The sequence below is a fragment of the Condylostylus longicornis genome, unplaced genomic scaffold (genome assembly GCF_029603195.1).
Source record: "Condylostylus longicornis isolate FDR11 unplaced genomic scaffold, ASM2960319v2 ptg000155l, whole genome shotgun sequence".
NCBI classification, from domain to species: domain Eukaryota; kingdom Metazoa; phylum Arthropoda; class Insecta; order Diptera; family Dolichopodidae; genus Condylostylus; species Condylostylus longicornis.
Genome location: NW_026578123.1, coordinates 161,230 through 305,408, shown reverse-complemented (window position 1 = coordinate 305,408; position 144,179 = coordinate 161,230). Strand labels below are relative to the sequence as shown.

General features: G+C 24.9%; 6 protein-coding genes and 1 non-coding gene across 8 annotated transcripts; 4 read left to right on the top strand and 3 right to left on the bottom strand.

Moving 5' to 3' along the window:
• The first annotated feature begins 48,332 nt into the window (after positions 1-48,332).
• Positions 48,333-96,252, top strand: LOC129615952 (uncharacterized). Of its 2 annotated transcripts, none has more exons than XM_055531393.1 (13): positions 48,333-48,423; positions 89,407-89,551; positions 89,638-89,846; positions 89,926-90,170; positions 90,229-90,301; positions 90,363-90,514; positions 90,575-90,776; positions 90,870-91,000; positions 91,061-91,214; positions 91,307-91,936; positions 92,013-92,312; positions 92,822-93,207; positions 95,533-96,252. In XM_055531393.1, exons 1-13 carry the CDS (start codon positions 48,360-48,362, stop codon positions 96,109-96,111), a joined length of 3,270 nt encoding a protein of 1,089 aa, XP_055387368.1. In that variant the 5' UTR covers positions 48,333-48,359; the 3' UTR covers positions 96,112-96,252. The 2 variants fall into 2 exon arrangements, with proteins under 2 accessions (XP_055387368.1, XP_055387366.1); XM_055531391.1 differs by having other exon boundaries at positions 92,810-93,207; positions 95,533-96,251.
• A 4,353-nt stretch (positions 96,253-100,605) lies between these two features.
• Positions 100,606-106,597, top strand: LOC129615969 (senecionine N-oxygenase-like). Its single transcript, XM_055531413.1, has 5 exons — positions 100,606-100,930; positions 104,882-105,086; positions 105,205-105,563; positions 105,648-106,183; positions 106,255-106,597. The coding sequence occupies exons 2-5, from the start codon at positions 104,893-104,895 to the stop codon at positions 106,420-106,422; spliced, it is 1,257 nt and encodes a 418-aa protein (XP_055387388.1). The 5' UTR covers positions 100,606-100,930; positions 104,882-104,892; the 3' UTR covers positions 106,423-106,597.
• Positions 106,598-109,035: 2,438 nt separating this feature from the next.
• On the bottom strand, positions 109,036-114,405 carry LOC129615957 (uncharacterized). The gene has a single exon (XM_055531399.1). It carries the CDS (start codon positions 114,403-114,405, stop codon positions 109,036-109,038), a length of 5,370 nt encoding a protein of 1,789 aa, XP_055387374.1.
• Positions 114,406-118,415: 4,010 nt separating this feature from the next.
• On the top strand, positions 118,416-119,317 carry LOC129615970 (60S acidic ribosomal protein P2). The gene is made up of 3 exons (XM_055531414.1): positions 118,416-118,535; positions 118,697-119,055; positions 119,253-119,317. Exon 2 carries the CDS (start codon positions 118,698-118,700, stop codon positions 119,043-119,045), a length of 348 nt encoding a protein of 115 aa, XP_055387389.1. The 5' UTR covers positions 118,416-118,535; position 118,697; the 3' UTR covers positions 119,046-119,055; positions 119,253-119,317.
• Positions 119,097-119,170, top strand: LOC129615972 (small nucleolar RNA Me28S-Am982). Its single transcript, XR_008697497.1, has one exon. It is a non-coding gene; the product is annotated as a small nucleolar RNA Me28S-Am982 (small nucleolar RNA).
• A 301-nt stretch (positions 119,318-119,618) lies between the features above and the next one.
• Positions 119,619-121,389, bottom strand: LOC129615967 (RING-type E3 ubiquitin-protein ligase PPIL2). The gene is made up of 2 exons (XM_055531410.1): positions 121,255-121,389; positions 119,619-121,200 (listed from the first exon to the last, which is right to left on the bottom strand). Exons 1-2 carry the CDS (start codon positions 121,284-121,286, stop codon positions 119,667-119,669), a joined length of 1,566 nt encoding a protein of 521 aa, XP_055387385.1. The 5' UTR covers positions 121,287-121,389; the 3' UTR covers positions 119,619-119,666.
• Positions 121,390-134,408: 13,019 nt separating this feature from the next.
• Positions 134,409-139,889, bottom strand: LOC129615968 (venom protease). The gene is made up of 8 exons (XM_055531412.1): positions 139,755-139,889; positions 136,733-136,896; positions 136,355-136,508; positions 136,086-136,283; positions 135,740-136,027; positions 135,466-135,668; positions 134,779-134,850; positions 134,409-134,711 (listed from the first exon to the last, which is right to left on the bottom strand). Exons 1-8 carry the CDS (start codon positions 139,828-139,830, stop codon positions 134,568-134,570), a joined length of 1,299 nt encoding a protein of 432 aa, XP_055387387.1. The 5' UTR covers positions 139,831-139,889; the 3' UTR covers positions 134,409-134,567.
• Between the last annotated feature and the right edge of the window lie 4,290 nt (positions 139,890-144,179).

The window sequence follows — 144,179 nt, the reverse complement described above, 5'->3', positions numbered from 1 at the left end:
CATATAACCATTTTAAGAATTACATTTTCTCATTAATTTTTTAAGACTAATATTCTATAAATTGCGAAATTTATTCAATATCATTGAATTTATACTCGTAATATTCAGAGTTATTTTTTTCAATTATATCAACCATTTTATATTGCGACTGCACGTAGTATAGTAGTAAAAGTATAGTAAAAAGAATTCTAATTCATTTATAGCAAGTAACACAGTAAAACACAACCCGTGTGACATTGACTACAAAAACATGTTAACTGATTTAAATTAACCTCTATATTATAAAGAACCAAAGTACGTACATAAAATAGAAAATATAAAAGTACAAAATTATTCAATTTCGAAAATATTATAAAGCTACTTTATGTATAAAAGTCACATTTTAATATTAGCTTCATTGGAACCCTAATTTTTCTCATTAAATTTCATTCTTATTAAATTTATAGGGCAATCTTATAGAAAAAATTTTTAATTTAAAATCCAAGAAGGTCAGGTAATTTTTATTTTTTAATATAAAAAAAAAAACAAAATAATAATGTGTACAGAAAAAAGAAAATGGTTATTGTCGTTTATTTTTTACTTTCTTTCTTTCTCCCTTGAACTATATTACAAAAACTTAACTTATTATCAATATTATAAATACATATTCATACATGTTTAAAGTATATGTACATATATATGCATATATGAATAACAATACCACCACCTGGTGATTATAAATTCAAGGTTATAAAAAGAAATCAAAGTGTACCCTAATTCATTCGGAAAAAAAAATAGAAAGAAACAGAAAATTATTAATGAAAAAAAAAAAATCCAAGAATATTTAATATAAAAAAGTTTTGCCCCACTCCCTCTCCTACCCTCATTCAACAATAACCATTATCATTTTTCTAATATTAACAACTACCACCTTTTTTTCTCTATTTTAATGTATTTTGAATAAATTTTAATCTTTATAATATAAAAAAAAAATATTTTAATTTTACCTTATGCTTAATTGAAAATTATAATATTTTTATATATATATTCAACAATAGATATACATAACGTATATTTCCGCCGGGTGTCCCATTGAATGTCTTATTTCTTCCGAAAAAAAATCGAATATTATTGGTAATTTACTTATTATATTTTATAGAATAGATCGTGCTAAACTTTGGCCTTACAACTTCAATACGCCTATTCTAAAATAGTATACCTAATTGTAATTGAATGACATCTATCATAAGGATTCATGGGACTTAATTACTTATTTTAGGTTAAATAACTCTGAAAATTTTACAATAGGATTCCGGTATTTTCTATAACAAATTGTAAAAATTTTATAAAATTTACCGCAGTTATTTTTTAAGTTATTGCTCAGTTCAAGCTCTATTAGTTTTTCAGTTATAAAATGGAGAGCAGATATAGCTTTATTGGTTTAGAATGCAATACTAAGCAAATATAAATAAAATTGGATTATTCGAACTGCAAATTGAAAGCTCCGCTATTTCCGTACTGGACTGTATTTTTTGGAATTGCTACAACAGAAGGCCCAAGGAGTCTAATCAGAGCTAGTCAAATAAAAAAGCTAATAAAATTTTATTTCAGTATTAACACGGTGTCAATTTCTTTGATTATTTTATGCTTATACCAAATGAAGTAAACCCCCTATTACTGTATTATCGGCTTTTATAATATACCTACATATGATTAGTCATGAACATAACACACATTATGCACATACACATGAGGTACCTACATTTATAATTTTTTAATTCTCATGTATTTAAATTAAGGTTTGAATTATGCATATAATTGTAAGGGGTTAGAAATTAATTAGTTTTTTTTTTTAGTTTTGTTAATGTCCATTTTTCCCTCATAATCCCATCATTAAAATAGGAAAAAAAATAGGTTTTTTTTTTCAATACAAAATAATTATTTAACTTGGATTAATGAATTTGAAAAAAAGAAAAAAAAATAATCATAATTTTAATGGTCTTCGTTTCTCTTTTCTCTTCTTTTATTGTTCTTTTTTAATTTTTTTTTTTCTTATTTTTATAATTATTGTGAAAATATTTAAAATTTTATTTTATTTTTAATTAAAAATATAATATGTACATGTATAATAATAATAATTACCAATACAAATATGTATTTTATAAATTTTTACAATAATTTTCCTGAACTTAAACAATAAGTTGACTGAATCAGCACTAATTGCTAGTGAATAACCACATCCGTAAATCATTATGTTCAATTTAAAATTTGTTTATATACAGATGTGTATTATAAATATGCATATTTAAATACCATAGAACTGTTTAGTTCTAAGAAAACTAAGGGCCCGATTGAAATAGAGGAAAATATGTAAATTTTAGTATATGTAAATCGCCTTTTAAATAAAAAAATCAATGTTTATCCCGAAAATTTACGAAATGATGCCGAAAATTTATTGACATTTCATTTGATTATCTTTAAGAAATGCATTCAAAACCCGATAATTGGATTATTTTATTAATTTTATTTATCAAGGAAAGTTTGAAAGTAAATGAAACCATCAAAAAGGCTTCCCAGGTTAGATTAAATACTGTTTTTCGTAAAAATCGACAAGTGGCAAAAACTGTTTTGCAACAGGCCTTTGCCATCAGATTACTCATGCCTAATAATAATATTGCCACATATGTATACAGAGAATTGCTACAATTACCATAATTTATACAAAATATTGAGAAATACGCGTATATAAAATAAAACGTAACGCACTTCAAAATTATACACATCCTTCTTTAATATACACATACACAAATACATATATATATATATATATATATATATATATATATATTATAAATTTAAAGTATCCTCTTGTGAATCCATATTAGTAGTTTACTTTAATATCCCTACAGGCATTTATTATTTCGTTACGTTACATTTAATTCCCCATGGAGAATAAAAATTTAACACATTCACTTCATATAATACACAAAATATACTAAATATAATCAGTCTCTTCCCCCTATGTAAGATTGTGAAAAATATAATATACATGTGTAATAAAAAATAAGAAATAAAAAATAAAAACGAAATTTCCATTTATAAGAAAATTTTTCATTTTAATATTATACCAAAAAAAAAAAAAAATAATGTATGTATGTACTTAATATTATACGGAATATAGTGTTTATAAACATTTTTACTGTATTTATATAAAAATATACATTATTGGTTTTCTTATTAAAGAAAAACAGAGGATAAAAAAAAAAATGTTTGTAAATATTTTGAATTCATTTTTGACATTTACATAATAATTGAGGCTATAAAGGTTAACAGCACATACTTTTTATTTTATTGTATATAAGTATGTGTATGCATGAAGAGAAATAATATTTTCTTTTGAGATTACAATACATACATAAATATTTATGTATATGTATCTATGTTTATATGCATAATAAGTATAATTGGAAAATTTAATAACCATAACATTTGAAATTTTAATATGAAACGCATTTCATATTTTATATTGCGAGTACCTATGTATACATATATAACGATATAATGTACATATTATATTGTGTAGGTGGAAGTAATGTTCCGTGTTAATCTACGTACAAATATAACGTAAGCTTACTCTCGTATCGTTAAAAATTCTATATTAGCTTTTATATTTGCAGTTTTAACTCGTTTATTTGCGAATCGAAAATATTTCTAAAAGATATTAAAGATCAAACATATTTTAAAAAGGAGCTATGTATGTGTACATTATTATTTACCCTACATAATTTTACAATATTTCGAAATTCTTTGGAATCTATGGTTCCTATAAGTGCTCTAAATTTTTAAAATGTCAAGAAAAACACTCTATTGAAAAATAATTCAAAAATAAAGTCAAAAAATTGGAAACAGGAAATATTATTAAATGAATTTTTCTTTAAAATTCCCAACATCCGACAAATTTCCACTTGTTAAGTTTATAATTCTTATTGGAATATGTGTTGACTAATTTTTTATTTTTACATAATTCGGTGAGAGCACTAATTACTTTTCTTATTATCTAAAGTTGATTATATAATACGCAATATAAATCGTAACGATATGATGATACTTACATTCATGTGTATGCATATTTATATAATAATATGCTTACATAACGGTAATAAGTACATAATTTTTGTAGTACTTTAAAAATCCTTGACATTTTGTTGATTTTTAATTAATTTCCTGATTTTCTTTATTATATTTTTGCATGTATATGTTACACACTTACTTACAAAACTTTTGTTAAGTTATTAGTCAATTGCAAAAAGTACTTATATTTACATTTATTTTTATTATTATTTTCAGATGAGTTGAATGATTTTGTCTTCTATTTTTACTGACTTATAAATTTAATTAGAATTAAAGATGCAAAAGAAGAATTTTAATTAATTCAAAATTATTTTAAACAACGCATTTCTAATTAAAAATTGAAATTTAATACAATATATTACAAGGTTATAAGAAATTTGCAAAGAAGCAAATTTTCAATTTTTACCTATTTTCCTTCACAAAGGCACTTTAAGTTATATATAACAAAAATAAAATTTTTATACTAGAAAATTTTAAATTAGGAAATATTAGTTAACTAAATTTTAATTTAATTTTTGTATAAAAAACTACCCTTTCTAGTTTGACACTGACGTTAGTTATGACAGTAAATAACGTTATTTTTGTCATTTTTCAAAAAGACTTTTTAAAAAAAAAACAATCAATTATAGTGTGGCGACTAATGTTAAGTGTTGTTATTATAATGTTTGTTATTCTGTGTACTTGGTCATTTATTGCATGCTTTGTTCTAAAACCAAACTGATGATTTGGAATCAATTTCTTATTTTCTATTATAAGCATCAGTCTTGTTAACAACAATTTTTCAAAAAGTTTTGATGTCATTCGTAGTAGAGAAATCAGCCTGTATGACTTTGCCTCATTCAAGGGTTTCACCGGTTTTCCTATCATAATTACTTCCGCTACTTGCCAAGCACTGGGAACATTCCTAAGCTTTTATACCGAATTTATCAATTTTTTCAAAAATGTCATAGCCTTCCTCAGCAATTCTCATAATATTTCAGCAGTAATGAGATCAAAGCCTGGATCCTTGTTTGGTTTAAGCAACTTTATCGTTGCAGTTCAGCATTAAGATTTATATGGCTAATAACATCTTGTTTGAACCCTACTCAATCTATGGTTTTGTTGACTAAAGTGGGTACGCCCCGTTTGTTAGCTATTTTCTCACTAAAGGATAATATTACAGCAGAGATGAGAATTCAAATTAAAATCATCATCCAAGTTCAAAAAATTTGCTGAAATTCTTTTAGATATAAAAAAGTCAATAAGATCCGGGAGTTTGTTAGCATCAGTAGACCAAGAAGTCAAGCTGCCAGTAGAATGATAGGAATATTCCAACTCCCAAATGGCTTTTCTTAGTTTTCTACCTCTAGTTGAGGTCAATTTGAAGTCCCAATCCATATGTTTGGCATTATAGTCACCTCCCAATAAGATTCTATTTTCCCCCGCGCATAGCAGATGCTTAAACATATCCTTTTTATGTTACATCACGGTGGAAAATATACTGAACCAAAATTGAAGTCCTGCTTGGTAGACTCAATTTTTACCATAACAAGTTGAATCTCCTCATAATTTCTATTTTAAATTCCACATCATGCTCTATGGTTTCACTAATTAAAATAGCACTACCTCCTCTTGAATGGTTACCAGGGTGAGTTGACCTATAGTATTTATAACCCAGTACATCTATATTCTTCCTCAAATGCGTTTCTCATAACAGAACGGACTTGAAATGAAATGTGGATAGGAAACAAAAACTTCAACGTACTCTGAAAATAAAATAAAAAAAGAAAATGAAAACTAAATATTCAACAGCAAATAAAAATCTAACATACACAAGTAAAATTTGTGGTGAATAAAGTTTAATATTGTTACTAATTGCAATAATTTTGTGTACTAAACTAAATAAAATTTTTCAAAATTTATTAATATTTTTTCTATAAAATCTTAATGAAAAGACTGTAAGGTTCCTGAACATTCGAAAATTTATAAGAATTTTATACAAAATTTAACAACAAAAATAAAATAATTTCAAAATATTTTTCCCCCAAACATTTAAGTCTACCTTTACTACTTATACGTGCCGTATATAATATTAAATTTTAACTCCTAAATTAAGTAATAAATACAATGGAATTTTTATTACAATAATATCAAAACATTTAAAAAAAAAAAATTCTGAGGTTGTCATTTTACCTTGTCTTGACATTCACACCTCAATTTTTTAACTGTTTTATTTTTCACTCTTGTTATTATTTTTTATTGTTATTATTATTTCGTACTCCAGTTACAACATTAAACAGAGTTCTGGTTCTTTTTTTGACTAAATTTAAAATTGAATACCTTTTAGTTTTAGTAGGTGTACTTATACTTACATTGATATATAGACAAGTATTATATGGGTAGGAATTGAATTAAAAAGCTTAAAAACATTCCAATAAAAAAAATTTCTTTATGATATTCTTATACAAAAAAAAAACCTTGTATATGATGCTTAAAATGTACTTAAGGTTTCAAAAAATTCTTAATCCAATTTAATTTAATGTTTTAATCCGATTTTTGGTTCTTTGATACCTTCAATATCAATTTTTTGTGTTGTGTTTTTTTCTCTTTTTTTTATATACGGAAATTTTTCTTCTTATAGGTACTATTATTTTTTTTTATTACCCTTTTTCTTCTTATTTTATGAAAATATAGTCGAAAAGAACAATTTCTTTAATATTACATTTTATATATATAAAAATAAAAACAGTTCTGGATTTACACAATGCGTGCGTTTAAGCGTTAATATTTTAGAAGAAACCATTGACGGAAATTGTTCTCTTCTTTATAGAAAAAAAAAATATTTTTCAAAAGGTATATTCTTACTATTGTATTGTAGATATAGTTTCTTCTGACCCTGATAATAATAACAAAAAAAAAAAATAACTTAAAAAAAATGTACCAAAAAAATTTAAATAATGTCCTTGTCCTTTGAGAAGTCTATAAAGAAAATAAAAATAAAATTGCTACGGAGACTCTATTGTAATACATAAACTATAAGAACAAGAAAAAAATGGGCAGTTTAAAGAAACATTGAAAAATAAAAGAAAAATTTTAGCTAATTTTTTGGGATATAGGGAAAACTGTAACTAATTTTTGGGATTCTTAATATTAAAAAGTAGATTAGTCTAATTTTTTTCTGGAATTTAAATATTGCTTTTCCAAACGATAAAACCGATATATTCTAAAGGGTGTTGATCGAATTTGGGACCTAGATGTTACGTTTGATTGTAGAGTAGATTTTAAAGCACATCTTAATTTCATTCATCAAAAGACGATTCCTACTTTGTCATGAGGTGAGGTAGAGAATTGAATGATAATTTTGTGCAAAAAAAAAATATCTTTATGTTGCTTTAATGAAGCCCGTTTAAAAATGTGCATATCTGATTCACTTCCATAAATTTTACACCCCTTATAGAAGTAGACTTCAGTTTTTGGAGTAATATTCGCTTCGTTTTGTGCAGGGTGGTTTCTGGTATAGTTTTCATTTATCAACTTGTGGTGATTTTACTAAGTTGAATTTCTTACAGGGAGAATCTCAATAACTTAAGGTTTAATCGAGGGTCATCGTTCGGACTATTAGATGAATGAGCGAATCTCGCGTATATTAACCTGAAATCAACTTGCACTCCTCGGTTTTTTGTATGAATTTAAGTAAGAGGTTGCTTAAGGCCAAACTGTACGTTATACGACGTTTAATTTTGCTATACTAAATTCTGGTACTAAGCAATCGTCCAATATAAAAAAAAAGAAAATTCACTTTAATTGAAATCAAAATAAAGTTAAAAGAAGAAGTCTGATGTTTCAAGATGTTTCAAGTGAATGTAATCGAAATTTAATTAAGAAATAATGCCATAAAAATTTCAGAAATGTGTGAGGAAATTTCTTTTGTTTTGAAAAATTTTAAATTAAAAAAAAACAATTTTTTTTTTTTTAATTTCAGTAACTAATTAAGAAAAGTCAACTTTTTCTTATAAAACCATTAAACCAAAAGTAAAAAAATATTTAAAATTTTAATTTTTTTCCAATTAATTTTCTTTTTTCTATGTATGCATAAAATTTATACTTACAAGTTACAATTACACAAAATTCACACAAAATTTTAATTAAGCCCTCGAGAAAATGAAAACTCTTTTTTCTTCTTATCCAAAAACCAAAAAAAAAAAAAATCTGATGTGGTCAGCACATAACCGACCGCATTGTGTATTGTCTAGTTAAATGAAAGTGTTACAGAATATTATAAAAATTTCTGTTAAATACTTCTTTCCAATTTTTAGGACATTAGTAAGCTTATAGTTAACATACTTAGAAAAATGTAAATTTGGCTCTTAGTAGAGTTTCGCTTTGTGCTACCCGAATTCCCTGAAATGCTCGCCAGTTAGTTTCGGTAACAACCAGAACTCAAATATCAAATTTCAAGAAATTCCATCAATTTGTTCTGTGGATATGGTGAAAAATGTAAAATCGGCCCGCAAATCAGTTCTCGAGCCCTGATCTTTCCAGAAAAAGTTATATGTTCATTGTTTTAATACGGGGAATTCATATATTAAATTTCAATGAAATCGGTTGATTATTTCTCTTTATATACACAAAAATGTATATTTGGCCCGTAGTAAACGCCCAGTTTCTGATGCCTGATTTCTTCCAAAAGTTAGGAATTTTTGCGTATGATCGAGCAAAGCTTATATATGAAATTTCAAGTAAATCGGTTGAATACTTTCTCCAAAATGGTGAAAAATGTAAAATCGGCCCACAAATCTGTTTTCGAGCCCTGATCTTTCCAAAAAAGTTATATGTTCATTGTTTTAATACGAGGAATTTATATATTAAATTTCAATGAAATCGGTTGATTATTTCTCTTTATATACACAAAAATGTATATTTGGCCCGTAGTAAACGTCTAGTTGTCGATGCCTGATTTCTTCCAAAACATACGAATTTTTGCGGACGGTCGAGCTGAGCTTATATATAAAATTTCAAGTAAATCGGTTGAATATTTTCTTCAAAATGTTCAAAAATGTAAAACAGGCCCGCTAAAAAGTGCAGTTCCCGAGGCCTGATATATACCAAAAGTTGATCGATCCGTGCCATGGTGGAAACAAACTTACATATAAAATTTCATCAAAATCGGTTCAGCCGAACTTGAGATATACGCGTGCACACACAGACCGACAGACGGACAGACCGACAGACCGACAGACCGACAGACCGACAGACCGACAGACCGACAGACCGACAGGTTGCTAAAAATAGTTTATTTCCACTTCCCTACTATGGAGAAGTACGTTCCCACCGAAAACTCGATATGCAAAATTTGTTGCCATCACATAACCTACCTATTGTTTACACAATACGGTCGGTAAAAATTAAAATTAAATTCTCTTATTATTCGTACTACACATTAAACACTCACACATCATCACTTATACGCATACATTAGACAACACATACTTTTTATACCAAAACCATTTAAAAATGCAAATATTGCTTTTTAAGAAAGGAGACAAGAAAAAAAAACTATTATTGCTATTTCTCTCTTACTTTTCTTCTACAATTTTCTCTTTAAACACAAACAAATTATTTTAAAAGAGTTTTCATATTAACAGAGAGAAAAAATAAAAATAATAATTAAAAAAAAATTAAAGATTAAAGGAGCTGAAGTGTTAAAAAAATTCCTTTTTTTTTTCTATATATTGCAAAATTCTAAAAGCAAATAAAAGTACTGAAGTGTGTTCAAAAATATTATACCATTCACATATTTAAATAAATTAAAAAAAAATAAAAATATTTAATTAAATACTTGAAACTTTTTAAAAAAAAACAAAAAGAATTTATTTTTTAATATAATAATAATAATTGTTATATAATTAAATTCAATTTTTATATAAAAGAAATTTTTAAATTTTAAAAGCAATATTGTGTAGCTCTCTTCATTTTTATGTAGGTGTATTATGCGTACTGCCATACAAACATTCTTATTCTACATAAAAATACAAGAAAATGCAGCTCTTATATGAAACGTTTGCATTTTCACAGAATTCGATTGTAAATTTTAATTATAAAATATTATGCTTATTGTATAGGATAAAAAGATTTTTGAAAAACCAAATGTTATATTTTTGTTCATATAAAAATATTTATTTTTTATTTAATTATTAAATAATTTGTATAATTAAAAATTTTCATACAGTTGTAAGAATGTTTTAATAGTTTTTTACTTCAATTTTATTATAAATTACTGATATTCCGTAGTATTTTTAATGAATAAATTTATTAAATTTCTAAGCAAACAGAAGATTCTATTTGAAGCCGCTTTAAAATAGATTCTAAAACAAATCTGTTCCGTTTGCCGCCGTTTCGAAACCGATTGAAATTCATAAATACATGTGGGAATTAATTATCGTCCCATATCTTTTATATGATATTGGTCACCTTTATGTATCAATTATTTCATCATGCGAATTCAGTTGCAGTCTCATTAAATCATTATTACGAATTCAGCTGCAGTTTATTTTATTAATTAAGTACCTACAGCATAATTTTTTTCTACAAACTCTCTTCTTTATCAAAACGTGGAGGTAGACGGACGTTATTTGGATAAAGTAAAATTTATATTGATTATTATATTGATTGTAACTATATTGATTATCACAATTATAATTTGAAATATTATTACCTGCTGCAGCTTTGTTATTTAACAACAATTTTGTTTGAAATATTAAAATTGAATATCGAATATTAAATTATTGAGGCTTTTATTTTGGAGCGATTAATTGTTTTAGAGAAAAAGGTATTTTCCATTTTTAAATAAGTATTAAAAAAAAATCATACATATATTGTAATTAAATTGGCGGGCATTATTATATTCTTTAAACTTTAATCTATATAGAATTGTTCTTGTAAAAAATTCTTATATGTATATAAATTATTAAAATGAATAGGGAGTCAGTTGGTTATAAACAGTATTTCGACTATTAGAAACAAAATTGAATATTTAAAAATTACTGCGTTAATAAAAAATAGTTTTGATTTGATGTAGGAGTTAAATTAGAGATGATTTAAGTAAGTATAACAGTTATAGTATAACAGATTAAAAACTGTTATACTGGTTATAACAGTTAAAAAGATAACAGATTTAAAAAAAACTGTTATACTTTAACTGTTATACGTAAATATTTTCCATTTCTATATTACTTTTCTTTTATTTTTTTTTTTAATATTTCTTATTCCTTAACAATAAAATTATTATACATATCAATATCTATTGTATAACAGTTCTTATTTATCAAAGATTATTAATATATATTAAACCAAATATTATTTCACATTTATATTTTATAACATAATATAACAAATAAATTTAATATAATTTAATAAATCAATTGTATAACAAGATTTTTAATTAATTAAACTCATTAATATCATCCTCCAAAATGTCGCGAAATACATTTATTACACACAACAATACTTTGTAAATTTTTATACGATAAAATAGAAAATTCAATTCTGTATATAACAACTGTTGAACTTTGTCATTCAATATTGACTTTTTTAATGAAACATTTTCGATCTTTGCATATCATTCCCATATATACTGCATATATATCATGATATACCCAGATGTTATTCTACCTACCTATAACTACTATAAGATATAAGATTACAATATTATATAGGTTGTATAACAAACAATTGACCTTCGGGGTAAGATATCCAAAATAATTTTGTTTAAAAAAAAATTTGCACCTACACTTAAAAAAAATTGCAAAAAACATTTTTTTTTTTAATTTTATATTTTTTTTTCTTCAAATATCAAACAAACCTTATTGGACGTTTCCAGGATATTGATATTACCATACTATTAAGAATTTTTCATTGTTATATTATAACAATATGGATGTATATAGGTAAAAAATAAATAAAATCAACAAATTGTTGTAGGAAGAAAAATCAAAAATCGAAAAAAAAAATGTAAATTTACTTTATAATTACAGTAGGTGTCAGAATTTTTTTTTCACTCTCAATTTAAAATGGGTTTCATTTTTTTTTTTAAGGAGAAAAAATTGTTGAAAACTCACCATTTTTATCATATTTAAAATATTTTTACCTTAGCAACAGAATTCTTACAATTCAAATATAATTTTAAATATAAATTTCCTATATTCTATGTAAGGTTGTTAAAGCAAACTGAAAACATATACAAAACTGTTCTACGAAGAAAACTTACCAAAAGTTTATCTTTATAAATCGCATTTAACTTTAAAATTAAATAAAATTTCCCCATTACTTCATTAAAATTTTGATTATTCATGTGGAAAATCAAATGAGCGTAAAATATGCTTAATTTAATCAATATAATTAGCATCTATAGGTAGATATGAACTTTTACCCTCGTTGTACAAACCTACAACCCACAATCTCATATATACAAACATTATATTCATATATTGCAATATTCAGTAACTATTTAATCAGTTAACAATTTCATGTGGAACAATTAAACTGTTATCAAGGAAACGCGAGACTGTTGCTCAGTCACCAAAGATAATTTTGTGATAAAGCAACGGACGTATTTCTAAAAAAAAAAAAAACAAACCACAGAAAAAATTCGATAATTGAAGAAAGGGTAAGCCAGAATCCTGAATAAACCATACAGAGTTCCAACAATCTAAAGTCGCTTTTGACATTGTTGAAAAAACTTATATATCGATTAGTAAAAATTAAGAGAAGAGTTAATTTAACTAATAACGGAAGCTGTAACTGCCTAATTATAATCAGCAGATCTCTCTCTTCTATTAAATTCTCATGACAAGAAAGTTATGAACGGTTTTTTTCTAAGAATAAAGTAAAGGAATTTAAATGTCGTTCATATATAAAATACAATAAATCATAAAAAATACAAATTGTGAAATGACAGCACCATTAACTTCCCATCTATTGTCAGTATTAACTATAGTGTCATAGTTCTGCAATCTGCTTCAGGGCTATTATTAATTTTTTTTTTATATATAGCAACATACATTTAAAATTAACACATTGCTGCTGACAGAATCAATTAAAAAAAAAATTTATTCTATTACAAAATACAACTATAAAATTTAAAGAGGCCAACATTTATTTAATTCGAAAAAAATTACAATTTTATTGTCCTTGAAATAATAATTAAAATATTTCAAGGATATTTCAAGGTTCAAGATCAAGGGGTTATTATATATGTATATATAAGTACCTTGTATCTTCAAATATACAATGAAATAATATTAAAAAAATTTTCATTTTGAAACAAAGGAAAATATGTTGGAAAAAATGTAGGAAAAAATTATGGAAAAAGTTATGGAAAAATTAATTCTCATAATTAATAAAAATTACCATAAACAATCATTAGTTGTTTAGTTTAAAGCCCCCTGTTGAATTTTCTCATTTATATTGATTCACACAGGCATAGAAATTTCTTTGTTCCGAACTTGTTATTCAAACGAGTAAATATTAATGTATTCAGAAATGTATAACACAATATGTATAGTATATTATATACAAGAGCTAGTTATTAAAAATTTATGTAGAACAATTCAACACTTATTTGATGAAATTAAAAAAACAAAAAGGATTTTTGTTATTTTTCTGTTCACAATCACTCAATAATTTATTCCGGAATAATTTATAAGAAAAAAAAAATAAAAAATTTTAAATTAGAAAAAAAATTTTAGTATTCGAATCGTATCGAATTTTCTCTAAACTTTTTTTTCAATTTTCTTTATTTTTTAAATAGGCACACACACACTCTAATAAAAATAACTCTAATAATGAAAAGGACACGAACAAAAAAAAAATGTTTAATTACACGTTCACAATTAAATATTTAAATTTTGTTTTTTTTTTTTATTGATTTTCTTTCCATGAACGAACACCAAGAAAAAGAATCAAAGAAATAGAAATCAAAAAAACAAACAAACAAAGAAAATAAAAATAAGAACAGAAAAAACAAAAAAAGTACTCGAAATGTCCTTCTTATTTTCATTTGGTTTTCCATACCATTAATTTGGATCTTCAAGTTTTTTTTTGTCTATTTTTAATTTGTTTCCCACATATATATACATTTATATGTGTTTAGATAGGGACAAAAGAAATTTGAGTAAATGCGTTAAAATTTGCTCAAAAAATTTATAATGGATGTCTGGTGGTTCCATAGTTTATTCATGAAAATTTCATTTTTAAACTACAAAAAAACTGTTTTCGATCCGAAAAATTTGGAGTCTTCAAAAAAAAAAATTCAACAATTTTTCTATATACTGTGATTTGCAGCTCTACAAACTTTTTACCAAAGGGACAACCTGTAAACAAAACCTGGAGTAGTTTTTCAATAAAAATTAATATTGCATACTTTTAGGATAATGATTTCCATTAAAATAAAGTTACAAATTTGACTTACAAATAAAGTTACAAATTAAATTGCAAAATAATTCGACCAATAAACTCCAGCAACACCAAATGATATGCTTAACATCAGTGCAATTAAAAATACGTGCCTATTTAACGTAATTTTTTTGAATATTTAGTATTTTTGCCTCAAATTATGCAATAAATAAACCATGTAATTCAGTCTCGCTCGTAATGCGAAACCATTAAAAGTTGCCGTTTATTTAATGTATTTTTGCAATGGTAATTAAGGCAAACTTCATAACTACTAAGATTAGTGAGCCTGCTATTTTAGTGTTTATGTCAAGTCTTAAAAGACTTTTAAATCATTTTATTGTGTCAAACTGTTATAAAAATGTTATACTTCAAAATTTCTCAGTTCAATACCGCGTAGCCTCGATTATTTAAGTTTCGACATTAAAATATTTGAAAATCATTCGATATTATCCAAAAAAAGAAAATATGAGCTTCAAATAGGCGGTTAATTTATCAAATTCTTTTCATTATTTTTTCTCCTTCTCTTCTTTTTCTTGTTTCTTTCTTGAAAAATTTTTTTCAAAAAAAAAAAAAAAAGAAGAAAAAAAAAACTTTTCTAAACTTTTTTCTTAAATTTTTTGTTTTTTTTTTTACATTTTTATTTGTTCGAATCAAAATAAAAATAATTTGCTTTTGTATATGTTTGCATGTGTGTATTGTTTGATATTGAAATTTTCAAATTTAAAGGTAAACTTGTTCTATTCTTTGGGACACAAAAAACAAACTTTCTTTTTCTAAATTTAAAACAAATTGGAATATCAAAGCTCTATTCTTACATATATGTCGAATTTGTGCCGAAGGATTTGGACAGAGAAAAAAAAGAAAATAGAAATTCAATTGAATTTAGTCAAAAGAGATCTGAAACCCAAAGCTACCCATATCCAACCCATACCCACCCGCATTGAATATTTCTTCTATTTTCTTTTCTTATCATTTAAATTAGGAGGTATGGTCAAGTTGAGCGTTTTTAATTTAATGTATAAAAAGTAAGTATATAAAACGTTGTTATCCTTTATAAAAAAAAAAAGGATATTCAATTCGAATTTTAATATTCTAAAGAAAGAAAAATGAAAATTTTTTTTTTTGTTTTTTTTTTTTTTTGTATTCATAACACAAAATTTTTAAATAAGCAACATCATTGGATCGTTTACATGATAATAGTAGCTCAATTTGCACAAGAATATTTTTTTAAGATTACAAAACAAAAAAAAAAAAAAAACAATGTTTTCATTGAAATTCTTTGGAACAATAAGGATGTAAGTAGTAGTAACAGTACCCTTTAAAATTCCTACATAATTACCATATCAAATTAACGTTAGAATATAGGTACAATTATTAAAATACAATGTTAGAATTTTAGTAAAAGAAAATCAAGGAGTAAAAATGAAATATTTTTAGACTTTTTATACAAAAGTATTTTTGGAAATTTTTGTTTGAATAGAAAGCTACTTGTTAAAAATTTTACGTAATGCGATAGCCTTAAATATTTTGTTAATTTTAAATATATTCCAAAGATGGACCTATACAAATACGAATTTAGAAAAATTTTTGTGTACTCGTATATAAAAATTAGTTATTATCTAGTTAGTCTAGTAAAAATTCGTATATTCTTTTTTTTTATGTATAACAAGTATAAGGTCTTTTAAGTAGAGGTTACATAATAAAGTACGTACTCGTATAACATATGGGTAGTAATGATATTGAAAAATATTATGAATATGAAAGAGTTGGACTCAGCATTGCCATTCGCAAATATTTAAATTAGACAAATTCTATTCTACTTTTTCAAGTAGTTTTCGACAAAATTTTTAAAGAGACAGAAAATTGAGTAATGTTTTGATTTTAATGAGAATTTTAAATCAAAATCTCGGAAAAATTTCAATATTTTTAAGTGTTCTGCAGTATTGATGGCAAAAATTTTTAAAATTACATTAAAATATTAACACACAATGTGAGTTGATATGAGAATTCGGTTAAGTACTCCCGAGTTCTTCATTAAGTATAAAGAAAAATAATATTACAGTCAATTAGATAAGAAAAGCTGTAATACAACTTTTATAACGAAAAAAATAATGGGAACCTCGATGGAGACGAATTCTGTTCGCTTCAAAATTTTACTCCTAGTATCGTATCTGATCAGAAAATATTGTTTCAAAAAAAAAATTTTTCTTCGTTCCTAAAATTAAAGAGGGATGACTGAGCAAATGAATACAAAAATCCTTCTATGTTGTCACCTAGCCATTGATTTGTATAGATGCTTGTGCAACCTAGACACGATGGTATGTGGGGGAATCAATTGAAATATATAAATACAAAATAAATTTTTCGAACTTTTGGAAGCGAATTCAACCACCTTTGAAGCAGAATTGAATGCTATTGAAAGATAGTAAATTTGGAAGTCGTAGTGGGATTATACTGTGTTTTGCATCAAATTATAGCAGTGTTTCATATCGTGATGTAAAAATCTCTGAAATGACGCTACATTAAGTAGCTTAATTTAATTCCATTAATACATACAATTCTTTTTTTTTTTTCCCTTCTCTTTTATACTTATACGATTTCATATAATGCCGATAAGAAGGAAAATATTTCATTATATTAAGCGATAAAATATTTAAATATGTTTTTAATGTACTTAAGTATTTTCTTACTTTTACTAAAACCTTAATGATAAATTGTCTTAATATTGTAAATTGCATCTCTGCACTTCTTTTCTCTATTAAATCTCACCGCAATCAACGCAATAAATATTCTCCAGATATTTTACTAATATTATGTAAGTTTTCAACAATTTTCTAACAAAGAAGAAGAAGAATTTTCATTTTTTTTTTGCTAATTTTTTTTTTTTTTTGGTTACTTAAAGTAATAAATTATTGCGTCTTTATCCTTATACGTTATAAGGAAGAAAGATCCTTTATATTATAAAGTATTTGTGATAAAGGAATATTTTTTTTTGTCATTTTTCCTCAAATTTCAATTCAAATTATTAAAAACCATTTTTAAAGAAAAAAAGAAAATCATGTTTGGAATTCAAAAAACTTTAAATTTCTTTAAATTTACGCGACGCATACGTACAATATTTTATCGTCATTTTAAAAAAATATCAATTAAATTATAGTACCCAAAAAATTAGAGAGTACTCTCTCTTTAGTAAACATGGAATTTCATATTCAAACATCTATCTTCAAAAAAAAGATCTTCAATATTGTACAGCCATTAGAAAACTGAAAATAATAACAAATATAAAATAGGCTCACATTTTTACATTACCTATCAAATTGCAGAATTGTTCCTTGATCGTTGCTATTTGTAAACAAATTTTGAAAAATAAAAGCAGGCACTTGACATCAAAGATAGTATATAATTTTATACTACACAATATTTTCTCATTTGACTATACGAGAAGTCAGGGCTGATAAACTAATAATACTTTTAAGATCGAAATGATATTGAAAACAAGATGCTTTTATATCCTACATTCTCATTGTAGTATCGTATGCTACTCGTATCGTATACATCCAGTAATAAAATCCGACAAATTGCCCAAAGAAAAGATACTCAAAATGCGTTTAATATAAAGATCAACTGCAGTTCGTAAAATGTCTGAAATTAATTGCAAAATTTAATATTTTATATTAAATTCTAAATTTTATATTAAATTTTATATTAAATTATTATTATTTTTTTAATATCCAAAATTTCAAATTAAAAAAATCAACCTAGAGTTTAAAATTTTACAACTTTATACGTCCTTACACTCTGTAAGTACTTTATACCCTCTTACATCCTATAACATAGAGTGTTGAATTACATAGTATAGGAAAACATTACAATAACTGGCCACTAATATTAACTGTTATACAAAAATCTAATAAAACTGTTATACAAAACTATTTTTTTTTTTAATTTTTGATATTGTTTTAATTTTAGACGGTAAGCTGTAACAGATCTAAGAAACTAATATATAAAATATTCCATTAGACGATTTTTTTTTTCACCTCCATGCAATTTTCATATTTCCGAAACTGGAAACTTTTCCAAATTTATGTTTGGAACATTTTCTTCTAACAATATCACGTTAACTCTTTCAACTCTTTCATTTTTTTCTTTAATTTTTATTTTAACAATATCAAATTTTTTTTATTATCCTAACCAAACGTGAGCCAAACATGCTCATATTACAGAATACGTACACAAAAAAATAACATTTAAGATTACAAAATAATGTTATATTATTTTGTTATACTATGAACAAGAACAAAATAAGAAAATACAATAAAACCGCTTAATCTATAACGATAATCTATAAAATTATTGTTGATTATCCGAAAAAAAACAACAACCATCCTATATACAATCTATACACGCTTGTGTGTGTGTGTATTTGATTATCATCAGCATACGAATATAATAAAAAAGTCATTTAATCTAAATTTTAAAGTAGGACATTTTATATTTAAAATACAAAAAAAAAAAGGATACCAGTTTTATTATATTGTATACAAGATAACCAACATTGTATACAAGATAACCATGTACATAATTGTAATATATACTCGTATATACGAGTATTATAATAATTATAATTACATATTCCGACATACGTCGAAAATTTCAATCCCATATAAAATTTAAAAATTTAAAATAACATTTGTTCCAAATCTAATCTTAATCGATTTACAAATGGAAAAAATGAAATATGAAAAAGAATACATATATATACATATTGAAAAATTTTTAATATGCAATTAGTGTTCCCAAAAACAAGGGCCTAAATAACAACAATAACACTCATCGATAATAAAATCGATTTCAGTATACCATAAAACATTTTGTTTTACACAAACGTTTTACAACATTTTTTAAGCATTTTTATAAATGTTTTTTAAATTCTACATGATGGTTGCTATACACATAGGTACAACAGACAGATGTAAACACATATACAAAAAAATTTACATATATATATATATAAAAAGTAAGTTACCCCTTCCCCCTTCCTGCTCCCTAAAACAAAACATAATAATTTTTGGTCGTTTGAAACAAAAATCGATTTGTTTTCCACTAATTTTTATGTTTTTCATGTTTCCTCATAATTTCCCCCAAAAAGAGAACAATTTTTGATTATCACATAAAAGTTACCAGTTACAAAATATCGCAATAGAATTTTTTTTTTATTTTTTCACACACGTTATTTTTTTTTTGGTATGCTTTTTTAACGCTATTCTTTTTTTTTCTGTTCTTCTGTTGAGAGTGTTATTAACTGTTGTGGCATGATGATGGTTAGATTTTTATTTTTTATTTTGTGTATATGGAAAGGCGGCAGCTAATATGAAAAAAAGAAAAATAAAGTAATATTTAAAAACGAAAATAAGAAATAAAATAAAAAAAAAAAACATAAAAACCAATCAAAAAATATGGATGAGTTGACCAAATAAATGTGTTGAATATTTCTGGTGTTTTGTTTTTTTTTTTTTTCGTGTTAAGAAGAATTACAGTAAAATCTTGTTCTTTTGGAAAATTTACTCTTTGATCAATGAATTCGCTTTAAACAGTGAGCTTCCTTGAGCTTAATGAGTTGCCTATAATAATAAATTGATATCTTAAAATATCTTATAATTGCATACCTTTAGGAGATATGCAAAAAAAAACTGAAAGAATAACGAAATTCTGAGATGGATGAAATACTAAATTTGACGAAGGCGAGGAAACTCTAAATAATTTAATCTGAGCATTTTATTTAAAAATATGTAATTATTTTTTATGTGTCATATTCTTGATATAAAAAAAAATCCTTATTGCATACTTTTAGGAGTTTTAGAAAAAATATGTTAATAGTAAATTAAGGTGACTTAAAATATTAAATTACAGCTTCTAACAAAAATTTACTAAAGCTTGCATTTGCTCTGGGATAAGATGCCGAAACTTGAAGTTGGACCATAACATTGATATGCATACACGAAGAGAAAAGAATTGTGCAAAAAAAAATATTCTTCTTATGTTTAGAAATTATTGAAATTAATTCAAGCAGTTACCCGATAATTAAAATGACTATTCTATCATTTACCACCTTTATGTTTTTAAAAAGTAATTGTTATTGTGATCTATGTTTCCCTTTACGGTAGAAGAAGCGGATTCGTATTCGAATTCAGAAAGTGTATTTTAGTTTCTTTAATGATAACATGTCTCGAATAACAGTATTTATAGAATTTCGAGTAACTAAATCCTTTTGAAGGGGAAGAAGGTAAGACAAAATTATGTTCTAGAAAAATTCAAACCCGACCAAATCTACCTTGGCTTATATAGTATGTTAGGCAAACAATTTTATAATTTGCTTCAAAAAAATATTAAAATCATGAAGAATAAGAACCGTATTCAGCTATTTGAAAGTTTCACTGTATGCCCATATTGCATATTATTATGAACAAGAAAAATTGTCGCTCATGAAAGGCATGAAAATTTAATATGTTAACTGTATGATTTTTGTTTGTGCTTTTTCTCTTTTGTTTTTTTTTTTTGTTTTTTTGTATTTCTTGTTCTTTCATTCCGACTTTTATTTTATTATGTTGTCCTAAAAATGCCATGTTTTTCAACACTTTTATTTTTACATTTTTTTTTGTTTCTTTTCCATGTCATTGTGTTCGTTCTTGCGCTTTTTTTTTGGTGTTTTAATAAACAAAAGTAAACCAAACTATATACCTACATACATACACTTTAATATATCAAAGTGTTTTTTGTTTTTTTACTTTTATTACTGAAAAGATATGCGTTTTTAAAACGATAGAAGAACAGAAAAAAGCCCACCTTTTTACAGTAAAATATTCTTTTAAACATTCACATAAACACAAAATATTATAAAGTATACGCAGGTATACTTCACAATATTATACAGGTAAAATGCTTTTATACTTCACAATAATATACAGGTAAAATGCTATAAATATTTCATGTAAGTAAAACGTCGTCCGCCAAAAAGAAAAAAAAAACAGAATAATAATATTAAATATTAAAGTAAAAGAAGAAGACAACACCACGAATATAACAATAAAGTTCACATATGTATATAAACGCGCGTATATACTCGTATAATAATAAAGAGCAACGAAGTAAGATGAAGAACCCCAAAAGAAGAATACATAAGAATATTGTTGTTTCGCTATATACCTACACATAATATATATTTGTGTGAGTGTATGTATATATGAAATGAAAACCCACAAAAACGAAGCATACAAAATTTGAAAAATTTAATCAAAATAATCATAAAATTTACCTTTCTTAAAATATTTCGTAAAGTAATTCTCATTTTTCGCCCCCCCCCCCCGAAAAATACCAAAATAAAAAAAAAAACAACACAAAACCTAAAAGGTCTTCATGAATTTTTACCCAAATCTACAGGCTATATATAATAATATGTGAATACATTCATGTATATATATTTTAAGACATTCTATATTATTTTCATTTCTTAATCATACAAATGGTTTTTCATATACAACGAAGGTTACCAATCTGATTAAAATATTATTAGGAAAAAAATGAATAATCACATATTAAATGTATGATATAGTATACCCATCTGTAGAATGGGAAAGATTGTTATTTAACCTTCGCCTCGCTTGTTATATATGTGAAAGTATTCTGACAAAATCGGATAATATACGCCTAATAGTATACACTCAAAGAAATTTTTATAATAACTACAATGAAAAATCTTATATATACCTTCATTGAATTTATATACATTTCATTCAATAAACTAAAAATTTATTGTAATTCCAATTATTAACCAAATTAATTTAAAAATTTGTACTTAAACTTTAATTTAGAATTATTAAATATTATTCAGAAGTTTCGGGCTAGACAGAAATGCTTCTAGAGAAGCTAACATATTATTAAAACCTCGATTATTGCAATAATAAATGCGTGGCTTATAGTATGGAATGTAGGAAAAGGAGTTGTTCTTATAGGAAAAAGCCGATAAATTTTATTAAAATTTGTTATACTATTTCTTTGAGTGTCGATTGATACGAGTATTGCCAATATAACAGTATGATTGTGTTTATACGAGTACAACCATTTACCAAGCATAGATACAATTTCACATCAATATTACGATTAAAATTTCGATCAACTCAGTTATTTGCATTTTCACAATTTGAAGTGCCCTTATTGGAAATCACAATTCAAAATTCATTTTTGTATACAAAAATTTTTCGATGGTATATAGTTAACCAATCTACTTTCTATAGAGTCAAATAAAAAAAAAGGAAATTTAAACAGATTAAATATGACATACTTAAGATGTAAATATGCACATAGAATTGTCATTATTGTAAAAAACAATTTAAAAAATACATTATTTAAATAAAAGATTAGATTAAAATATTGAAAATTTTTTTTAAATTTTACATATAAATGTTCACATTTATAACCAGTTTTTTTAAATAAAATCTAAACTCACGATTTAAATTTAAAAAATTAAAATAAGGAAAAAAAATATTACTCACCCCATTTCCTATTTTACAACCTCGTCCTCTTCCATCTCCACCTCCTCCCCCTCCTCCTCAGCTTTGCATTTATATTTCTTCAAATTCAAATATTGTTAAGACACCAAGCCCCCATCACGCATAAAACTCTTAAATACTTCTATTTCTGATACAAAAATAAAATAAAAAAACAAAATTTAATAAGAAAGGAAAAACATTTTTTCAATTCCTAATTTAAATTCCCATGCCAGTAATTACAAAAGAAGATGGAAACTCTGATATTTTTATATTTAAGTAAATATTTATATGTAAGTACGTGTACGCATTCAAAGAAGTTACCATGAAATTTCTGTAATAAAGATTTCATTCCAAATGAAAAAAAAAAAGCACAAGAATAAAATGGACAAAAACAAAAATAAAGAAAATGTACTGAAACGAACGGCAAGGAACAAAAGAGCCAAATCCAAAAAAAAAAAAAAACCAACACCATAAGATATAAAAGAATCATCTCAAGATGATACTTTGGCTGTGTACCAGGTAAGAATAATAAGAAGTGTGTGTACATTTTCTTTTTATTTTTCTTAAGAAAAACGGAGCAGGGATCTTTTATACACAAAAAAAAATATGTTTTTTGTTCCTCTTTTTTTTTTTTTTTATTGTTATGGTTGTCTTTTCCTGAACGAAAATATTAATAATCAATGTTCCATTTTAATAACAGGATATCATATTGGTATGTCGAAGTCAACCATCAAAAACATGTGAATTATTTTAAACTTTTAAATTCAAGAAACTTTTAATAATATAAACATAAAGGCCATGTGGTATTAGATTCAGTTTGACAATCGATCCTGGATCAGAAACACATAAAATGTGAATAAGAAGAAAAGTCCTATTAGCAAATTAATTTTCGGATTATTTGAATATCGTAAGAAACTCATCTTCTGCAAGCGAAATTCTATTGTCCTCTAAATAAATTAAATTAATTATGGCAATTTTACTAACATTCAATGTAGTTTTACCGAATTATTGTATTTTTACCGATTTAGTAGAACATTTTTACAATTCATTATTTTTCAATGTTATTTTTACTTTTAAATAGAAAAACTTTTGTTTTTAATTTTTACTTGAATAAAGCGCATTAGCAAATATCTGGGAGTTCAAACTAAATTAAAGAATACATGAAAGTCGTATTTTCCGGAAAATATGCTTATGCCATTAAAAATAGCAAATTTAATCAAAATTACTCTAGAAGCCCAAATTATCTAATAATGTAAAAAGCAATGAATCTCTTTGACTGCAATGCAAGAATTTCGGCCCCCTTAAATTTATGTCATACAGATTCGACTTGTACTTATAAAAAATATGGAGCATAAAATCAATTTGTTAAGTAAAAATTGCTATATTCCTAGTAATATCACAGTATAACGAATTATTATTATTGTTACGTATAAAAAATTGGTTACAGTATCAAACATGTAGATTATGTTCAAGTTGTTTAAAATTTGATTTGAACTTGAAACTTGCGGATCAATTTCAATTGATGGAAAACGTAACACATCATTTAATTTTTATCAAACCAAAATTCGTGAACAATTTTTATTGTTCAGATCCCGCCTTAAATTTGAATGATATCATATAAATATCAGTATTCCGTTAACTAAAATAATTTAATAAGACTATAGCTTTAATAATTTTAAATATTGTTCCTATAATGAAACACTGGATATATGCTATATTTATTTGTTAAAAATAAAGTATAATAGAAGTATACAAAACTTATATAATATTACTCAACCTATACATAATGTATGACATGTACATTTCATATATAAATGAAAATGCATAAATAATGTACATACCTACATACAATATATATGTATATTTATTATAATATTCAAAAAATATATTTTTCAAAAATTTATTCTTATAACTTACGAGTATAATAAAATATGAAAATATATTATGGAAAATCGTATAGAAAAACTTTCCATAATAATAATGATTTCTCTGTTCTATTACTTATTTTTTTCCATCCATGTTCCCAAGGTCTTTCTGTTCTTTTTTTTTTTGCCTTTTAAATTCCCAAATATATACACGAAATGAAAATGACCTTTTCCCCATCATAATTTTCATTTATATACTTATATTATACATAACTTGTTTTCATCATAAATCTAAAAAAAAGAATGAAAATAAATAAATTAGGTTTTCATCAGCCGTTTTCTATTATCTAAAATTATACAATATTTTATTTAGAATATAATATAACTGTTATACACATACATATATACATCTACATGTAATAACAATAATTATTATTATTCATGTTATAATGAAAAATACTTCTTCTATATGCAAGTTTCAATAAATTTAATTAGATTTTTTGGATTGTCATTTTTGACAATATTCAATAAAAAAAAAAAAACTGTACTGACAATGCATCTTCACGTTCCTCTACAAACACAAACACAATAAAAATAATTATTATTATTGTCATTATTATTCATACACATAATATTTTATGAGAGCATGCACGAGTATGAGAAATTGATTGAAACTTTTAAAAAAATTAAAAATGAACATCAAAACAAAGAATATAAAAACAAAAATAATTTCACATAATATTATAATAACCGTAAACAATAATATTGTGAAGAGTACTTCAGTGAGAGAGAGAGCCCTCTTTCTCTTTTATATTTTTCAATAAAGAAAAAAACTTATTGACATATGACATATGTATGTATCATATTAAATTTCAATACGAGTGCGGTCAATTTATCATACTTACTCTTAATGTTTATTAAAATTTGAAACTAGAAGTCACCCAAAAATCAAAACATATTTATTTAATCATAAAATTTTATTATAAAATATGAATATGTCTATACATATGAATGTGTGTGTATACCTACGTACATAATATTTTCGATCAAATTGGTAAATATTCATGTAGGTGGGTTCATATGTTTCTATTTGGACATCTATAAATTAACTTGTATTTTTGTGTTTACAATAGTATAAAAAATATTCATAGTGTATAATTATTATATTTTCAATAATATCATATAAGTTTCTCTTTTTATCATCTTCATTTTATTTTCCTCTTTCTACATATATAATTAAATATGACAATCTATTTTAAATTTTAACATATGATGGGAACCCAATAATTATCAACCCAATTTTTTTATTATTTTTTTTTTAATTAATAATATATAAATTTAAATAATGTTAAGAGTGTTGCCGTTTACTAAGTGAATTTTTTGAGTTTTAGGTTCTGCTAGATTAACAAGTTCAGAAATTTGTTTTGTCACAATACAGAAAATTATGGAATTCTGTTTATATAACGATAACAAAGGCATGTAGCTGTCAGGCGGACCTTGATAAGTGAACAATAAAAATTATTTAAAGTTTAAGAATGCGGAGAATTTAAAAACATATTAAAATATCTCGATTATTACAAAGTTTAAATAGGAAGTTTTGCCTCATTATCATTTTCGTTATAATTGAAAACAGTAATATGTTCGTAATATGAAGATTATTTTTTCCAACGTCCTTTTTCCACGTAGGCTCATAAAATCTGTTGCAGCTTGCACCCCTTCCTACATTAGTACTACAAATGTAGGCCGCTGACAAATTGCAGTATTGCAGCTATCCCAAATCGCGAAGCTTAGCAATCATAAAAACTTTGAACAAAAATTGCTCTACCGTTACATTCTCTTACAGGCAGAGACGGCAGGTATCACTCTTCGATTTTCCCATCCTCTTGAGATGCACCATCGAGTGGCAGTGTCCAATGGATACTACACAATATGAAGACAAGCTGTTCAGTCTATATAGTAGTAGTAAAATTTTCAAATTGTGAATTACAAAAGCAAACAAATACTGTGTTAATAACATCCGAAAACATGCAAATCTAAATTGGCCCAAAGTAATTAAAATACAAAATCAATGGAATTTAAAGGCTTTATTAACAAAAATTGTGAATTATATACAATGTTTATGTCAGGTATTAATTTTCTCATTTTATATAAATTAATTGATTATTTTATGATTTTATGAAAGAAACAAAAAAAATATATATATTTTGTTATCTGTTATACCATCGTATTATAATTATTATTATATTTTTGTATAATAATTATGATAATTTCTTCCCTTCTTCTCTTTTCTATACTAAAATTCAAAAATTATTTTATAATAAATAAATTTGTTTTGAATATAGACAAGATGATATTTCATTCATTATTATAATAGTATTAAAAATTAATATTATATGTATATTAGATTTTCTCATTATTATAAAGATTATTAGCAAAATTAATTTAAAAATATCTTAAAAAAAATGATATACAAAAACTTTTCCACTCTTTTTTCAAAAAATTTAAATAAATACAGATATAGAGAGACAATGTAGGTTTTATAAAACCCTTGTTATATTTAGTTCAAATTAATTGCTTTTAAATTTTATATTATTCACTCATTTATAAGTAATTTATATTCATAATATAACAGTACACATATACACGCACATTACATTCATATATGTATAAAATTTATAATAAAAATAATATTATCCTACGTTTCCAGAAAAGTTTTATAAAATTTCATTATTTTAACTTTTCAAAATTAGAATCTACAACATTAATCTCAAATGTTATACTATATAAGTATTTCATTTTAATATTATTTTACTACAATAATTTTTAATAATTTAATATTTTCCAAAAAATTTATCTTGTTTTCAATATTATTATAAAATATCCTTCATTATTTTTTGAAGTTTTCAATGAATAATATTACTTGTATATTGAATGAAGTATATTAGATATATTAAAATTGTAGAGAATATTGTAATTTATAATATGATGGCTATACAGTTAAAATGATGTTAAAATTTTGATAATGAAAATTATTGGCAAAAATGTTATATAAAGTACAACCGATTTTAAAAGGTTATTTTAAAGTATTAAATTCATAAAATTACAAATACAAATGATATTCCTTTAAAAAATTTTAAAATTCTGTTATACATTACAGCAATACTTGTTCTGTTATACATTACAGCAAACTTAGCTATAAAAGTATATTGCCGAGACCATGTGATACAGCATTATGTCATACGTTTATAAATATAACAAGTTGTTGGATTGTAGTAATCCTGAACAGGAAAATAAACTGGCTACTTAGAATTTGTGTACGTTTACAATTGAACCACAATAAAACCGAATCGTCCAATCAGCTATTTGATTTTCACAACTCACTCTTTTAAAGCAAGAATTATTGGTAGTATTGTCCGTAACAGAAGGTTACTGATATAGATATCGACAAGCGCAGTAAGTATCAATATACCGAAGGTTCCCGACTGGTCTCGAAGGCCGATGAGCACATATGGCCGCATTTTCATTTAACTAAAATGTTATTAAATGTGTTTAACAAGATTTTTGCATTATTTTTAAACCTTCCGATAGACCTGAAAGTTTGCAATTTCTAACATTTTTTTTAAAATTCATATTTTCCAAAAATCATACCCGAGATCTATAAAATTGGATTCAGTAGCAACATTTACATATTATATGTGATTTTTTTGAATGAGAATAATAAAATGAAATTCATATTTTAAAGTAAAATTAAAATATTGATTTTTAAAATGATAATACAAAATATTTAAATAATTAAATGGAAAACTATTTCCAAAAATTGTGAATATATTAAGAGAGAATTAAATAAATATATAATCTATATAAAAGATAATATATAGGAAGTAAATTAAAATAAAATTCTACATTATTATACCATATTGAATTTCAACCATGCTGTGCAAATCAATGAACACACTAGCATACAAAGAATTATAAAATAAATAATTTATTAAAATATTGATAATGTTATAAAACATCAAAAAGTTAATTGTTTTCGACAAATTTAAAATTACCACTACATAATTTATTATTGTTATATTCAACGGAAATTTAACATATTTATAATGTTATTGAAATGAAATAATAATAGTTTTCAACTCACCAATATGTACATATACATACGTATATACATGTAACATGGTCCCCCTTAAAATATTGAAATAATTCTAAAAATGATTGTGAGGAATTGAAAATTTAAATAATGATTTTATTTTTAACATACGCAATTTTCGTATATATTTTTCTATTAATTTTTAAAGAGCTAACAAAAAATTAAAATAGCATACTCGTACCTATTATTTTTTTCTAATAAAAAGCCACGAGTGATTAGAACAATATGTATTAAGTATGGATTTGGTCGACCAGTGCGATGTTCATCTTCACAGCTCGTAGGACCACGTTTAAACTGCGCTACCCAATTTTTAATCATTGCATATGAAGGAGCAGACTCCCCTAGTGTAGAATCTAGTTCTTTTTTGATACCGGCTGGACTAAGACTTTTCAAATAAAAATATTAAATGACATAACGATGACTAATTTTATTCATATTAAAAATTTACTGAAAAGCTTCACTATTAATAGTCGGTAATCTGAAAAGAAAAATAACAAAAAAAAAATAAAAATGTGACAGTTAATCCTTAAAATGATAGGGCTTTCTGCCAGGCTTATTTTTTTTTCAAAATTTTTGTCTTTTCTAGGTTAGGCTACTTAATTTTGGAGTTACTGATCAACCAATTAGAAATGTAAATGCAAATTATTACTCTTATTATGATCAGCGAAGTGAATAGCTGAACGAGTCAAATAGACTAGGCGAATTGAATGACATTTTAAATTATGATCGGAGAATTCTTTCATTAGTCAGATCTAAAATGTTGCTACGCAAGACCTTAAAAAAACCTACCAAATATAACACCACACAATTGCAAAAATAATTGAATTTTCCCATCTTAAGCAATTATTATGTATTATTTTGATTTTTCGTTTCATTCACTAAGAATTCACACAGAATTTTCATTCAACAGATTTGACAGCTCATTCGCCTAAAATTTAGGCAAATTTTCTAATCATAATACCAAAAATTCATATTCGCCAAAAATTTCATTTGCTTCGCCTATGATAATGAGATCCTGTGACTCCCTAATGTACAGCCTCTATTTAAGGTCAAATCCCTCATTCGAAGTAAATACTTGCTTCAAAAATTTTATTTTATTTAAAAATAAAATTAATTAAATTTTACATGATTTCAAAACAATATCATCAATTCTCATTATAATCTAGTACCAAAAATCTAATACCAAAAATCTAGTACCAAATTAGAAATCGCTATTTACATACTTAAATTTTATTGTGTTTATTCTAATAGTATTTAAATTTGTTTGTAATAAATAAAATAAAAATTCCCTCACAAAAAAAAAAAAATAATTAAATTATAGGCGTATTCCTAATCATGCCGAACGCAGCCTAATTCAATGTGTACAACCATTATTTTTAACCATTAAATATTTTTTTTTTTTGAATAAAATTCAATGACTTATGGATTACCTAATATATTAACCATACCCACCATAATTACCAAATTATCATTGTATAAACATTATATATAATATTTACCAATGTATAATAATTTATTTAAATTTAAAATTAGCAAGATAATATTCATTAATATATTAAATAGTCATTAAAATATTGAAAAAACAACCATATTGAGTGAATATTACAAAATTTTATTGTGTACCTTACGTTGCGTGTACAATTTTTTAGTAAAGCGTATATCAAATTTTCAATATTTATTACACATATATGAAGTTGATTTGTGTGTCATCTGTTTTTTTTATACGAGAGATCCGAGCAGCATCTGGTATAGAAATTTAATAGAATGCAATTTAATAATATTAATTAAAATTAAAATAGAAGGATGCATAAAATTTTTATTAATTTATTGATTATTTTAATTGAATAAATAATATAAGGACAAATATTGCAATAAAATTAAAATTCAATTTATTATAAAATTTATTACTAAAAATGTAAATATTTTTATTTAATCATTAATCTCAAACAAAATCATTGTTTATTATACCGTCTATTAGAAATCTAGATGTAGTAATGAGAAAAAAAAAATTAATTAACATAATCGCATTGAATTGAATAATATAAAAACAGAAAAGAAAAAATCAATTTATTTGTTAATAACAATCAATAAATAATTATTAATTATAACAAAATTATTTGTAATTTTAATTTGATATTAATTAGTTTACTAGATGATTTATTCAAATTTTATGCAATATTTTTTTATATCATAATAAACAATTTTGGTAAAAAAAAATTAAATAAATAAAAATTATTAATTTAAGTTTTCAATATATGTAGGTACATAATAAAACAATATTAATATAATAATAATAGTAAACATAAAGCATAAAATATTGGCGGCCAATAGAGCATACTATACAATGTCTTATCTATTAAGATCAAGATTACTATCACGACAATGTATATAACAAATATATAAAACAATCCTGAGGCCAATTCGGGGATATAGTCCCGAAACTTGGACATTGTTACAAAATGATATGAATAGTCTAAGAATTTTCGAACGAAGAATATTACGAAAAATTTTTGAGCTGAAAAGAAACGAAAATGACGAATACAAAATTAGAACGAACCAGGAACTGATGGAATTAATTGGCAATGAAGACATTGTTAAGTATATAAAGGCACAAAGACTGCACTGGGCAGGACACTTATTCAGAATGAACTCTGATAGAGCTCCAAAAAATCATAAATATAGGAATCTCAAAAAATAATATCAATTTTAAAAACAATTTACAACAATACTCTTCAGAATTTAAATAGGTGTTCGAGAAGAAGTTGTGATAAATAATGCTCTAACAATAAATTCTTCAGCGACTTTCGGATATTTAGAAAATCCTATTAAAGTTCTTATGTGCATGTGGTAGAAAGCATATAACTATACTAAGATTGGTATGGTTCAGGAGGCTACGTGTATTAGCATTTCTGCGGCGTTAAGTTCAACGCCTGCGGATTCCTTGAATATGCTTCTTTATTTACTTCCAGCAGAATTATATACCGCTATCTTGGCAGCTAGCTATACCGCCAGACTCAAGGAGCCTGGTGCTAGAACACGTGGCCCTACGACTACGGTAGTATTCATGGGTCGCTTCCTGCGTGAACGGCCGATGTGATCACAGACTATTGCATCAGAAGGTTTACCTTTGTGGTACCTGAGTGTAGAGGGCTGGCTCATTTGAAAAGTTTTGAGGTTAGCTCATACACCGCCGGCTCTAAGGGATAGAATGGAGTCGTTACTCCATTCGTGGAAGTTTTCTTCTTGACACATAGATTGTCTGTTTCGAGTACCTTTCAGCATGCAAGATCTTGAGGAGTCTCCCTGTTGTGGCTTGTAAAGTCACAATAGTGACCGACGGCCTTCCTGCAATTTTGAAAATAATCTGAAATATGAATGGGTGGGTATGCTAGCTAGGTGTGGTTCGCCCATGGACTTTTTCGGGGCGGAACGAGTTTTTGTTCCCATCAACGCAGTAGTGTGAAAATGGATAGGTGAAAATCCCTGTCCAAAGCGGAAGTAAATAGCAGGTGAAAAGTCCTGTTCACATGCAGGGTAGCAAGAAAAATGTGGCCAAAACGCAACCATAGGAAATCGAATAGGCTCCTGACAATATCTCGGGTTGACATTGCCCGCCTGAAGGCAATCTAAACGGGACATTGGTCGGGACTTGTAATCGTACACTCAATAGGTTTACAAGATAGTAGATTATTAAACATTTTTCGTTCTAAATATCAGTGCAAGTGCTTCATTAGAAAACAAAATTTGACTTAATTCTTATAACTAAAATAATAATTTTAACAAAGATTTTTCTCAAGGTTTTCCTTATAAACTTCATTAAATATAATATTATTAAAAAAAAGAATTTTTTTTCTTTGAAACCATAATAACCGCTTAATTATACCTTATTTGCAATCATTTATAACAATCATATACTAAATCATTTCAAATTTATAAAAGAATAAAATTATAATTGTTAAAACTTTTATACAGCTGTATAAGTTGTACAAAAATAAAATCAACAAATCTTTGAGAAATGAAAAAACTTTAAAGATAAACAATTTGTTCATACATGCACATATATACCTACATATATGTGTATTATGTAATAAAGTTTTTAAATTAGAAATTTAAGAGCCTAAGCTTTATACGCAAAGAATTTTAATAAACTTGTGCAGAAGATAAAATTTCTTAGTAAAAAATTTTTCCTTTTATTGTTTTTCATAACAAATAGTTGAAACCCAAAACCAATTTACTACAAAATAAGAATTTATTTGTTTTCAAAGCCATGCTATACATACAATATTTATAACGTACGCACATATCTACTAAATATTTATACACAATCTTATATTCATATAAAAATAAATGTAAAATTTGTAAATATATTTATGTACCTAAATGGCTGTTTAGACAGGATACAATATATTAATAGAGACCCCCTAACAATTTTCCCCCTTTAATTCCTAAAACAATTTTAATACTTCACATATTACAAAACAACATAATCTTAGTGTTAAATTACATAGGTTGATTATATAAAAGTTGACAGATATACATAAATGACAGAAGTTCATAAATTATTGAGTGAAAATTAAAAGAAAATTCAATATTCCTTAATTGCACGGACTATGTACAAGTAGAAGAACTAACAAGTTGATTCGTTACCTACAAATCTGTCTTTAACCGACGTTTAAACGAAAAAATTTTTCAATAATTTTCTTGATTTAAACGAAATGGATCGAATTTTCACCAATTTGCATTATTTTTTCCGTCGAAATCGTTTATGAAAAATTTTTCTATCTATTCTAGTATTAGCAGTCTACTATTCTAGCAGTCTAGTATTTAAACTTTGCCAAACTAGTGTTTTATCTAGTACAAAACATAAAAAATATAACTCTAAACTAAAGAAAAGACATCATACGCTCAATGACGGTTTCGATCACAGGGTAATGGTAGCAAAACGCCTCATTTGTGCGTTCATTGAGGTGCGTTATACCTGCTCCAACCAACCAAAACATAGATTCTACAAAGCCATGCTATCTATGGTTATTCACTCACTGGAGATGGAGTGAAAAAATGGCTCTTTTTTTATAATCGTATTTTATAAACAAACGGTCACCCTTAATTATAATAATGTTCTCAAAATGTTTACAAAACGAATGAATTAGAAAAAAAAAAAGAAAACAAACTTCAGGAGTTCTTCTTGAATTATTTTCTCTCATTTTCATCACACATGATTTTTTTTTTTTTCTGTTTTCTCTTTTTCTCTTTCTCTCTCTCTAATGTAATGTTAAGTTTTATGTTCGAACATATCAAATCAAATGGATTTTTCTCGTTTCGCATTTAAAATTGTAGCATGGGAATTGAATCACATAACATTGACTAAATTGACTCTATATTATATTTTTTTTGTCTATTTTCGAATGATGAGAATTTCTTTTTCTATATATACAATGCTTACAAAAAAAATAAATAAAATTTAATAGAAAGAACACTTAATATAAAAATTCGAATAATCTTTAATATTGTAATATTAAAAAAAAAATATCTATAAATAAAACTAAAAGAAAAAAGAACAATGTAATCTTAAAGAACTCACGTATCACAATTTAAAATAAAATCTTAAGATCTCAGGAATAAAATTTATGATATGATGACATTTGATTATACACAAAAACAAAAATATATGTAAATTTTCTAAATTTGCTCTATGGTTTCATTTTGGAGGTTTTATAAAACAACAAAAACAAAATAAAAAGCGAACACTTTCAATTCTTCTATCCACAAAATGTGACGATTGAAAATTTAGAGGTGCACTAAGTGTTACCATTAATTACTCCTCCTCCGAAAAATAAAAAGAAAGCCCATCAAACAAAAACTCAAAAAGAAAAAAAAGAAGAAAAAATTATTGGATTTTTACGGGGGATCGTGATTCTTTGCAATAAAATAATTAATCTGAAAGCACATACTATAATACTAAAAGTAATAAAAATATTTTTGATTAAATTTAACAATATTAAAATAAAAATATTTTAAATAATAAAAATTTTTCAAATTTTCTTAACTAAAATTAGAAAAATTAAAAAAAATTATGTAAAAAATATGTTAAAAACACGAAATTATCATTATCATTAGATATAGAAAATGTGATTTTTAATAAATTTAATTTAAAATGAAATTTATAACGCCATCTATAAAAATTAATGGATAATATAAAATTTCTTTAAAGAAATTAGTCAATTACAAATAAGTCTCTAAAACGTCTCGAATATAATGAGTTTCAATAAAGAGTCTCTATTTTATCTTAATGGAAATTTCTTCATGCAACTGCAGAACAGATGGATGACGTAATCAAAGGAACGAGTTAAAGGCAGAAAAATTCATTAAAAAAATTTTTCTCCTCGAACTGGACTCGAACCAGTGACCTACCGCTTTCTAGGCGGACGCTCTACCAACTGAGCTACAGAGGCATGAAGAAATTGCCGACGAAATGTTCTCTACATTGCTTATACTGTAATTCACATGATTACTAAGTATTTGTTTTGTTTACATTGATTGCTACATACAATCTACTATTGAAACACACAATAACAAGAACATATATATTTATAGGATTGTGCCTATTGCACTAATTAAATTATGAATTTTACTAATACAACATCATAGTTGCGGAATTAATAAGAATGTGCTTATTACACTACTAATTTATTTTAATGGAAATTTCTTCATGCAACTGCAGAACAGATGGATGACGTAATCAAAGGAACGAGTTAAAGGCAGAAAAATTCATTAAAAAAAAAAAAATTCATTAAAAAAATTCTCTAATTTTTTGGGTAATTTCAAATTAGAAATATTGGTATAGAAAGAGTTTTTTTCTTTGCATTACAAACACAGATGTATGGGGCTCTTTCATGTATTCACTATTTTCGCAAATTAGCAAAATTACTGGTGTATATATAGTTTTCTATAAATGCGCAAATTTTTTGACAAGATCTCATTTGCTGAATATATTCTGTTTGCCAATTGTTGTATTTCACATAAAATACACATACATACATATCTTTTATATAATTTATTATGTATAAATATAAAATTATCTTATAAATTTATGTATCACTCTAAGCAAACCACAAGTCTTTCTGAACCGCAATGTTGTTGCCAATTTGAATTCCGGAATTTAAATTTAAAATAAAATTATACTTTTTTTTCTGATATATCTATAAAAAAAGTGTTCTCCGGTTCAATGAACAATTATTGTAGGAGATCCGTCAGGTCCAATTTAAGCCCTAAAATTTTACAAATCAAATTACGAAATTATTTATTCAAAAATTTAATGAAATTCTGGATTTTCTTTTTATAATTCTTATAACTTTATGTCTTCATCTAATGCTCATAATTTCTTAATTAATACCATAATAATTCAACAATATTCTTATTATAAATTTAAAATTTAATATATAGAATAAAGAAAAAGACTCTCTTTCACTTGTACTTTAATAATCAATTTGTTATACAAAATTTTTTAATCTTATTAAATACACTGATATATTATTACAATTATATATACATACGTTCATACATAATATATTTCAAAATTATTGTTCATCACTGTGTATAATAGCAAAGTCATAAATATGATTGCATTCACATACATACGCACTTACACACACATCACTATGGAATTTATGTCAAAATTTCAATAATTATCAATATTTTGTATTTATTTTTAAATATTCTAAATCTAATTGAATTCTATACAATTCACATATAATAATAATATTATAAATATAATTATTATTTGTAATATGTTATACACATACATGCACTCTTCTTATATACAATAAAATTGTTATGTTAATCTATTTATGTTATATATTAAAGTGACATATTATTAATTTCCATGTCTATTATATGTTTAATTTTGAATAGAAGTGCATATCCCAATTATTATAACATTAATGAATACTATATATATATATATATATATAAATAGATGTATTATACAATATAATGTATTTGTATATAATTATAAAATATAATTATTAAATGTTCGTTGAAATTGTAAATGATAATTAAAATATAATATAAACTATATACATATAATATATTATGTAAATTATATTGTATGTACAATATAGCGAACCGAAATTAATTTTATTAAAATTTTGCAATTATTTGCATTTTAAACATAAAATTTATTGTATATATCAACAGTTTGAATTAAATACGCCCATATAACAAATTGGTATAAAAGTAAAGAAAAGAGAAAATTTTAAGGGTAAAAATTTATTGAATTTTAAAGATTTAATTTTTCTCATAAATTTCATTATATTGTTATACTCAGCGAAATATCTGACCATTGGTGCAGTGGTTATGGCACCGGTCCTTTAACCGAAGGGTCTCGGGTTCAAACCCCGGTCAGGTCACTATAAAAATTATATTCAATATTATTATAACTTAATATACAATACTAATAAAAAAATATTATACAAGTAATTTTCAAATATTCCTAATATTCGATATTAAAAAAAAAACTAAGAAAAATAAATAGTAAATATTAATAACCTCAAATAATTAATATATAAATAAAAACTACGGCAGGCTAGTCACCTATACTAGTCATAGGGTTTAACTAGTTAAACCCTATGACGCTATGAAACGCATGAGAAATCATGCACTAGCCCTATGCTCCTTCTAGGAGTGAATAAGGAAAAAAAAAAACTCAGCGAAATCTTTGATACAGTTAAAATTAATTTAATTATTGTAGAATTTATAATAGAATCAAGGCTTACTTACAGTAATTTAGGTAATGAATGGCCTTCCACATATTCTCTTTTCATTTTTTCTAGCGGCAACATCATTTTTGATGTCTAGAACAAATCGAGAACATTCTAGAAGAACATTGTTTTATCACTTTCATCAGAGTTGCTGACGCAACTCTACATAAGAGTATCCAATTTTAATTAAGTATCCAATTGTATCCAATTATTGTAAGTGTATCCAAAAGTAATGTGTATCCAATTTATTCAACTTTAATTAAGTAATTATTATTATAAATAGAATTAATTTCAAAGAATTAAATTAAGTAATTTGTGGTGTTAAGAGCGATAATTTCAAATTAAGCTATACAAGTATATACAATTAAACAATCCGACACCATTATTTTAATGTTACAAAAAATTGTTAGCATTTCAATTTTATTCAACATTATAGGAGACACGATCTGTTTTATTTTAAATGAAAGAAAATTTTAAAATGAAAACCCATCATAATTTTCATATCTTTTATACAATTACATTAGTGCTATAATATTTTGCTTGTTTATTTAAATAAGTATGTTTAAAAAATGAATCACAATTCGATATTTGAAATTAGAAAAATAAAAAATAATATTAATTTTACAAAATTTAATTAAACAATAAAGTACTTTGAACTTTTCAAAAATATTAAGATCACACAAAAATTTTGTTTATAAATTAAAAATATGAGTTGGCAAAAATGAAAAAAAAAAAATTGAATTTTCAATCAATAATCTTAAAGAGTGCGGTTCAAATTCAATAAACAAAACTTGATGATTTTATGCAAATATTTTGGACTACACACGAACTACATACATACTCGTATATGAAGATTTTTCTAAATGAATCTAAACAAAATTTTAATGTAAAGCATAATATTTTAAGAAGTTTGTTTATTTTTTAATTAATTTTTCATATTTATGTAGTAAATATCATTGTATGTAGTTTTGTGTACTTTATAAATTTTATAAAGAGAAAATTTTAAGAATATATTTCATTAGTTAAACAAATTGTCTTATTTAAAAATCATATTGTCAATCATATTATAACATAAATTCGAGAAAATTCTATTTAAAATAGGGGAGCACAAAATTTATATTAATTTTCATATAGTTTACACAATTTTAATATTTTCAAGATTTTGTTATACATAAATATATATGTAAATGTTTTTAGTTGATAAAATGTAAATAATGTAAATAATGTAGCAAATATTTGTATAACAACTGCAGCGATAACTACAAACATTTCTACCTTTTATTGATATTATATCGAGAAGGCTACACACTACGCAAAAGGACCGGCTTCACACATGTGTTGAATATTCTCCGTTTTGTATTCCTGGATAAGTGTGAGGATTTCCATATGGTCCATAATCTGCCGAATACCGCCTTAGCAAGTTTTAGTCCATTTTCAACGTCTTCTTTGACCCCTCCCGTTGTCGATATTATACTGGCCAGGTAGTTGAATTGTTCAACATCTTGTATAGCGGCTGTATTTATGACGAAGGGAATAGTGTTTGCTGCGTTGATTCGGAGTGATTTGGTTTTTCTCGTATTTATTTTCAGACCGACCGCTGCTGCTTTTGTATGCAGCTCGTTCAATTTTACTTGCATGTCTAAATGTGTGTAGGACAGCAGAGCGATGTCATCTGCGTATTCCAAATCCTCCAGGCGGCTCCTTAAAGTCCATTGTATGCCCATTGGAGTGGTTGTGGACTTCCGCATTATTTCGTCTAGGGCTATGTTGAATAGTAACGGAGAGAACGGAAATCCCTGTCTTACACCTGCTTGGATGCGTAGTGGCTCACCCAATTTACCAATATGGAGGCCTCTAACTTCGGCATCTTTGTATAGAGCTCGTATGAGGTTCGTTATTTTTTGTGGTATTCCTCTACTAGTTAATACTCTCCACATGGCCTCTCGCTTTACTGTGTCGAATGTTCTCTCAAAGTCGACGAATGTTATGTATAGTGGGGATTTCCATTCAATCGACTGCTCCACAATTAATCTGAGGGTGTTCGAGTGGTCTATGCATTCTCTTTGTTTTCTGAATCCAGTTTGCTCTTCCCGCATAGTTTCTTCAATTTTCGTTTCAATTCTGGACAGAATTATAAATGCCAGCACTGTGTTTATTCGAGGATGCTGACTCTGCGGGGGTTCGGGCACATCTTGCGTTTCTTGTTTCCAAATTTTAGAGTTGGTAGACCATTTTTCGAGTTGAATTAAAAGTTGCTAAGTCTAACTTCAAATTGAGAGAAAATTTGAAGCAATGAAAACCCTTCAATTAACATAACTATTAACTTATAGTTAATACTGTCTTTGGTTGATTTCCGCCACGGTCCGTATTGCACTGTTGAATTTTAAAAAACACAATCAATCACAAATTATTGAATATATAGCCGGCCTCTTACATTGTTTTGCATCAGATATTAAGCAGTATAGCAGTTTTTATGAGTTTCAAAGAATTTCAAGAGTAAAAAGCAGTAAAGATTTCCAATTATCCTTTCAATAACAAAACGAAATTTTTTACTAATTAATTTAAGACCAATGATCAAATCTTATATATTTACAATCAATTACCGAAAAATTTCAAACTGTATGTTTCTTTTTTCCATTTCACTTGCTTCTTATTTACATACACAATGTAAAAATTTAATTTTATGTACACATATGCATCAATTTTAACAATTTTATCTTTAAACTTCAATATTTTAAAAATTATCTTTATAAAAATATCTTTGAATTTGATTTCTTGAATACAAAAATCAATATACTAAACTTACATTATTACACAGATAAATATGTAAAAATTCAAGATAATATTGAAAATATCTACACAAAAAAAAAAGACAAGTAGCTATATAGAGAAATGTTCAAAATCTTAAACTATTTATACATATACAAAATACCATTTTTTGTGTGCATTATTCAGTCAATTTGAATGTAAATAAATTTTAACAATGGAAAACTACATAAACATATTTACATACGTTATATAAAAATATTTTAAGTTTTATTGTAAAAAAAAAAAAGTACAATATTGGTGAAAGAAAATTTAAAACTTTAAGAAAAATATTGATCTTTATTAGCAAAATACATACATGTAGTATACTCAAAGATATTTTGAAAATTTTGTAAAAAAAAATGAGAAAATTTTCAAGTATTAAAATAAAATTTACATAAGATAAAATTAAATACTTTAAGAAGAAGATTTTTCTGATTACTACTAAATAAATTGCGGTAATTCACATTAAAATTTGTTTGTACTAAAATGTATAGGTAGAATTTTATAAAAAAAAACAAGTAATTTATAAGGTAATTTCGGAAAAAATTAATAAGTTCGCTTTAATCTGACTTAAATCTATTGAAAAATTTCTTCATTTAATTCGCTAAACCAATCCAACATCACTAACTTTTATAAACAATAAATTTTATAAATAATAAAATTATTATTGACCTACATAAAATACAATTTTATTTTATAAAATTTCAATTATTCTCACATTATTTTAAAGCATCCCAATAACTGTTATACTATAGCATCTTTTGCCTTAAGAAAATTTTGATATTTCCACAAAAATTTTTCTCTCTTTTTTTTATAGAATATTCAATTATTTTGTAATTTAATTCGCTAGTATTATAAATTATTATACTTATAAATAATAAAGAAATTTGAGAGGTAAAAACTTTTTCTATACACACTTCTAAGTCTACTGGTATAATATTTCATTTTTTATTAAAAATTCTATTCTCAGAAATGATCACCCAATTTTAAACACTCTCCTTTCCTAATTATTGTTATCGAAATAAAAATTATATCAAATATTTATTTTTCATTTCTTCTCTTCTCTTCTAAGAAAAAAATTTCTTATACTAAGAAAATGGTTTTCTTAGAAATTAATATTAAATTAATTTTATTTTTCCATATTATTGTATTTAATTAATCCGTAAAAGTATAAATTAATAGGGTGTTTTAAATATAAATGTGAAATATAAAAAAAAAATTAAAATTTATAAATTATGAAAATTATTTATTAATAGCAAAATTTAAAAAATTTAATTTAAAAATTTAATTTAATTGAATATTAATTAAAAATTATCATGGATGTTAAACGTAATATATACTGTTATACTGTTATAATTGTAAATACTGTTATAAATATAATGACAGCTGTCATAATAAATAAATTATAAATAGGTGTTCATGGAATAATTTACAAAATTTACAGAAACTAGTTTATTTAGTTAAACAAACTTATTTTTCCAGCAAAAATTTCAACATGATAAATATTCAATTTCGATTAGGACACAAAGCTCTCCATAACGAATAAATTATGTATTAGAAATTCTTGAAATTTTATTTAGTTTTTCACTTTAAAAATGAGTACGGGCTACTTACTCACAACTAACTTGTATATAAAAAACTTTAGAAAAACACTAGCTATCAATTAGTTGTCACATGAGATGTGAAACGCTTCGTAAATGTAAAACGCGTGTAAAATTTCTGAAAATTGTACAAACCAAATTTTGAGTTTGCATGTTTATTTAGTTTAAGCGGCAATAAATCCGAAAAATTGCTGACAAAATTTGATATTTACGAATATATTCAACTGAACTCACTACTGAACAATTCAACTTTACAGCGCTTCCGGGAACGCATGTTTTTCGCAAACTCATCTTGTCATGTTTTGTGCACATTTTGAACTTACAAAAACCGGATATTACTTAACGATAATAAAAGTTTTACTTATTAAACACACTGTACATAAAATATTTTATGTACTTTAAAACACACTGTAAATAATTTTTTTTGGAAAAAAAGCAATTTCTTTTGCTGATTATATAATTAAATATTAATTTTCATGAATACACAATACCTTACTAATATTAAATACACACAAACATATATATTATTATAATTATATAGAGCTAAACCAAATAAAATTCCAAAAATCGATGAAAAAAAATCAAAAATTTATGTTGAATTTTCTTCCTCCTCAATAATCCATAATATAACAATTAAATATATCCGAATGATTGGAATTCACAGTTGGAGGGCCACCTTTTTTTTTTCGTATTTTTTAAATTATTTCTTCATTTTATCAGGAAAAGGAATTTTTTTTTTCTCTTTGTAATTCAAATTTTATTGCGATATCACAAAAAAATTTTTCTTGGAATGGTCAAAAAGTTCCTATAAAATGGGCAAAAAAAAAACAACTTTATTATTTGACATAAATGCTCATTTAGGTGTATATTTGAATGTGTGCATATATACATACGTACATTTAGTTGGGAAATAATTCACAAGGAAAATATCTTTAAAATCAGGTATCCAAGTATTAAAATATCCTTTTTTTAGGACAATTAAAAAATTGTGACATAAAATCTTATAATTTAATAGTTTTTTTTTTTCAAATTATTTGGTTATTATGGAGATATTTTTATATAAAGGGGACATAAAAAAAAAAATTAATTATTTTAATGTCAAAAGGATAATAAGTACACAAATATGTCAAAGCACACATACATATATTATGTACCTGTACATTGCTACATAAAATTTATATATACATACAAATTCTTAAATTTCACATTTATTTTCCCATTTTAAATAATTTTACAAAAATTTAAAATCAAATTTTTCTTCCATAAAATTTATTTTTTATCTACATGCTTCTTTTTTTTGAAGTCTGCAAATTTTCTAGAAAAAAAAAGTACATACATATAATAATTTGTCAAGGTAACAAAGATTCTATTATCTTTTTATTACATTTTTATCTCTACTTTTTAGTACTATTTCAAAAAAAATTTGAAAAGCAGTTCGTCATCTGTCCGTCTGAAGACTAGCTTATACAAATTCTATATCTTTTAAAATATCGAAATGACAAAATGGCCATTGAAATTAAACGTTATCTGAAAGCAATTTTTTTTAATTGTTGATATCGTTTTCCTTCTAGACCGTAAGCGTAAGCGGTATTTATTTCGTCACAAGAAAATTTTTTTTCCTATCGATCGAAATTTGAATAATATTAATGTTCAGCATCTTATATTTCCTAAACTGTAAGCTTTCACAAATTTCTTTAAATGCAAAAAGCTCATAGTAAATGCCATGTCATCAAAAAATTTAATTTTTTTTTTTTAACTCGTGCAGACAACCTTTGATTTCGACCATTATCGTAACGTCCATTTCAAAATTTTTTTTTATCTAATCCTAAATATATGCAATCGTTTGAAATATTTTGGTACATGAATGAAGGTTACTTAAAATATAGTAGATTATTTTCAATAGCAATATTTTAACATATTGAAGAGAAAAGTACTACCTTACAAAGCATTGGTTTTATCCAACTTTGTTTTATTAGTCTTCTTGTTGCTATAATAGCAAAATATTAAATTTTGTTTTCTGAATTTTTAACATTATTATTCAATGAATTATTTAGAGCTATTTTATTTTAATTTTTTTTTTTTTTAGAGTAAATTTAATTTTATAATTGAAAATTTTTATATAACAAGTTTACCATAACTCAAAAATTTTACACTTCAATTTTAATATTTTATTTATTCTTAAACATTTATTATAATGTATGCAGATAATATATATGTATGTACATACATATTTACAATTGACATAATTCACAATGGATATAAAATTTTACAGATATACTTTTATATTAAATATGCATATTTACGCATAATATGTACATACATGTGTTTTAAACATATGTGTATACCTGTAATATATTATAAATATTAATAATGTAGGCATATTTAAAAAATAAAATAAACTTTAATAATACAATATTGTATATATAAATTCATTTGTGTACATTATGTATATATATATTGAATATTTTTTTAAAAATATTAATAAATTTTTTTTTATTTAAATTTTAAATTAAAACAAAATAATTCTGATAGAAAAAACAATTTCATTATTATTCCAATACCATAATTATATATGTATATGCTCAACTAAGAACCAATCATACAAATACAGAGAAATATTAAAAAAAAAAATATTAAGCACATATTCGAATTTTAAAACTAAACAAATTCTATATAGAGTTTAACTTGTATCGTGGCTCGACTAATTTTGATCCTTGCTCAAAACAAAGAAAACTCAAACAAAAACAAAATTCACTAAAGAATGCTTCCCGAAAAACTCAATGTGGAAGAATTGACAAATATATCATATGACTCTTCTTGACTAGAGTCTCAAGAAGAGTCGTCTGATATTCATCTAGGTAGAAGAGTTTGGGTATAAATCTAAGCATACACTTATAAGCTGTTTTTACGAAATGTGACAACAGTAACACAAAAATTTACTTGCATTATATGTAACAAAGCTTTTATTTTGTTCTTTTCTGTTTCACACTCGATCACTTATTGTAAGGAGCACACAATTTGATCAATAAATATTATTGTGTTCGGATTACTGTACATTCGAAATAATGTATACGTTGGGATTATTGCACATGTTGGAGTTAATTTACGTTCGGAATAAAAAGTTCGGAATATATAAATAAATAAATTTAGGAAAAATTATTCTTGACAATTTCAATTTATCTTATCACTAATCATTATACTAGAAGTTATTCTCATTGTATTACAGCACTTAAATTTTAAATACACAAAATAAATAAAATTTTCAATGTTATTTCGAGAAATTAAAAAAAAATACGGAATTTTCTATTAATCATAAAAACAATAATCTCTTATACTCTTAAAAATTAAAGATTTTTTTTATATGTAAAAATTTCCTTTGAAATTGCATGCATGTAACAAGTTTAATTAAAAGTATACACTATGTGTATATATATGTATAACAAAAAATATTGTAATTTTAGTTAAAAATAAATAAATATATAATCATGTATACATTTATTTATGTACATTTAAATAATTACATGTTTTATGCATAAAATGTTTAAAAAATTTATAAATATTTTATTATAAAAATATTTTAATTTTAATTTTTTTTTTTAAAAAATAAATATTAATATTGCATACATATTTAATATTTTATTTAAATTTTGCATTAAATCAAACTAAAAAAAAATTTTAAACAAAAATAAGTGAGGAATGAAAATTATTATTAAAAAATTTATAATAAATCAATTAGACATTTAACGAATACAAACAAAAAAAAAATAATAATAAACAATTTTTTGTATAACGTACATTAAAATAACATATTATTATATTATATACGATTCCCGCACAACATGATTAGGACCATCCTAAATTTGAAGTTTTTTTTATATATTTACTGTTTTGTAAAATTATTTATTTGAAATCAGTAGATACTATATATAATTAGATCGTTTTCCAAAAACCTTTTAATACCATCTTCATCCCCAACTATTCTGAAATATATACATATAGGAGTTTTTGTAAATTTCGTTCTAGAATAATTCTTAATTGCATAGCACGTTTAAAAAGTGTACGTTTCACAGACTGAAAATGTAAATCTTACTCACTGTAATAAAGTACGTTCAGAAATTTATTTTGAAATGTAGCGCAAACATCTAGTTTAAATTTAAAAATTTTAATTTTCATAACAATGTCATATATGTATGTCATCTGGTTCATTGGTCGAACGACTCAATATGCCATATATATAACATCTGGTTCAAAAGTTATATGGCACATTGTTTAATTTAAAATCTATTACACAAGTGTAAACCACATTTTGGGCTGATATAAATACTACGGCCATAATAAAAATTCCACATTCTAGCTGTGAATTCATGATTTTACGATCTTAGCGCAGTTATACGCTTTGGTAAATTTAATTCGATATACATAATTATGAAGGCCCAAAAACTTTGCAGAAGTTTTAAATAAGTTAATTTTGCAAACAGTAAATACAATTTCAGAATGAGCAATCTAATCATGTTATAGGCAGTGTATGTATACGTTATGTACTTCTATGAAAACTTATAATAAAAAAAAATATATTTTTACTTATAAAACTAGGTACACATTAAAAAAAAATGTTTAATAAAAAATTTTTTGATTTCGATTTGTGATTCTTTTTTTTTTCTTCTTTTTTTTATGAAAAAAAAAATTAAAAAATTCCTTGATTTCATGAATTTCAAGGAGTAGGAAATCATAAAAATTATTTCTTATTTTAATAGCATATGTACACATATTATTTATATATATATAATTGTACATCACATATAATAGTATTTAATATTTTATTTTTTATGAATTTTAGTTGCTATTGTAGTAGAAAAGGAAAACCCAAAGTTAATAATTCTTTAGGAAAACTGTTTATTTTTTTTTTCATTTTACTTGAGCATAAAATTGATTTTAAGTTTTTTTATAACAAAAAGCAATTTAAGAAAATTTATCGTTAAAAAATAAAAAAAGAAATCTGAAAAGAAAAATAATTTAATAAAAGTTTCAATTAAAGTTTATTTTTCACAAAAAAAAACAAAATAGTAAAAGAAAATCAAGGCAAAAACCTTGTAAGAAAAAAAAAAATAATTCATGTTTATTTTTTTCACATACATATACCCACACATTTACAAATTACATTCTATGTACAAATTATTACTCGATTTATTCAACTAAATTTAGCAAAAACACAAAATGTAAATAGAAGATACTAAAAATTTTCTATATAGAAAGTATAATTCCTATTTGAATTTCAATTTCAATTTTGTCTTAAACAAATTACAAACAAATTTATTACATATTTTTTTTTAATTAAAAAAATATAAAAATTTTTTAACTTAAATAACTATAAAATATAAATTAAAAAACATATTATATTTTGATAATTGTTTTCTCAACACTTTTACACAAATTACTATAAACTGATTTAGTAAGAAAATATCAAAAAAGCAAGCGAGAAATAATATAGTTGATTATGTCAATTTTGTGATACCTGTATGAAGTTGTAGAATAGCTAATTAAACTTCTGGTATTTGGTATAGATCTGGGCTAAATCGACTTTTAAGTTATCACTATATGACGAACCGAAATAGGCTTAATCGCTTCAGAATTCGGCAATAAATAATAGTATGCATGCATGTCTATATAACAGACCATTATTTTTTAGTTTTACAAACGGAATTGCGAATTTAATATAAGGGAATAAACATACGTTCGTACTGGTACAACAAGTAAAACACATACATTTTTTTATTTAAAATTATAAATTAAATACGAAATAACAACAACAATAAAATTAAGATTACCATATTGCAATGCAATTAATTTTTTAAAAGAATTTTTCCAAAAAAAAAATAATAACAAAAAACGTAAAATAACATGAATTTTTTTTTTTTTCAGTGTAAATCCATTTTATATTAAAAAATTTTATTATTCAAATATTTTTCTCTATTTATTTTAAAGTTATTGAAATTTTTTCAAGTAATTCAAATTCATTTCTACAGAAATTTACATTATTGAAAAATTGTTTAAAAATCATCTATGCATATACGAAAGAAGGCCCTTAAGCCATGAAATTCTCAGAGGTACTCCATATATTGCCAGACATTCTCCTTGATAACTTGATTAATTCAGGTAACTGATAATTCTAACTTAGCTAACATATAATTAACATGCTATTATAACTATACCATATAATTGAAATACTCGCAATTACACATTCTATACCCAATTTTAATTGCAAATTAGTAAATTATTTCATTAAATCAGTATTTAATAAAACCACTAGAAACTTCTTTTTCGAAATAAATTTCTAAGGGAATTTTAAACAAAACAAAAATTTTAAATAATTTTACAGCTAATTGCGTTCCCAATCAATGGAATACTCGTATTGCAAAAAATTTACAAAATTTAACAACAATCTTGCATTGAAACATTAACCAGATTTTAAATACATAATTATAATAATCCCAACAAGTTAAAAATAGAATTTACATTATTATTATCGTGGGTTTTACTTAAAAGCAATTAAGCAACATGTAATAATATTTTTATTTTTATTTCTGATTTTCGAATACAAGGTACAACAACATTGTGTTCTAATTTTTGTAAAACGCGTGTTTTATTATTCATTATTTTGTATGAACAAATTATATAAGAAAGAATTCCTGACATTTACTACAAAAATATGTACACGCCTTTCAAAAAAAAAAAAAAAAAATTTTTTAAATAGAAATTAAATCGATTTTCTAATATTTTTTCATGATTTTTGTGTTCTTCTCTCACTTTTCTTCCTCATGTAATCCATCAAAAAAGCGTTTATTACAAAAATGGTATCTATGATTGCCCAAAAATATACGCGTTTTGTTAAGAAATTACAATTTTTTTTTTTCACAAGTTTTCATTTTGCATAACAAAAAAAATATATAAAAACTTACTCTATGGTAACTACTGTACTACATGTAAGTACGCAATGTAAAATTAAAGTTAAATTGAAGAAAAAATAAAAACAAATTTTGAACATTTTTATCTATACCATGCATATTTTACCTACTACGTTATGTACCTACTATACACCTGTATATATTATATTGCACGTCGTTACACAAAATATAAATAGACCTACGTAAAGGAAAAAAAAATATAATAAAATAACATAGGTAAGGTACAAAACAGAAAACATACTCGTAACTACCTTTTATGAATAAATTTAGAGAAAAATATTTATGTAATGTGTATACATGTATGTATGCAGATATGTAGATTCAATATAAAAAGAACATGATATTAAATACAGACGTGAAAAGTTTTTAGAAATATTTTAAAACTAAATCAGAAATACAAAAATATTATATAAGAAAAATATTTTTACTTCATTCTTGAGGAATGTTCAGATTTTTGTATGTGAAAATATTTTTACTTCCGTAATAATTTTTTTATAAGAGAAAAACAATTTTAAAGGGTATGGTATTTTACATAAACAGTATTTAATGTAAAATACCATATAACATTAAAAAATTTCATATATAAACGTTTAGTTGGATTGAATGCTTAATTTCTTAATAAAATTAAATAGTAATAGCAAAAAAAAATCTATTTAAAACTTATACTATGAACTTAATTTTTAGTAGCTATTTCCAAAATTGATGGCACATTCAAAATAATTTCCTTTTTTTAACTATGCAGGTCGAGTCAGCGATATAATGTGTGATCAAACTATTTTTGAGAGCACTTATAGTTGATGTTCAACATTATGAACATTCTACCTAAAAAGCTGGAATTAGTTCAATTCACTGGTTCGATTCCAGTTGAAGAAAATTTTTTTAATTTTTCTCACTCGTTCCTTTGGCTACGTTATCCGTTTGTTCTGCAGTTGTACAAAGTAATTTTCGATATTTATTTCTACTGAACACTAATTCTGGAATTCATAACAACATAATCCACATAGACATCCTATAATATAGGCTTCCAGACTTTGACATTATGCTAAAATGAAAAAAAAAAGAAAATTATAATTGATAAAATAATAATTGAATAACTTATAATAACAATGTTCCTAATATGGTAATACCGGAAATTTTTAAATGATGTTGTTTGCAGCGAATTTTAACAAATATTTCGATTCTATCCAGAATACTTTTTAATCTAAAACAAAAACTCTATTAAATCAAATTCAGTTAAAATGTTAATTGCGGTATGAGGTACCGCAACACACGACTGTATATGTACTTTAATAACAGGACTCCTTGTTAATCCTTATAGTTTTACTGAAATACTATTTTTCTTATTTTCTAACCATTTTCTTTTTCCTTTTTTCCTACATAATTTAATAAAATGAGAGAAAAAAAAATTTAATTTTTGTTATTTTTCTTGAAGATGAATCAAAGTTTGAAATATTTTTCATAGATGAAAATACAATTATGATAATAAAGAATAATAAAGAAATAAAAATATTATTTTTGGAGAAAATATTTTTTTAATTTTCATTCAAAAATATAAAAAGAAAACAAAAAAAAAGAGCAAATTCTTCAGAAGAAAAATATTTAATAACGTTCATATTTTTTTTCCCTGTTTTTTTTTTTTTCGTTTTCCCTTTTTGTTTTATTTATTTACTTCCTTGGCAATTGAAAGTTAAAAAATTTTCTAATAATTTGAAAGATTTTCTTTAATGATAACATAAGCAACACAAAAGAAAAACTATTATTTTTCGGGAAGAAATTTTGATTATAATAAGGTTAAACTTTAATTATAATTCGTTTAAAAAGAAAAACAAAGAAAACAAAAATAAAAATATTTTATTAATAACTTCAATAATTTTAAAAATCAAAATGAAAAAAGAAAAGGAAACATTCTTGAAATAATAACGTTCAACCTTTATTTTTTATAAAATTTTTGAAAACTGTTTGAATAAGAATAAAAAAGTTTAATTTTCAACATAATCACATATTCTAGATAATTATTACTATAGGCAACATTGTTATTTCAACTTTGTCTTCTTCTGAATATCGAATCACTAAATGATTTGAAAAATACTTAATACACGCACTTTATTATTCAACCTTACGTACTATCTAAGTGCTACCTTAAGAATAATGCTTCAGGTTTTGCCAACAAAACTCTTACATGCCCACAAGGCCGTATTTGCTCTGCTCCACGCAGGTTAAGTATCTGAAGTTACCTCTTGCTCTGGGAGATACTAAGACCGCCTTGAGTACACCAATTTTCTTCAACCAGTGAGTTTTTGATATTCCTCACTAGACTCTATAGAGCGAATGCACTTGATTTTCCTGGCTGATATACATACTGGGACTCATGCAAGGGGCTGATCCCCAGTATATCCTCCTAAATGTATCTAATAACTACCCTTTACATAGCGTCTAATAGAAAAGAAACAAGACTGATTGAACGGAAAGACCTCGAGTGGTTACTTGGTCGTTTCACTTGGTCGATGTACGTCGCCTTGGCTACCCGCCACGATTCTGAAATACAATAACTGGCGCGAACATATGTGGCACGGAAAATCTCCGATAATGTTTTGGCAATATAATGAAAATCCTTCTGCAGCAACGCGGCAAATACACCGTCTTCATCGGGTGATTTGAAAGGTTTAAAAGAAAATATAGCCCATCTGATCCTGCCCATTGTTAAAAAAAAATAAGAGCGCCTGCAGACATCTCTCTTAGGCCCTTAGATCAATGATCGTATTTTTGTTCGAAAAATTAAATTTATTTTCAAATCATATGCGTTTTCAACATAAAAATAAAAAAAAAATATATATAAAATTAATAATTAATAAATTTTAAAAAATTTATAAATAAATATAATAATTTTTTATAATTTTAATAAAATTTTGTTCTTGTTAAATGGCGACACTTGTTTTACCTTGTTCTCCTATAACCATTAATTTTTATCATTCCATGTTATCTTTACAAAAAGTTTAGTTTCAAAAATAAATTTATACATATATATTTTTCTAACATATTATTTTATAAATTTTGCGTGCTTTAAACAAAAAACTATAATGACAGAATATGTTTTATGTTTTATATACATAAATATTTACACGTACATATGCACATTCATACATAAATTTTTCATTGTTCGCACGTAAATTTTTTTTTTCCTTGAAAAATGTTAACATAAATTTAGGAAGTTAGAAATAAATTTGCTTCGTATAAATTGTTAAATTGTCTATGGAACAAAACAAAAAAAAAAACATGCGTGTCAGCCAATTTTACATAAAATATTTAAACATTTTTCATAAAAAGTCTCTACTTTATTTATAATAATTCTTGTATATTTCAAAAAAAAAAAAAAAATTCTCCTGAGATTTTTTTTATATACACTAATATTAACTATACTACATTTTGTTGTTCCCTGCTTAACAATATAATAATCGGATATATGGGAAACATGTCAACTGTTATCAACTTATCTTTTGATTTTAGTTTTGTATAATTTTTAGTTTTTCAAGTATATACAAAAAATATAAATTAAATTTATTACTAAAATATAAAGTTAAAGATGATTAAAGATAAAACAAAAAAAAAAATTGAGTTATAAAATTTTTTATTTTGTTATAATAAATAGCTTTTCTATATTGTATTACGATAGTATGATAAGGTGTGTTGGTTTTATTAATTACTATTATAATGAGTTTAGTTATACTTATAATATGTTTAATAGTTAGTTAGGGAAAGAATAATAGTACATATATGACTTTATATATCGTTGGTTAAAAAGCAGAAAGCACTAAGTGCATTTTTTGAGAATTCGGATTTCATAGATGAATTAAATCAGAATAATATAATATTTGTTGTGGCAAAAAATCATGCAAATCCAAAATGTAGTTTATAAATCCAGAAATTAAAGAGACCAATCCCATTGCACTAATTGATTAGTTTTACAATTTTACGATTATTTCAAATTGAATTTACTCAAAACACAGTTTCCTGACTTAATGCTTTCTGCTTTTTAACCGACAATATACGACTTTTACATATACGACTTTATATACAGTCGTATATAAAAACGCGTATACTACATATAGTGTGTATAGAATCAAATTAAATCGTAAATTTTCTCGTATATGTATACAGTAAGTAAGAGAATAATAAAAACCAATTATTTTTATTAAACAGGGCATCAGATAATCAAAAGATATTTCAAATAAATTGGCATCTCTTTTTCAATTTAATTAAAATGTGATCAAATTTTAAATTGTTGACTAAACAACACTTAAATTCTAAACTAATTTGTTTACCAATATCCTTTAATAAATTTGATTTTATCACTTTATCAAAATATTTGTCTTGATATTGCAAATTTTCAAATATTATTTAAAATATATTAAGTTTTACTAATGAAATTCGAAAATGTTAGACTAATATCGATACCTACATTAGTAAATTTTAAAATTCCCGTCTATAAAACTTCATAATATCATTAAAGTATTTGCATCACATCATGGGTATATATCAAAAAATTATATTTAAAATCTAATCATGCACTTATATAACTAATATCTTCAAAATTTATAAACTATGTAAGTATTAAAATTCTAATTTGCATTTTCATTTATAAATACTGTACATACATACACAATGCGCTTATATATATATATATATATATATTAGTACACTAAAGTACATCTAAAAAATATCAAATTTAATTATTATGTCCTGAACAAGGATAATTTTTGCGAAAAAAAAAAAATGGATGTTTGTCAAAAAATCTCGGCCGCAGATTTTAATGTGGTATTTATTTTAAAATTTATTTTCTCGTTGGTGTTCCATTTTTTTTTTTTCTTTTGTTATAACATTTATAACTGGATTAGAATTATATTATATTATTATACATATAATTATATTATACATGTATATAAGTAGATTATATATGAATTGAACTTATATAGCAGCATATTATTATAAGCATCAACATTGATATTTGATGATGGCATTCGAATTGGGCTGCATGTGGTGAACTCATTAAAAAATATTCATTAAGATTAATGTTACAATGAGAAGCAACATCATATTATATACACTGAGTGTTTCGTTATTGAAAATTTTATGTTATACATATAAAATGTTGACATTTTTTAGTTGTTAACCTAAAATTCTTGTTGAAATCTCAGTTGTTCAGCACTCTACATCTCATTCGTTGGTTTGCCGCACGTATTTATCTTTAAATTTATTAAAAAGTATTTCGGTTTTTTTATATTGTACCCGCATTTTTGAATCGATCATAGATTTTAATTACTTCTTCTTGCGGAATACATACTGCCTTCATTACTAGTTCCGTATTATCTACTTGTCCCCTTTCTTGAAATAATTATTCCCAAATTGCTCTCTGCCGTTGTATCTTAACTCATTTTATTTGAGTTTAATTCATACTTCTATTTATTCATCTCTTCTATCTTGTATGTTGCACTCGCAAAAAGTATTGAAATTTGTGTTTTCTGTTTCGTGATAGTTTTTGTATTCCGTTGACTTTTCATGTTTCTAATCCAAAAATGTTCATCATAAGTTAAAAACTTCATTATAAAATAGCACATCTCACAGTGTTCAAGTTCGATTTTCCTCAAGTTGCTGACTGAAAATGAAATATTATTACAAATTTAATCATAGTATTAAATATGAATAATTTTTTAAAATTTAGAGCATTCAAAAAACCACCTCAATTAATTCCCTTACACAATAACAAATAATTTTAACATATTAGCTTTCCGATGAACCATCTTGTACGAGTATTTCGTACAACGCACACCATGATGGTTAGCCAAAATACTTAAACAATTTTTAATATTGTATTTTATACTCGTACATACTTTCATTTTATCCTTTAAATTGTCACTGACTATAACATTTTTTTTTTTGTTTTTAATTAAAAATTGTCATTTCAGGATCCAGAAATGAATCACATGATATACGAATTGCATTAACATTTTAATATTCACAAAGTATAAAGTGATGAAAATTTTCATTATAAAAAAAAAAGTTTATAAAATTAAAATATGGTTTTGAAATAAATTCATTTTTAGATTTTTATTAAATTAATTTTTCTCTACTATAAAACTTTTAATAAATTGACTAATGCACATGTTAATAAGTATAGCTCTTGTTTTATAATAATATGAAAAAGGGAAGTGAGATTTAATTTATAGCAAAATAAGAATTGATATTTGAATTAAATTAAATGCGATAACAAAAAGTGAAAATTATAATATTTTCAGTACTAGATAATAAGAAATTTAAAAATGGACTTACTTACATTCTTTATTATGATGTAAAGAAATTAGTAGAAATACTTCCTAATTCACTTATTGGTATAGCCAATAGACAACGTATCAAATAGCCAATTATGGCTCCAAAAGTGCTGTTTTATTTTAATCACCGGAGGGAACAGCATATTTCCAGAAATGAATCTAAAATTTTTTGTCTATAATTTTATCACACACGGCATTTATCTTGTTAGAAACGTTTCCTGTCCAATAAATTAAACATGTTTTTATGATTTCGATTATATTCCAGATGTTAAAGCTTAAAATCTGCAAAGGCTAAAAAAATATATGACTGGATAATTAAACAAAAACTTATTATCAGGTATTTACTCTTTGTTTTGTAACAAAAACTAAATATCTGATTATTGGATCAACATTTATAAAAATCAACGTATATTTAAATAATCAAGTTCTTGTGGATATACGCGGATTCCAGAAATTAAAATTATCTGCGGTTGCTGGTGAATTTAAAACAATTAAACCATTAATACCAAGTGAAATAATACGAATAATTTTTTTATTAATTATTTAAGAGTCATACAAGGTACGACATTAAATTATGGGGCACATAAACCAAAGAAAATATTATTTACCCACAAACTATCCGAAACCGAGTAATATATAAAAAAAACCTTTCTAATTATAATTGGAGGAAAAAACTCAATTCGACTCATCAGTCGAATTTTATATTGTTAATTAAAGACCTAATAAAAATAAAATTTTACAGTATACACATTCATGAATTGCAAACTTCAAGTATTAATTCGACAACCGTATTAAGCAAAAGAATTGAAATACATTCACTAAATAGAGACAACAAAAATTTATTGAACACGTGAATCGAAAAAATACTATGTATTATTGTAAATCAACTTGAACCAGTCTTATAGTATGAAATGATGTAACATGGTGTCTTGAGATTGAGTTTAAATTATTTAATACTGCTCCCTATAATATTATAAGGTATAAATCGATTTCTACAATAAATCCTTTTATAATACCTCTAATTCTTATAAATTTTCACTTAAAATTAATTGTTTAAAGCAAATTATTAAATTAAATGGTAAAATTTTTGAAATAACTTCCAGATATTAAATTCAACCAGCAATCCATGATCCACAGTACCGAGATATTTTGACCTCAATATTATTGTAAAATATTGCACTTATTCTTATTGTTAACCTTCATAAATAAATAAAACAAAAACTATTAGTATTAGTGTAAAAAAATTCTTTTGATATTTAAAACGTTTTATTATAAAAAAAAAAATTACCATTTTAAACTTTATTACAATTTTTTTTCCTCCCGATCCTTTACAAAATCCGAATGAATGGAAAATCCTTTTTTAAAATTTGCAAAAAAAATTAAACGCATCAATGAAGAAAGAATTTTTATTTTTATTTTTTTTTCTTCTTGTTTTGCATACTTTAGCTTAAAATTATTTAAAAATTTTAATTAACTGTTGATTGCTTTCATATTTTTAATAAATAAATGTAGAAATTTCACTGAACAATCTAAAAATTTTAAAATATTTTATTAAGAATTCTTGTATTAAATTACCAAATATCTACACTTAAGTGATTTGTTTATTAAATCATTAAGTATAATAATTTAAGATCATATTATTTTAATTTAATTATTAAAGATAATAAAGAAACTAATAGAGTTATCAAAATTAAATAATTCAGAAAAATTTCTATTTAATTCGAAATAAGTGTATACATATATGAATTTATGGAATTTCATTGAATATAATTTTCAAAATTCTATTGATAAAATTCCTATTAATTATATATAGAGTTTCATTAATTATATTTTAAATAAATTGAGCAATATAAAGAAATTACGTTCGTAGTAAAAATAATTGTCAAAAGCCTAGCTAGACGAAATATATAATTACTGGAAAACTCTGCCTTTAATAAATATAATTTTGGATTGTAAGTTAATTTACTCAAATGGTAGCAAAATAAAAATATAAATAAACATTTGACAATTGAAATAAAATATTTTGACATTCCGAAAAATGGTCCTGCCATTTCACAATCAATAATGTCTAAAGATTTTTCAAATTAAAATTCAAAATTTAACAATAAACAGTAGAAATTGTAAAACATATTGTTTTAAATTTAAATAATAATTCAATTTTCATATCTGAATCACTGCCCTCGTTATTAGATTGCTAACCAGGACAGTGACTGAATTAATAATTTAAATATTTAGAATTAAAATTTGTATATATGTACATATGTATTTACAAAAATAGTTTTAATTAATAAATTTTTGAACTAAAAATGTCATTGAAAATAAAATATTTTTAATATTGACTTTACAATGGCTTTTATGCTTTTGTTTTCCTTTATATTATAAAATTTTTATAAAATGTTCTTTACTATTCATTTTATATTATGTTCTTTAAATAATTATTATAATTAATATTGTAATAATAAATGTACATATTTTAAGGACAATATTAGCATGTCAAGGAGAATATTAATTATTTTACATTATATACTTGCTGTATGTATAGAAAAATGTGTGTAAATGCAAAACAAGGATCATTAGAATAAAATAGAAATTCATTGGAATTAATTTTTTTTTAAATAAATTTGATTTACAAACTATTTAATTTTAACATAGTTGACTGACATAAAACTAAAAAGTTTTCCATCTTATTTTTAAAACCGAAATTAATGTTAAATAAAAAAATTAAATTTATTGTACATTGAGCGATTAAATTGTTGAATTTATGTACAGGCTATATGTAAATTCTCTTACAATCAAAATTATTATATAATTAATTAGGTTAAAATTGAATTTTTTGTGAATGAAAAACAAAATATTATATAAGGCCATACAATCACTACTTAACTGAAATAATCATAAAAATCAATAGGAAATTTTTAAAAAATCTGCAATTTATTGTAAAAAGGAAAATTAAAAATCTTTAAAGATTAACCTATTTACTTAAAAAATTCAAATTATTCAAAAATAAAATGTGATTCAATATGATCAAGATTAAAACTAAGAAAATTCCAGTTTCGAATAAGAAATTTTATAAAAGAAAATAAATTTCAATTCGTTCTATAATTAAATTTTGAAGTTTATTTAAAAAGAATTTGCGCAAATATTCAAAGAAGTGAAAAAATGTACTATGTGAATCTAAAGTCGAGGAACTAGACTTCGTACTAGAGTACACTTATCAAAAATAGTGTTTAAACAAAAGTGAAATACAATAAAAAATTTTACATATTTGTGTTTTTAATAGATGTTGCGGCTGTATGAGGCGGAAAATTTAAAATTTCAAAATAAGAATTTAAAACCAATTTGTGCATTTATGTATGGCTTTAAGAAAAAGCAAATAAAATTAATAAAATAAGAATGAGCTGCGTTTACAACGTTTATTGCAATTAATGACGTGTAAGTCATTCTGCGTTGGAATTCATAACTGACGTCATGTTTATACTCATTTGACGTACTGAGTAACGGCCATACTTTTTTATACTTGCAAAAATCAACTGTCTTTATAATTGTGAATTAGCTGTACCCATTTTATATTGTAATAAAACAAAAGAAACGAATTCTAAATAAGGATCAAAAATTAAAACAAAATCATTTTGAATAACTTAAAAGCGTCAAAAAATATGAAATTTAAAATTTACAAAACGAAATTTCCTTATATTTTTTATTGTTTTTGATTATATTTATAAAGAACTTGTTTTCTTTTTTAACATATTTTGTATATTATACAAAATTATTTAAAGACCTTTATGAAATATTCCATTTGCAAAATGTTTTTTAACAAAATTTTCATTTTGAAAAAGAAAAGGGGCTTTTAGAAAAACATAAAATAAAACTTCTTCCGATACTATCGGATGCGGCACCCCAAAAATGAAAAAAATAAAAATCCTTCCACATTACATATATACATATAAAAAAGATAGAGAGAATCATATGGCATTAAAAAATATGTAAGATGACTGGCCTAGAATATTATGGTATACTTGTATGACCTAGAAAATATGTTTAAATTTTTTTCTTTTTTTATTTTTTTACCTTTAAAAAAACAAAAACCAACATTTTTTATTCACTTTAACATAAAAAAGATATTAAACAAAAAAACAAAAAAAAAACAAAGAAAATATTTTCTTAAATTGGTCCTAAAATTAAACTTTTAAACTTTATAAACGCCTAAACACCCATTTTACTTATCTATGTATTGTGAGTGTATCTATGTATGTAGCCAGACTTTTGTTACTTATAATAACAAAAAAAAAGGATTATAGTAAAGGAAAGTTTTTAAAAACAGGAACAGTTTCCTTTTCGCTTCCCAACTCTATATACCATTTAACAATATGCGATATAAATACTAAGTTGCACACGTTCAGAACAGTAAGATCTTCATAATTAAAACATGCGACACATTTTTAAAATAAATTAAAATTATGACAGTTACTATTTCTATTTTATTGTTGTTGTATAGTCGTTATCATTCTATATTTAAACATCTCTAAATTAATTTTGTCTATTTGTATAAATAGTTGTACAAAAAAAAACACTATACCTGTGGTCATAAGTATAATAAATTCGATTCTCTATTGTTTTACCTATATTCCGTCAATATTTAATCAAAGTGCATCGAATAAATTAATAAAAGGAGTGTTACTGAGCTAATTTGCTCATAAACATGACATTAGTATGAGCAGTGCAGTAATATGAGCGTATAATATGAACTGCTTTGATTTTATAGAATATCATATGCCTTTGCAATATTGCATTTTGCAGTTATAGTTTCGCAGTATTACATTTATGAAAATATCTAATATAAATTTCAAAAATTTACGATAAAGATCACATCAAAATATTCAATAATCTCAAAATAATTCGAATACATAAATATAAATCAAAATACAATCAGTGTTCCCCGTTAATATATGCAATATTTCATTATATGCCATTTTTTAATATAGCTATGTAGTTCATATTACATATTAAAATTTAAATTGAATAAATTAATTTGAAAAAACAAAATTTAAAGTACTTTTCACATATTTTACAATTGATATATTTTATTTGTTTATTCAAATATTTAATTTTTTTTGTGGAATACTCAAATGATTTTAATTTTAAATCCTTGTAAATTGGATACACCACAGTAAATTCTATTAAATCCTCATATTCAACATTATTATAACAAAAGACACATTATAAATTCTCAAATATATAATATATGTATAGAAAAGAAAGAGGATATCATTTTTATAAAAAAACAAAAATAAAATTAAAAACAAAACAGAACAGAACTTAAATTCAATTGAAAATTAAATTAGAAATTTGGTAAATATAATTGGTTCTATAATAAAAATTGGTTTCATGGTGTCAAATGTTTCAATTAAATGATTTCACTGTTCTAACACTGATTATTTTACATTTTTTTTACAATTTATATATATATCGTATGATATAAATGTATATATCAATGATATATATATATATATATCAATGATATATGTGTATATACCAATATACATATGTATATATCAATGATATATATGTATATATCAATGATATATATGTATATATCAATGGTATATATGTATATATCAATGATATATATGTATATATCAATGATATATATGTATATATCAACGATATATATGTATATATCAACGATATATACGTATATATCATATCATATTGTAAAATATCTGATAGCACGTTTTCATTTTTTATGTTTGTATTAATATACTAAATGTATATTATGTGTACATTGTTTATGTTAATTATACCTGAATATCCCCTTATAAGTATATGAATGGAATATCCTTTTAAAAGAAAAAAAAACGAAAAAAAGATTGAAGTAATTTAAAATTTTTATGGCTTTTGTGTATTATTTTTGAATGTTCATGTTCCTTTAATAGGAGTCCTTATTCATCACAAAAGACTAAATATATATAGGTAATATGTATATGCATATTCTTACATAAAAATAATTGTATATATGCCACATATATATACACATCCATATGTACATATAATAATAAAAATATAAGCAAAATATCTTGTTTTTAATTTAAAGAAACATAGAAAGAACATAAAAAATATACAAAAAAAAAAAGAAAATTTTTTGCTGAAAGTAAGCATTTTGTTTAGCATATTATACTTATACATCATAAGTCCTTAAGGATAATAAAAACAAAATATATATTAAAATATGTATAATGTATGATATACGGGGTCCTTCAATAAGAAAAATCGGCATTTAAGTTCAATCGAAAAATAGAGACCGAATCAAATATTTGAGCGACATGAAAGGATAAGGTGAGAATAGTAATTTCAGTTATTTTCATAATTACGAATGTTAATTTTGAATTTTTATAAATAAAACCTACCCATGTAAAAGAACTTTTATTCTCATTTTACAAAAACCTTATTTTATTAACGAACAAAATATTGGTCCTATATATTGAAAAACGATCTCAGAAATTAATTTTTTTTGGGAAATCGACAGAAATAAAAATTATACCATAGAGAAATTGAGTTGATTAAAATTATTTTAAACATAATATTATAGCAACAGCGATCATAATGCTACTTCTTCTGAATATCGAATCATTAATTGATATTTTATCATAAAAACTTCAAGATCTATATTATTGCCACAAACCAGTTGTATGAATTTGTTTGTGCTTCGGTTAATAATATCAAACTTTTTTCACAATAAATATCAATATCACTTCAATCATTTAATACTCATGATTAGCTGCAATGTATATCGAAATTTTATTATAAATTTAAATTTTTGGCCAATAAATTAGTTACATAATTTTACTAATTATAAAATGAATATTGCCAAATCGCTGATCAAATTTCGCAAATTGAAATACTGTTTCTTCAATACACGTCAATAATTATATTTTCCTACCCTATATACATACATACAAACACATTCTTATATTCAAAATTATTTGAAGTTTCTACTTTTTTTTTACTGCTTTTCTATTAATATTATTATGTAAGTATGGTGTAGTAATATCTTGTATATATTCATAAGTATAATTGAAATATTTGTTAAGTATGTGATTTTTGTTATTTTTCATTACTTTATCTTTTTTTTTCCTACCCCCTTATCTAGTTTTATTTTACTTTTTTGTAAGAATTTTCATTTTTAATTTTTTCTTTTATTTTCTTTTAAAATAGAATTGCATCAATGAGTTTCAAGCTTTGTATATATACAATATTAAATACACAAAACAAGTGATGTAAATATAAATTTAGTACAAATACAAACGTTACATACAATTTAATTATATAATATAGAAGTATACAATTTTTATTATTATAGTATATTTTATTTTATATGCAAACACACATTTACAATAATGTCAAATTTTATTCAATATTGCCGCACTCACTCTAAAAAAAACAAAATTTACTTTACAATATTAAAAACAATGTAAAAATTACAAAAAAAAATTTTTTTTTTCTTATAATGACATTAAGGTAAAATATGGAATGACATAAGAATGTAATTATGTAAGTATATGCATATAATAAGACCGAGAATTTAAACAAATTAATTAGAAATGAAAAAAAATCAAAAATAAATATAAAATAAGGTAATAAATGACTTATAAAACAAAAAACTTTTCAAATATAAGTTTAAAAGTTTTAGAAATCACAATGCATAAGAATCCGAATCCCTTTATTGACTATCACTATACATTAGTTTTTTTTTTCCATTTTAATGTTCAGTACAATGTTTTGATAGGGTATAATAAGGTTAATAGTATATTGGTAATAGTATATTCTCTCTAAAAGTATATATTTTTCAATACTTCATCTATAATTTACATAAATACAATATTATAGAGAACATTGAACATAACATTTAAAAAATATCGAGGGCTTATGGAGAAAACTCTCTATCCAACATAAGAAAAATTTTAAATTATTTTGCATTTAATAGAAAAAAACTATACTAAATTGATATTACTAGTAATTGTACTGATATTTTTTAGTAAATAAAGCATCTTTTCTTTTATTTTCTAGTCTATATATTTGTAATGAACGACAGTGAAGTTATATTTTGCAGATTTGAAGATTTTTTCTAAATTATTTTAAAATTTTGAAAATATAGAATAGAGGATTTTCCTCATAAGCCATCGATATTATAGTTTCTTTTATATTTACTTTTATAATAGTTAACTTCTGTTTTTCCTTTTTTTAGTCTAAATAAAAGGGTATACAACTAACTATAATGGATTTGGAACATGAAATAAGAAAATTAACAATATAAATTGTGTTTTTTTTTAACATTTTTAACCTAAAATTTCTATTTACATTTTTATAACTTGAAGCTTTTTCTATTTTAAATTCTCGATTTTTATCACTTTTATATAATTACAACAATTATTACACAAAAGAAAATATATAAATTTTATAGTTTACTATAGAAAATTTCCTTTTTATTTAGAATAGATTAAAATCTTTGGTAATAAGCTATATTTAATTTTAATCCTATATTATAAATACAATAATTTTTTGAGAGAGAAATTTACGATAATTTAAAATATTGTTAAAAATAATATAGTGGAATTAGCACGTTATAAAATAACTATATTTTAAATAAATTATTAACAAAATTGTTTTCTCATTACTTTACATAATATAGTTTTTTAATTACATTTTTAATTTTTAATAGAATCTACAGTACAAGAATATTGAAAAATTGTTTAATTAACTTCTTGGAAAATATTTTAGATTCCATAAAATTTTCAAATTATACATTTGAAATACATAATATTTTTAAAAATTATACTAATATAAATCAACTAGAAATTATATACACATGTATAAATGTAACATCGAGCATCACAAATTGTTGATGGTCTGCTTACAAATTAGAAAATATTGCATAAGATTTAAGTAATCTTACAATTATAGCAAGATAAAACAACCGTATGAGAAACATATTATGAAGCCAACCCCGTTCATATTAACGATTTCTTTTTTATCCCGAATCATTAAATAAATTGATTCAAAATTACTGTATAAGATGAATTATATTTATACATCTCAACTAATTTATAAAACAAAAATTATTGTATAATAAAATTTACAATATAAATTTTGAATTAAAATAAAAATAAAATATTTAAATTTTTCATTTTGGCAATACTGTAAATATATATGCAAAGTACATGTAAAACTCTTCACAGATAAAATTTATAAAGAATATACATACATAAAATCAATTGAACAAAATCATCCTTAAACCGACTAAAGTATATAAGTATAAAAAAAAATATAAAGATATCAAAAATTACTTACATAAAGAGAAAAGAATTTACAAGTATTTTGTGAAAAAAAAAATCAAGTACAATATTATGAAGGAAAAATAAATTACAATATAAATACATACATAAATGTTTTGACAAGGACACAAGATCCTTGATTTTCATTAAAAGTATAAAATTTTTAATACATAAATTCAATATTACAAATTTTATAGGTACATTGCATATATTGTATTTAATATTAAATTTAAAATAATATACATATATATATAAATTTTGTTTTTTTTTAAATTAATATTCATATCGTAATGCATAATATTTACAAATTGTAATCAAAGTATTATTTTTAAATTACATATAAGTAACATACAATATCTACTATTATAAATTTATGAGCAATCAACAAAAAACTCTTATTTACTTGTTTATTATAGGATTATTCCAGAATTAGTACAAATATTATATATAATTCAAAATGTGAATTTTGTTATACTTACTTGTAATACTTGTAATAAATATTTTGTTGCATATTAGAATAATTTATAGTTGAATAATCTGAATGTAGAGTTTAGATTAGTGTGTTGAAGTACAAAAGATGCCGTCCAATTAAGTACTGAATGTATTGTGCCGAAAATATTTCCTTTAAAAGTTCGAATATCCTTTGGACTTCAATTTTTTGCAGCTTTTAATCTACCATAAAAATTAAGCCAAAAATTGGTTACTGGAGCAATGTATAAATTTGCATTTAACTTTCCAAACATCATTTCAGTGAGTCCTAAAAAGAATAAAATAAAAATTAATCTCTTTTAATTTTTAACTGTTATATTAGCAGCTCTTATATGAAAAATGTTGTTATATACACAATGCATATTATCAGATTTCAATTTATGGTATACTCCGAATTTTAATAAACGTTACTAACGCATAATTCGGATAACAGTCTATAAATTTAATTTTCTATTTATTTATTAATTTTACTATAATTGTATTAAAAACAAGTTCAAAACCATATAATGTATTTAAAGGAAACACGAAATGAATTCATTGCAATCCTTTCTCGACTCTATGCCATAAATATTACAAATCAATATTTTTTTATAATCTATGCTAAAAATCAAGCTAACCAAATGAAAACTCACATTTTTTATATTGGGAATTGAATAAAAAATAAAAAAATTTTTTTTTATTATAAAATTTAGGTCAAGCGAAAAATATAAAACCTTTTAGTGATAATAAATAATTTCCGTTCTATTTGAACAGATTCAATAAAAAAAAAAAAAAAACATGTCGTATTGCATATTTGTAAAAAAAAATCAAAAAAAAAAAAATTTGTTGAGAAATCAAAAACTTAATCAAGAGTATTTTATTCATATTTCAAATAGAATCCTGAAATTAAATAAAAATTGAAGGATATTAAATATTTAAAAATAAAGTTGTTTTGTTTTTTTTTTATTTTTTTATAAATTTAAACTTAAAATTAAATTGACAAAACTTTATATGTATGTAGTTTGTTATTATGTATTTATATGTCATTATATGCAGATTGTCATTAAAACCTTATAAATTAATATTTCGCGAATTCTTGTATATTTTTTTTAAAAATTTTTTCACTAGACGTTCTACATGTTATGCTGAAATTCTGAAATTTTTAACATTTATGTAAATTGAAATTGCTTGTTTATATTTTACAAATTATTGAAAATGACATTTTTAGACTCAGTATTAAATGTGTCAATAAATAATGCATTATTTCTATTGAACGAATTTAAAATAATAATAATAGTAATAATAATAATAATAATAAAAATAATGATTATACAAATAATGTTCGTCTCCATTTGACATTTTTTAATTGCTATTAGTCTTATAAGCAAGCGATACTTGAATCATCAATTTCATTTCCTATCCAACTCTTGAAGCATAATTTACAAGTCCATTTCCTGTTATCAATCCAAACGCCAAATTTTAATACTAAAAAATATAGATTATGTTTTCGCTCGCAATGTTTTCGCTGCTCACCCTGACGGTCTTGTTGTTGAAATCACATCCTGGCTGCTATAATCCTTTCTTTTACACAAAATAAAATCACTCTGATATTTTGTTTGAAAAATTCGTTGTCATTTCGAAGACATTTTTCATGGTATTTTCATAAAATTTTTCTAACATTTTCATATGACATGAAATTTATAAAAGGAAAATTGATTTTTGTTTTTTCAAAATTTCTATAATTAGAGTTGCATTTTCTTTAAGCCTTTTGTTTTTAATATAAAACATTTTCTTAACAATTTCATTATTATATTATTATAATAGCGAGGTTCAAAATAATTTCATTAGGAAATTTTTAATTTATTTCAACTGTAAAAATATCACTTTAATTTCATTTTTATTTCTTTGAACATTATTTAATTTTTAATAATATTATATTTATTTCTAATCTAAATAAATAAAAACTAGAGGCTTTCACAAAGTCATTTTAAAAAAAAAAAGAAAAATAAATAAGCAAAAACAACAAGATTTCAAAACAACAAGACGTAAACAATTCATGTTCTGTGTGTGCTTTAAATTGTTGTTGCATCATCATAAAATACATATGAAATGCTATACTAAAAAGCAAAAATACTTTTAATCTTCTACCTTCAACACCTTTCCATTTCAAAGAACATCGCACTTTTACCATACATTTTCTTATATTTGTTTCCCCGTTATTATTTTTTAATTTACAATTTCTTGGAGCTTTTCCTTTACACTTCATAAAATTCTTTTGTTTCGCTTAATATTTCTTTTGTTATTTCTATTTTTTTGTTTTAAAATTTTCTTTTTTAAAAACAAAGTACATACTAATAATAATTTATACTTAATTCTTAAATTCTATACTCATCAACTTAGCTAACTTATGTCATTTTGTTTTAATTATCTATGTATACTTCAATATTATTGATTTTTAGAATGTTTACATATCAAATATGACACAATAATATACAATTAGTCAAATTTATTTCTTATGATTCTTTGTTTAGGAAAAGAGAATTTTATGAGTGAAAATATAAATTTAATTTTGTTCAATTTTATTTTTAAAAATACAGGAAAAGTTCAAAATTGAAAATAGATAAATATTTTCTTAAATTAATACCATTATTATGATCGGCAAGCCGAATGATTTAGTGTATCGAATGAACTATAGGTGAATTTATTTTGTACACGTCCAAAATGTTGCTAAGTCAACTCATTTAAAAATTAAGTTATAATAACCTAAAAAAAAAAATTAATTCGATAAAAAAAATTCTTTATTTTAATTTTTGATTTCATGCACCAAGCTTCTCATACACGATTCGAGAGTTTTGGGAGATTATCCGCTTAAAATTTTAGCGAATTCGCTCGATCAAAATACTAAAAATTCATATTCGCCAAAAAGGTCATTCCCTTCGCCGATCATAATAAGGTTGCATAACTACAATGTGATGCCTTTTAACGAAAAAAAAATATATTAGTTAAGAATCAAAAAATATTTGACACATTTAGTCCTTAAAATAAAGCTTATAGTTCAACTTAAAATTCGAAATTTTTATAATTCTTTAACAGTTCTGTTTTAAGTATTTATTATATAACATTTTCTACAATTTGTATCCATAAAATTTTTTCCACAAAAATGTTTAAGTGAATTCTTTAAGAACATTGATAAAAGTATAATAAACTAATTGCATATCACATATAAATTTCAAAGAAATACTCATCTTCTTGAAAACAATTAAAAATTCGTATATTTAACAAGAGTTTCCTAATATTATTATTGATATTGCTTATTGAGATCACAAAATCACTGCAAATGAATGTGTTACACATTTTATAATGATTAACATCAATTAACTAACGTTATATTCACTGTAAAATTCTAAACTAATTAAATGTTACTAATTAAATTAATTCCATTTGACTTAAATCTACATAAATGTACATATTTAAGACTAAAAATATTAATACAAAAATATGATATTTCTATAATATTATTTTTACACTCATTCACGATGGTCGTAGCATATCAAACGAAATGGTACCGCTTTACGCACTTAAATTTCAAAGACGTTCTATATATTTATAAATCTTACGCATTATTGTACATATACATGTAAGTAAGTATCAGAAACATACAAATTTTTTTCTTTTATAACAAAAACAATCAACATTGTATCAAAGCTTTATAGTTCAACCTATATTTTATCGACATTTTTGTTAAGAGAACTGAAAATCTAATGAACTGAAAATGAAATGTTAAATCAGTTAAATAAGCTATAGAGGTATATGTAAATACATATATAATAATATGATTATTGAAAAAATATTAATTGAACATAAAAAGAAAAACTATATACCGTTCTGAAATTTAGTCCTTTCCCTATACCTTATTCTAATTTTAATATATTAAAATAAATCAGCCGTAAATATTAGAGTTTAACACTTTATGTTTTTGAAGTGCAATAATCATAATATCACAAATAATATTTAAGTTTTAAAATTTTTTGAACTAATATAAATCAGATGAAAGGAAAGACGAAATGATACCTCCAACTCTATATATAAAAAGCTAAAGCAAAATAGCTAATTGAATCCAATCGAAACAGACCCAAATTATTGAACCCAGATAATTGAACCTCAATCGAGACATTTATACAGACCTAAATTGTGAATTCTCATATTGTGAATTGAAAAAGTTTGGCACGAAGGCTTGTTATTTAAACATAAGAAATTGAAACTTTTATTATTCGTGAAGCTACTTGTTATCATATTTTATTGAAAGACTTTTTCAAATTAAATAGAACGGAGAAAAAATGGAGCGGATGCCCCTCCTAGCAGTAGTTTGGGTTCAATATAATACATATGTATATCGACATCAAAATTTCGCCTATTGAGAATTTGTTTTGCAGAAATTAAACTGTACATTTTTGAAATAATTTAAAGCTTTACCATTTTAGAATTCCAAATCATATTACCAATATGATTTTTGTATACCTCAACATTACAAATGAAAGGATTTCTGAGAAAATTAAAAACGAGATTAAAAAATTAAAATTTCAACAATCTGACTTTAAGAAAAAAACAAATTCTTTTTATAATATTTTGCTTTATTTATTATAAAATGTACAAATAGACCTGCCCTTCATTACCTTTCATTTCAATCAATTAAGAATGTACAAAAATGTATGTTCCTTTATATTTTTAGAAATGCGATTCATGTGAATTACTCCCACTCAATACTGCTTATTTAATTTAAAGTATATGTCACCTTTTTCACCTAGGACCCCAAACTTAAAGAAATGTATCTCCATTTTTTTCTTATTTGCCAAAAACTCGCAAAAAATCGCATGTTTTCATATCATTTTTAATTTTTTAAAATTAATATTTAACTCAAAATTTTTAAAAAATACTAATAATGTCACAAAATCTGAATAAATTTTAATGATAAAACTGAGATAATTTTTTTTGTAAAATTACCCTCGATATTGCACTAATTATCATAAATGAATATTTTTCCACATTTTATTTTATATATGAACATATATTTAAATAATGAAAACCTAGACAAAAATTCAAGGTCTATAATTTATTTTTAGATTTGAAAAAAAAAAAGGAGTTCATCCATTTAACTAGATTTTTGCATAATTAATCTTTTTTCTTTTGAACTTTTTATTAAATAAAAAAAAAAATTATGTTAATCCTGAAAAAAAGAATTTTTTTTTTGAATAAATAATTTGTTTAAGCGAAAAAATAATGAATTTATGTCGTATCTGCACATAATAGAAATTCTAAATTTCTTCATTCTTCTATCGTCAAATGATCTAAATTTAGAATAGCTACTAACAATTGTTTTATTATTAAACGTAGATAATTATAAATAAATTTTAAGAAGCTACAACTGAATTTTCTTTAAAGATATTTGAAACATACAATAAGAGTTTATACGTTCCTATGGTGTACCTTAAAAATTTAGAAAAAAAAAAATACTTTTAAAATAAACTTTTTATCCAGAGCACATGACAGTGATAAGATTAACAGAAAAATTAATTTTGAAATTTGTTTTTAAAAAAAGGCAGCTTTGTAAATTTTCGCTTCAAGTGCCTTTATAATTAAAACTCCTAATAAGAAGTTTATTTTAATAAACTTCTAAAGAATTAGATAATGTTTATAGGTTTTGACTTTTCTTCTTCTTCTTTGAATCTTAATTAAATTTGAATTTGCCTAAGTTTTTTTTTTGTTCAGCGCCTTAATAATGATGTTAATATACTTTTATAGGAAGGTAAAACAATTTATTATAATATGTACCCATGTGTATGTAAAATTTTCTATGTATAATGAAATTTTTTTTTATTTCTGTACTTACATACTTTACTAATTAAAAATATTTTGTATGAAATTGTTAATTTATTTTAAATTTAGTAATTTTAAGGTAGCAAAAAATTGCATTTATTAGAAAATGAAAAAATATTTCTCAAAATAAAAAATGACGAAAATTATTTTTAATTTTAAGAATGGAATTAGTAACAAAGAATTGGACAAAAAAAACCTGTAAATATTCGTACCTCGTACAATTCTTCGTCTAAATTTTATTTGAAACTGTTCAACTTTTGTGGTTGTATCTTTGATCACTCGATAGTGAACCTTATCCAGGTCAAATTTTTACTGTTAAATTACAACCAGATGATTTTTCGTCTAAAACTATCCATTGGAACTTTACTGTAGGTTACAAATTTGTCGGCAGCACAAGGTCTTCGAAAACTAAATTTTCTTTAAGAGTCAATTTTATATATTTGACTTTGACATTCAGACATTTCATGACATTTGTTATTAGATTTCATTCTGCTCGCCAGTTTTTGAAGGAAATCTGCCCATCGGATATTTTCAGAATCCTGTTCATCACTTTTCCTAAAATAATAATAATAATAATAGATTAATTAAAGCGTCTAAAAATATTATTCAAAATTTACAATCGGCTTGAATACTATTAAACACTTATAAATTTTAAGTAATAATTTGTACAATTGAAGTGTATATCGACAAGATTAAAATAAATCATAATTTTCACTATTTCTACGCATAATAAAATTTTTTTTCTAAACAATAAAATTGGGTTACAATGTTAATTTTAATTTTTTTTTTCATCCACTTTTAAATCATTGATTTAATAGAATAGAATAAGCAAGTAAAAGAGAATAACTTAACATTGTTGGCCATAAAATGTCATTTTTATTTTTTCTCAATTCTTTTAATTGTAATAAAATCCGATTTGATTTTTTACCTTTAATTTTTGTTGACCCTGTAAAACCTTTGGTATATTTTTACATATCTTTACGCATATATCAAAATATGTACATAAAATATTCAGAATGCTTTAAATTCATATATAAACTATAAAAAAATCTGCATAATATATTAAGTATGTATATGTAATACAGTCGCAATTACATTGTTATTTTACGCAAAATAAAAAAAAATAAAAATTAAAAAAAAAAATTCAATTGTAACACTTTTCTGTCATTATTTGTAAATCTAGTATAAAATTGAATTAAGCGTTCAACAACGGCTTCCTAAATAATCTTTTTCCTTATAAAAAAAAATATGGAATAGTATGTATGTATGTATGTATATATGTACAAAGAATATATAATTTTCCACGATTCTTTCAATTATAATTGCATTTTTGTTTATTTTTTTTTTATTTTACATTTTACAAATGCAAGAGAAAGTACATTCGCATACATAGAAACCTTACTATACAAAACTAAGTAAATATCGAAGAGCTATTATATTAAAGTTAGCTAAGCTTAACATAAATTTTTCATTTCACATTCGTTTTGTTTTATTTCATTCATTTATTTTATTTAAAACAACAATAATACCAGATAATTTCAACAAAATAAACAGTTTATAAACTATTGTAGAAATTATAAATAAAATTGTAGAAAAAAGGTGCTAGAAGGTAGCACTAAATGCAATAAAAGTTCTTTAACACTATATTTTTTTTATTATTGATTTTTTTGCATGCTTGGTTCTTGATTTAAATATAGACGCATACGGATGTGATTTATTTAAAATCTTACTTTACATTTATTCTTAATTTTTATTATAAATACTTTTATGCACTTTGACTTAACGCAATAAACAATAATAATGATGAGAGAAAAAAACAAAATTTAAATAGGTAATACACTCATTTTTTAATAAAAAGATTGAAATAAATAAAAATTTTAATAATCGACAAGTTGATTTTATAAAAAAAAACTCCAGTATCACTGAAATTTAATCGCGTCTTTGCATACAAAAAATTATTATTTTCTAAGTTCCTTATCATCCTAGAACTCTCTGTAATTTTCTCAGGCAACTCTCTAGCAGAGTTGCCTGAGAGAGAGATAAAGTCGCTGAAAATCAATTATTTCATCACATTATTTATTCACAAAAGTGAAAATTTAATAAATGCTCAAAATTAAACCAAGTGACACTCAATAAATCTACATAAATCTGATTAAATATGCTCACATCTCATTTTTTTAACTTTTAAAAAATGCTCTCATTTTTCTTCTTACATAAAAATATATACAATAATAATTTCATTTTAATTTGAAAGCATATTTTTTTTTCTTTTTGTGATTTAAGAAGAGAAATTTAAAGTTTTTCATATTTAATTATTACTGTAATAAATAAATTTATTTACAAAAATATTTTATTTTGTACATACATGCATATATTTTATAACATATACATTTACATACAGTGTTCTACTTTTATTTTGATAAAATTCTTCATACACTATAGTAATTTAGTTTTATAATACTATGTACATGTATGTGAATATAGAGTATGTTTATACATATCTGCCTGCATATCTAGCGTGTATTCTATACTCTTTATTTTTCCCTTTACTCTGTCACATATTTAATATTATTTAACATTAGTATAACGTTTATATCTTTATTAAAATGTTATACATTCATATATGTGTATTACACCTTGTACAATATTATATGCATTTAATCTTCACTATTACATTAAAATAATGTTGAATAGACTGGGAAAAAAATTTTTAACATACATACAATATATATATTTATATAAATATGATTTAAATATATTCTTAATAATTGTACAATTCAACAAACATAAATATTATTGATGTATAAAAATATTTATGTATATATTATGAGAACTGAAAAACTGTAAATTTCATTTTCACTTATGAGAATATTGTGAATTAAAATATAATGAAAATAATATTTACATGTATTATGTACATATACATATAAGTAAGTACCCAACATCCATTTGTGACGTCTTCACTTGCATTTGCAGTTTACTATAATGTAAACGAGTAACTATTTTGTTCCAGTCAGATTTTAAAGGTGTTTCTAATAAACTCAAATCATATGATCACTTGATTCATTTCATAAAATACAAAAATAAAATATTTTAATCTTTACACGAAAAGTACAATATTTATTCTAGATAATTGATAGTACTTCAAATTATATGTCGCGAGTTAATTATAAATTGAAGCTATGACAAATTTCATTCATAATTCATAAGGAACGGTTCTTTCTTTAATATTTGTCTACTCATATTAAAAATGTCGAAACTCAATTTGTACTCGTCTATCGTTATTTTACTCTTTTTGTATAAAAAAATTCAAAAATTATTATTTATACCTCTCACAAAAAAGACTATCCATCACAAGAGATATGTCAATCCCACAACAAAAAAAAATTGTATTCCGAAATGTAAAAAAAAAACCACTTTATTCGACAATGCAGTGTCATCGTACTTAGTTTTCGAAATGTGGTTTCAAAACTTAGTTTTTTAACAATATGGAACACTATCAAGCTCTTGTTTCCTGTTTGATTTGACCCACAGTGAAAATTATCAAACCATTGTCAGTGTTCGAGTTTCAAAATATTTTCTTATGTAAAGAGGATCGCAAATAATCACTGGACTATCGCTCCAATGAAATTATTATGATTTACATTCATATCCATACTAATATACATTATTGCACTTTCAGTTATATATTCCACATATAGTACTATGCACATCAAGGACTCTCTGTTCAAAACAGTACATACACACATCATAAAAACTATATTTTTTTTTTATAAAATTTTAAAATGTAAACCACACTCTATTATAGGAAGAAAAAAAAAATATTTTTAACCAAAAACAAAATAAAAAAAAAATCACAAATAGCAATTCCTGCAATAGCGATTTTTTTTTTATTTTATTTTGTTATACCAACTATTATTATTAAAATAAAAAACATAATATATGAAAATTTTATACGAAGTGCATTATGAGTGCATTTTCATATCAATCACATTAAAAGTGAAGCATAACGGTATGGAAAACTAGTTAAAAGACTCTTTTCTTTTGTTCCTTTCTAGTTCATTTTTTTTTATTCAACTTTATTTTTTACTTTAAAAATTTTGTTAAATTTTAAGTAAGAAAAAAAAAAGGTTCAAAACAAATTTTTTACTATACATTAACATAAAAACAAAGACTTTTATTTAAAATATTTGTAAACAAAACAAGAAAAAAAATTTACAATAAACACACAGAAAATTTTCAAGAAAGGAAAAATTACATAGAAATTTCAAAATATTTTAGAGTCCTTTAAATCCTTTCATATATGAGCAAGATATTTTTTATACACAAAATATTTTCACCGTTATATTATTATAGATATTTTCACCGTTATATAATTATTGTATGTATTTTTGTGTGTCTATATTTACAAATATTGCACATATAAATTCATTTTCTTATTTCAGAAAGGTTTTAAAAATTGCTCTAAATAAAAATAAAGAACTTCTTTGTTCTTCTTTTTTAATCGCTTTTTTTTTATTTTTAAAATGAATGTGCTTTTAAAAGGTAAAGTTTTGGGAATATTTTAAATAAGTACTGCATACTACAAAAATAGCAATGAGAAAATCTTTTTCTGCTCTAATTTAATCACAATCACCTACAAGTTCTTTATTTATGAAAATGTTTTAAAAATATTCTGCTGGCTTTAAATTTAATTTCCACTTTTATCTGCACAGTCTTAAAGATAATTATAACAAATTATAAAATTTAAGTAAATAATAAATAAACTTTTACATACATATTCGAAGAAATCCATATAATTTTCTAAGGGTCACTAATTGGAATTGTATTGTTAGGACCTAATTCAGCTTTTTGTTTTTCATTTCGTATTTATTATGAAGCAAATTTTTTTTTAATTTGGGAGTTCCAATCTAACATTTCAGTGTAAAAAATATTAGTTTTTTTTTTTTAATGAAAAATCATTTCTTATTGCAAAACTTTTTTCCAACTGGACATGTATTTTTGTGGCGGACCTTCATTATTTAATTTCTTTGCTAAATTGTACCACAATTGTTTAACTGCATTCTCTTTCCCCTTCAATTTCTTGTTCTTTGTAAAACCAACAGCAATGTCTTTGTTTGTTTTCCATGAATTGCAACAAAATACTTTCTTGTTTCCTGTGTTTATAGCATCTCCTAAAATAAAAATGTGAATTAGTTACATGCTGTTAATTACTGATACGATATAACGATAAAATACGAAAATAATAATAAATAAAATTTAAATTGCTAAATACGCTTTTAAAAGCGCACACGAATTCAACTACTCAAGATTGAAATGAATTGAAAACGAAGCTTATATGGTGCAAAAAGAATATACCCGAATACATTTTAATTTGTTCAGTATAAAATCTAATCCAGATTCAAAAGCAATTCATTTTCACCATTACTTCTACTCTCATTTATTATATTTCCCATCACGGCCACTCCAATATAAAACATCTCAATTTGACAATAGTATACTTATTTTAAGTTTGTTTTTTTTTTTACAAAAATATTTTTTTTTTAAGAATTTGAATACCAAGTTTTAAATAAAAATGTTATACACGTACAATGACTGTAAAATTACTATGCCCATGCATATAACTTTTATTTTATACTCATGTGATAGCATATTTTAGCAAATGAATTTTTAGTCAAGCATATTATGTGCTATATTTCTATCGTATTTTCCTGTAATTTTCTACTTAATATACACATAAGAATGTAAATCTACTTAATATACACAACATTTTAAAAATATATAAAATGATATTAAAGTTAAAAAATATTTCCTTATATGACTATCTAAGTAAGTATACCCTATATACATAATATAATTCTTAAAAACTTTTTATGAGCACAAATGTTAAAATATTTTACATACATATGCATAATAACAATGTATGTTCTTCTAATGGAAAAATTTAATTTTATGGTATTTACATACATACATATATGTATATATAATTTTTTTTATTGCACATAATATATTATTCTTATGTATACACGTAATATATATATTATATAACATTAAAAAAATGCATTATTAATCCCAGATGCATCACAACTCTTAAGAATTATACAAAAAAAAAAAACATACTGTTAACGTTAAACATTCCATATATTTGCATATATAAGTATGTATATAAGTCCATATATGTATGTACATATATTAAAAGAAAATTTTATATACTTTCCTTAAAAAATTATTGTTCATATATAACATTTTTTCTTATTTCTTTACTCTTATTATATTTTTTTATTAATATAAAAGTTCCTGCTATGGAACACACTCTGTTTACTCTAGAGTCTAGACATCTGGTAACATAATAACAATTTTTTTGTTTTTGACAATATTTTAAAGCAAGCAAAGCATTAATAACACACCTTTGAATTGTCCTACCAAACCGATCTTAAGCTTCTTTATTTCCATATTTAACACCGAAAACAAAAAATAAAATAAAAAAAGAAACACTCAAGTTCACTTTCAATTCAAGTATATAAAAATCCTTGTATTTTTTTTTTTTTGTTTTACAGTTTTAATCCTTTTATATTCAAGAAAATAAAAAAATTTGTTATACTGTAAACAGTTATAAAAATTTACTAACAGTTTTATTTCTTTAAATTTTGCTTGTTTTTGTTTTTTTTTTTGTTACCGTTTCATTACAAACAATTTACAAGAATATTCTTTACAACAGGGTTATAGGGTTATAAGGAATAAAAGGAATTATTCTTTATGACTCCTTGTTACTCTTGTTATTCTTGTTTTTAATTGAACATAATAAAATTTGAAACATCTGTCATTTTTTTTAAAACAAAAAAAAAAATTAATAAAATCTCAAGCATTTTTAAGATTTTTCTTAAATTATAAAATAAGGAAATAGTTGTAAATTTTTTTGTTTATTTTCTTCTTTTAATTTTATAATTTTACTCTGTCATAACAACTTAGAAAATATGTTAAAATTTGGATTTTTTATATTATGTAGAAATTTCAAAAATAAAATATTTTAAAATTGATTTGGAATAAATTAAAAGTAAAGTTAACAAAAAGCTTTTTTTCTTTCAACGAGCTGGCAACATTTGCTATTTGTATAATAAAATTTCCTATTTACGATCAGAAAAACTATTTGACTATTAAAAGTTACTATTAAAAAGTTTTCGAATAAATTTATAGTACTCGTAGTAAACAAATTATACTAATAAAAAATTTTTAATTGTTTTTCAAAGAAAATATCCTATAAATATTGTTATATTAATATTGGATTTTTAAATCATATTCTGTAATATTTTTTTTGCAATTTTTCCTCTCTATAAATTCCGTTCAATAAAAATTTTAAAATTTAATTTGTAAAGTTATTGAAATCAATTAAAATTAAAAATTAATGCAATTTTTCAACTAATGTTTTTAATACCTTATATTCTTTATTGAATTTATTGCAAGGAGAAATTGTTATTTTGTATTATTGTTACAAAATTATAAATATTTAATGAAATAATGAAAATATTTAATAAATTTTTAATTTAATAAAATTTTTAAATGATTATGATCTAGTTCTAATTTATTCAAAGATTTAATTAATTTTGTTAAAGCAATCAAAATTAAATATTATTTTTAAACGAAAATTTAATTTTTAAAATTACAATATAAACATAATATTTGTTCAAATTATTAATTATCGATATTTCAAATTACATTTTTATTGTTTATGCTTATTTCTACCTTAGAAAAAATTTTTTTTATCATAATTCCTTACACATAGCATCTATCACCCGTATATCATGAAAACAATAATGTCTTATCAATTGTACATAAATGATTGGTTGATTTAAGGCTGATGTCTCTTGTAATATTTGTTATCTGGTGATAATTGGTCTCGGGTCCGTATGAAGTTCGTCCTATTGCTTTGCGGAATTGTGCTTTGAGTATTTCTTGTTCATTCAGTTTTCTTTACAATTTTTCGGCTTGTAATTTTGATCCAAAAGAATGTTCCACATAAACGAATTAGTAATTATAGACCAATCGCCAAGTTGTCTACTAATCGAATTAATATTATACGAACAAATAGAACTTAATTTCTAAAAAAATAAATCAAATTTAGTTCTAATTTCAAACTTTGATTTTAACTCAAATCTTTCCAATGTAATAATAAGAAATACAACAATGTAAGTGAAATATAACATAATGTAAAATATTATTTATAATATATTTTCAAATATATTTAATACACAATAATACTCAATATATGAAAAGAGAAAACCGCAAAACCATCATTTTGTATACTTATTTTCTTAAAGTATATTTAATTTACATGCATAATGTAAATTAAATATCAAAAAATCATTCAAATTCAAAAATCATTGACGGAAACATTTCTTTCATAAACCTACAAGTAAACACACACACACATTGTAACATAATATACAAAAAATTAATTTTATACATAATATCATAATAATAACAATAATTACTTTATACCCTCCCGCCTTCTCCCTCTTACTGTATTTTTAAAAATCACTTACAAATATTCAAATTTTAATAATCACATATACAACCGAAATATTATCTATATAAGCATTGACTACATTTCTACATATACATAATGTATGTAATCACTTACAATTTACAAATATGTAACATTAAATCACTTTATAACCAGAAAGAAATAAAACAAAAACCAAATAAAATAAAAATAACATCCTTAAAATTAAACTATAATGTCAACACTTGAAACAGACTTCCTTAACTTCCGTTAAATTTTAACATGAAAATAAAAACAAAAAAAATAAAAATGAGAAAATTACTAACCTTAGGTATCAATTCTTATTTCAATGTAGGTAGTAGATACCATAAAATATTATACGTTAACAAAATATACCAAGTATGCTTATAAGTACCTTCTTACCTAACATATTACAATTTTATAAAAATAATATGAGAAAGGTGTACAAAACATTAATAAATAAAAAAGTTAAGTTTTCTACTTAATTTACAATATCAGTTACAAATGATTTACAAAAATATAAAGAAATAAATTTAAAGTATGTAAAAAATATTTACAAACAAACAAAAAAATAAATACAACGAAATATTATAGGGATTACAAAATAAAAAAAAAACGTTTATTTGTTTGTAATATATGTACATATATACATTGTTATACACGTATGTATGTAAGTATTTTATTTATGAATATAAAATACATTACAGTCACTACAATGTTATTTAAACGTTATACTTAAATATAAATTTTATTAAAAAGGTTTTCAACATGTATCTGTCTACCCACATATTTTTATCCACATATTTTTAGTACATTTTCAGCAGAGTTCTCTGATAAATTATGCAGTTAATAATTTCACTCTGTTCACCCCATGCACTTAAAGAAAGAAAGCGGTAGTTTATAAACCCAAACTAACCTTTGTGAGTAAACCTATGTACACATCATGTTTTTCACTAGAAGACAGTTTTTATTTAACTTCTCACCTTTTTAAAATTTCGAAAAATTTCAATTTTTTAATAATGTTGACTAATGAATCGTACTTAAACCAGTTTTTGAAATTCTGATTTCGCAAAGAAAAGTAGTGCTTTGCTTCTTCTATTGTTATTTACCAGAAGTAAATGTCACGATCACAAAATGACCAGCGAAAAAAGCTAAAATTCTAAAAGTTTTCATGCATTGATGAATGATTTATAACGAAAATAACAAAATTTCCAAATCTTCTTTCAAACCGCATCCTGAAATTAATCAAATTCCAATTCCAATTTTTTGAAATTTTAAGAGCTTGCCAGCCAATATTCTGCAAAAGTGAAGAAGTAACGGTAAAACTTACTTAACCGTACAATTCCGTTGTCAATTACTGTTGTTTTGTTAACACCATCTGAGTTCTTGCAATCATCCTGAAAATATGCAATATTTTTAATATTAATAAGAGAATATTTTAGTAAAATGTGTTTTCAGTTGTTTAAGAAAAAATTTTCTACTCTATAGTCTAATAAAAATTTTTTCTACTCTATAGTCTTAAAATAAATTTTTTCAATATTTATTCCATGGGACACGTAAGTTATAATATTAGTATATCATACATGTGAAACAGAAAAAATACGAGTAATAATTAAAAAACCAAACAAAAATTTTATAAAATTCCTTCTGAATCACCTTCTACATAATGTAATATATACGCGTTTATAATAAGGACATTAAACGTATTTAAATATATTTATGATAATAATTACACAATGTGATATAATGTCATAATATACAATCAAAAATCATTTTAATTTTAATTACATTATACATACATATATATTTTTTTTTACATTTTTACAATGTGGAAAAAGTTTTGTTCTCTTGGTTTTTGTGTGTTTTTTTGTTTTTCATTCGCTTTTTCTCTCTACAAGGAAAAACTTTTGTTTTTCCGTTTCTCGTTTCTTGTTTTTTTAATAAATTAAACACATCTTTACACAATTGTAACATTTATGTCAAATAAATACATGTAAAAATATGTTAAAATAAAATACAATGAGAGGAAAAAAAAAGAGAATTAATAAATAAACGGTAAATAAGCAGAAAACAGTGAAAACAAAAAAAAAACAGATTTATATACAAAGAAGGAATGTAAAAGGTTAAAGAGTCCTGACAAAAAAAAAAAATTCTTACATTTCGTTTGTTTTTTAGCAATATGGAATTAAGGCAAAATTTATATAATTTTTGAACTTTTTAAGTTGATATTTAAGTTTTGCAAAAAAAAAAAAAATTTATTAATATTCTTATTCTTATAATTAAAAATCTGCTTCCATGTAACAAGTATTCGAGGATACAATGTGTATAATGTATATATAGGTACATATGAAGTTAATAATGTCATGGATATTTTGTTTAATCTATAAAAATGTGTCATACATATAGAGCATGCATATTCAATTTGTCACGGAATATTATGTAACATTAAAATGGAAGCGACTGTAAACCGAGTTATGTATAACATTCCTATCCGAATCCGAATCCGTCTCTGTTGACAAGTTCACAAAAATTTTTGAGAAAAAAGCTTAGATTCTACACGATCTAACTTTACAAGTTCTAAATTCAAACTCTACATCTAATAGTTATTGCTTGAGAGAAGAGAGATATCAAACTTGCAACAATCTTATTTGCTGCCCGCAAATCAATACTGCAAGTTAGATTATCTTACTGAAACATGTTCTTCTCATATATATGTGCTAGCGATTGCAAAGGTTTAATGAAAAATTTTTTATAAAAAGACTTGGAAAGGTCTTCAATTTTTGTTTAAAAATTTTTTCGAAACCCAATATTGGGAAATGTTTCAAATTTGATAAGACTTTACTATTAAATTTTTCTCTTGTTAGTTTATAATGTGTGTAATCTAAATATTCTATATAAAAATTACATTTGAAATGTAAAGACAAATTTTTTTTTCTATCCTGAAGGTTCTAAATTAGAAGTTTATAATTCGGAAATAATCATGACCCTTCATTTTTTTCTTGTGCACGCTTGAGATTTTTATTATATAGAAACTTTTTGCAAATATCGTAATTTATATAAGAGTTTCTCCGGAAATTTTTAAAAGAAATGCAAATACAACTATAAAAACTAATATAAAATATGTAAAAATATAAATAAAAATGTGCTTTCTTTACTTCAGTAAGAAATAAAATGTGGAACAAGAATAGTTTGTGTATAGAAATATTCAAAAATTATAGAACCATTCGTTTTCTTTTTCAGAAGTTGTACTGGGAAGCTGTATAAGATTTTTACAAAATTGCAAACTTTCACCTTCGTAATTTTAAATATTAAAAATGGTGCCCTAAAATTATAAATTTCATAAATATCAAGTACAAATGAATATAACAAAGTTGAATATACTTTTAAGTTTTTTAAATGATCAGTATAGTTGCATTAAATTTAAATTAATGTTTGAAAATATTTTTTCATCCCGAATTTTTTAGAATAATTTAAATAAAAAATAAATTCCATAGAATATAATCAAAAAGCATATATAATTGATTTCACTGCAGCTCAATAGATGGGTCTGAAAAAAAATGGGAAAATCTGATTGTACTCGTATGTATATGGTTTTTGCTTAAAATTTGAAATTTGAACATTTTATTGATTTTATTTTAATAAAAAAATTAATCTATTATTTTAAATGTAGGAGCTCTGGTTAACAATCTTTATATTAACCTTATTAACCTTTCATAAAATAATCTTATACTTTCTCAATGTCAAATCAATTCAAACAAATCAATACCCATTAAACAGTTTAAAGGCAAAAAAAAAATTTCTTTATATAAATTATTAAAATTTCCATAATTTTACACAAATCTCTTTCTACCTACACACATACAATAAAAATGAGGACTAATGTTGCCTTAAATCATAAATTGAATAAACAAAATTTTATAAAAAAAAAAAATTTAAATGCTAATAAAAAATATAAATTTACATTAACGTTCTACATAATACAAGAATAAATAAAGAAAAATTACTGAATAACAACAACAAAATTATCTTATATATTTTGTATGAGCAAAAGAAAAAAAAAAAAGGAAGAGTCCTTTAAGATTATTTCTTAGAAAATTATCACATAGGTTAAAGTACTACTATGAACTGAAAAAAACAGACCTTAATATCCTTAAAGCTCTTTCAAGAATTTTAAATATAGCAATATTCTATAATAATCAATTTATTATTCAAAATTATTTTTAAACACATAATTAATTACAAAAGAAAAATCAAAACAAAATTAATTTTAATGAATAAGAGTGGAATTTAGCGAAAAAACACACAACAGCTTAATTGAAAATTCGCAAAAATTCTAGATTATAAAAAGAAAATGTGAGAAAGAATTTTTTTAACCTTAAAATTTTCGAAAAAAAAATTCATTCTTTCACTTTTAAAGTAAAATTATTTTATTTATGGAATGTTAAAAGGCGAGCAAATTATTTTTTATGTTTTTCGGAAAAATATTTTTTTAATAATAATTTTTTTTTTATATATAATAAAATTAGCGTAGAGGTTTAATAAAAATTATTTTTTGAATATTTTTTTTGTTTTATGATGCTATAACCATCATTATTTGAATTTTTAAATATTTGATTCCAAGAAAATAGAAAAGAGGATAAAAAAAATTTATATTAAAAAAATATTCTTTATTGGTTTTACTTTATCTTCTTTAATCATGTTTTTTTTTCGCGTACAGGGTATTTACAATTATTTTCTTATCATATACTTGCAATATTTTAACATCAAATTTGAATGGATCCTTGTTTTCGCACTATTCATTTTCTTCAGTGTGAAAGCAAGGAATCCATTCAAACTTATTGTTAAAATATTTTTGATATTCTGACAACAATTTAATTGTAAATTGTCTGTACTCGAAAGAAAATATGATAAAAGATCTAATTTCTAACTCTCTAATTTCATTAGTTTAGTGTATTACTTAACCTGTTTACGCTTAAATTTATTTTCTCTTTTACTTAATACAAGACTTTATTTTACATGAATCTAGTTGATGTCAAGAAGTTTACAAATATACAACTTGAAATTAAAAATTTACATAAATTTTAAAATCGTTCAGTAGCTGCTAAAATGTCAATATTATTTTTAAAAATCTTATTTAAAAAAAAATTTAAGAATGTTGTTTTAAGTGTACTTTAAAATTTATTATTTTGTTTTGAATTCACTCAAGTATGCCTCTATGTGTACCTACACATCGCATAGACAACAAATAATTATGTGAAAAGAGGAAAAAGAAAGTTATTTTCTTATTTCATAAATAAGAAAAAATATTTTTTTTTTTATTTTAAATAGTTTTTTTTTTTAATTTTTTAAGTTATTTATAATTACTTTTCATATTTATATGTCAAAGGTTACCTACTGATAAAAATAGTTTTAACAAGACTTTTATGACTATAATAAAATGTTTATACCTATAATAAAAGAAAAACTCAATTTTAGCTTCTGTGCGATAATTGAGGGTTGCTCGATCTGTCTCTTAATGAACCTAATACTTTTTTTTCTAAGTTTACTCAATAATATTACTACTGCAAATTAAAATCGTAAAAAATACAGATTTGCTATAGTTTTGACATGGACACATTTTTGGCGTTATAATATGCAAATATACAGAAAATTATATTAAAATAATTGGAAAATTCTAATATAAATAATTACGTATATAACATTTATATAAATTTCAAATTTCCGTTTATATTAATATTTAATTCAATTACTTTAAGTGTTTTAATCAATTCAAAATAAATTTCCGCAAATCCACAGGAGATTTAAGTGTTTAGTGAACAATTTACTGAATTTATTATAATTAATATAAAATTTGATTATTAAAATTATTTTCTAATAGTTTTAATATTTAATAGTTAATAAAATATATTAAAATTAAAGATGGTATAATAATCACTTTAATTTACAGAAATATATTCAAATGATTGAACTTTTAAAAATTAATTAAAAATTATAATAAGATTAATTCAATCAATTAATTTTACAATAAGAAAATATCTAAATAAACATATGTATGCAAGATTTAAAATATTTTAATTACCAAAATAATTAATATTATTGTTGATTACTTTAATTAATCATTAAAATATTTGCATAAGATTTGTATAAATAAATAAGATTTACATGTTCATTTATGCAAAATCTTTTAAATAAATATAAAATTTTCGAAAGATATTATAATTTATCAATTAATTATAGTTAATTATAATAAAAATTTTGAATGCACATCCTGTATTCTATTTTACTTTTTGAAAGTTTTGATTAAATTAATAATTTATATAGTAACATGGAAGTATCTATGTATATATTCGTTATAAATATAGAAAAACAAATTATGGCAACCCTTCTTATACCACTTTACTCTCAACTTTGAAATAATTTTTTTTCACTTAAAAATAATTTCTATTGGTATGTAAACTTATAGGTTTTTATTTTTTATAAAATTTTTTGATCAAAAAATAAAATTTCCTTTTCTAAAAATTAGTATTATTTTGGTTGCTTTTTATTTGTATTCTCAACGAAGTTAGGAAAAAAAAATGATCTTAATAGTTTTACTTCATCCGTCGGGCATTTGTTTACATATAGAAAATTTATATTTTAAGGTAAAAATTTGAAATTTTATTACTTTTTCAACTTATTTTGCCAAACAACAAAAGATTTCAAAAACCATAAAAAAATATGACGACTTGCTTCTTCTACCGTAAAATACTATAGAGATCAATGAATTTATGACTTATTCCTATCCTAAAATGACTTATTCCTACGTCAAAATGACATATTCCTATGCTGAAATGATATATTCCAACGCTAAATTAGAATTTTCCTACTCTTGTCTAATTTAGTTTTCTTGAATCCGCTTGTTTTATATATTTCAATTTTGTTCAAATTAATAATCTACTTCTTATGCAAGCAATATCAAGCTATACCTTCTCAAAATTGATTAAGTTCCGTTATTTGACAGAAGTTCTTTTGAAACTACGACAATTCTTTTCAAACTTCATTTGAAATCCAAAATTAACGGTAGGTATCTTCTTAATTCCAGTAAGTAATTTCCTAAGTTCGATAAATTTCATTAATAAAGTTACATACTATTGCTTCTTGGTTCATTTCCTAAAAATATGCAATAAAAATATATTTTATATTAAATATTAAGAATAATGCAAACAAAACATTTTTTTTTCTGAGTATTTTTAATTGTACAAAGGAAATGTGTTACTTTACAAACCATTACTTTAATTTGAATTTATTATTTAACTACTTTGATGGAATATTGAATGTTATAGTGTGTTGTTGAAATAATTGAAAAAAACAAAAGTATAAACAACATAATTGCTTAAATAAACAAAAAAGTGAAGTAAAATGAAAAAAGAAAAAAACGAAAAGAACAAATATTTCAAACAATATTTGAACAAGAAAAACCCAAAACGAGAAAAACAAAATATATGAATAACCATGTAATAATTTATATTTTTCGATTATTAAACATTAAACATACTTACATACAAATCAATATTTTCATATACACGTTTACATACTTAATTTTAATAAATTAAAGTGCTATATGGATGTGCATGTACACGTATATGTATACAATTTTAAAGGGTCCTAGACCACTTGATTTGGTTTAGATGAATTTTGTTTTTTTTGTTTGTTTGTTGATTGCATTTTTTATGTGCAACGTACATGTACGTAACGTATAAATAACCTACAAAAAATTTAATTGAAATTTCTGTTGATACGCAAACACATAATAAATATTTTCATTTATGTATGTAAGTATGTATATGCCTATATGAAATATGTATATTAAAAAAGTTATGCATACAAAAAGGCGGCAAGTGCTTTCTTTTTACTTTCCTTTACACTTTTGTTTTATATTTACTTTTTTCTTTTAATAAATTTTATATGCTAGTCGCTAATACAAACATTAATTTTCAAATGTATTTTTATCGAAAAGAAAAACAAAAATTAGTAAAATAACATTCATAACAAAAAATTTAATTTGTTAACGTGTCCGTCCACTTGGCTGTGTAATTTAAAAACAAAATGTCTATTATTAAGGAGGATCAATAAGCGCAGCAAAAACTGCACAACTAACCATAATATATATGACACGTTATTGTAAATCCGAATATTTTTTAAAAATTTTACCGATAGAAATACAAAAAATACCAAGCAAAAATAGAAATACCAAATATTTAAAATAAGTATCGCCCATTAGTCTGGGACTTGTAATCCAAATTCGAATGCGAGCACAAAAAACCAATTCGTTTGGTTGAAGATATTCAGATTCTAACAAATCTTGTGTTTTTCAATAAACTTCAAGAATCGTAATTTTAAATTTGACTTTTCCTTTGCTACCCGGATTCCTGTAAACTGTTTCTCTCTTTTTGATTTTTATGAAAGATGGTTGTGTATAAATTTGAATTGGTTGACTAAAACGAAATTCGATTAATCTTAAATATACAAAATTCGATTAATCTTAAATTGTATAAAAATTAAGAATTCTAAAATATTTTATATGTATGTATGGATTTATCCTGAAAAATAATTATCACGCTCCATTCTCTAAATATCCCCCCCCCCCCCCTTTTGATTAGAAATTTATTTTCTGTTTGTAAGAACTTTCTAAAACAATCATACATGAATACAAATATATATTATTAAATACATATTGTAAATGCGTGTATTGTAATATAAACTGTTATATTAATGTAAATATTTAAAAAATAATGGGTTAGGTTTCATAGAACTGGTAAAGGTGTATATACAATATATTTTTTCAAAATGGTAACAAGCTATTTACATATATAAACAAATATTGGGGAAACTATTACAAGAGAACTAAATTTATTTTATTGATAACAATCTATAAGTAAATTCGTATTTACTTTACTATATATTATATATTTAATATGTGTTATAATTAGAATGAATTCATGTTATATAGGGAAAAATTATTTTAAATACAATATGCAGTACTGCAGCTTGCATTATTTTTAAGAGAATATTTTAAACATAAATTAACATAATTTACTATAGATTGAGTGAGAATTAAGAAAACTTTTGGATTTAAATAAATATCTGTACATATTGTAATAAATTCAAATAAATTCAACAAATTTACAAATGATATTTTAGGTATTCTCTTTTTCGCAAGATTTTTTAATAAAAAAATTTGTTTTCGAACTAAACTTAAGCAAAAGTTTAATGTAGTACAAGTAGTCAAAACCCAAAATTTTGAATTTTTTTTTTAAATTTTTCAACTCTTTCTAAATTGTGTTAAAATTTAATTTACGTACCAAAATAAGCACAATAATGTTTTCAACACATTGAAAGCTTTTTATTAAAACAAAAAGGTTCGTGACTTTGCTAAATATTCACAAAATTTTATCCATACCTAATAGCAAAATATTTTCAAAAATAAATTCACCACATTTGTATATTTCATATTTTTTCACCTCAAATATATTTTGGTGAATAGTATATTTGAGGTGAAAAAATAAATATAAAAATGTGGTGTATTTTTCTTTAATTTAATAGTTACGTACTGAAAATAATATTTATTCAATTTTAAACATTCGTTTTATTAATACAACATTTTATTTTCTGATTTTCAGGGCCTTTATCAGAAGCACAAACAGCAGTAGGATTAGAAGTATCAATGCCATGCGATTTAACACCCGGCAATACAATTCCTGACACAACGGATAAAGTAACACTTGTCATTTGGTATAAAGAAGGGCTTGTAAAACCAATATATTCGTAAGTTTTCATATTGAAAATGCTATTTGAATTAAATTAATTTTAATTACAATTCAATTAAATCAAATTATTATACAAAATTATAGTTTTGATGCTAGAGGGAAACCATATCAAGATGCTTCACATTGGCAAGATCCACAAATTTTAAAACAAAAAGCAAGATTTTATTATGATAGTAATCCACCAGCTTTACGTATACGAGATGTCCAACGAGAAGATGCTGGATTATATAGATGTAGAGTTGATTTTCACCGTTCGCCAACAAGAAATTGGAGAATTAACGTAACCGTTCTAGGTATATATTATATAGAAAATTTTTAAAATACACATACATATATATTTCTTGAAATAATAAAAATAATAATTATTCGCAGTTCCACCGAAAACTTTAACTATACTTGATACTTATGGTGCAGCAGTAACTGAAAATGTTGTCGGACCATATGATGAAGGAGCAAATATAAATTTAACTTGTATATCAAGTGGCGGTATACCACCGCCTAGAGTATCATGGTGGAAAGAACATGCTCTTCTTGATGATGGATATCAAGTTTTACCGGATGGAACTGTACGAAATATACTTCATTTATCAAATATTTCGAGGAAGGATTTAATGACGGTAAGTACAAAATTGCTTAAACTTAAATTCTAACATATAAAATTTTGACATTTTGTAGGTATTTACTTGTCAAGCTACAAATGGACATGTTGTAGCCCCACTTTCAAATGCTGTTAAATTAGATATGAATCGTAAGTATAAAATTCATATAAATTAGTCAAATTTATATAATTATTAAAAATAATTTTATAGTTCCACCACTTTATGTAAGACTACAAGGGTTAAATCATCCTCTTGCGGCTGGAGTCCGAACTCAAATAACGTGTACATCTGCTGGAGCACGTCCCCCACCGCAAATTGTTTGGAATAAAGGTGGTATTATTATGCGTGGTGCCACACAATCGGTAATTTTTGATTATTACCATAAGATTTCACTGTTTAATTTTTATTATTAAAAATTTTAGACGTCCCAAGATGGAAATGTTACCGTCTCAGAATTAGTTTTTATACCTGTTCCTGAAGACAATGAAAAACAAATTATATGCTCTGTTACTTCTGATTTTCAAAATCAATGGAATGTTGGTGGTATTGACAAAATGAATCATTTAGATAATAATGTTGCAGCAGCAATATTTCTTAAAGATTCAAGAACTTTAGATGTTAAACGTAAGATATTTATCGTCTTATAATAAATAACACAAGAGGGTAGAGTAGATCCCAATTAAATAATTCAAATTCCTTTTTTTTTCTATTTACCAGATGCTCCGATCGTTTCCCTGAATTTAGGTGCGCCTCTTGATCCAAGTAATTTAATGAAAGGATCTGATGTTTATTTGGAATGTGATATAAAATCTAATCCTCCAGCAAAAAAAGTTGAATGGTATCACAATGTAAGAGAGAAAATTTAGTACCAGAACAATTTTTGAATTTAGCATAAATTTTCTTTTAAGGATAAACAATTGCATTCTTCTCGAGGCATTATAATATCAAACCAAACACTGGTCCTTCAAGGAATTTCTAAAATAACACATGGTCAATATTTTTGTAGAGCATCAAATATTCAAGGCACTGTATCAAGTAATGAAGTTTATTTAGATGTTAAATGTAAGTAATAAGAGACTTTTCACAATTTTAAGAGATCTTAAAATAATAAACAGTGTTTTACTAATTATTTACTGAATTTTTTTGTATTTTAGATCCACCAGTTTGTAGAACTGATTCAACAATAATTCGAGCTGCATTGAAACAAATCGTAAATATTACATGTGATGTTGATTCAAATCCACAAAATAATTTAAGTTATAAGTGGAGTTTTAATAATTCTTTGGAATCAATTATTGAATTACCACCAATATTACGATATTCAAATCGAATTTTATCTTCAAGTGATAATATCAATGATATTGGATTACCTGATTCAGAGGATATGTTAGATGATGATTCAAATACATATTTAGATGAAAAACAAATGATGGAACAACATGATAAAATAGGACCTAAATCACAAATGGTTTATTCAAATTTAGTTCATCAACAGCAATTAGATAAATTAAGAAAGCAACAACAACAGCAACAACATTTTCAATTATATCAAAATCAACAAAGATCAAAAGCATATCAAATGAATCATAATTATCATAATACTGCCAATAATAATAATAATATGGATCAAGATAAATTTAATAAAAATAATCAAAATTCATATAATTTAGAAAATTTATATCGGTATCGTGTTGAATCTTTTACACATTTTGGTACTGTTTCTTGTATTGCAAGTAATACAGTTGGTCAAAGTCAACCATGTTTATATCATATCACACCAGCTGGTAAGATTAATCAAAAATATTGATTATTCTATCTCATATAATTATAATAAATTGTAATGTTTTTAAAAAATTTTAGAATTACCAGATCCTGTTAAAAATTGTACAGCATATAATGCAACAGCAAATTCAATTCATTTAGTTTGTATACCTGGTAATGATGGAGGTATACAACAACATTTTCATGTTGAAGTATACGATGAATTAAATCGTCAAATTTTATATAATACAAGTTATAAATATCCTGAATTTACTATAAAACGTTTGCCAAGTGATTCTGTATTTGTTATACGGGTGATGGCATATAATTTACAAGGATTTAGTAATCGAGCATACAGACTGAGAGCAAAAACATTATCAGCTCCACTTTTAAGAACAGGTAAATATTTAAAAAAAAATAATATTTTGGTTCTGCAACCAAAGCATAAAATTAATACTCATATACATAGTACATATTTGTCTACAACCTACAAAAGTTTGCCGACGGTTGGTTTAAGAAATTAAAAATAAGATCAGGGACATCTGTAGTTTTGTTTATAAACTAGAAATCATACAAAAAATTCAAATTATTAATCATAAACTTGCGCTACTTACTCAAAGTAATTTAATTCTAAATTTTACTTAATAAATTTAAATTATTTAATAAATTTATTACAAAACTAAACAAAGAGAATTATTATAGTCTTGAATTTTCATTATTTATAACGATTTCAAAATAAATTTTCAATATAAATTATTTTAAATTGAAAAATATTTTATAACACTGAATTTTTTCTTATTCTATTCTTTTTACTTTCTTTTTTTCTTAAAATTTGACAATATCAATCTGGTTATGTATAAAAAAAAAATTATAAAATATTTATAAATTATAATTAGCATCATCAACAGCTGTTCTAGTACAATTAACACCATTATTGGGTGCATTAGTTGGTATTGTAATAACATTAATATTAGTTTCAACATGTGTAGTTCTTATTATTAAATTTCGTACAAAAAATCATAATCGAAGACCACGTAATCATTCGAGAAATGATACAACAACAACTGAAGCTGATAAAGGTAGTGCTGAACCATTAAGCCGTAATATGGGTAGTCATTCTAGTTTAGAAGATAAAAATCCAGATGTAATACCACAAGAAAATAGTGAAGATGAATATCATTTAGAAGAGAAAGTATTTAATCGTATGGATTTTGATTCAAAAAGAAATTTATATACAACACCAAGATTAAATTCAACATCACCGACACCATTATCACCAACATTTGCTAAACAGGTAATCATATTGAACTTTTTATTATAAAGTACAAGCAATTTAGTTGCAGGGGGTTTGAAAAATTAATAAATGAATAAGGAAAAAATTGGCATATTTATGGGGAAAAAACAGTTTTCATGTTTTAATTTTAAGAAAATTTTCTATGTATGCATGATCAAGCCTTCGCTTGTTTCAGTAAAAGAAATTTCGTGAAAGATACGAACTGGTTGACTAAGACCGATGGCGGAAAAAAAAAATGTCACTATTACTCCATCTTTGAGCTCCTTAATATTATAACTGCTATATTTTGCAGTTTTAAATCATATACATAAATAATAATTAATTTTAAAGTGTAGAAAACAGTCTATTTTTAATTTTGTCGGAATTGTTTATAAAATAGTCAAATTGAATTTTCAACTTTCTTTTTCAAAAATTGTTTTGTGGCAATCTAAAATAAACAAAAAAGAATTAAAATTTAAACGACCGAGATAAATATTTGAGTTCATAATGGGTTAAACACGAGTATATTTACACCTCTTATTATTTTGATAGTAAATAAAAATTGTTTCACCTCCGTAATGAGACAATATTTTTATTATTCGTTATCAATTTTGCATACCGTAACTGTTACAGATAACTGTTATCATAATTGTACTGCATGTACGTAATTGTACATCACTTTAACTTATTGTTACAACTCGAACTGAAATGAATAGCAATAAACAATTTAGTAACAAAAAGTTTTGTAACAAGTTGCAAATTTTTATAAAATTGTGTTTCTATCTTAAAATGTGCACTGTAAAACTACTTCATTTAGTAATTAAGATGTGCAAATATTCACAGTCAACAAAATGAAAGTAAAATAAAAAATTTTTCACGTAATTTCTCTTATTTTTCAACAAAATTTATTATGTTGACATACAGATATAAGCCTTAATTTAATATCCAGTTAGTCTAAAGACAGTAAATATAAATTTACCATAATAGATTCAAAGTCTAAACGATATTTTATCTACATTTTACTGGTAAGTGCAAAACAAACAAGTGTTTATTTACTTTTCTTTTTGAAAAGAGAAATGGGAAAAGGTAATCTTAGGCAACACTTTTCGGAAATTTTTTAGAATCTTTATCCTAAGTTACATCGCTTTAATCGCTAGTATCTCTGATAAACTTCAACACTGCACCTGTAAGTCACAAAGTGCCACAGTTCTTATTTTATCAAAGAAATATCAATTTGTCAAGTGCCTCACGGTCCTATAATAGGATACCTCATTTTACTCTTTAGTAAAACGAGTAAATTGAGGGCTAAGAGACCTCAATTTCCATCCCAACCTTATCCCTCCATTTATAAAGTTGGAGAAGCAATTTCAAACCATTGCTTTTCAGTCTCAAACCGTTTTAACAAAATCATTCACCTTCGTAGTTCAAAATGAACTTCTTTGTGTGAATAAAAAAGTTTCATGCTACGATTTTAATCAGATCGTCTTGTCACGCCTTTCCTGCTATCCAAAAGTCGCATGATTGTCATCTCAGGAAACATTAAACACGGCTCGAATCCAATAAATGTAATCTATACTCATTCCATATTCAAATGTTATGAAATCAAATTTCGTATTTTTCTTAAATTTCTTTCAGACTTAAGTCCAATTATACAAAATATTTGCCTTAATATTCATTAGCATTATTATGTAAATAAATATATATCATATGTATATAAAAAAATGTAGATAAATACGTTAATCCCATAAATTGTATTTTATCAGTTATAAGCTTGTGCGTACACATTGTCTGTCATCGCTTGATTTCTTATTAATTGATAATTAAAAAGTGAATTAAAAAAAACTTCAAAATTTAACCGGTGCCCAGTGATAGTATGAAAAGCTAATTAAAAGCTTAATTATTCCATGCTTTCATTTTTCTAAGTAGGTACCTACAAATAATAATTATCAATTTGTGTTATATAGGATTATGTTTTATGTATCATTTAATGATTGAAGAATAATTATATATTATGTTACGGGGATTCTTATCAAAAATATAATGTATAGATGTGCATATATTTCACATAAATAATTCTGATTAATTCTACAATGAACAAGAAAGAATTTTTAACTGAATTCTAAAATTAATTACGGAGATTATTACAATAATTTTTGAGCTTTCTAACGTTTCTTTAAGCTCACCTAAGACTCCAATTTTACATTACAAGTTATGATTATTATAACATATATTAATAAAAAATATGACTAAAAACTATCTCGCTTAAAATACCGAACAAATTATTAATAATTAATTAATTTAAAAAAAATCACCCCTAATAATTTTTTTGTTTTTGTATTTTAACAGTATGGAGAATTATCTCTAACAACTAATCCATCATATGCTCTATATAATTCACCACAGAGACCACCAGCAACACAAAGACCAGTTTATACAGATCCACCAGAATTATCATCACCACGTTCCCAATGTAATATTTATACAAAAGTGCCATCAAAAACATCATTTTTACAAACAGCAACATATGATACAAGATTAGCATCACCAACATCACCATTTGAACAAACAACAATACCATCAATTGGAACAGGACCTACACAACAAACAACAATACCATGTACATATTCATCATTAAGCAGACAAACAAAACCTACATCAAATTATAAAAGTTTAACATTAAATGTACCAACATCAGCAACATTATCAAAAGGTTTTAAAAATGGTACAAATAATATTGTTGGCGGTAATAATATATCAAATATGATAAGTTCAACTGGTCCAAAAGGTATTATTACAACATCAACACCAGTATCAACACAATCAACAGCAGCTATACTTAAATCACCATATCAAATGTCAACAACAACAACATTATTAATTGATAAAGCTGATAGTATATTAGGAAATTATGAAGAGAATTCCTGAGGTTTACCTTATGATGACATTAATAAATGTCAATTAGTATGTATTCGTGGTAATAATTCGAATATATGTACTAGTTCAACAGAACGAACAACAATCGTTTAGTATTAGCAAAATATTATTAATAAAAATAATAATTTACAAATTTATATTAATAAATTTTTACTTATATAATTATTTTATTTTTTTTTTTTTTTCATTCTTTATTATTTTTAAATAATATAATTAAATGTATATGTAATGTAATATATATATATATATATTTATTTTTAAATGTATAAATATTATATAAATAATTTTACGTTTTACGTTTATAATATAAAATAATTTTTAATATAAAATCTTTGTATAAAAAAAAAAAACAAGAATAGGGTAAATATATATGTATATATATATGTGTATATATGTATGTATAACAAAATTTTTTTTGTTTAATATGGAATTATAAATTACCTATATATATATATGGAATATATATAAAAAATATTATATAAAATATAGATGACCAAGAACAAAATTTAATGAAATAAAATTAATAAAAAGTGTAAATTTTAAAAAAGATATTATTAAAAAATTTAGAAATGGAAAAACAAAACATAAAAGAATTTTAAATAAAAACTATATATATATGTATATGAAAAAATGTATGAATTTTGAAATTTTATTTTAAGAACGGTGCAAAAGATAAAAAATAAATTCAAAAAATTAAAAAATATATATATATAAATAAAATAAGAGTCAAAAATAATAATTTTTGATAATGTAGTTATTATTTAAAATTGAACTGTATAATAAATAGATTATAAAAGATTAAAAGGAAAAAAAAAAGAAAAAAAAAAGTCAAAAATTACCATTAAAATTGCAAAATAGTTTAATAAAAATCAATATTATAAAGCAAAAAATTTGTACAATTTATTTCCTTCGAAAAAAAAACAGATTATTGAGATCATTTCAAAAATTAAGAATTATAAATTGCAAAACGGATTCTCGATTAGTCACACATGCACATAAAACAAATTTGCTAAAACAATTTAACGTCCTAAATATCTACCAGTTCTCTGAACCTACAATAAACCTTCTAACTTTAAACATTTTTACAACATTTGTTAAAACATTAAAAATGCTTTAGACCTTTAAAGACTAATTGCAATTTTCGAACCGATTTTATACATTTTATTTACTGAACGTGCTTTAATATTAAGATCTAAATTTGAACTGAATTATTAACCAACATAAGCTTGAAACCAAGCCTGGTATATTGGACTGATCTCTGTTGGATATACACAAAGTATAACACTGATTTTTTCAACAATAACAACACCAAAAACAATAGTAATCTAACTAAATAAAAGAGTATTTGACAAGTACCGCAAATTCTTATCGGAATTTTCAAAATTATTCCCCAAATAACATTTAACTTCCAATTTTCGTCAAATAAATTTATATACATAGCGCCATTTCAAATATCAGTATATAATTTCTGAATAAAATTAAATATTGCATATTTGAAAAATTAACATTTAACTTACAAATTACTTTCATTAGTAGTATTCCATAAATGGAACGAGAGACGAGAAGTAATTAATATGATAAGTTCCCTTTTTTAAGAATAAACATAGATGTTAATCTAATTTTTGGAGTAAATTAGAACTACGACAAACTTGTTCCTACTTTCATACGTGTGTAATCGAATATATGCTTATTTGTATTATGGATCTTTGCTACACTAGTCAAAATGAAACCAAAAACAACAATAATATGACCCTTATGGTATTCAGTACACTAACAGCCAAATTTTTCTTCTTTAAAAATATTAAATCCAGATATTTAAACTAAAAATAAAAAAAAATCTTATATTAAAACCATGTATGTACATTTATATTAACTAAATTATTATTAAATATTTTTCTTTTAAAATTAAGTTTCTACAAAAATTTTTAATATGTAAGTATTACAATTATAAATTTTATTTTTCTTTAATTCTATTTAAACATCTGGAACTGTGACATTTATTTTTTTTTTGATAACCTTTTCTTTATACCTACAATATTATATTATTATGCAATTTTTTTTAGATAATAAATCATTTAAATTTTTACAATTGTAATTTAAGTAAATATAAATTTTTTTTTAAATTTTTAATTATATAATAATTATATATTAGAAGCTGCTATAATAAAAATTAATAAGACCAGGTCAAATACAATGATTCAAGACAAAAATAAGTATATGTATGTGAAATACTTTTTGCATTTTAGTAATATCAATTTTGAAAACAGGAACAAAGGCAATTTTAAGAGTTTGTTTGAAGCTTTGATTAATTAATAATAATATATAGAACAATAAGATCTGGTATTTTCAATACACATTTATATAAAAATGCATTCATAATGTATATAAGAGTCGAAAATTTATGTCGAAAATTTGTGAGGAAAAATGTTACATCCCTCTTGTAAATCGTTTTGTATATTCAAAATTAATATAGAAAGCTACAGTACCTAATTATATTTGATATTTACTGACTAAATAATAAATTTCTTCGGAATATCAAAAATCAAAAACGAAAAATTTCATTCATCATTAATTAATTTATCATTGTACATTTATATTATTGATGTCATAATATTATCAAACCAATAATTAATTAAAATTAAACCCTTAAATCTTATCATTTACAAAGTTTATTGCATTTCAAGGTTTATAAATAAAATTTTTATTTTAGAATAAGACCGATCGATATATGCAAAATCTTTCAAAAAATGGGAAAATAAAAAAAAAAAAAAACTGAAATTTTTTGGTTATTTTCCTTTAAAGAATAAGCAATGTACTATTACTAGCTTCTACTGAACATGGAATTGCCACCGAAAAAAAGAAAATTATTTCCATTTAAAATTTATAATTATAAAATAAAAACAAAAATTAAGCCCTGTACACTGTAATTAAAGCCACAAATACGCTATAAATAATTTTTTATTTAAAGAAAATTTAATATAAGCTATTAATAGCATTGACAGATCATTGATTCAATAATTAATTATATGCACTCTGATAATAATTATTATTTTGAATAATTGTTATTTTATAGACAATTTAATATTAAATATTTATTAAAATGATTTGAAATTCTTAGAATTTTATTATCTTTATATTTTTTAATTAATTCAACCTAATTTTTCCACTAGTACTCATATATTCCTCTGTTTACGTGTATGTATTTATTTTGATATTCTTGCATGTGATGATGATAAGAAAAAAAATACGGAAGAAATACAACTGTAATATGCATTGTTATTTTGTTAGAAAAATTGTTATTTTACAAAATAGTTATAGAAATAAGGAAATTAAATTATATTGAATTTAATATTGTGTTCCATAAATATTATTGTTTTTAATCATTGAAAAATATATTGTTATTTACATATAAAACTATACTAAATATAACTTATAATTAATATGAATCACCATATTTATTAAATTGAATAATAAATACTTATAATTTGAATATTTTTCCTATGTTTCTAAGTGACAATATACTATGCCAAATTCAAAAAAATATTAGTAAATTTTTTTATGAAATTTTTGATTTGCAAACTCTCCTGCTTGTTTTACTACACAGCCAGTCAAAATATCTCTGAACCTTTCATATTTTTTTAATTTTCTTTCCATTTTTTGTGTCTTATATGAAAAAAAAAAAAGAATAATTTTACTACCGAGGTTTCGGTATGAAAATTGTTTTAACAAATAATGATCTTTCTGGTTAAAATTAAAGTTAGTTCTAGGTCTAAATTACTGCCTTAATATAACTTTGCACAGTTCTAATTAAAAACCAAAATTCAAAAATTCAACTACATATCAAAATCTCGGAAAATTCAACGTAAAATATTTAGAACTGAAAATTTCAAAAATTTTATTCTTATACATAAAACCAATAAAAAATTTCATAACACTTTAAAAATTATTGTGCGTCTATATTATATTACGCACATAAGTACTTAATATTATCATTTTAATAGTCAATAGCCACTCAATTAATGTTGATAACATTAAAATTTAAATTACAATAAAATAAATTTCTTTTTAATTAAGAACATTTAAATATATTCTTTATATTCATATAACATTTAAAATACAAAACATAATATACATATGTATACCTAGATATACAAAATTTAAATGAAAATAATTTATAAATTTATAACACTAATAACAATACAAAATCTCAAATATATTTATGAATGTATGTATATTAAAAGAACAGTAAAAAAATTTAGAGTAAAAAAAATAAATACGAAATTAAAACGAATAAACTAAACTCTGATAATCTTTTTAAATCGTGAACATACGTTTCTCTGTTTCTTATGAAATTTTTTTTATAATCGTGTATATTCGCCAAAAAATACAAATAACAATAATATACATATGTAGGAAAAAAAAGCTTTCCTTTTCGTTTCAATTCCAACATAAAATCATGCATAAAATGTACCTACAAATTTAATTGGAACAGTATATAGAACAGATACTTTAAATTCTACCGATCAGCGGATGGTAACAAATTATTATTGTTCTTGTTTGTATTGTAAAACAAAAAAAAAAGACCAAATTCAAGAGAGTTAAATTCGCATATAAAAATCTGTTTATAGAACAGTTATTATAAAAGTGTCGTTAATAAAACAACTAAAAAATTTTTTATAATTAAAAAAAAAAAAATATTAAATTTTAATATAATAATTGAAAATAATATAATTTGGAATAAAAACAAAAAAATTCATAAAATTTTAAAAAATATTTTGGAATATTAAAATAAGAAAAATTAAAATTAAAAGTAAGTGTAATTTAATTACAATTTAATTACTTATTTCTTTTATTAAATTTAATTAAAAATTAAAATATTTTTAAACAAAAATTTTATAGCATAAACAATTAAACTTCTTCAAATTAAATAGTTTTAATAAAATTTTGATAAATTTTCATTTGAATATTTAAAACAAAGAAATTTTTTTTTTTAAATTAAAATTCAGAAAAACTTACACCTACATTACATGCGTGCGCATAGTTTTCCTACTTTCGGCAAAGTATTGTTAACTAAATTACATGTTTTGTATTCAATAGTCAATTTTAAATAATAATTTGTAATAAAAATTTTAATATTAAAATTAATTTTTTAAAAAACACTTTATATTAGTGTCTTCCTTGAAAATATCCTATTCGAAATCAAATCAAAAATTTTCCAATTTTAATTTTTTTAATTTCTTAATTAGTGTTATATTGAGCTCCATTACTACTTAATTGTTTCTTTAATAACCCTTAAATAACATTGTTTTAGTGAATATAAATTTAGCAACTTGTACTTTATATTAATAAATAAAAAAATATTTTTGTTTACTATGGAAAAGTACACGTTATTTTCCTATACATTTTAAAACATAAGTAAATTATTAATCAGCGAAAAAAAAAAAAAAAATATAAAAAAAATTTTATTCATAATAGGTACTAGAATAGTATGGGTCATTTGAAAAATACAATCAAAATTTGATTAAGCACATATGATGTAGTGAAATTACAAAATATAAAATAATTAATTATAATTAAAATTATCATTAATTGTATATTATTAAAACTTATGAGTTATAATTTAATATTTAGCATTCTAAATTAACTCATGTTTAAATTTGATAATTTTATCAACTTTTATAAATATCATAAAGGTAAAATTTTAGCAACTAAAATAATATTATTAAAATTTGTGTAAGAATATTTATAATAACAAAAATGTAGAAATAAATTCTTTAATTCAAAACGTAATAAAATCAATATTATATATAATTCTTCGAAAATTATGGAAAAAAAAAATTGAACTCCTCAAAAAACAAACATATTGCAGTTATATAACAATCTCCGCACCATATTAAAACACGATTATTAAATAAACTGGATTTGATATTACGTACAAAAAAATTTATCTTTTTTAATTTAATATTAAATATTTATTATAATTATATTCCTCATAATATTTTATGATCTTTATTCTGTTTCTCTTATCATCATTTTGCTGATTAGTAACAATTCGTATATAAAACAATTGCAACAATTTTTCTAGAATAATCAGTATAATGTAGTATTATCAGCATTATGTATTTAAATATAAGTTAAATAAAAGTTTTTGTCTTTTTTGTATTTTATTACCATTGTCTACTTAAGTATTTAAATAATAATAAAATTAATTTGATTTTCTAATAGGCTTCGCATTTTAATACATTATTTTACTATTAAATAATAGAAACTAGATAATATAACCTAATAACTAATCTCAATTTTAAATCATATGCAATGTAAAAAATTTCATATCAATATAAATTTTAAATTATCATTATATAAACTTTTATTTATTTATTAATAATTCAAATAATTTATTTGTTCTTATATTTAATGGTTTTTTTTTTCTTAAATACACAATGGAATTTAAATAAAATTTTGGATTGTTCGAGCTATTTCTATTTTGTTTTAGTTAAGCACGTTTATATCACGTTTACAATACATTTAAATTTTGTTTAATCTATTATAATTAGATTATTTATTTTTGATAAATGCATAGTATAATGTACATACCTAGATTACATTAGATTTTTTAATATTAGAAAGAAATTTATAATTACTATAAATGTTACTATAATTTAAAGTCTATCACAGGCCTACCCAAATATTTTATACTAAAGATTGGTTTTTTTTTATCCAACTATCTCGAGATCTACCCATCTAAAAAAAAAAAAAATTAGATATTTAATTAATTCAACTTCAATTCATTATACCTCATTTTAAAATTAAATTTTTTAACAATTTCAAATTAAAAAGCTATAAATATGTAAGTGAGATATAAAAAAAAAATTAACAAATATCAAATTAATAAGATTTTTGGTATTTGTTTTGCCGATACAATTTTTTCAATGTTAGAGTTGTATGAAGACAGAGCTAATCTCGGATTATTGGCAAAGATATTTAGAGTATTCATGTAAAAGGCGTAACAGATACAAAGTACACCAAACCTATACAATTTCGTAACTACTCCACCTATAAAAAGGAGCATTACAATTATTTTATTTGAACGTTTCTTGAATTTTTAATATTTAAATTAATAGATTAATCGTTAAAAGGAATTTTACATAAAACAGAGTTCCATTTACACACTAGTACTTTCATCTGCTCCGGACTAGCTTCAAATGTTAATTTTTTTTTAAAAGAAACGCAACCTATTTATATTATATTTCATTATTACAAAATAATCTTTAATTAATTTTTGAATTAAACTATAATTAAACTAATTATCTTAAAATTGCAGTAAGACTGCTATTGAAAAAAAAAAAAAGACCTAACGGGAAAAAAATATATTTTTCATATTTTTATCAAAAATTGTTTTTGAAAGAAAATCTAGTTCTATATATAAAAATATTATTTTAATTATTTACAATAACAGTAAAAAAAAAGAAAACAATGTGCATTTAAAAAAAAGAGATAAGTTTCAAAAATTATGAAAGTAAATCCTTCACAATTAAAAACTTGTTTATAAAAATAACTTATTTATTTTTTTTCTTTTATTTACTTGAATTTAACGAACCAAGCTGGAGTATATAGGGTCAGTCAATATAAATAATGCACTGATAACAATTAAAGCATAAATAAAATCAGGAAATGACCTTAAGCATATTGCAAACAAACAAAAAATAACTACATAATATTTATAATAATAATTATTGATTTAATTATTATCATATTAAATTTATAGATTTGCAATACAAAATAGCTGGAATATAAGAACGACAACACATTTCTGAAAAATTATCAGAAATTTTTATATATTTTTAATTTTTATACTTTGTGTTAATGAACTAAATTTTTGTAATGTAAAATATATAAAAGAATTTATTTTACATTTTGTTTAAAAAAGTTATACAGTAAAGAAGGTTAATAATTTTAAAAAGAAAGAAAAGTATTTAATAATAATTGGGCCACAGCTATTTAATACATTTACAGCTATATTATAATAAGAAAATTCACATGAAATATCATCGGAGTGGATTTGAAATAGTTCTTCCAATTACTTCATACTTAACTAACGGGTTTTCACCATATTATGTAATTAATTGTATTGAATTAATTTTTCAAACACATTTTGTCGACAGCTTAAAAATTATACATAATTTCCTAAAAAAAACTGCCAATATTTTACTATGTTAAAACTATATTTTCAGACCTTGAACTTACCCTATAATAATATTTTTGATTTTGCAAAAATATTCCAAACTCATTTTAATTTCTTATGTCAAAAAGATAACTAGCTTAACAAAAATTATGGGTGTTATCAATATTATGATTCATTGTTCACATTCAACACAATTCTATTTGATTTAACAAAAAAAAAAAAGCAAAATTGCAATTAATTTTTAATCTTATCTTAATATTATTTAAATAGAAAGTGTTAGGGAAACATATAAAAAAAAAATTGACCTAATTTCATGTTCAATTCAATTCATTTAATCAATTAAAAATGCCTATAATTAACGTAAAATAATAATAAATTACATGTCTATAATTGATAACCCTAAATTTAAGATTAATCTAGAATTTATATTTATGTATATAATAGTTCATCCTCATTATTTATCCTATTTAATAAAAATTTTTAATGGTCGTCCATTATATAACTTTTCATAAATATATAAATTATAAGAAAAATTATAAATAATGAACAAATTTAATAATGGTCTCATGACACTTTCAGATACATAAAAAATGAAAATGAAAGTTTGTGTTATTGGAGCTGGAATAGCTGGTCTATGTTCAGCAAAAACAGCAATACAAAATGGAATGGAAGTAGTTGTTTATGAACAAGCTAATGAAGTTGGTGGAACATGGGTTTATACAGATGATATTGGAGTGAATGAATTTGGTATTGATGTACATAGCAGTATGTACAAAGGCTTACAGTAAGTATATAATCAAATTTTGGCAACATAATATAAATTAATTAAACCTACTTACATAATATATGTATGTATATATTTTTCTATCAAAAAAAAAAATTTAAAATTAATTTCTTTTCAGCACAAATTTACCGAAAGAGATTATGGGATATCCAGATTTTCCAATACCAGATCAAGAAAAATCTTATATTCCAGCATCCGATATTCTAAAATTTTTGAATTTATATGCTGATCATTTTAATGTTAAAGAACACATAAAATTTTTACATCATGTTATACGAGTTAGACCAAAAGCTAATCAATGGGAAGTTATTGTCAAAGATTTAAAAAATGATAAAGTAAATACAGAATTTTTTGATTTTGTTATGGTTTGTAATGGTCATTACCATACACCAGTTATACCAAATTATGAAAACAAAGATAAATATAAAGGAAAACAAATACATAGCCATGATTATAGGTTTCCGGATCCTTTTAAAGGTAAAAAATAATTAATGTATAACTTATTTTAACTCAATATTAATATTACCTTGTACAACTAATAAACATATTTAATTTTTTAAGGTGAAACTGTTTTAGTTATTGGTGCTGGACCAAGTGGTATGGATTTAGCAAATGAAATTTCATTGCTTGCTAAAAAAGTTGTTGTAAGTCATCATTTACCAGAACAACCAAAATCAAAATTTAGAAATAATGTTATTCAAAAACCAGATGTATTAAGAATGACTGAAAATGGTGTTGATTTTATTGATGGAACACATGATGATTTTAGTATTATATTTTATTGTACAGGATATAAATATTGTTTTCCGTTTTTAAGTATGGATTGTGGTGTACGTGTTGAAGATAATTTTGTTCAACCCCTATATAAACATTGTATTAATATTAATAATCCTACGATGGCATTTATTGGTTTACCATTTTATGTTTGTGCATCACAAATGATGGATTTACAGGCACGTTTCGTCTGTAAATTTTTCTCAGGTCAAAAAGAATTACCAAGTAAAAAAGAAATGCTTGAGGATACAGAAAAAGAAATGAATGAACGTTGGAGTCGTGGTTATAAAAAACGTCAAGCACATATGATGGGAGCCGAACAAGTAAAATTATTTAAGCCTAATTATTTATTATATATTAAAAAAAAAAACTTTTGTATTTACCTATCTTTCAGATCAACTATTATAATACTTTGTCAGAAAAAGCAGAAATTGAGAACTTAAAACCTGTGATCACAAAAATACATAATGAAAGCAGCCAACGTTTTATTGATGATCTAACGAATTTCCGTAAAGAAGTTTTTCGAATTATTGATGATGAAACATTTATTAAAATTAAATGAGTTTGTTATTATGTATATAGATAATAAGTAGGCCACTCTATACCTACATACTGTAGATCAACTCAAATATTAATATATTAATGAACGTGATGATAATATTGATATTTTCTTTTTATAAATGTGTAATTATTTTTGATATTTTTATTTTTAATTAATAAAATCAAAATTAAAAATATAAGAATTTTCATATGTTAATTTTTTTAAATGTTTTGAAGGTTGATGAGGTCGAATTGCAGAAAATTTGGAGAAGAATGAAAGTTTTTTTCATAAACAGAACTAGTTAATTAATATGAATTTACATAAGCTAACATAGTTCATCTGCAAATGACTTTCTGAATTGAAAGTAAACTTCTTTCTCAGTTTGAACAGCATGTCGAACGATTCTTCTTTCTTAAACTTTTAAGTTTATGTTTATCTTTAAGATTCCATGAATTTAGAAGGACAAATTTAATTGTTACTCTAGATATTGCAATAGTTCTTAAGGGAATGATTATTGTAGTGTATTTAAATAATCCGACATTGACTATTACAAATTATCAGAACTCAATTTTCGATTTGGTTTTTTCTACTATGTATGTAATTAGAAGTCTCTAACAATAGACCAAAGTACATACATACATACATACACGTTATGTATGTATTTATGCATGTACATATGTACATTCAAATGGTAAGATGCAAATAGTACTGTTCGCGAATAATTGCTAACACTTTAAAAATATTTAAATAAAAAATAAGTTTTTTGTTTTTTTTTTAGAATTCTCAGTTTATTATAGAAAGCACCAAATCCAAAAAAATTTATGTTCTCTTTTTCTTAAAAAAAAATTTACTAAATAAATATGTTTTATATATATATATATTATATTTTCTTTCTCTTCAATTTTCTTTTCTTTTTTTTCAAATTGCTTCACAATACAAATCAATACAAATTTTCTTTTCTTCAAATTATTTCACAATGCAAAAGTTATATGTACAAAGTTGAAATTATACAATTCAAAAAAATGATCTTTGTTTTAACAATACTTTCTTTCGGTTTCAATTATATAATTCAAAAAATTATTTCAATTTTGACAAAATGTATAACTCGAAAGTCGATACGTTGCGGTGAGCGATCTTCTATTTAGTCGTACCTCTTCTTGATGATTTTGTCCCTTTTATAATTTCTGGAACCAGCGGTTGAGTAAACGGTGAAGTTGTTCCTAGCCAGTCCCACTTTTCGGTTGCTAACGTTTTCTTCTTTTCTTTTACATAGATCATATGGTATAGTTCAACGAACCTGTAATGCAATGTATCATTCTTATATACATCGCAATACAAATTGTTGTTGTAAAATTCTACGTTTCTTCTTTTCTATTTTATGCTATTTTCCCCTTCCATTCTCCATTTCATTCACCTTCTATTTCTTTTCTTACTCTATTACACTTCCATCAATAGCTGACTATAACTCTAAACAAACTCATCTATGATCATAGGTGACAGTTGGCAGCATTGAAATATAATATTTGTGCAGAAATGATCGCTGCAAACTGTCACCCACCAGTTTTATTTATATTGTGATGTGAAGTGCAAGTTTTTTAAAGAAAGCAAAAAATCAAAATTTTACACAAAAAAAAATGGAGATTTATAGGAGCCGGAGCTCAAAAAGGAAATGCAGCAATGGAAGGAAAAAACGATGGAGGAGTGAAGAGCAACCAAAAAGTGCTGGACCGGCACTTGAAAATCCTATCTGGACTGGTAGATGCATAGCTGGAAAACATTGCAAATTCATGTAAGTATTTTATTGCAAATAAGATTACATGTTAAATCCAATATATTCAATTTTAGGTGAAGAACAAAAACCCGCTGAGTGGATTACACTGGATTATAGCAAATTTAGATAAGTATCAAAAATTTTCCTTCATATCAAGTAGTGTTTCTTTGTGGTTTTCTTTTGTTGTTTTCTTTTTAGGAAAGGAGAAAATTAACTGTGACGTCATGACGGAACATTCTCCCGGCCTTGGCATCCATGTTGAAAGATGGCAAAACAGTGACGTGCTGACGGGTTGCTGGAACATAAAAGGTGTGCTGCTGGTGAACAGTGATATTGATACCGAATTAGCCATGTTGTGATGATAATTGGTAAGTTTTCAAGTTTCGATTAAACGTTCCAAATGCAAGTTGTACCCATCACTAAAGTCATGTTCCTTTTAGGTCTTCACCTGTAACGAGAAGAGCAGAGGGATAGAAGGAAGAAGTTATAGCGCTTTATCTCGCTTTCCGGAAATTCAGGAAGTGGGACGAATTAGGATAAAGAAAAAAATCTATTAGTAATAAGTTAACTAACAAATTAATTTAAGTGTTACTAATTTTAAATTTTAAGTTAAATTTAAGCGTAGGTTAGAAATGTTTGTATTAGGTGCCTCTAATTCTTTTTTTTTTTTTTTTATCGTTAAGTAGCGCAAGTTAGGTGCTATTAGGTAGTGCGATGTTAGGTGCAACTCGGTAACGTTAGGTTGCGCGATTTCTTCCTGTTTTTTTTTTTTTTCGTTTTATTGCGTATTAAGTGTAGTGCCAGTTGCGTACGATTAGATAACGATACGTTACGCGATTTTTTTTTGTTTCTCAAAAATGCGATTAATCGGTCTCGATTGATTGCGTTTCGGTTTCATCATAATTTTCCATTGTATCTACTGGTAGTAAACATATCTTTGCAATCGAACGCTTCAACATATTATCCTTCGTTTTTAACGTAACAACTCGAACAAGTCCATCGGGACCAGGATGAATTTCTGTTATTCGACCCATCAACCATCGGCTTGGTGGCAACTTCTCGTCCCTAAGTAAAACCAAATCACCAATTTTCATGTTTTCAGTCCTTTTAGTCCATTTTGGACGCTGCTGCAATCGGTATAGGTATTCTTTATTCCAACGTGTCCAAAAGGTTTGATGCAATTTTTGCAATAGTTGCCATCTGTTCAATCTATTTTCGTTTAAATCCAGCAAAGAAGGCTCAGGTGGTGTAATAATTACATCACCAGTCAGGAAATGCCCAGGTGTTAGGGCCGTGCAATCGTCTGGATTTCTGCTAATTTCACAGAGAGGTCTAGAGTTTAGGCAAGCCTCAATCTGAGTTAGGACCGTTGAAAACTCCTCATATGTCAACTTCGCATTTCCGAGTATTTTTTTAAGATGCTGCTTTGTAGAGCGGACACCAGCCTCCCATAATCCGCCAAAGTGAGGCGAACCAGGTGGTATGAATTTGAAAACCACCCCCTCACGTTCGTGTACTTGTGCTAATTCTGATTTTAATTGCTGTAACATCTGTTTATGTTGTTTTGCAAGCTCTTTGCTAGCGCCGACCAAATTAGTACCATTATCGCAATAGAGTACCTCGCACCTGCCGCGTCTGCTACTGAATCTTCTGTATGCTGCGATGAATCCCTCACTGCTAAGGTCCGTGACCAGCTCGATGTGTATGGCCTTAACTGCAAGACATATAAAAATAGATATGTACGCCTTATATGTCCTCGTATTTTTGCCTTTATGAGTTCTCAATTCAAATGGCCCGCAATAATCAACGCCAGTATGTGTAAATGGCCGACTGGCCCTAACTCGAAAAGCAGGCAAGTCCCCCATGAGCTGTTTTTGAACTGCAGCCCGCTGTCGATAGCACGTGACGCATTTATGTATTTGTTGTCGAATTTGATCTCGTGCACCAATGATCCAAAACTTTCTATTTATTACGTTGAGCATAAGTTGAGCACCACCATGCAAAGTTTCGCGATGAATTTTTTCTAAAAGTAGTCGCACAAAATGGCTTCTATCGGGCAATATAATCGGAAATTTCTCATTGTAATTCAAATCTGCGTGTCGCAATCTGCTACCCATTCTCAATATTCCATTTTGATCCAGAAAGGGATTAAGCCTCGTTAAACGACTGTTCGTATGAATAAGTTTCTTTCTCCGCAATTGTGTCACTTCTTGTAAAAAATGTTTATGTTGCACTATTTGTATCCACATCTCCACGCTAGCGTTGAATTCTGACACCGATATAAATGTATTGCAATTTAGATTTCTCTTGGTTACCTTGGCGATGAATCTTTTGATGTAACTCGTTACATTTATGAGTTTTGTAAATGATGAATATCGTGTTTCCAATTCGTGAATCTCGTTGCATTCTTTATCATTTATGATCGTGTTGTGACACAGAGTCGATTTTCGTATCTCGCTATCCGTATCATGAAGTAGTATTTTAGTTGGCCAGTGTGACTCGGATTTCTGTAACCATTCTGGGCCGTTCCACCACATTTTGAAGTCTATAAGATCTGGTGGATGCATTCCCCGTGAAGCACAATCTGCTGGGTTTTCCTTTGAGGGCACGTGACGCCATATGTTTTTGCCTAATGTGTGATGAATCTCAGCGGTCCGATTTGCTACAAACGTGGTCCATTTGCTCGGGTGAGCCCGCAACCAAGCCAACACGATCTCTGAATCCGTCCAAGCTTGCACCTTCGATATATTTTCAATTTTCAATACTCGCTGGACATATTTCACAAGTTTCGCCAATAATGCCGCGCCGCTCAACTCTAGTCTTGGCAAAGATATTGTTTTTATTGGAGCCACCTTTGATTTTGCAATTAACATGCTAGTTTTTCGGCTTCCCTTTTCGTCTATGACAACCAGGTAGACCACCGCAGCATACGCCTTTATCGAAGCATCACAAAATCCATGTAATTCTATTTTATTTGCTGATGTTGAATAGTAGAACCACCTGTTTATACGTAGTGCTTCCAGATGAACAAGAGTCTTCCTGTAGATCTGCCATTCATCGTGCAAGCTCCTTTCTACCTCATCATCCCAGCCTGAACCCGAAAGCCATAATTTTTGTATCATTATCTTGGCCATAATGATACAAGGTGCCAACCAGCCGAGAGGATCGAATAGTTTTGAAACCTCCGACAATATTGTTCGCTTTGTCCATTTCTGTGAATCATTTTCCAGTAGGGAAATTTTATACGAAAATTGGTCGTTTGCTGGATCCCATTGTATGCCCAATGTTTTCACGGTTTCAGCTTCTTCAATTTTTAAAGGCCAATTGATTTCTCGATGTTCTTGTGGAAGGGCTTCTAGTAGCTCAGCTGCGTTTGATGACCACTTGCGCAATGAGAATCCGCCCGAAGTCATCATGTTCAATAATTGTTTTTGCATTTCCAATGCCTTTTCGATAGAATCCGCACCCGACAGCAGATCATCCACATAAAATGAATCCAACGTTATTCTTGATGCAATAGGATAGTTTAACTTTTCATCTATCGCCAACTGTTTTAATACTCGTGTTGCTAGAAACGGTGCTGATTTTGTACCAAATGTTACTGTAGTTAATTTGTAGTCCCGAATTGATTGACTCGGAGAATCTCTCCAGACTACTCTTTGATAATCGGCATGTTGCGGTGCGATTCTGATTTGCCTATACATCTTCTCCAAATCTGCTGTAAATGCAATTTTATATTTTCGAAAACGTAATAGAAGAGTAGATAAATCATCTTGTATGACCGGGCCCTTTAATGTTTTGTCATTTAATGATGAACCATTTGAAGTAGGCCGTGATGCATCAAAAACCACTCGTAGTTTTGTAGTTGAGCTACTTTCTTTAATGACGCCGTGATGTGGCAAATAATTCGAGATGATTTGTTGTCGTTGATTTTTTAATTCCATTGAATTCACTTGCTCCATATGGTTCATCTGCAAATATTCAGCTATGCACTTGTTGTAGTTGTCTTTCAATACCTCATTTTTTGAAAATTGCTTCTCCATGCCGAAAAGCCTGGCAATCGCAATGTGTCTCGAACTTCCAAGTGATATGGGACGCTCATCTGGTATAAAAGGTAACTCAACCTGATAGCGTCCATCCTCAAGTCTACGAAATGTTTCAGAAAAATGCTTTTCACATAATAATTCTTCTTCTGTATATATTGTTTGTTCCGGTACTTCTTCTAACTCCCAGAACCTTCTGATACTATCATCCAAATCGGATTGGATGTGGAACGTCTCTGTTGATGTCGTGTTGACACTTTGTTGATCGACATTGCCCGTTATGATCCATCCAAAAATAGTTTTTTGAGCAATTGGTGCACCAGGGGGACCCTTTCTTAGTCCCTCCAAAATAATTTGGCCAAAAATGTCTGCTCCGATGAGTACATCTATTTTTCCCATCGCAAAATAACTTGGATCAGCTAGGATCAATCCGTCTATGTGTGACCACTCCTTGGTTTGAATATTACGCTCTGGTAGCAAGTTGGTCAGTTTCTTGAGAACCAATGCCGAAGTTCGCACCTGCTTGGAGTCTCCTAGATCTCGTATAATGACATCCACTTTTGCTAGTGATTTGCCAATGTTGCTTTGTGATACACCGAGTATATTTGTTATTGTTCTGTTTTTTCGTAATTTCAAATTCTGAACCGCTGATTCGGTGATGAAAGAACTCTGCGAACCAGGATCGATTAGAGCTCTCGCCCTCTGATAGCGTCCCGTTGCTGGACATACTATTTTAATGCACGCAGTGGCCAGTAGAACCTGTCGTTTGTGTGCATCCGATGTGCCGCAAGTGTGAACATGGCTGTTGCTGCCGGGTACGAACGCTGGCGCCAATGACGAAATTTCACCCGCCGTGGTTGGAGGTGATGGATCATGTGAGACGTAGTGCGCACGTACTTGTGACGCGACTGCGGTCTGCTGCTGTCGCCGTGATAGGCTTCGATCCCCAATTTCTTCGTTGTCCCTATGCAATAGGGTATGATGTCGTTGATGACATTTAAAACAACTCTGTTGACTAGGGCAAGTGGTCATCATATGTCCAGAATTAAGACAGTTGATACACAATCCCCTACCTTTAACAGCTTCCAATCTTTTGTTTTGTCTTAATCCCAAAAATCTTTTGCATTGCTTCACCTTGTGTGGGCCCCGACAAATAGGGCAAGGTGAGTTACTATTCGCCGTTGCATCCGTAGCAGCATGCAAAGCGCAACTATTCCTGTGCTTACTAGCTTCGTTTTGTAAAGGTCTATAATGTGATGAAGATCGCCTCGTTGATATAGCCTCCAATGTGCGAAATCGAGTTTCAAGGAAACTTTCCAATTGTCGCCAAGTTGGTAATTGATTCTCCGCGCTGACGCTCTGTTCCCATAGCTGATGTGTCTCGGTTGGCAGTTTTTGCACGATGAGATAAACTATTATAGGATCCCAGCCCTCCACATCTATTTGTAGATTCTTTAATGCCTGTAAGCATTCATTAGTAGTGTCCAGTAATTTTTTAACTGCCGTAGCCGTCTCCTGATTTACAAAGCTTTGATTGAGCAGCAATTTAAGTTGAGTATTAACTAATACTCGCTTGTTGTCATATCTTTCTTTCAACATGTTGAATGCGGCAGCATAATTATCCTCTGTTACTTGAAAGGCTCTCAACAAATGCTCTGGTTCACCGGAAAGGTGCAATTTGAGGTACTGTAATTTCTGGACCGCTGGAATCATCTCATTATTATGGACCAAAGATTTAAAAAGATCATAGAACGAAGGCCACTTTTGATAATCGCCGTCAAATTTTGCCAAGGTGATTTTTGGCAAATTTATTGAAATATTGGGAACATCCACCCTTTGGCTAATACTTTGATTTGGGTCCATCTTTAGCTCCGGTGGTCTCTCTGGGAATTTGGTTTTCATTTCAGCTTCTATCATTTGATGTTTATGTTGATAAAATGTTTTTATTTCGTTGAAAACGCTATTTTCCAAGTAAGGGTACTTCACATTGTCTGCATTTTTGTCAGTGTATGATGCAACCAATATTTGTCTATGTCTCTTCTTCAGCTCCGCATACAGGCCCCCTATGTCATCTAGAGCTTCCCTGTAAAACGCCTTCGGCTTGCTTTCACGTGTGTCATCCAGAAAATGTGAGACTATTTCCTCGATCAAAAACTTGTCCGCTAATTGAAGCTTAATTAATTTGTCCATTGTATATAGTTTCAAAAAAAAAGTGTGTCACGAAAATATCCTTTTACGTTAATGTAAAAGGAACAAAATACAAAAGTAAACGAATACGGGCAATAAAAAAATAAACGCTTATTGTTAATCAAACGAATAATTTTATTCAAGAATTCAGTTAATTTTTGCCTTGTACAAAGTTTTTATTTTGTAGAAAATTTATATATTTTTTTTTTTTTTTACAAGTTTACCGAAAAATAATCCATACCGTACAGTATTAAATTAATTTTAATTATATTACAATTCACTTATTTCACACAACACTTTCAATCAATTTATTGCACAATTCTTGCCTTAAAAGTTGTTAATTCATGAATTCACTTTTTAAAAAACGGAATCTCCGCGCGAAAAACAACGCTTCTATTGTTCAAACAAATAATCTTAAAATGTTGTTGAATGTTAGATTAGTAATATGTGCAACCACTAACGATAAAGTTATGATCCCTTAATTAATTTTTTTTTTTTGTAATTTCAATTATAATTATTACCGCGTTCTGATTAAATCGCACAAGATAACTTCAACTCTAAAATCCTCTTTCTTTTATTATTTTTTTTTTTTTTAAATAATCTGTTGCCTCAAAAATATAAATAAATTTATTCCATCCATCCAAAAAAAACAATGTCCACAAATCAATTAGACACCACACAAGCAATCCAATTTCATTAAAAAAGGTTGAACAAAACATATAATAAAATCTTCAACCAAAATCTCAACAAAAAGAAGAAAATATTTTTCTCAAAAAAAATTGGAACGGACTTACTTAATTTTCTGTTAGCCAGCCACTTACTCCAGAAGCACTTACTCCGCTTATTCCATTGGCGCGAAACGCGAACCGATACCGAAACCGTTTTGCACTACTAGCTTCAAAAAATTCACACAAAAAAAAAACACAATGTTCCCTTCTTATATATTTTCTTTTTTTTGTTTGTAAATCTTAATATTTTACACTGTTCCCTTGCAACAAAACTTAAATATATAATGGTTCATTAATATTTTTTTTCGAATGTTTTAAGCACCACCTTTTTTTTTTTATATATATATCGCACTACCACCTTTGTCTATGGTCTATTTTAACACCAATTTATTACACAACACCGTTCTTCATTTAAAGTATATAAGTTTAATTTTACAATAAAAAAAAAGCCAAGTTTCTAAATTCAAATTTGCCTCTAAAAATATCCGGCTCGAAGGACCAAAAAATGTTCGCGAATAATTGCTAACACTTTAAAAATATTTAAATAAAAAATAAGTTTTTTGTTTTTTTTTTTAGAATTCTCAGTTTATTATAGAAAGCACCAAATCCAAAAAAATTTATGTTCTCTTTTTCTTAAAAAAAAATTTACTAAATAAATATGTTTTATATATATATATATTATATTTTCTTTCTCTTCAATTTTCTTTTCTTTTTTTTCAAATTGCTTCACAATACAAATCAATACAAATTTTCTTTTCTTCAAATTATTTCACAATGCAAAAGTTATATGTACAAAGTTGAAATTATACAATTCAAAAAAATGATCTTTGTTTTAACAATACTTTCTTTCGGTTTCAATTATATAATTCAAAAAATTATTTCAATTTTGACAAAATGTATAACTCGAAAGTCGATACGTTGCGGTGAGCGATCTTCTATTTAGTCGTACCTCTTCTTGATGATTTTGTCCCTTTTATAATTTCTGGAACCAGCGGTTGAGTAAACGGTGAAGTTGTTCCTAGCCAGTCCCACTTTTCGGTTGCTAACGTTTTCTTCTTTTCTTTTACATAGATCATATGGTATAGTTCAACGAACCTGTAATGCAATGTATCATTCTTATATACATCGCAATACAAATTGTTGTTGTAAAATTCTACGTTTCTTCTTTTCTATTTTATGCTATTTTCCCCTTCCATTCTCCATTTCATTCACCTTCTATTTCTTTTCTTACTCTATTACACTTCCATCAATAGCTGACTATAACTCTAAACAAACTCATCTATGATCATAGGTGACAGTTGGCAGCATTGAAATATAATATTTGTGCAGAAATGATCGCTGCAAACTGTCACCCACCAGTTTTATTTATATTGTGATGTGAAGTGCAAGTTTTTTAAAGAAAGCAAAAAATCAAAATTTTACACAAAAAAAAATGGAGATTTATAGGAGCCGGAGCTCAAAAAGGAAATGCAGCAATGGAAGGAAAAAACGATGGAGGAGTGAAGAGCAACCAAAAAGTGCTGGACCGGCACTTGAAAATCCTATCTGGACTGGTAGATGCATAGCTGGAAAACATTGCAAATTCATGTAAGTATTTTATTGCAAATAAGATTACATGTTAAATCCAATATATTCAATTTTAGGTGAAGAACAAAAACCCGCTGAGTGGATTACACTGGATTATAGCAAATTTAGATAAGTATCAAAAATTTTCCTTCATATCAAGTAGTGTTTCTTTGTGGTTTTCTTTTGTTGTTTTCTTTTTAGGAAAGGAGAAAATTAACTGTGACGTCATGACGGAACAAGTACAGTTAACTTTTTCAGATCAATCCTCGCTTACTAAAATCATACTTTGGAGATCTTATTATAATTTTTAATGGAAACTTGAATATGTATGCATGTAATAAATACATACCTACTTAGTGTGATATTGAATTTTCTATTTCTCAAAAATATATTTACATACATACCCTTAGTCAAATCTTTAACATTCTTCAGGCTCCAACTGATCTAAATGTTGAATTATTCGTTTCTTAAAGCCACTTCATATTTGATAGCAATTGATTCTTCGAAAACTGCAATATTTCCAAAAATGTTCGATGACTTAGAGAACTTCATAAAACTATGTTCTTATGATGTTGCATGTATTACTGTATAATTGGGAACAGTTACATATATTTCTGCCTCAGTCCTAACACGACGTTGCTTATTTAATTCCACATATCAAGTTTTTGTTTCATATATCTACCAATTCCAAAGAGGCTTCAGGTGTTTTCGTTATTTTATGAAAAACTTGTAATTGTTCTTTTAAATCTTCAAGGAATAAAATTGCCGCAATTTTAAATAGCTTATATAATTCAAATGAAATTTAAATCCGTTAAAGGTTTAACATATTGAAAAAGAAGCTTTTAAAAGAACTTGTCGTCGAAAATTATACAAAACAGTGTTACCAACTAATTAGAAATAGCAACAACCAATAAATTAAAAATATTAAAGGCAGGAGAATGTTGCTTCTTTTTCTTTGCAAACTGAAAATTTTTTTATGGATAATTGTCAAATTGAAATGGTTAGTTCATCTATCGAATCTATCGAAAAATATAATTTATGTATGTATATAGATACGTACATATAAAAATGAGTTTTTTTTTTAATTATGATAATCTCAAATAACTTATGACAGACAGTTTCGTATGAATGGTAAAAAAATTATCATTTGTATCAATCAATTGTAACAACAGTATCACTAGATATCAAGAATAGTATCAACTTTTATTCTCGATTCGAAAATTTATTAAGTTTGTCGTTTATTGTATTTCTTCTGTCGCAAGCTGAAATTGCTTCGAATGACATTTTTATACGAGGAGCGACAACAATTTTCTTAAAATTAATCAATTTAAGAAAGTGGTATGACCATTTGCCGTCGTTCTGAATGTTTCTGTAAAACTTTTGTAAAGATATATACCTTTTTTTTCTTGAGCATTCACTGAAAAATGTTTGACATTTTTTTTACATAGGCTTTATATCGATCGGAAAATTTTTTTTTTACATTTACGCTTTGACAAATAAAAATTTTGAAAAATAAAGACGTAAAAAAATATTCCAGAAGCTTATATATTTTTACAAAATTTGGACAAATATTGAAAACATAAAAAATTAATGCAATAAATATATTGACATTTTAGTCCTGTTATTAGTTCAAACTTTCATCTTTTAAAATTTTTTTAAAGTAAGCGAACAGACCTTACTATTTGTCAAATTGTATAAATGGCAATACTCTTTATGACATTTCTATTGTGAATCATTGACTCATGTAAATTAATTGTTTCTTTTTACTCAAACTTTCAAAGTGTAGACTTGTTTTATTTTTGTCGAGCTCACGTTTCGTGTCAAAAAAAGGACTTAAAAGTAAGTAATTTTAATAATCATATCAATTTCATATACATAAACTTCCAAAAATCAATTTCAATGCATTTGTATAATTTTTAAGTGAAAGATTAATGAAATATTTTTGGATGTTATTTGTATCATTCATACGTGTAATGTTATGAAAACATTTTTACTTGTAGAATGCGTTACGTAGCCGCATATATGCTAGCCGTTTTAGGCGGAAAAGAAAATCCTGCTGCAGCTGACATTGAAAAAATCCTTAGTTCTGTTGGTATTGAAGCTGACAAAGAATGCCTAACAAAAGTAATTAAAGAATTGAATGGGAAGAAAATTGATGAACTCATTGCACAAGGACGTGAGAAATTATCTTCAATGCCGGTTGGCGGTGGTGCTGCAGCTGCAGCATCAGCAGCCCCAGCAGGTGATTCAGGAGCTGGAGATGCTAAAAAAGAGGAGAAAAAAGAAGAGAAAAAGAAAGAAGAATCGGAATCTGAAGATGACGATATGGGCTTCGGTCTCTTTGATTAAATGTAAACAGGTAAATAAAACAAATCAAGCAAAAATTTAATGAGTAAACTAAATTCATGATGAAATAATATTATACCATCTTTCGACTGAAAAAAATTGATGTTAATTCTTTACTGATAATACTCATACGTACGCACATATAACACAAACAAAATGAAAACCTATTGGTAAGCATCAAGACTAATCACTTTTTTTTTTCAATTACAGGTCCAACTACAAATTTTACAAAAACGTTATTTCTATGAAATAAAGTATTGTTTAACTTAAAACAACTAGAAAAGCTTTATTATTTGTTTTGGGATAGTATTGGCGAAAGATTAAGAGGAAAGAATTGAACTCCAAGTCTTTGAAAAACCTTTGAAACTACACCCGTATTCTGTTAGTCATTTCACTTGGGGTGAGAGAATATTATTGAAAAGAATTTTATTTTAGTATAGGATTTCGAATTTGGGAATTCACTTCATTTATAAAATTAAAGATTTTCAAATACCAACCCATTCATGTGCTGTGACTAACAGAAAATAGGTTTAAAAAACATTTGTATGAAAATGAAGCTGAAAATAATAGTTCAGTTTTGACACTTTAATTTTATTCACATTTTCCGACTTGACATGCATGCATTTACCATGATTTAAAATTGGAGAAGCCTTCAATCGCTTTTCTCTTTTTAACAACTGGTTCCTTCACTTCATCTATTGTCTTTGTACTCCGTATTTCGTATTTCTTTTTAATTTCTTTTATATCCAAATATTTTCCAACTCCTTGACGATGAACAGTTAATGTTTGGGCTTGTTTTTTTACATCCTTTTTTGCCATTTCCTCTGCTTGCTTTTTAGCTTCCTCTTGACGTTCTTTTTCTAATTGTTCTTCGGCTTCTTGAAAAGGATCAACAAATACATGAGCTTTTTCAATATAAATGCCTACAATAGGTCGATCTTTATTGTCAACTTCAATCTTTTCGATATTATTTAACGTATCGATTCCACCAACAAGTTTTCCAAAAACTGTATGTTTACCATCAAGATGTTTACAGGAACGATATGTTATAAAAAATTGAGATGAATTTGTGTTTGGCCCAGAATTAGCCATTGATAATATTCCTCTACCAGAATGAGATAAATTTGGACGAAATTCGTCTTCAAATGGTTTACCCCAAATAGATTTTCCACCAGTACCTGTTGCAGTTGGATCACCACCTTGAATTATAAAATTTCGTATAGAACGATGAAATGCAGTATTATTGTAATAACCATTTGAACAATGTTTAATAAAATTTTCGCAAGCTCTTGGCACCGTATCACAATGCAATTCAAAATTTAATTGGCCAAAATTTGTACTTAAACGGACATATCCCTTTTTTTTTACTTTTTCATATTTAACTAAGCTTTCCTCAATTATTGCCGGCTCATGATTAATTACAGGTTCCATAGCTGTTGAAGTGAAACTTGCAGCAACGGCTCCTGTTGAATAATGAGCTGCATTAAATTTATCTGCTACAGGTTTTTCTTTTATTGCCTTTTCTTCAGGTTCTTTATAATCTTTAGCCAATTCTAATAATGTTTCCTTTGTCTCTAAATTCATAGATTTTATCTTCTTTTTTGGATCACCTTTCTCCTTAATCTCCTCTTCAGTAAGCACTTTCAGATTCTTTTTTATATGATAAAATTTTGTTATATCAAACTTTTCTAAATTATTTGGGTCTTGTATTGTTATTAAATTCTTTCTTTGAAAAGGTGTGTCGTCAACTAAATCCTTCCAATTTTTTGTTTTAATATTAAGCTGTTCAATAGCTTCCCAAGAAAATACATTTCCACTTTCTGCAACCATAACAATATGAGAATTTTTCGTAAATGGTTTAAATAAAGCTGGACAATGATATTCATCATCATTGTTCTTATAGAATTTCATTTTAATTAAAGTTTTTCCATCCAGTGGTTTGCCTGAAATTGGATTAACTTTAAAGTTCTTCAAAAAATCTATTATTGCCTGTAATTCATAACAATTTCCATCTAAATCGCAAAACGGATTTTCAAATGGTACCATTGTAATACAACAGTGATCAAATGGTAATCGTTTAAATTTAATATGTTCATTTTCCAACGATTCTGTTTTTTTTCCTCCGTAAAACTCAGACCATTCAGTGTACGTTAAGTACCTAAAATAAACTCAAATCAGTAAAATAAGAAATGAAATTTTGCATTTAACTGACATTTTGTCCTTTTGATGTTGCCTTTTTCCCATTTTTTCGTTTCTCTAATTAATTTCCTTTTCTTAAATTTTTATTTATATTTTGTCAATAATTCTATTTTGCACTTTTTTCTACAAAAATATATTTTGATAAACGTCACTTTGTCATAAAACACTTTTCTTGACAAAGTAAATTTCTTTTTATTTTTAGAGTGACCGTTGTGATGCTAATTCTAATCTACTGTTTGATAATATCTTTTTATAACGTAAATGTTATTGTGAACAAATATTGTAAATATACTACTAACAGACATGTAATATTAATGTTACAATATTTAAAATTAGTGACGGCCACAAACGTAGTCTTCAAATTTTGATGTTTAAGTTTTTTAAACAAAATTTAAAAAATGAAATTATAAATGTTTTCTCTATTGACTTTTTTTTCGTATTAAAAACATCAAATAATACAATTTTAAAAAATTTATATTAAAAATTTGATATATTTGTCACCAGATGGCGCAGACCGACAAAATTGCTATTGTGAATTACAATATTACGTTATGAAACAAAGTATTGAATGATTTATATAAGGACATTATATTAGTTTATCTTTATATTAAATTTCATATTATGATATTAAACTGAATATTAGCTGACAAATACAAACATATCTAATATTATGGTAATAAAGAGAATTTCATAATGTCGGTATTATACGTGTGAATTTATAATTGAGTTTAGAAATTATATTGATTTTCTAATGGACTTAGTATTCCGAATTTACAAAAAAATTTGATGTAGTGTATTAGAGTCAACAGCACTGCAATCGGTTGAGTGACGTTAAAAAATGTATCGCAGAGTATGAAAGAATTTGTTGACCTCCAGATTAGTGAATTGATGTATGTTATTTGGATTAGTGAATTTATGTATGTATGTTATTTCAGCGGTTTTGTTCTGTGTGAGATTTGTGTAAATGCATGTAAATATATGGCATATGTTCGGAATAGAATTAAATATTGGGTATTTTCCTATATGTTCTTATTTAACTTATCACCAGTAATATTTGCAAATTTTGCTATCTGTCAAAAATATTTAAAGAAAACTTAAAATTATGTCACTAGTTGGAAACAAAAGGTGTTGAATGAATATTTTGTAAAAATTTTTTTTTAAAATTTGAAAAAAGTGTAAGAAAAAACGTGTAAGAAAAAGATTTGAGTACTACATTACTGCACATACTAAGTGCATTCTGAAGTAGAATCTTTTTATTTTTTAAATAATATTGCATAAATTCAGGCGAATGTAGAAATTTTACTGCTGGTGACATCTTCATTTGTCTAGATTAAACTATAAAATTGAAAATGAAAAATGTTAATGTGTTTTTTATACGAAATTCATAGTTATGTCATAACTATATAATATGTATGTAGTTTATAGTGACACAAAGAAGACAATTTTTAAAAAAATACACAAGGAACTACTTTTTTAAGCGATGATATTGAGTATTAAGTTTTTTTATTTTATAGCAGCGCCACTCAAAAAAAGTAGCTCTATTGTGTAATTACAATTATTTTGAAAATATACATTGTCAATTAGATATTGTCTCCTGTACATTAAACACCAATTTATATTTAATAAAATGTATAAATTTATTTCGAACATGATATTTAGAATAAATTTCTAAACATAAATATTTTATTGTTATGGAGACTAAGAATATTTAAATACAAATGTCAAAAAACTGGTTTCACTTCAATTATTCAGTTTTATCGGTAGATGAACGTTGGTTGAATACTTCAGAAAATCTAATAAAAAACAACCAAATTCTCAATGTTGTCAGTTATACCTGGCTATAAATAGAAACTCTGACAAAGAACAAAACCATCTATAGAGAACAAGCACAGCAGAAAATAAAAAGGTATTACAAAACGAATCTTAAACTTCATAATTGCTCTTTGATTTCATATTCTGTCTGAAATAAAAAAAAATTTAAAAAAAAAAAAAAATAATTAATCCTCTTATTAATAAAACAGAATCGTTTATATTTTCGAAAATCTTCAAATCATATGCGGGCAACACAACTTAAAATCTCATAATCTCACAAATTATAAATTTTTTTTCTGGTTGCAGAAATTTTTGTTAATATATTCTTCTTCGATCTGGTCATATTACTTCAATCAATTCAATAATAATAAACACATAAGAAATACAGTTGAAATCTAGTCGTTGTTTCATAAATTTTTTATTTTTAAAAATTTACGACATTATTCTTATAATAGCTACTCAAAATTGTAGAATATTAAGGGTGAGAAAATACCAGTATAATATTGTACGTTCATATATAATGTACATATGTGTATGAGTTGTATGTATATAAACTCGTATGTGAGCATATGAAATTTGGAAATTCCTATATGTAATTATGAGTACCATAAAGTACAATAAGGGAGCAGCTGTTTACCAAATGTATATATAATTACAATTTGAAAATAAAAATAAATTGAAGAAGAAAATATTATAAAATAGAGAAAAATAAAAATAAAGTTCATTGTGCGCGCGCAGGACTTATAAAAAATTTTTTTGATCGTAAAATAGAATAAATGAAACCATAAAGCATAACGGACGTGGAAAAGGGAGAAGTCCTTAAAATAATAATAATAAAAAAAAATATAAACAATTTTTTTTTTTTTTATTTTTGTCTCGTGTCTTATGTATTTTTTGGAGAAACCAATTAAATAAATTTCAATTGTGGAAAAATATTGAATTCTGTGAAGTTAAAGGGACGAATTTTTTTATTTTATGTAATAAAAACAGGATATAAGGACATTATACCTCAAATAATTCACATTTCTGTGTTCAGTAAAATAAAAATACAGTTTATTTCAATTTTAGAACTTAAAGTGAACGGTATACAATTTTGATTATTCTAAAAATTAGTAATTAAATACTTATTTTTTGAAAATTTTAATAAAATTATTAAGAATCAAAAATTTATAATAAAATAAAGTGAGTATATAATATTATTAAAATTCAGTAATAAATAAAATTTGTTTGCATCTACAACAATCAACTATAGGATAATAAGAAGAGTAATAATATAGTGTGGTGCCTAATAGGATTATATAGTTTGTGCTTTATATAAATATTCACTTAAATAATAATAAAAGAATGAGTGAAATTAACAATTGGGTTTTGCTTACATTTGCAAAAATTAACAAATTGAAACACATCAGTCGATATTGACTTTAAGCGACTGTAACTTGGAAGCTGTTGAATTGTGAACACCGTCTCCATACGAAAGTTTTGCTTATCCATGAGGTTCTGTACAAGAAACTCTGTTTTAAACACACAAATTCGCATAGAGTTCAAAACTTTAAATTTTGTTTTGGTTTAAACAATTGTACTATAAATGTCAACTAAATTCACAATAGCAAACAGTAATATTATATGGGTCCGGCTCACTCTCAATTTGCTGCCACTATTAATTTACTAATTATGAGTCTAAATTAAGTGCTTTCTCTCGTTTTTTCAATGAAACTATATAAAAGACTAAAAAAAAAATTTTGTATGGAGGACTTTTATATTTTGTTGCAGCGCATCAAAGAAAAAAAACACCAAATAATAACAAAAATTTCTAAAATATTTCGTGTATTTCAAAAAATTTTCACATATTCATTAAAATCCAAATTTCTCATTTTGAGTTGCTTTTTCCGGAAAACTGAAGGTTCAAATGTAATTGATTGTAAGAAAAAAATAAAGATCTATCAACTATCTTTAAAATTAGTGTCTAATAGTTACTCTACGGTGCATGATTCTGAAGTTGTTATCATTTATTTATATGAGGGACCGATTCTTTTCAGCAGCTTGCAGCCCAAAAAAAATCCAAAACACAATGCAAATGAGTATTATATGCAAATACCGCCAACACCATCTCTTAAATAAAATAACTTGAAATTAATATTGAATTGCTTTAAAAATTGAAAGGGTAAAATTAATTTTAATTCAAACACAATACTCGTTGTCATTCACTGGAAGCCATACACATACAGTATAATATTAAAAATTATTTGGTACTTAATATAATATTTAATTGCACAAAACAAATGCACTAGCAAAATAATACTACGGGACCAGTTATCACAAAATTTAATTACTGTACTAATATAGTGCTAAACCCGTTCTTAATTAGCATGCACACTATACAACCAAATTGAAAAACAAATCACCCAACGAGCTCAAATTACTCTTGTATTTATTCTACTAATAAATGCACTTAAATTTAAAATAATAATAATTTTTTTCTATTTTCTTTTCTTTAGAATGTTGCCAACTGATGAAGATTATTTCAATCCAGATATTAATTATAATTTTTCAAATACAATTAATGACAATTATTTTCCTACTACAATAATAACAAATAATAATAATAATTCACAATATATGACATATAATAATAATTCACAATATAGAAGTTATGAAAATACAAATTTAAATTATGGACACAAACCATTATTAGCATATGAAATGGTTGAAATCTTAATTGATTTATCAAAAAAATATAATTCAGAACATAATCCAAATGAAATATATTTAGCTGCATTTACAGGATGTAATTTAACATATAACAGTTATAATAACTGTTATAATAATAATTTTTCGCTTATTCAATCAATTAATAATTCGACTTGTAATGAATCTATTCAATGAAAAAATCTTAAATATTCTGTTATAACGAAAAATTATATAAATGTAAAGTAAAAAATATAACAAAAAAAAAAAAAAAATTATAACAAAAAATTAGTACATAATTCCGATTATATAAGGGTATAGACTTGTAGAGTGAGAGCAGATGGATAAAAAGATAAACAAAAGAGGAAGAAGCACGATTTTTTTTTTCAAAAATAAAAGAACACCTTTACGAAATTCTATTTTTTATTGGATAAGCCAGAAAACATATGGTATAAGTTTTGGAAGAAGAATAAAATAAACATATAGATGAAGGATCTGCTAAGGCAGTATAGTAAAACGGAACAAAACAAAATAAAAAAAAAAGATGATTTTTTAAATTTTGAAAACTCTGATAAAAGAAGATTTGAACCAATTTTAAAAAACTATAGAAATAATGAGTGGTTGGTGCTTCTATTTTTCAATTTTAAAAACTACTCTGTTATATTTTAGGTTTTTTTTCTGTTAAATTGCCTCTTGCGCAAAGGCTAAATCAATTGTACACATATATGAGTTTAAATTTCGTCCAGGTGCAATTGGATTGCTCTTTTTTTTTTATAAATTTTTTTGCTTTCATTATTTTTGTATTGTTTGAATAAGAAAAGAAGAGTAGATAAAAAGGAAGCACAGGGCACGATACATTCGTTCTTATACTGTTGGCTACTGCGCTTATATTTTAATTTTTAAAATTTTAAATTTTGATTATTCAATTTAATTTTTATTCTATTTAAGCAATAAGAGAACGAAAAATTTAAAAATAAAAACCAAAGTTATTTTTAAGTGAATATTTTTAAGGAATGAATTGTGTGTTTAAATAAAAAATTAAATATTTTTTTTATATCGTTTTTGAAATATTTTAAAAATAAATGTACAAAAAAAAAATTATTAAAAATTTAATTGTTATACACAAAAATTTTTGAAGTCTTCCCAAAGATTTCAGAAAATTTACAGCATTTTTTTTTTTTTTGTATTCTTAAAAATCTAATGACTAGAATGGCTATTAATACTAATTTTTTTTTCTTATTTAATAATTATGGCTTACGTATGAAATTCTTGATTAATTATAATATCCATTAAAATAAAAATCATTCTTATATACTCTGACTAGATAAAAATTATAAATTTAAATACTTATTCTAGTTATATTATTAAAATTATAGCAATATTCATAAAAAATTTGTATTGTTAGCCGTCATTCAAAAAAAAAAAAAAAAAATTAATTGCGGCAACACTGTATTAAAATTATAATTCAAAAGTTGAGATGTTTTTGAATACCGCATAGTTAATATGCTGCAAGTCTAATTAATTAAATTTTTTTGCTAGTAATTTTGGAATAAAATTTTGGTAAAAAATTATTTTTAAGAGAAATTTTACGGTGCATCTTCCAATATCATCAATATTTTAAATTTAACTACATACATAATATTTGAAGAAGAAAACGAATAAATAAATATGGGATGGAATTTTGTTAAATTTTCAAATTGGAATCTCTTGTTGTGATTTACCAACTAATTTTTCTCTAAGAGCTTTATATATTTCACTATTTTCTGGTATACCTTCTTGTTGCAAAAATAATAATGTTTCTCTAGCACAAATAGCAAAACCTAAAGCTTCAGCATTAAAATTTTCATTATGTATTTGTGGCTGTTCCTGTTGATATTGGTATTGATAAATCCCTTCCGATCTATTAGATAATGATGGTTGATTAATAATATTTGATACTTCATGATCTTCTACTTCTTCTTCTCTTCCACCACATGGTTGTTCTTGTTGTTGTTGATCTAATTCTTCTAATTCATTTTGTAATTCAACAATTCTTTTTAAAGCTTCAACTAAAAATAGATTTCTTGTTGTTTTTGGTAAAATTTGTGGTTGTTCTTGTCCATTTTGTGAATCATCAGATTCAGATGGTGGTGTAAGTGGTAATAATCTTTCAGTACCATCATTACTTGATTCCGGTGTATCAACATAAAAATCATGTTTCTCACGTTTAGCATCCTGTGCGATAATTTTTAATTGTTCTATATCATTTGTGTGCGGTGTTGTAGTTGTGTCATAAGATGTTGATGATGATGATGGTTGTGTAATAATTACTGATGATTGTATTGCTGTTGATGATGATGATGGTAATGCTATTGATGATGATGGTAATATTATTGATGATGTTCCAGGTTTATTTTTATATTCAGAATATGAATATGAATTGATAGATTGCGTGGACAATGAATTTGTTGAATTTCCTTTAATTAAACAATAAGAAGGTGATATTGATGATAAAGATGATGATGACGATGATGTTGCTGATAATGATGAACATGAGGGATTTACAATAATTGAAGTTTGAGAATTAATTGTCAATGGAGATCCGGCAGGTGATGAAGTTTTTGATGATGAATTTGATGAGCATTCTTCTTCACGTTTCCGTTTTAAATTATGAATAAATTTACCAGACATGTTTGGTTTGGTGTATCTTGATTATATTCTTTTATTAATTTTAATTTAAAAATAAAATATTTCTCCTTAAATAATTTAATAAATAAATAAATAATTATAATTAAAATTCATTTTTAATTCGAAATTTTGTTGCTACTCTGAAGCACGCTAAAAAAAATTATTAAATTAAATCCTTTGGGGAAATTTTGTTATCCAGTTTTGGTTACAATATTTTTTTTTTGGTATTTTAACGGCGATCAATAAACCGACGATTATAAAGCGCAAAAAATTCTTGCTTTAAATATAATTATTCCGTTCCCGTTTAAGACTCAGACTAAACTAAAATTATAAAAATAAATTTCTTACCCTCATATTTCAGAATGAAAATAATTTTTGTAAACAACAAGGGTAAAAAATTGGACTGAAAGGATCTTATTTGATTTTATATTGTACACAAAACTTGATGTATGCGAGAATATAAAAAAAATTAAGAGGGAGCGAATTTTGAGAGTGTATTGTACAATGTTTGTTGTAATGTGATTGTATTGCAATATTTTGGAGAGTGCAACAGAGACTTTACGTTTTCTTTTATTTTTGGGTATGTACGTTAGGTAAATTTTCTTGTTTTTTAAGTGTTTGATTTTTAACGATCAAAAAATGAAAAAAAGAAAAATTACCGTGTGGAAGGAAACATGTGCAACTTTAAATTTTTGTATGCGTGTGTGTGTTAATAATGTTGAGTATGAAAACTAGGGTACGCATTGTAATTTTGTTTTTTGTTGTTGTTTAATTTCAAATATTTGAGTATAATAAAAAAATATTCAAAAAGGAGTTGTTCAAGTAAATGATAAGATATCATAGTAATATTGCTATCGGAATAAATATGAAGCTTATACTAATCTCAAAAATCTTAATTCTAAAACTCTCTTTTCTGAATTACTAAAAAATCAGTATACATACGTACATAAATATTAAATAATTAAAAACATTCTGAAAACAACGATTTCATGCGTCACCGCCAAAGGACAAAGTATTCCCATTTCTCATATACAGAATTTCGCTCAGTTAAATTATAGTGGAGAGAGTGAATGACAGATATCACAAGGAAAATAATATTCTTCTTATACTTGAACATTACATTGAACGAGTACATGGTGTTCGTAAAAATTTTTTCTCACCGGGTGAGGAGAAAAATTAAATGTAGAAAAAGGTGGTGATTCGTGTATAAAAAAGAATTTAGATCGAGTGAGAAAATACATTATCTGTATATATAGTGACATTTTCAAAATTTTTAAAGCTTGTTTTAATACACGTTATTTTGATTTTATCTAAACTGTGTTGTTTATATATGGAGTGTAAAACTCATAATTCGTTCATTTTTTAAATCAAATAATATTAAGAGAGGATAATAATCACAATTTACAATTTACAATTTACAACTCACAAGTCGCAAGTAAAGAAGGAATAGAAAAAGAATCAAAAATCAATACAATAAACATACGCGCATGTGAAATTAAAAAAATCTAAATTGCGCATGTATAGGTGTATAATAATACTGGTATATCAGTTAAAAGATCGCAGGCAATGCTATGTATGTACATAATAAGTAAATTGGTGGAACATCTAATAAGTGAGTATGTATGTACGATTGGAATATAGTTTTCTTTTATTGTTATTTTTTGGTATGCGCGTTCACATGGCTCTATCAAATGACAGCCGGTAAAGTTTTTTTTTTTTTATGATTTAATACAGTGTAAATTTTAGTTTCCTCATGTGTTGGCACAGAGTTTTTTAATTATATGTATTTTTATTTAAAAATTTTTATTATGTAGAGTGAAGGTTATCGTTGTTAAAAATTTTATAATAAAAGTGTTGAATTCTAACTTAATGGAAATTTCTTCATGCAACTGCAGAACAGATGGATGACGTAATCAAAGGAACGAGTTAAAGGCAGAAAAATTAATTAAAAAATTTTTCTCCTCGAACTGGACTCGAACCAGTGACTTACCGCTTTCTAGGCGGACGCTCTACTATTCTGATTAATAGAATAGTAGTAATATTAGAAACCGGTTCTACTACTCGTATTAACCGGTGTGAATCGTAAAATTTCTTTTATTGGTTATATATACAAATACTGTAAGCAGTATCAAAACTAAATGGTCTTATTACGTAGACGGGAGCCACATTTCTTAAAAGTGCACTAATTTCACTAGTTTAATGATAATTAAATATTTTATGTAGTATGTAGGTATTCTTTTTCAAAATGATATTTTCCCTAATACAATAAAAAATTATTGTATTTGTGTCATAATCTTTATCGCGGACCACAAAACTCACATGACATTACAAAAAAAAAATTTTTTTTTCTGACTCAATTTCTGTTGTATAGGAAATCGATTTTATTTAATCTTTATTGTATTTTAATTGTACATACGTACATACATGAGTAATAAGTTCAGTGTTGATGCTGATCATATTTTTATGCTCCATCTGCCTTTTATTCACTTGCAATCTGCATGACATTAAAAAACAAAGTCAAAAAATAAAAACTCAAAAAATGATAAAAAAAAATCCACCAGACGACGTGTGACTGCGTATGCTGGTAGTTTTTTTTTTCAAACTTTTTTTTATTTACACACATGCATACATATACTATTAAAAATATTGTGTATTGCAGTATGAGTAAACATTTTGCAGGATGTCAGGTAAAGCAGCTGATGGATTTATTTTGTTTTTAATAATGTAGTTATTGTTTTTTTTTTTCAAAAATTGTGTGGTTTTCTTATTCTACTGTAATGCGGCATTCGTGTTTGTTGTGTGTTTATTAAGGCGTAATATTATATCAGAATTTCTAAATGAAATTGTGGTAAGGTGATTTTTTCATTATGCGAATATACATAAGTACATAGGTTTTTGATTAGTCACAGCAAAAATCATAATTACTTTTGCATGGATATACATACTTACATATGTATGCTCGTACATAGATATGTACAAGTATAACAGTTTAATCTAGTTGCTACCATTTTCTTCTCTGATGGTAATTTGAAAGATGTTCCATTTGAATTACAATTACGCAGGAACATACTTCTAACGCTATGTAAATAAATATTTTTTAAAATAGCTTTTCTAAAGTTATTCTTCAATAATAATTAGTATAGTATAAGAGTGTAAGTCATAACAGCAAAATTGCTTCTAAAACTTCACTAAAAAACAAAAAACAAAAGTGCTCACTAATACTTTAACATTTTTTCCCCTACTTATAAGAATGGCACACTTTTATTTAATTGCATTAAAATTTTTTCTTTTTTTTTTTTTTGGAAAATTTATTTTTGATGGTTTTGAGAGGGGTGACAAGAAAAAAAATGAGACAATATATTTTGTAAACATTCTATGATGAGCAAATCACCCTTTAAACACTTAAAATTATTGTCAATTTATTTTATATTTGTAAGGTCAAATTTATAATATAAGCAAAAATGGAGTTTTGAAAAGAATCAAACTCTAAATGTCAAGCAAACATCCAACTGCTGCTTCCCTTGCATCCAGTGAGTTTTCAATAAGCCCATTCCCGGTTGTTATGCATGCTACAACTTGTGGAAGCGGCTGCGATTTCTGAAATTTCGATGCTTAATAATTTGAGAAATACGAGTAGGACGAAAAAAGAAAGAATGTCACTTAGTGTTTTTTTTATTAGCCTGAACAGATTGTATTATCCTACTTTGGGAGTACCATCGTGTCGCGCACATCCTGTATAATGTTTTATATACTATTATGTTATGCAGTCGAAAATATTTCATAATTTAATTTTTCACTCTCATTTTAAATTTTTTTATTAGTAATGAACGCGCTATGAATGTTAAACAAAATATTTGAATGTCAAAATATTCAAAAATGTTATTTGTTGTTTTAATCAAAGATTTTAGTTTTTTAATTTAATTAATTAATTTGAAAAATTTTAAAATTCAATAAACGTGTATTAAATTGTATTTTAAATGAATATAACTATGTATGTATGGTGTGAATTTTAATAAAAATTATAAGTGCATATGAAAAAGTAAGAAGTGAAAATTATTTTAAAACCTTCACAATAATTACAAATTTTAAGAAAAAATTTAAAAATTAATAAATTTTCTAAGGCTCTTTTGAATTTCAATTCAATGTGAACAATATTAGTGATTTAGTAATTAATAGTATTAACAGTAGTAGTGATTTTAGTAATTTTATGGCAACAGTTCATTTTATGGCACAGTTCTGTTTAGTTTCAACTACTCATGACTAGTTTGAACTTGTGAAAGTATAGCAAAAATAATGATATATCGAATTTTGGTCACAACTATTCATAAACTATTCACAATTTTTAACTAAATCACTCATATAGTTCACAATTGATTATACCTAAGTGTCTAAATTATTCTTACAACAAGTATGTATGTACATATACACGTACTTTTGTAAATATTTAAATACTTGTTATCAAATGACCTGTTTGTTGTTTCAAATTTCGAATACTTGTGGACACATACATAATATATATATATATACACATATACCTACATGTAAATTATGTGTATAAAGTTATTTATAAAAAATATAACAGTAATTTATTGATTTTCTTAAAAACTAAGTTTATCTTTTCTACTTCTTTCCTTACATTCTTCACAAAAAAAAAAGTCAACAACACTTTTTACGGTCTTTAATATTTTATTAGATTTTGAAAGGCTTTTTGAATTTGCTTTTTAAAGGGTCTTATAAGGTTGTTTTTTTTTCCAATTCCATATTCCTGATCCCATTTTTCTTAAACAGTCAAAATTTTTTATTAAATGTCAAATAAAATAAAATATTTTTCGGGACTACATGACGTATTTATACATATGTATATGTGTATAGCACATACTTATACGCTTGATTAAAGGCCACTATATACAATATTTAGCACATACTTATGTTTTTTGAATTTTCAATTTATAATACATTAAATATGAATAAAGTGAGATTGCAAAGTTATAGACCAATTTATGTTTAAGCAAAATCAAATTGTTAGTGAATCAAATGTTATTGGACTCGAAAAGAAAATTGTATGTTAAGAAAAATAATATGCCTTAAGATAGTAAGCTCCTATACAGTTCAAAAAATTTTTTTGGGTAAATCTGTTGTGTATAGCCTTCATCTTTACTTTTCGAATTATGAATTTGTACTGTCGCCAAATATATCAAAATGGGAAAGGCCGTAAAAGAGCTAGCTGCGAATTGTCTTCTTAGACTGTAACTTTACCTTTTTCATATCTAAAGTATTTTATTAATTTTGAATGGACTGCCTCTATAATTATATTCTTATTGTTTAAACCCAAATATAAACATACACCCCTTTGATATGTATATATTCTACTGATGGCAGTTGTCGTAGGTTAGATTAGGTTAGGTTAGGCTAATGCGACCCTCCGAAATATAGACTACTTGGGCCCCTTGTGGTGCCGCCAAAACTGCTTTTCCACTCCCCATTCGAACAATCATTCCTCACCCCATTTGATTCCTAACATTTACATCCGCTAAGTCCGCAGTACAACGGAAGAAATTAGACTCAAGAAATTTGTGCCTAGAGTCCGCCATCACCGGACATGAACGCAGGAGGTGGGTCAGCGTTTCCTCCTCCCCCTAATTAGAACGGCTTTTTACAGGGATCGTTTGCTAGGTGGCTCATCCTTCTCGCATGTTCCCCAATGAAACAATGACCGGTCAGAACCCTTGTCACAGCACGATATCAGGTCTCTTGTTTGACGTAAGTCTAGTTTTGGTCGCGTTACACATTGTTCCATTTGCCCATCTGAGATTGGTAAGCTCCATTGCCGCCTTGGGTAGCAGCAGCCTATGAATGCTTAGACTCACGTAAAAATCTAAGAGTTGTTCCATGTCTCGCAAGCTTGTCTGCCTTACGATTCCCCAATTCCCCGGAACTCCACTGTGTTAAGGGCCAGTTGTTTTATGTTTGGTAGAATTTAGACTAAAAAAACTTGTGCGCTATTTTGTATTTTAATACTTTAAAGTTAATTTATTGACAAAAAAAAAATTCTGCTTTTAAATAATATAAATGATATAAAAAAAATTATCAATTATTCACAATTAGAATTATACGAGAAACTTTCCTACACAAAATATATATAGATCCGATTGAATAATTTTTCTACAATTTAACTTTATTTTCTATCCATGTTAGATATGAATTGACTTTTGTATATACACCTGGAAAACCTGGTACTGCACATTCAAAACCAAAAGAAACTACTCCAATTAAATAATAATAGTAAACAATTTTAACTGGATCCAACTAAAAAAAAATAAAAATTATAATCAATTTTATAATTAAAAAAAAAAAAAACAAAAATTCCATATACTTGTGGTAACATTAAAGGACCTCCAGAATCACCTTGGCATGAGTCAATTTGGTTCCCTCCAGCACATATAATCTTAAACAGAAATTTAATTGATGGAAAAAATATATTATTTATTTTTATAAAAGGTAAGCGTTATTTTAAGTACTATACTTTTTGGATCGGATTTAGCCATGATGAATCGTGCGCAAGACCTTAAAATCGATCATTTTTGAATGATTTTATTATATTGTTTGAAGTCATAGAGCATTTCGTAAGAAAACAAGGGTATGATCCTTAGTTATTTTTACACTCCCCATTAAAATTTTTGGGAATTCTTAAATTCTAACTTGGCTGCCAATTTTAACTTGCTTTTATAGAATTTCTTATAATTTTCATTGTATGAATTCAAAAATATAATAACGTACCATGCGGATTTCTCATTAAACTAAAGTGATATTTTGATCTGCACATTATCATGGCCAGATTTTATTCTAAGCGCGAATTATTCAAAAATCGGGCTGAGCTAAGTAATTCAACTAAGCGCTAAATCTTTTGGATGAGCTTTTGTCATTACATAAATTTTCGTTAAATGCCAATAACAAAAACTAATGCACAAGAGAAGTTCTAAGGATTTCGAGATCTATTTTTACTGCGGCCATTTTACCTTTTATAGCATAAATTATATTACGTTAAAAAAATTATTTTTACCTTATCATCAAAATTAATTGCAATAAATTTTGTTGAATAATTTTTTTTACATTCTGCTAAGGAAACAATTTGAATTTGTGCCTCTCGAAGTATATTTGTTGTGGTACCTCTAAATTTTTGAGCACCCCAGCCAGCAATGAAAGGATTCATTCCAACTAAATCTTTTGTTAAACCATAAGGTAAACAAATAGGCATTATATGATCTAAAAAATATGTCAAATTTTTTGATATCATAACGTTATTTTGAGTAATTGTCCGAATTTTTGAAACATACCAGCAATATCTATATCTTTTTCTAGTCTTAATAAACCAATATCATTTGCATTACTATTAATATTATATTGTTCATGTTGAAATTTTTTCAATATTTTAATATCAATTGAATTCGGTTCTTTTCCTGATATATTATTAGTTCCTAAACGAGCAAATGCTAAATCATTATTAACACAATGTGCGGCAGTTAAAACATGTCGAGTAGTTATTAAACTTCCACCGCATAAGAATTCAGCAGGATCATTTTTACTTATTATATATCCAAGAGCAGCTATCCATGGATATGATCCTATAATTGTTAATTAAATTCAAGTAAAATAACATTTTATTTGTTAATTTTAATTTACCTTTTTTAACTTCATTGCCGCCTACAATTCTCGTTTGTGGTAAAGTATTCATACCGCATTGTCCAAGTGAACTTTTTGGAATTACTCCTGGTTGTAATTTAATATTAATCGGTTGTAAAATTGGTTTTGCAGTATTTGATGTTAGTGGTCCATTGCCAATAATTGTTAATGGCACTATCAATGATTCATCATAAACTTCTAAAATTTTACGAAATTCTTAATTGTAGAAAATTATTTTCTAAATCATTTGAAAATATAATTTATTTAACCTGATATACTATTATAATTTAATGCTGAAAAGCTAAAAATAGAAACTCCAGGTTGATTTAATGAAACTACTTTTGGTTGTTGAGATGGTGCTGATTGACTTAAAATTTGTAAAGTATCTGGTATTTTTGGAATCATACGATTTGGACAACATATCTGTAGTTAATAATAGAAAAAATATTATAATTTTTATCTTAAAACTGCTAAACAATATTAAAATGTACTTTGAATTTCAATAATTTAAAGTACTTCAATGGGGTATCATAATTTTAAAGTACTATCATCAATTACTCCAAAAAAATCATTTGCCTCTATACAAATTTTATAATATAATTGCAATTAATTTTTGGAACAAGTGATGGTATACCTGTTAAACTTACTTTCATTGCATCTACACTGATTTCACATGTTATAGTCCGTAAAAAAGCGTCAAATGTTATTGGCGTAGTTTGAAGTTTATAAAAATATTCTTCAATTAAATTTGGACAGTTTTCAACTGATGTACATTGTCCTTGACGCTTAGCTGATGTTAAGCAACTATCCGCTAAAATTAATTATAATTGTAAAAGTAAACCTTAAGTGTACTATATACATAAACACACCTAAAATATATAATATACATGTGTACATTTTGTTTTACATCTGTATGTATGTAAAATAGAAATCACATATTTGAGAATTGAGAATTTATTTCAACTTAAATTTAAACTTAAAACCCCAAAAATATCAATTTAAAATAAGCTATTTGTTCATATTACATTTCAACCCTATTATCATCTTGCATATTACACACAAATTCCTTTTGCATAACCCTTGATAATTCTTTATTCCGATATTTGCTTATTTTAATATGTTCATGTGCCTTGTCGTATATGTATGTATGTGTTTTAATAAATTGTGTGAAAAATGTTGATAATTTTATTAATTTATATGAATTTATATGTGAATGTTTTAAATCGACTTTTAATTCTATGAACACGAAGTGGAAGCCTTTGACTTCTTGGATCAATACAAGGACATGGAGGATTTGGAGAAACGCCACCAGGTAGACAAAGTGATGGTACGGGTGGGCAAGCTGGTGTTGTAGAAGTTGTTGTTGTTGTTGTTGTCGATGTTGATGTTGAAGTACTTGTTGTTGTTATTGTTGTATTTGGTGGAAGTGTTGGCTGAAAAGTAGGTATTGTTGTAGGAGTTGTTGGTCTAGAATTTGTTGTTGTTGTTCTTGTAATATTTACAGTACTTGAAGTAGTCACAGTTGTAGAAACAGTTGATGTTGGAAGTGTTATTATTGGAAAAATTGTTTGAGGAAAAAAATTTTTACAATATCCTTTTATATTTGCCAAATGAGTAAGTAATGGCCATAAAAATATTTTAAAACACAATTCATCTATTAACATTTGATATGATTTTTAAATCACTAAAAATATTAAAATATGAAATGATTTTATGTCTACACGTTAACGATTATAAAACGGTACTAAAAATAATAATCATTATTGAAAAATTGGGCCTAATTAATATTTGTGGTTATGAATAAAAAGTGAATAAATTTAACCCTCTTTTTTGTGCTCGTAAAGCATATTTAGAACTTTTTACTAACACTACATAGTTATAAATGTGCATAAAAAGCGTAAAGGGCATGGTTATCGTTGTATAAAATACGATAAAAAAAAATAATAAATTACGTTATTGCGGTTTTTATAATGCGTTACTTTAATTCTCTAAGCAAATTCCGTTTGACAATATTTACATCATAAATACATCCGCTCATTAAGGTTTTATTGAGTTAAAAAAAAAAACCCAAATACACAAAATAACAAAAAGTTTGGAAAATAAAAAAAAAGCATTTTAATTTTACTAATTAAAATAGGGAAATTTCAAAAATTCAATTTAACATTGTATGAATTTTGATTTTTTAATTTATGTTCATTAATTTTTTTTTCTTACAATATTATAAAGGGAAATTAACCCATTTCTTTTCACAATATTGATTTATGACCTAGATTTTTAACAGTGCTTTGTAAACTTCATTATCAAGTACTGTGCAAGTACTTTATAAGAGTACGTAACGACTCATTCGGTTAAAAATAGGAGATTTCTTTAAGGTATGCTAATAAAGTTCCGGGACTTCATGGTACGTATAACAATTTAATATCTTTTCCTGTTTCTATCCCCACATCTCTTTCTCTTACCCTTACTTTTCCCTTTCCCACTCTTTCTCTCCGTCTTTTCCTTTTGCCTTCCGTACTTTTCATTTACTCATTTTCTTTTCGTTTACCCTTTTCCTCTCTATTTTTCTTTCTCCTTCTCCATCAATCGTTCTTCCTTTTTCCCTAACTTTAATCTCCTTTTCTCTCTCCTTCTTCATCTACCTCTTACCCTAACCATCTCTACCATTCATCTTCCTCTCCCTACATCTCTCTCTCTCTTCAAATTCCATCAACATATGTTAAAAATTCTAAAAATGAATTTCAAACGCCGTTTATCGGACCTTATAATAAACAAAGAATAATTAGGATAAAATAGTGTTAAAATATTGTATTGCCACTGAGAACTGTCATGTATACAACATTTGGGTCAGATTGTACATTTAGAAGTGACCGAATAAGTTAAGGAAAACGGAATAAATTAATTTTCCATTAAAATAAATTAAATAGTAAAGATTGAAAATTTCTGATAAATTACATTTACAATAAACTTTACTCTTAGAAAAAAAAAAAATTCTTCATTTATATAAAAAATTAATGTTAAATGATTGAGTATAATTACTTTTAACCCATACGTGTCAGTACGACATGCGTAGAACAACATTTTATATTTTTTTTATATAAAATTTAAGTCATATTATGAAATACAGACTTGGACTAATCTTATTCAATATTTAAACCTCACAGGGTACTATTGTGTACTATGTATATGGATTCTAAATGGTCCATTGGTTTTTTCTGCCTTTTCGAGGATTATTTATTTTAATATGCGTGAAGAACTAAGTTTTTGCAGCTTAATTATTAATATTACATTCCAAGGCGGTGTGTAGTTAAATATGTTTCCTCTTTTAACAAGTTGATGGTACTATTTCTGGAAATATATCCCTTCGGTATATCGTAACTTTAGGGTTAAATAAATTAATATTAAACATACTTTAACAGTGTGTTAACGGTGTACATATGAGTATGTTTAAAGCTATTTATTTTAAAACTTTTCGCTAAATTGTTTAATATAAACTCAAATACTTAGTTACAAATATATGTACATATATATACATATACATATTTGTAATACATCTAACGAAAACTTTACTATTAAAATTAAAAACAAAATTACTGGCGTTTTTTTTTTGTATGTTTGTGAAATTTCGCTTCGTTTGAATAAACAAGAACTTGACATAAATTTTTAACTTACATTGCGAGAGTGTTCCCAGTATTAAATAATTATTTATTAAAAACATAATAATATATGAAATTTTTTTATAATACATTGTGATTCATGTATGTATATATAGAATATAACAAAAAACAAATTTCGCTTTAATAATAACAAACAAGAACAATAGAGAGCTAGCAACTTACGGAAGCTGGAGAAATACTAAATATTTATCTCTGAAAATTATCACTAAAGGTTATACTCGTATAATGGTCATCAACTTGTAATTTTTAAATTATAGATGATTAAATGATTTAAACATACATATAGCTACATACTCTATTTATATATGAATTTTATCGAATAATAATAAAAATATTATATAAAAGTTTTTGATTTTAGTATGTATACCTGTGTAAGGTAAATGTACAAACAGTGGGAAAGTTTTAAAATTTTTCAAATCGTAGAATAGTTTGACATCCCGGTATAGGTTAATTGACACTATATTTTTCTCTTTTTTGATATTTGTTTCGCATTGAAACACTGAAATATGTCTGACTCACAACTCACGATCTCGAACATTAAATTATTATTAACACCTTCAAAACGGTGTGATTATAAGCTTCGACAAATATAGGTGCAATCTGCTTTAATTTCTGTGATAAGTTGTTTTTACCTTGTTTTTGGGTATATGTAGAACAATTGGATAAACAAATTATGCGCAGTATGTTGTTGATCAACTTGTACCACGCTTGGCATTGTTCAACGTACCCTGTGAACAGATCGCAACATTCTAAACTAATATTGTGAAAATTTATTTAACCATATGTGTAATATTTTCGGGACAAAAAAAGTCGGCCACTTTTCGCACTATTTATCCTATATAATTTGTTCCCTATTATGTTGTTTTGACATCTTTAAATATATTTAAAAAAAAAAAATATTAATTCTGATATTCATTTTATAAACATATTTAATTGATAACTTAAAATAATTTATTATATTTAAAGTACACACATACGTATGTAGGTGTATACACTTTGTTTAATATTATAATTACTTTGTTAACAAGTTGCCGCCTGTCTCTTTTGACAAAATATTTATCAATATTTGTGATTCTGTATCGACACTTTGCCTATTCCAACAAAACTTATAAGAGCGATTTATGTGAAATAAATATTTTTTAAAAGTGATATAAGGAAACCTAAAATGCTACTTAAAGCTGTATTAGCTTAACAAAGAGAACAAATAATCATATATCTCCTAACTAATGGAGATCATTAAATGTAAAATAAATACTGACTATCGAAGTAGAAATTTGTCTCCATACTCAGTCTTGGTTCTTAAACAAGTTGCTCTCTATGATGAGACAGGAGTTATTGCCGTTGTAAATTATCTTGTGTAAATATTCATTTTAAGTATTTGGGGAGTTCTTATAGCTTTATAATAACTAATTGAAAAGCTTTAATTATATTTCAGTTTGAAGGCGACTAATGTGAAAAGATATTAAGAAAAATTATAATGTCAATTTGGTAATAACTTGGAAAGAGCTTTATTATACTCGAAAGATCGAATATTTGAAGGGTAATATAAATTAATATAAATTTGTCACTCCATTTATAACACTGAGAAATAGATGTCTGAATTATAGTAAAGGCTTTTGATCACCAACGATTTCGAAATCGATTAAGCTATGGTCGTCCGCCTGTCCATTAGACTCGAAAAGTCATTGAGGTAAACTAAACCAATTTCCACTTTTTTTTTTTTTTTTTCCTTTGTTCACTCCTAGAAGGAGCATAGGGCTAGTGCATGATTTCTCATGCACTAGTTTCATAGCGTCATAGGGTTTAACTAGGTAGGTGACTAGCCTGCCGTAGTTTTTATTTATATATTAATTATTTGAGGTTATTAATATTTACTATTTATTTTTCTTAGTTTTTTTTAATATCGAATATTAGGAATATTTGAAAATTACTTGTACGAGTATAATATTTTTATTAGTATTGTATATTAAGTTATAATAATATTGAATATAATTTTTATAGTGACCTGACCGGGGTTTGAACCCGAGACCCTTCGGTTAAAGGACCGGTGCCATAACCACTGCACCAATGGTCAGATAAACCAATTTCCACTAATTACTAAAATTTGTTACAAGAATCATATTTAATTTGAGTTTAATAAAAGCACATCTCAGAAACTATAAAGTCTGAAATATTTGAAATTTTTCTAAACGAATATTGCAGAAGCATCACTATTTCAATAAAATTTAATTGGTCGTTGTATAAGTTCTTATATAATAAATGCCATTCAAATTTAAAAAAAAATATACTTTTAAAATTACAATATGCACGCAAATCAAGAACGACTTGGTGTATAGGAACTTTCTATAACATTTTATTATTGAAACTATAAGGGCCATAGAGTTGACACGATCAACTATTATTTTCAAAACTATTTTCTCTTTCTCGTCTCTTTTAATATTTTGTAAATAGAAAAAAAAAAATTGAGAGCCAATTAACATATTATTTTAAATAGAACAAATATTTAAATCAAAGTATATCTACTAACAAGTAGTTCGACTCTCCGTTTACATCACACTAATGCAATCACTCACCAATATTTGTATACAAAAAATTCCCTTAGTTAAAAGAGTTAAGCAGTATACCTTCTTATTTTCATTTTTATACACATAAGAATTTTTGGGAGAGGAAAAGAGTACGCAATAGATGTCAACCTGTTTTTTTATAATGTAATTTTGAAAGGCGACACTTTATTATTTGTTCCTATATAAAGTATAGGGAAAAATATTAAGAATTTTAAAAGCGATACAATAATTTCCGTAATTCATTCCAGTACAAGGTGGCAAAAAATGTGTATTCATATTATAAAAGCGAAGCGGAGAAAAAGTGTTTAAAAAAATTATTATAATTTATATGAAAAATAATAAAAATAAATTTTAAAAAGACGTATAATATTAAAAACGACACGAAAATTTCATTTGTTGCTTTAAGATGTGGAGAGGTAAATATGTACTTTTGAAAATATTTTAAATTTTTAGTGTTAAGCATTTGTAATTAATAATTATTATTAATAAATAAAATAAATAAATTATTTTTAAATTTTTTATTTTCATTTCAATCTTAATAAATTTAAAACATATTTCCTATGAATCGGTAATGATTATATTTCATAAAGTATTAATCAGTACGCATACACCTTTTTTTCTTTATAAGTTACTTTACTTCACTACCTGATACTGCGTATCTACTGTACCAGGTACTTAAAAAAATGAAAAATAAATTTTGTTATTATCAAAACAAAAACCACAAAATTTTACCTAACTTAATATAATTTTATTTCAGTTCAGTGTTTTTGATACACTCGTTTGTTTACAATGTTTTGTTTCTTTCTTGCCTACACAACTCTGTTTTGTTTCTTTATTGCCTACACAACTCTTATTACCATCTATTTCTAAAAAAAAATGGAATATTTTAAGAATTTGGAAGCAAGATGCAAATGAAAACTAACGGAATGGAACGAGTCGAATTAGTAGATATACTTTGATTTAAATATTATTAAAGTTCAGAGAGTGGAACAGTGATAAATTTGAATACACACAAAGACAAGGCATTTATACATTTCCTATATTTTATAGAAAATACTTAATTTATTCTTATGTATAAAATCACCCATGTTAGCATGATATAAGCTTTAAAATTCCATTAAAAAAATTCCTGGACCGGGCAACTACATATATAATAAAAATTTTAAAAAATAATAATTAGATCGTTATTGACATTTCAACAAGAAGAGGAAGAAAAATGGTTATCAATTAATGTTTTTCTCGTATAATTAAAAAGTTTTTAATTAGAAATTCAAAATTTATAAAGTTTCTTAAAAAGTACTTTTTTGTTCCAGTTCAAAGAATATTTTGGTTCATTTTGTTGAAATGGTTTCAATTTCTCCATAACTATATTTACTTTAGGAAATTTATTCTTCATTGAAGTCCATTGTAACCCTCACACATACGTATACAAATTTTTATTTAAGTTTAACGAGTTCTTGCTTTTAAGTTCAAGGTTAATGGACTTTTTATTGAAACCGATTTATATTTTTGAGTTTCATTATTTTTTTAATGATTTTTTGTTCAGGTACACAAAAAGAGAAAGATATTTAATTTTTTGATAATGGCGCCTGAAGTGGGGTAGTTCAAGAAAAATATCAAGATGTATACTGTGTGTGTGTGTGGGTACTTTTAAAGTATTGAAATGTTGAAAATTTTTAATTTAGAAATTTTTAAGAGTAGCTATTAAATTTTAAAACAGAATTTATGTTATTTATATAGTTATAGAATTTAAAAAGTTAAAAGAAATCACTTGACTTACAGAAAATTATAAATGGCTAAATTAGATGTTGTTAGTCAGAAATTCGTGTTATATTTAGAAAATAAATTTATAGATA

What these genes read in the sequence shown, in the direction of transcription:
- LOC129615970 (XM_055531414.1), top strand. Translation starts at nt 118,698, where the DNA reads ATGCGTTACGTAGCCGCATATATGCTAGCCGTTTTAGGCGGAAAAGAA.
- LOC129615967 (XM_055531410.1), bottom strand. Translation starts at nt 121,286, where the DNA reads ATGGGAAAAAGGCAACATCAAAAGGACAAAAT. An exon ending in CAACATCAAAAGGACAAAAT is followed by an intron (nt 121,201 to 121,254) that starts GTCAGTTAAATG and finishes AGTTTATTTTAG; the next exon opens with GTACTTAACGTACACTGAAT.
- LOC129615968 (XM_055531412.1), bottom strand. Translation starts at nt 139,830, where the DNA reads ATGTATTATAAAAAAATTTCATATATTATTATGTTTTTAATAAATAAT. An exon ending in TCAGTGTAGATGCAATGAAA is followed by an intron (nt 136,509 to 136,732) that starts GTAAGTTTAACA and finishes TATTAACTACAG; the next exon opens with ATATGTTGTCCAAATCGTAT. An exon ending in AAAAGATATAGATATTGCTG is followed by an intron (nt 135,669 to 135,739) that starts GTATGTTTCAAA and finishes CATATTTTTTAG; the next exon opens with ATCATATAATGCCTATTTGT.
- LOC129615957 (XM_055531399.1), bottom strand. Translation starts at nt 114,405, where the DNA reads ATGGACAAATTAATTAAGCTTCAATTAGCGGACAAGTTTTTGATCGAG.
- LOC129615952 (XM_055531391.1), top strand. Translation starts at nt 48,360, where the DNA reads ATGAAATTCTCAGAGGTACTCCATATATTGCCAGACATTCTCCTTGAT. An exon ending in CGAGGAAGGATTTAATGACG is followed by an intron (nt 90,171 to 90,228) that starts GTAAGTACAAAA and finishes GACATTTTGTAG; the next exon opens with GTATTTACTTGTCAAGCTAC. An exon ending in TGCGTGGTGCCACACAATCG is followed by an intron (nt 90,515 to 90,574) that starts GTAATTTTTGAT and finishes TAAAAATTTTAG; the next exon opens with ACGTCCCAAGATGGAAATGT.
- LOC129615969 (XM_055531413.1), top strand. Translation starts at nt 104,893, where the DNA reads ATGAAAATGAAAGTTTGTGTTATTGGAGCTGGAATAGCTGGTCTATGT. An exon ending in AGTATGTACAAAGGCTTACA is followed by an intron (nt 105,087 to 105,204) that starts GTAAGTATATAA and finishes ATTTCTTTTCAG; the next exon opens with CACAAATTTACCGAAAGAGA. An exon ending in GTTTCCGGATCCTTTTAAAG is followed by an intron (nt 105,564 to 105,647) that starts GTAAAAAATAAT and finishes TAATTTTTTAAG; the next exon opens with GTGAAACTGTTTTAGTTATT.